The sequence below is a fragment of the Pithys albifrons genome, chromosome 2 (assembly GCF_047495875.1).
Source record: "Pithys albifrons albifrons isolate INPA30051 chromosome 2, PitAlb_v1, whole genome shotgun sequence".
Taxonomy (NCBI): Eukaryota; Metazoa; Chordata; class Aves; order Passeriformes; family Thamnophilidae; genus Pithys; species Pithys albifrons.
In genome coordinates, this window is record NC_092459.1 from 118552959 (window position 1) to 118674854 (window position 121896).

At 49.1% G+C, this 121896-nt stretch overlaps 1 protein-coding gene across 2 annotated transcripts; it reads left to right on the plus strand.

Annotated features, from left to right (window-relative positions):
- Positions 1 to 4501: 4501 nt before the first annotated feature.
- On the plus strand, positions 4502 to 110489 carry SLC24A3 (solute carrier family 24 member 3). 2 transcript variants are annotated; one of them, XM_071547587.1, is made up of 17 exons: positions 4502 to 4673; positions 23887 to 24024; positions 61325 to 61401; positions 69345 to 69419; positions 72341 to 72425; positions 73619 to 73722; positions 86257 to 86331; positions 90033 to 90058; positions 91687 to 91740; positions 93284 to 93429; positions 95963 to 96123; positions 96695 to 96965; positions 97642 to 97808; positions 98600 to 98714; positions 98989 to 99101; positions 107529 to 107594; positions 108542 to 110489. In XM_071547587.1, exons 1-17 carry the CDS (start codon positions 4547 to 4549, stop codon positions 108689 to 108691), a joined length of 1950 nt encoding a protein of 649 aa, XP_071403688.1. In that variant the 5' UTR covers positions 4502 to 4546; the 3' UTR covers positions 108692 to 110489. The 2 variants fall into 2 exon arrangements, with proteins under 2 accessions (XP_071403688.1, XP_071403689.1); XM_071547588.1 differs by having other exon boundaries at positions 93284 to 93417.
- The last annotated feature ends 11407 nt before the right edge of the window (positions 110490 to 121896 follow it).

Sequence of the window (121896 nt, forward strand, 5' to 3'; positions counted from 1 at the left end):
ACCCATCCCACTTCCCAGGAGAGAAGCAACTGTGCTGCCCTACTGCTGTCCTGCTGAGAGCCTGTGGCTTTGGCCCTTGCACTGCAGCTGCTCAGCCACGGCAGCCCGACCGGAACGGCTCGGAGTGTCCCTATAACTGTACAACCTGCTGTGGGAGAGCTCAGCAGGGAACGCCCGAGGTGAGGGGGGAGGCTCTCTGATAGGCAGAGAGTGGGAACAAGGGCACAGGAGCTGTGCTGCAAAAGTAGGGCCCTAGACCGAAAACACAAGGAACTCTCCCATTGTCCCTTCTGGGCTGCCCTGGTGCCACAGATGGGGCTCCACAGCAGTTGTGTGTGAGAAATGCAACAGCAGCGAGACGTGGTTGTGCCACGCAGGTGCCTCGGGTGGTATCTGCCCAGCCCCAGGCTGATGCCCCTGTCTGTATTTAGCCAAAGCCCCAGGGCCACTCTCAAGTGCTGGTGTCCACCCCCTCCAAACAGACCCAGGGTGCTGCCGCCAGTTGGGGATCACCATCCCTGGCAGCTGCATTCTGACTGGCCAGTGTACACTGAAACATTCTGCTCTGCATGAAGCCCAAATATTTTTCTCCAGAGTTGAAAGCTCTTTGTGAGCATAATCTGCCAGTCCAAACAGAAGAAAATCTCTATTTGGTCTGAAGAGCAGAACTTGGCATGGCTTGCAGGGGAAAACGCCAAGTACACGAGGCCGTTTGCTCTCCTTGCAACGGTCACAACTGTTCCGTAGCTCCACTAAAGGCACATCTGGCTGTCATCTCTGCACATCTGTATCCCGTGATTTACACATTTTTCTCCCCATGCTTTATGTGGTTTCGTGCTGTGATGAGGCTCTGGAAAGAAACAAGAGTGTTTCTTTCTGCCTCTCTGAGAGGCAGCTCTGTGGGAACCTTCCTGGGGTCCTCCTTGGAAAATGGTCTACCTGGCAACAAACAGCGATGCCAGCAGAGACCTGTGGGGAATGCACATGCATCAGTAAACCCTTGCAGGAGGCTGCTGGGAAAGGAGGGTTTTCCTTAGCACCTCTGCTCTTTTTCAGCCCCAAGGTGAGGTTTCATGCACAGCTGAACATCATTACATTAAATCAGAATTATAAACTAGTCCTATTTAGTTTGGCATTAAGACTGGCTCATGGTCTGATGGGTCCAGCAAGAGTATCAGCCTGGTGGTCCTTCTGTTTTAATTTTGGATAGGATCACACCCCATACAGGTACTCAGACACTGGCTGCAACCTGTGAGTAGGATCACACCACATACAGGTATGCAGGTACTCAGACACTGGCTGCAACCTGTGGGTAGAATCACACCACATACAGGTATGCAGGTACTCAGACACTGGCTGCAACCTGTGGGTAGAATCACACCACATACAGGTATGCAGGTACTCAGACACTGGTTGCAACCTGTGGGTAGGATCACACCACATACAGGTATACAGGTACTCAGACACTGGCTGCAACCTGTGGGTAGGATCACACCACATACAGGTATGCAGGTACTCAGACACTGGCTGCAACCTGTGGGTAGGATCACACCACATACAGGTATACAGGTACTCAGACACTGGCTGCAACCTGTGGGTAGGATCACACCACATACAGGTATACAGGTACTCAGACACTGGCTGCAACCTGTGGGTAGGATCACACCACATACAGGTATGCAGGTACTCAGACACTGGCTGCAACCTGTGAGCAGCCGCTGAAAGCAGCAGCAGCAGCTTCCTGCCCTGCACAGGCTGTGACAATGTCAGAGAGCTTTGTGCTTGTGTCTCCCACTCTCAGCCCATCCAGGGCTGAGCCAGCTAAGTAGGATTCTGTTGCTTAGATTGCAGAAGGAACTCCAAAGAACACAGGGAGGTTTTGGTACCTGCAACACTCTCCAACAGTCACAGTACCTCGGATTTGCACCTTTGCTGACTGGCACTCAAAGAGCGCCGAGATCATCAGATTCCTTTTCCGTTTTTAGGGAGGAGGAGTCAGGTGGCACGTAGCTGTGACCTGGTGGCCTAAAGGTGACACACTGTTGAGTTCCTGCACTGCTCATGCATGAGGTGATCAAGAGATGATCCTTGAAATGGTTGGAAGCAAGAGTGAAAGGACAGAAATGGCAGAAGTGACACAAAAGAAATGCTTACAGTGTTCAGCAGCATCTTAGTCATGCCTGTTCTTTCTCTAGCAGGTTTTTTTTTCTTGCAGAAGAGACTCCTATAGAAGATAAATACAAAGCTTTCCTTTCACAACAGTAACATCCATGGTGATTCCCTTCCTTCTGTTTCCTCCTGCAGATGAGCAGTTCAAAGCCTGTTCCACCCACACACCAGTTTATTAGTGGGAGAGAAGAGGGAATTCTCCTGTCTTATGCTCCCCAGAAATGGAGATGTTTCAGGAGCTAGTACTCACTATGCTAGTAAGGAATTTGTTAGATTTCTTTGTATTTCTGAGTGGGAAATTTGCTCCTAAGCTTGACAGGCTTTCCAGATATTCCCAGTCTCAGTTCTCCAGACAGTGAGCTCACACCTGCTATTTATGAGCAGCCCTGCAATGGGAGGAGAGGAGGCTTGGAGTGGAGGGGAGAGAAATGATTTTGCAGGGACTTTCAGGGTCACATTTTCAAGAAGTTACAGACTGCAGAGACCTTTAGACTTAAGGGAGTATTTTGGGAGTTCTGTCACAGTGCTCTGTCACATCAGCAGTGGAAACGTTCGCCCCTAAACTCCTTTCACCCCCCAGTGGGTTGATTGCTTTCCCATGGCAACAATTTGGAGCCAGCAGTGGGACAGCCAAGATCTCTTTCATAAACTGGGGTGACTGCTGTAGTGTTTGACAGCACAACAGGTTTCAGAGTTGTTTACCGTGGGATAAAACCTGCCCTGCCAGGGGGAAGGGAGTGTATCCTACCCGGAAAAAAACACGAACCAAAACAAAACACTTCTTCCATATTTACGTCCTAGGCCAGTTGATTCCATTTACTGTCTGGCTGAGAGCCGGCTCTGCCTTCCCAGGGCCAGCAGGGACTCCTGTGTAGGGGCACAACTGGAAATGTGCAAGAGCGGAGTTAGAAACTTGACATGTCGGTCACGGTCAGAATCACAAGGAACTGATGAGGTGCCCCAAGAATGAGACCTTCTCTAACAATAGTTAGTAACTAACCAAAACCAGTGACAGTGATGCCAGTGAGCCATGGCAGCTCTTGGGCAACAGTCAGACTACAGGAACAAACACGTTCCTTCCACTCCCCTGTTCATCTCAGCTGAAGGTGGCTTTGCAGACCAAAAATGCAGATATGTCACAGAGTCCCTCCTGAACAATGGTGTCCCCACACAGCCGCGGGCCCTGCACAGGCCGCTGCTCCCCTGTGTGTGCAGCATGGCGGGTTGGCCGAGACCGTGGGTATGTGCAATAGAAATGCTGCAACAGAAACGATTGGGTTACATGGAGGGAGGCAGGGAAGGCTCCGGCCAGCGCAGGCCGAGCCAGGGCGCATGGGGCAGCGCTGTCCATGCCCGAGCGGGGCCGGGGCCGGGAATGGGAACGGGAACGCGAACAGGAACGGGAACGAGAACGGGAATGGAGTGGACCGCGCGCTCGGCCCTGCCCGCCCGCGGCGCGAGAGCGGCTGAGGGCACAGGGTACAGGGCTGAGGGCACAGGGCTGAGGGCACAGGGCACAGGGCTGAGGGCACAGGGCACAGGGCTGAGGGCACAGGGCTGAGGGCGCAGGGCTGCTGGCACAGGGCACAGGGCTGAGGGCGCAGGGCTGCTGGCACAGGGCACAGGGCTGAGGGCACAGGGCTGAGGGCACAGGGCACAGGGCTGAGGGCACAGGGCTGCGGGCACAGGGCTGAGGGCGCAGGGCACAGGGCTGAGGGCGCAGGGCACAGGGCTGAGGGCACAGGGCTGCGGGCACAGGGCTGAGGGCGCAGGGCACAGGGCTGAGGGCGCAGGGCTGAGGGCGCAGGGCACAGGGCTTAGGGCACAGGGCTGCGGGCACAGGGCTGAGGGCTTAGGGCACAGGGCTGCGGGCACAGGGCTGAGGGCAGAGGGCACAGGGCTGCGGGCACAGGGCTGCGGGCACAGGGCTGGAGGCACAGGACTGAGGGCACAGGGCTGCGGGCACAGGGCTGCGGGCACAGGACTGAGGGCACAGGGCTTAGGGCTGCGGGCGCAGGGCTGCGGGCCGTGTGCAGAGAGGTCTGAGGGCGGTGGGCTTAGAGAGGGCAAAAGGGCACAGAGAGAGCTGAGGGCACAGAGGGGGCTGAGGGCGGTGGGCTGAGGGCACAGAGAGGGCTGAGAGCAGAGCACTGACGGCTGAGGGCGCAGAGAGGGCTGAGGCCGCACAGGGCCGAGGGCTGCCAGCCCGTTTCGCGGACCAGCCGCGAGGCTGTGCCCCCGCCGCCCCGGCCGTCGCTGCCGTCCCCGCCCCGTCCCGCCCGCGCAGGGGCGGAGGGCGGTGGCGAGGGCGGTGCTGCGCGCCCGGCGGGGCTCGGCGCGGCGCGGGGAGCGGTCGGAGCGCAGCGGAGCGGCCGCGATGGGCGCCCCGGCGGTGGAGCGGCGTTGGCTCCGGCGGCGGCGGCGGGGGCAGCTGCTGCGGGGCCAGCTGGGCGCGCTGGCAGCCCTGGCGGTGCTGCTGGCCGGCTGCACGGCCGGGCGCGGCGGTGAGTGCCGGGGCCGCCATGGGCGGGGGGCGGCAGCGGCGCGGGGCCGCGGCCGGGGGGGCGGGCCGGCAGCGCGGGGAGGTGGCCGGGGCCGGGGCTGCCCTCGCCGGGGCTGCCCTCGCGGGGCTCCGCGCCGGGCCCTGTCGGCCGGGTCGGTGTGGGTCGGTGTGCGCCGGCGGCGCGGCGGCCCCTGAGCGGAGCCTAGCGAAACTTGCCGGGGCTCGGTGCGGGCTCAGCGGGCGGAGCGGGGCCCGCACGGGGCTCCGGAGCGGCCCCGCGGGCTCGGGGCAGCGGAGGGCTCGGGGAGCGGAGCGGGGTCGTTGGCTCCCGCGGGCGTTCGTGCGCGGCCGCGGCCGTGGGACGGTGCCCGCGGTCCGCGTGTCCCGCTCGCCGCGCACCCGGCCGCGCACAGGATGCTCGGAAGCGGCTCGCGTTTGGCTTTGCAGCTCTTTGACGGTACGCAGAATTTAGGCAGGGCTTATTTTCCTTTAAGCGAAGGACAGCGTACCCCTCCGTGACTCTGCTTTTTAAATAAACAGACGTGTCTGAAGGGTTTCACGGTGTCCAGCATGGTGTGAGGAATGCTCTGATGTTTCGGGAAGAGCATAAACACCAACTAAGGCTTCAATGTAGTGTTTCTTGTGGAGTATAACAGTGTTTGGATGGGGTTTTGAGATTCAGGACTTTAATGCCATCAGGTTAATCTAATTGTCTTTTTTTTTTGTACGTCTTTTAAAACTTAAGCTTTGTCTCACAAACGTGGTGATTGTTTCTGAGGAGTAAGGCCGGGAAAGACATGAACATCGTTGTAAGCAAACAGGAGTGTATGCATGTACTGAAGTATGTTGAAGTCTACCTGCATGGTAGATGCAACTGTGTGACAGCAATATTCATCCTTCCTTTACCTGAACTTCAAAGCTGCTCGTTCAAGGCTGTGTGCCAGACCTGTGCTCTCTTCCCTCTTTGTGTCAGCAGGAAGATGATCCATCTCCAGTGGAGCAGACTGGCTTCGTGCTGCTTGCCTTTGCCACACGCCAAGTTGTAGGTTATGTGGTACATTTCAGGCCTATCTTAAAAGAGGCACAGAGTGTGCTCTTCACCCTGAAGGGCAGTGTGAATTCCCATCCTGTGTTTCAGGGTCCCTGCTTATGGAAAGAGAGCTCCATCAGCTGTAAATGTCAGTGCCACAGGTGCATTTGTCTGCACTCTGCTAGAACTGCTGAAACACTTCCCACTGATGCTGCAAACTTGTGTACAGCTTTTGCTGTTTGGCTTCACTTTGGGAACATGTCTCACATTGTGATCAGTTTGCTACAATTAGTCTGAGAGATGAGAAGTGACATTTGGCGCAGTAGACTCAGTGCCCTGTGCAGCCACTCAGAGCTGGGAGTGACAAGGAGAAGAATCATTTTACAGGTGGAAATTTTCCACAGTGCCCATTGCATCCGCTGGCTCTGCATGGGCCCAAAGTGACTGACTGAACTCTTGGAGGAGTCTCACCTACAGCCTGATGCTCCCTGGCATTTGTGTTGTGGTTAAGAGGTGTAAAGGCGTATTTCTGTGTAGTGATTTCAGTATTTTCCCCACATAAAAATGTAGGGTTTGAGATCCATTACAAACTTTTGACCAGCCTGCAGTGCTTTGGTGTCATGGCACTTCTCTCCCCGCTGCCCCGCGCCACGGGGCGGTTTTCAGTGCGTGCTGTTGGGAGTGCACATGGCATCATACACAGCCGGTGTGCAGCTCACTGGCACCCTCGTGTCAGACAGGCCATGAGCTGGGGGTGGGCTTTGCTGGGGTGCAGTGGAGCTGCTGGGGTGATGCTGCCCCTGGGGAGCCTTCCCGTGGAGGTGGCATCCAGCTCAGTGACCCTTGTAGGATGATGCATTGCCATTTTTAATGCTGCTGTTTTTGTTGGTCAGTCCCTGTCCCCTTGGGCACCATCTCAGCCTGGATCCAGAGGAGCAGGGCTTGTCAGGACCGTGGTGAACTGTGTGTGCAGCAGGGTGTGAGGTGCCAGAGCCTCCTTTGTGAGGTGTATGTGCTGCATCTCCCACAGGAAACAGGCTAGAGCCCTTCTGAAGAGTCAGGTAACCACAGGGTTTTAACTGATAAACCATCTGTAGTGAGCAACTCTGGGAGGCAGGGACAAGCTCTGGATTTCTGTTCTGGTGGCTCCAGCTGCTTTTCTGAGGGACTTAATCTCTCCATGTCTCGTTTCGCTGGGCCTTGAAAATGAGGCTCTTTGTCAGGTTTCTTTGAGATCCTCTGATGCTAAATGATATGTAATAACAATGTGTTAAAACCTTGTAATGTTTATATGAGGCTCATTCCAACAACCTCTACAGTCCACAAGGCTCAGGTTTTCAGAAATAGGTAGAGTGCATATTAAGAAGGAACCCAAGTTCACATAGTTCATCTGGGCAGTGAACATACAGCTGGGATGCCTCTTTCTCTGTTCCAGGCAGTGTAAGGCTGTGGTTATGCTCTGACATTAAAGAAGTCACACGAGTAACTGAAAGGTGTAACTGAGATCAAACACAGAACCCAAATCCAGCCACCAGCCGCTGGACTGCCTGACTGCCATCCTTGCAGAAAGAGGCAAAGGAAGCATGAAATTCTATTTTTTTTTTCTTTTTCCCTTCTTTGTTCCCCCCCATCAGTCTAACTCGAATTCTCTCTTCCAAAGAGAGGAAGGAGTGAAGATTGCATTATATGAGACCATCTTCAAAATAGTAATGATTCAGGTTTTTCAAGGGAGGCTTCTGAGTCAGGCCTTTTACCAGTTTGCTGTCACAGACAGAAAAATAGCAGGAGCATCAGTCAGTGGGTTTTCCTTTTCTTCTTTCTGTGTTCCTGTGTTTTTGGTAGGAGGGTAAGGAAAAGCCAGGTCCAATTCTGCAGCCCTTACTCATGGGGATGGGCACATCCAAGCACATGGAGTTGCCTGTATGATTCAAGCACAGAAGATTTGGGTTGCTTGTAAGTCTTGTTTTAACTTGATGGGAGTGAAATGTTCAGGGGGGTGGAGCGGGGCCTCCCCAGATGCATTTTGACTGGCTCTGAGATTTACCCCACATCTGAAGCTCAGGCTGTTTTCAGAGGACTTTGCCTGGTCCTCGTGGGCTGGGGGATGTTAAGAACATCTATGTCATGAAAACACATTCACAGAGAGGCTCTGAGTGATCCTGAATGGTGTGATGGGAGCGAAGGTCCTGGCACGTCCACCTTCCACCCCTGTGCTGGCTGGAGGAGCTCACAAGGCTGGAATGAGCCACGTAGGCTGTTTCCTCCTGACCGCTCTGTCATGGGCCCTGCCTCAGAGGGCTTTTCCTTACAGATCTCCTTACTGCCAAAATAACCTCCGTGTGACAGAGCCTGGTCCTCTGACTGGGAGTTAAGTGAAAACTCCCTGGTTTAGTTCATGCAAACCAAGAAACCCAAACTGAACTTTAGAGGTCATGCAGTGAAAGCACAAAAGGAGTTGTTTTCCTCACCTCTTCAGCAGAGCGTAATCCTAGCGCGAGTAATCCTAGCCCAGATGTAATGCTGTAATCGTTGGACCCCTGGATATGGGAATTTACCCTCATAAACTCGGGAGAGGCATCAGGCCAGAGTGTGGTATGTGACCTCTTTGGCAGGGAACTTGTTTGGCCTTGCAGGAAATGACTTATTCATTTATTTAGTACTTGTTCAAGGTCCTGCACCAACAGCCAACTGCAGCTCAGTTCCTCAGTGGAGCAGCAGGGATGGGGCACACAGTGGTGCTTGGAGGGGTCGGGGACAAACCTGCCTAAAGCTGTGCTTGCCTCTCAACAGAGCAGGGCTTGTACAGCTGGCTGTGGGTTTGGGCCAGCTGCAGGGTCTTCTGAAGAACCAGCTTAAAAGTGTCCAGATCTCCGTACCTCTTTGGAGTCCACTTAATTAAAACATCAGGGAAGTGCCAGTCTGTGTGCCAGGCTGGCCAACTGCCAATGTAGGGTGCTTGAGGTAGACTGTGGCACACCACCTGGAATGACAGAGTCCTGGTGTCTGGGATGTGGATGCAGGATGCAGGGAGCTCTGGCAGGACACGGGAACAGGGATGCCGGTCACCCCAGCTGCTCACAGGCAGAGCAAATGCAAGGCTGTGAGCGGGTGAGTCGCAGAAAGACTCAATCAGCTGTTATTCCCAATAGGTTTGTGCTCCACACCTGCCCTGTCCCTGGCTTGTGACCACTCCTGCCTGGATTCTGACATGGCAGTGGCCCTTAACCAAGCCTTTGCAGCAAGCTAACCCAGCAGAAAGCTAGCCCAGGATAGATAAAGGAAGGTTTCTGCCAAATTAGCACACTCAAATGACTCGGTGAAGGGCATTAACAAGCCAGAAAGCCCTTGAGTTGTAGCTGTGGTTGGAAGAGCAGAGCTCATGGTGAGGTGGACATGGTTTGTTGGTTCCATCCCAGCCCTTTTTCAGTAGTTCCTTCATGCTGCTAATCCTAAATAGTCCACAGTCAGAGAAGGCAGGCTGGTCATTCGGCCCATTTTTTGTCAGAGATCCTCAAAAGGCTTGGCTGGACCTGTCATATGTTTATGTAGTGGGTACTTGTGTCTGTAGCCTCCTGGGGGGGAGATGGTGAAAACTCCCCTCACCCCTGGAGCTGATCTGCTTCTAGATGTTAGCCTGGCCCAGGGCACTCTTCTCTGTTTTATCTCTGTTCTGCTTTAAATTGATGGCAACTCTATGGTAGCTGGAGAAACAAATGGTTTGTTTTCTGGGTTCTGTTCCTTTGGCGTAGTTTAAGTTATCCCTTGTAGCTTTCTTGTCCACAAGGAAGCATAACAAATGTAGTTTTCATAGAGCCTTCCTTAAGATAAAACTTGAAGAAAAGAGATAGGTTTCATGAAGCCTGTCCCTGCAAACTTTGGAGTTTTGTGTTTTTGAAGAAAACCACCTGGGGTTCATGGAGTGTGGAGCCTGAGGGATGCACCTTGTTCCTGCCCTTGCCTGGGAGCCAGTGCAGCAGCTCTGGCAGCTCCTGCGACGCCGCAGGATTGTCCCGCGGGCACGGTGGTGGAGCTGCACCGCCCTGGCACGGCTGTGCTGTCCCACCTGCCTTTCACAGCCCACCACCAGGAAGCTGAGCTGCAGTGGGGCATTTAAAAAAAAAAAAGGAGGTTTACTGTTTTCCAGCCTTGCCTTCCTTGCCCTCCTCCAGACCAGTGTTTAGGCTGATCTTTAGAAAGCACTGGGGTTGTTCCAAGGCTTTGTTCTGCTCCGTGTTTTACCTTGGCTATCACCACGAGTCAGGTCAGACCAATACCAAGAGCCATTGGTAACCTCATCCTAATCTTTTTCCGCTGCCGTGGCTGTATGGGAAGAAGCAGTTGGGCATGCCCAGGTGTGGGCAAGGTGTGTGTAGTCCTGCCACTGTAATCATCATGTCCTGTAGACATGCTCTCAGGAGAAAAGGGTTACACAGGGAGTAAATCTTTGTGGCTGGTTTGCATTGCTCGGCATCAAAGGCAAATCCTTGGAAAGCAAAGTGGTACGTGTGTGTAATTTGCAGTTCATAAACGGGTTCTTGGCTGAGCCTAAAGGGCTGCAGGTGTTGTACCTCTTCTCCCTGTGGGATTCTTGCTGGACTGTTGGACTCCTCCAGCCCTGAGAAGCGTGTCCTTGTGTTATTTACTGCCAGGGGTATCCCGGTGGGGAGTTTGCAGTTAGCTGCTAGAAACCCACTGGGGGCAGCTCCATCTTGCTCTGTCTTGTCTCTTGGCAAGGTTTGCCTTTTCTTTTCTTGCATTATCTTCCACAGAAGATCAGGTCTCCACAGCAGTCAGCAAAGTGCCTGCTCAGGTGAGACTGAGGCCTGATTTTGTCAATTTGGAAATGACAGGTTGGAGCTGCCTGGCTCTGGAGATGCCTTGGGATGAGCCTGCTGTCCTGGGGCATTTGCAGGGGTGTTGAGGCCTCCTCTGGCAGTGGAGCCATCTACATCGAAGGAGCCTCTGTGCCTCTGTGAGACAGGAAGTGGATGTGAGTCGGTGTGTGTGTTCTGCAGTGTGGCTGAATCGCAGCTTAATGCTCAGGTTTAAAAATAAAATGGGTACAATGTCTAGGTGCTAAGCTTTTCTTTAGGAACAGGTTGAGAAGACTCTGGGAATGATGATATTTCTAAGGAAGGAAGGAGAGCAGGAAGGGATGTTGCATCCAGCAACAAGGGCTGATGAATAGGAGCCCACAGTATCTGGACCTGACTCCAGGCTGGGCTAAAATCCGAAGCTTGATGCGGACTGGAGGTGTTCAAGGTGATATTTATTTTTGTGGTATCCCTGAGACTAGGAGCACTGTACCAAGGGCCCCAGGGGGAAGTGCTGGGCCTTGTTCTTCTGGAAAAAGGGAGGCATTGAAGAGGAGTCCAGATGTGGTGTCCAGGGAGAAGGCTGTGTGGGACAGCACTTGCTGGGACTTTATTTTGCCTTTTATGGACTCTTTTGGCAAACAGGGAATGTCATCTGTCTGTAAGCCTTGTCTGTGGGAAGCAGATGGTCTCCAGGTCCTGATGGGGACCTGGCAATGGCGTCAGGGAGAGGAGGGTGGGAGCTGTGCCCCCTGCCCTGCCCCGTCCCCTGGCTCAGTTCTGCGGGCTGCCAGGGCAGTCAGGGCGTGGGTGCTCTCAGGGACTGAAGGGCACAACCAGGGCACCCTCCCTCAGCACGGAGCGTTCTGTCTGTCACAGCGCTGGAGGAGCAGAAAGACACGTCTGGATGTTGCTGAGTGAGCTCCTCTGAAGGGAACGGTGGTGTGTCAAGGCCCATCCTCAGCATGTGCTCCAGCAGCAGCCACCACCTGTCCAACCAGAACTGCAAACAGACCTTGATAGCTCCATTGGGAAGGAGCCTGCCGAAGTCCTGGAAAAGATTCTCTTTGATATGCAAGCCAGAAACATGCTAACTGAGCTACAAACAACTGAAGGGTCTGCTATTAAATTAATCCTCATTCCCTAAGATGGCCAGAACATCCTGTAGCATAAAGCAGGAGGAGAAACAAGCCTTACATGGACATTGCTTTCTCCTCTGAGAAGATCTACCCTCCAGTTCTCAGGGCACCTCTACACTGTAGTTGATTTGTATTTTGTTGAGAGAATGGGAGAGTCAGAAACCCTTGTAAATCAATGTTGTATGCACTGAGAGAGTTCAGCAGTTCATTTTAGGGGAAACTGGAGCAGAAGCCGTGCCAGTTGAGGTTATGTGCTGTGTACCAGAAGGCTCATTGCAGTGGAGTTGTGTTAAAAAAGAGTATGTACATGTGCTATGCAACTCCCAGGCTGGTGATAAGTAGAAAAGAGTTGTTAAATGCCTTGCTTTTGTGGTCAGTGAGTGCCGTGCAGTCTGGGAGCTGGTGGGAATTCTCGCTGTGATCCTGCCTGGCGTGTGGGTTCTGCTCCCTCCCTGCAGAAGGGCCTGTGCTGTGCTGGAACCTGGGGCAGAGGATGCTGCAGAGCCCTGCAGAGGACAGCAGCCCTGCTGAGCTGCACAGCCGGGAGAGGGGGCATAGAGGGGGTGGAACAAAGTCATCTCAAGAGTGTAGGCTGTTGGACGGCTGGCTGGACCAGCCCCTGGGCATGAGCAGTGTAAGGCACCGTGGTTCAGGTCCTTTGTCAGGACACAGGGTTGGTGTCCTGGGTCTTGGTGGGCAGGGACCACCCTGCTGCAGAACTGAGTGCACTGGCTGGTGCCAGGGTCCTCACAGGCCTTGGGAAAACCAAGTTGAGACAACCCTTGTCCCAGGGAGCTCCTTTCCAACTCTGACCTGTCAGATACAGCTTTCTTGTTCAGCAGGTCCCATGGGTTGTGCTCACAGCTGCTGGCTCTGGACTTCTCAGAAAGCAGTGGCATTAGAGAGCAGGGAGGGGGAGAAGAGACAACACTTAAAAAACCCCTCAAGTTAATTTTGCTGCTGACAAAGTAAAATAAATTGATTTTCATGTTCTTTGGATTTATTCTTGCACTAAATTGGAGGAGGCAGCAAATCAAACCTGTTCAGAAGTGATGAGTTTTCCAAGAAAGTAACTGAGTAATGTAAAAGCCTCTTGAGTTAAGAAATGATCCAAAGGGAGGTTGCAGGAGTGCCTGTCTCCATAGCAGAGGTGCTCCAGGCTGCTGAGCATCTTCGTTGCCTCCTCTGGACTCTCTCCAAGAGGTCCATGTCCTTCTGCTGTTGGTAGCCCTGGAGCTGGATGCAGTACTCCAGGTGGGGAGAGCACAGTAGGCCCTTTAGAGCCCTGATCATAAGGAAAAAGGAAAGTCTTTTTGTTCATTTTAGTGAAAGCCATGTATTTTCCAAGGCAAACACGAGTTCTCTGAACCCCACTAGGTGCACGTTTCCAAAGCACCTCAGGCATGGGCTGTGTGTGTGGGGCAGAGCTGTTGGGGAGAGGGAGGCTGAGGATCTGAGGACTCTGGGACTGGCATCTCAAATTGTTTAAATTGACTGTGCTGGCACAGTGCCAGCTGACACCAGCTGAGAATCTGGACAGAACAACTTGTCCAAGGTCACCTCCTGGGCTAATAGCAGAGCAGTAAATTAAACCCGGGTCTGCAGAGTCTCACTTCAGAGTAAATAAAGAATTGCTTACCACTTCTTGGAGGGTCGGCCCATCTTAAAGCCTTATAAAGAAAGAACAGCATCAAGCTCTTGATTCTGGTATGATGTGGAGCACTATCCTTTTGTGCCAGGATCTCTGGTTAAAAATAGAAAGTTTTTTTTCCCCTCTATATCATCATTTATTTCCTTTGGAACATTCCAGGCCAGGCTCATTTCTCAGAGGAGAGAGGCAGAGGTGCTGCTGTGCTGCTTGGGACTGGTGCCTGTTTGTGCTCAAGACACCTTTGTGCCTGTGTTTTCCAGCAGGTGGGGAACATTACCCAGGTGGAAGAAGGAAGAGTGTAGTTGGCAGTTTGGACAGGGACTGTGTCCATGTCACCTCCTTGTAGGGCCAGGCTGCCATCTCTGGGGTCTGCAAAGGAGTCTCTACAAGCTTGAGTCAAGCCTTTGATAGTTTCCACTATTGATCTGTAGTCATTTATGAGGTGCTTCCTCCATGTGTGTGGAGATGCTTTTCTCTTTCTTTTTTCCCCAAGCCCTTGAAAAGCTTTTTCAGTTGCTATTATGATGGTTTGGGTATGGATGAGAGAATGGGAGTTCAATGATCTGCAGCAGAGGCGCAGGGCTGAGCAGCTGGTTCTGGCTGGAGGGAGTCCCATGGCTGACCTCCTCTCGTGGGACTGGGCAAAGGGACCCAGATAGTAAAAAGCCGAGTGGAAGGAGCAGAACAGGGCTGTGCACTCCCTGCCCCGTGACGTGCTTTGTCCCTGCGTGCATCCTCCCCGGGGAGAAGAGACTGGCACCCTTGTGCTCAGGTGAGCCTGGGCTGCACAGCCAAATCCAGGGATGAGGGAAGGACCAGGGATAACCGGAGACAGCTCAGTGGTGACACCTGTTGTCTGGGGCTGAGGTGGGGAGGACCGTGGGAGGCAGGAGATGGTTTGGTGTGCTGAGCCATCTGTGAGAGAGGGGGAGAGGAGGCAGGGCGGGTCATTAGCAGAGCCTGTCGCGACAGGGAACCTGCGGCAGGACATGACTGACTTTCTCCAGATAGCTGAGGCTGGCGATTTCACCTTGGCTGACTGAAATGTGCCTGGCTCTGGTTCTGTGATTGCCATGGCTGCTGGGCTTTGTCCTTCTCTTGCCTGATTACCAGATGTATTTTTAGATATGTTTACTTCTAATAAATGTAAGAGAGAGATGCCCTGAGGCTTCCATATATATTTGTCTGTAATTAAGGTAGGATTAATTGCTTAAAATTGTGTTTAAGGGCCTATTCTGAGATCAGCAGATAGGAGCATGAGATAAAAATGCATAATGAATATATTATGTTATAAATAATGGACACAGCTAGTGCACAGGCATCCCTGAAAGGTAATAGCTCTTTCAATATTTAATTAAGTGGGTACCGTAGGGAAAACACTCTGTGGCTGAGAGAATTTTCAGCCTGGCTTAGCGACACCCAGAGCAGTCTGGGTGAGGGCAGAGACCTGCACACAGTGTGGGGACCCTCGTTAGGCACTGAGCATGGTAACCAGGGGCAGGTTTGGTGCCTGGAGGGCTGGTGAGAAGGGGAAATGGTGAGGGTTGGTAGGAGGTGCTGGGACCATCTGGGAGATTTGGTGCTCCTGCCATGCTCATCTGCTGATGTAGGAGCATGGGAAGGGCTGTGCCTCTGTTGGCTTTGTAGAACCAGGGTTCTCACAAGGACACCCGAGGGATGCTCTCTCCTGTTCTTGGAGCCGTTTGCCTGTGGCTCACTCCTGGCACTCCGGAGCAGAGGCACGTGCTGGCGGGTGGCAGGGAGCAGGGGTGGGTGAAGGACCACAAGCACCATGGAACATCTGAAGCATCTCGCTGGGGCTCTTGTTCTCTGGTGTTCCTTTCAGCCCCAAGCACTGGGAACACAAGAGATGCAGGAGGGCTGGGAATTCAGTTAGGGTGGCAGCAGCTGCCCTTCAGCACGTTCTTATCTCTGGGAGAAATCATCTCAGGGGTTCCTGGCTCCTCCACATCCCTCGGCCAGCACCGAGGGGTCTCCTCTGCCCACTGTTCTCTGCCCTGCCAGGGTAGCAGGTGGGCAGAGGAGACCCCTCGGTGCTGGCCAAGGGCTGCAGGGGCCTGGGCTGCCCTCCCACAGACCCTGCAGGTCACTCTGTATGTCCCTGCCTGGCTGTCACTGGGGTTCCCTGGGTGTCACATCATGTCCAGAGCACTTCTAGGGAGCAAGTCCAGACTTGGTATTGAACAGTGGGGTTCAATATCAGCGCCAGGGTCTTGCCTGTGGCTGAGACCTTGTCTCTGTGCTCACAGTGCAAGTAAATAACTACAATTGAACACATACCAGTTACAGGTTTATGTAGTGTTGTTGCAGCGAAACACAAGGGGAAAAAAAGTTGCAAGGCAAAGAGACAGCAGAAATAGTGAGTTTAACTTGAAAAACATGTTTGTGTTGAAATAGGGCACAAAAGCTCCCTTTTTCCTTGTGCTTGTTTATTTTTTTGCAAGATCCATTTTTTCTTTTGTGGAGAAGAGCATGAATAAACCTCTCTTTTGTGATGGCTCTGCTCTCATCAGAGATACCAGACTGGGAGCCAGGGCTTATGAGAGTCTTTCTTCCTTTCCTTTCTTTCCTGGCGGGGGTGGCTCATTTTCAGTGCTCCAGATCCCAGCAGGCCTGTTCCAGCCACTGTCCCCGGGAGCTCCGGGTGTGCTGTGCACGAGGGTGTCACATTTCACACGCTTGAGAATTTAACTGGGAAAAAGGCATGCTTTCCCTGTTTTCTTTTTTTGGGGGGTTTGGGGGGAAGAGCTCTTATGTTTCTTTTCCCAGCATGTCTTTGTGGTACTTTCAGACTAAATTTAATTCTGCAGAACTATATTTAGCTAAAAGTGTAAAAGAGGACAAACGAAACAAAATAAAAATACTTTATTTCAGGTTGATTAAAACATTTTATCTGACCCAAAACCGTCTCTTCTCCCACTCTGTCAGACCAGAATTAGGAGAGAAATATATAAATGTAGGGGAAGGACCAGTGATGGTTCAGCTCTCGAGGACAAACCCCCCAGTCAAACTCCAGGTATTTGTTTGGAATACAACCTGTTTTTCACTTCTTTTTAAAAGGCAAATCCTTCTCCAGGGAATTACTCTCTTTCTGTAACACGTTACCCAAGCCCTCTGAGAAACAAGGGGCTGTCTGGTAACAGTGAGGCTCTTGAACACTGTTTTTTTCAGCCTCGTAAGGTCATGATTTCCACGTTCAAGCAGCCACAGGATCTTGGAACTGTGTAAATATAAAGTCACACTGTTACTGATGGAAAATCAGTTTAGGTTATTTTTAATTAATTGCTGCTAATTTGCTATTTTTGTCCTTGCTGTCTACCGTGAAGAAGGAAAATTGTGGTGCGTGGGTTTGCTGGGCATCCTGTGATCACTCAGGTGATTTATGGGGCAAACACCGGTAGCACACTGTTACTGCTGTGCTTGCTGCCTTCCCCGAGAAGGGAGGGAATGCAGGGAAAGGGAATAGCAGGGGGTCTGGATGTGCTAAGGGATTGCTGGCATCCCGCACAGAGAGCACAGGGAGATGCTTGGGAAGAAGGCTGATCAGGGAGAGAGAGGAGCTGCCCCAAAGGGAGGGGAATTTGTTGCCCATCTTTACTTTCTGCCTGTGAGAATTTCTTTATTTATTAGGTGGGAGTGGTGGTTGGGGAAGCGCTGGCATCTGCAGCAGAGCAGGTGAAGGGTGCTGCTTTAGCTGTCCCTGGAATTCCTTCTGTGACAGCCACAGAGCAGGAGCTGTCAAAAGCAGAGTTTGCTGGCTGAGATCAGGAAACTGTTTGATGTTTGGAGTGCCCCGGTGCAGGAGGAATGGGCAGCAGCTCTGTCAGGGAGGAGGTGCCGTGCCAGGGTGCCATGGAAGTCACACTGGGCAGTCGTGGCTGCCAGGCAGCAGAGATCGCGTCAGCAGTGTCAGACTTGGCACTTGTGCCAGGTAAAATGTTAATGAGATGAGAGTGCCAGCGGAGAGGGAGATCCCCTGAGAAACCAGAGGAGAGAATCAGGCTGAAAGTGCTGAGGGCTGTTGGACAGGCCAGTGGGAAACTGCCACCTTGAGAATCACCTGTGCTTTGGACAGAGTCACACAGGTACATCCCCAGGAAAGCTGGGGAAGTTACTCAAGGTGTGAAAAGATTTTCCTAAGAAGAAAATCCTTTGTAGTGTAGAGAGGAGCCGAGTCACAGGAGGCTTGTTAGGGAGGTGTAAAAAGTGGTATTTTTTACCAGGTGCTGAACTGTTCCTTTTGCACTTGGGTGTCAGTCAGGAAGATGGGAATGGACAATTTAATGGACAAGCTGATAGGAATAATAAAGAAAACATAAGTTTCTGCACAAACTGGTAATGAACAATCAAGGGAACCTGGAATAATCGCATAGCCAATGACAGTTTTTGGCACAAGATAGTGAACAGGAAATTTTATCTTCACTTAACTAAGCCTAAACCCAACACTGTTTGGGATGGTGAAGCACATTTAGAAATCCAGGGTTTCTTTGGGTGTCTGTTCGTCTCTCACAGATACTTTTCTGTCCCCTGAGCTTTGCTGTGTGAAGGGCTACAGGGACTTCACCTGGAGCTTGGTGAGCCGTGAGTGCATTTGTACCAAGTGCTGCCTGACGTTGAAGTTTTCTTTGCCTGCAGGGTGGGAGCAGAGGCAGACCCCAGCAGAATGCATGTGGGAACCTCACTTTCAGATGGTGTCCAAAGTCACATTTGAACTGTTGCTGTGAGAGCTGTTGGATCATGCTCTGCCCTCCCAGCAGCAGCAGCTGGGCCTCGTTAGGCTGGGAGGGGCCCTTGGTGGGCTTTGAGAGGGAGCTGGGGAGCCTCTCGGGAGGTGTGTGGGAGACTCTGAGGAGTGCTGGCTGCTGAGGGGGTAGGTGCATGGGTGTGGGGAGGCTGTGTTGCTCTCAGAGGGGTATTTGGCCTTTTGCTTTGTTTTCCTGAGGGTGCATGTGAGAGATGAGGGCCGCATTTAATGCGTGTGGTGTGTTTGGGGCTGGGCCAGGACTCTGGGCTCAGGCAATCGGCCTCTCTGGTCTTTCTGAAGGGTCTCCAGACTGGGAGAGAGGAGGATTGGTTTGGACACAAACTGGCAGAGAGGGTTGGTTTGGACAGAGACTGAGTGTGTGGTCACTGCTGGGGGAACAGGAGGACTTGTTCACTCCCTCGGGTGCGTGATCCTCCTCTAGGACCAGACTGGATCTGTAAGTGAGGTGGTAGTTACTTCTGTGGCAGCGCCAGAAGTGTTTGGGATGTAATTGTGCCTGGGGTGTTGTGCAGGCTACAAGTTTGGTTTTTATTTCTGTTAGTGTGATGTAGAAAATAGCTGGGAGGGTACATGGTGAAGGGCCTTTGGTGCAGGAGCTGTGCCCTGTATGGTAAGTGCTTGCAGCTGGGCTCTGGCCTCTGTGCCCTACTTGTGTGATGCAGGTATTGACAGGTATTAGCAGTCTGCTTTCCCAGCTCTTCTGCACCTCTCCATGTAGGTTGGGATGTGTGGAAATACAGCTTTGAAATCAGCACTAAGGAGCAGACTGCTTGTCAAAGCCAAGTGTAGGATTTCTGGGCACTTTTTGTTGTTTTTTTTTTTTTTCCCTGAGTATGCTCTGTTTATGTTCTTTGCTGCTGCTGATTTGGAAAGGAAAGCATCTCCCAAATCAGTCTACGAAGAAAGATAATCCATCTGTGGTTGTTGCTTAATGCTTATGTAATCCCGAGCTCAGATTATGTGGTGATGGTCTGCAGCAGGTCTGAGGGTGGTAGGAGAAGCCATGGGCTGGCTGGGCACATTCCTGCGGGTCCAGGGCCAGCTGCTGTAGGGCCAGAGACACGGGAGGACAGCTGGGGAGCAAGGCTGTAGTTAATTCAGCTCAGTCTGGCTCCTCCAAGAGGATTCACCTGCTCTGTCCCCAGGTCACCACATCACTGCTCCCTCACCGCTGTGGCAGCCTAATGTGGCAGCTTGTGCTTGCTCTGAAATATTTCCCTGTTGTTTTTAACTGTAGGAAAATTTCAGGGAGAGTGAGAATTCAGCTGGTTGTAACACCAACCCTCTAAAATCCAGAGCTGCCCCCATGAAAACAACAGATGAAAGCTGAGCGAGGAGGAAGGGCAAGCATATTTCAGTAAAGCTGTGCTGGTTTTGGCTCTGGCCAGCAGTTTGCATAGAAAGTAGCTTCTTGTCAGCGAGAGCTGAGGATACCTGCCAGCTCTGTGGGCCCTGTGCAGCAGTGTATTGTGCTGGGGAGGGCAGGGGTGGCAGGGCTGTCCCCTTGGCTGGGCCACCCCCAGCCTGTCAGCTCCTCTGTACGCCTGGTTGCTTCTCTGTGAGCTCGTTCCATCTTGGCTGCCTTTCTTCAGCTCAGCATTGTTTGGCCAAGCCCTCCCTGCAGGAGCTGAGTTTCTGTGCCTCTCCCAGTGGTGGGTTTGGGTGCTCTGATCCCATCTGGCTGGCTCGGGCGTGCTGGCCAGCTGTGCCAAGGCCTCCTGTGTCCTGTGGGAGGGCAGGGGCAAGCCCAGCTCCACACCAGCCTGCTTTGTCCCCCCAGAAACTGGATGTCTGCTCTGAGGTCCTGCCACTGTTCTGGCTTGTTGGGGTTCCTGTGCCTTATGCTGGAAATCAATGCACTTGTGAGGTCAGAGTGCAGTTGGGGAAGACAGGGATGTTGTGTAGCATTGTCAAGTGATGTTCTTTGCACTGGGAAGTGCAGCCAGGATGTGTGGCTGTGTTTGCAGTGTTGAAGGTTGTAAACTCCAGCTAGAGCCCTCTGGAATAGCGTGGGGAGCTCCTGAGTTCCCACCTGCAGATCTGGATCACACAGAGCATTTTCAGGAGTTCTGAGCAATCTGATCAGTTCTTTCCACGCTATTTCATTTTCAGGATCATAAGTGGAACAGCTCAGCAGTGTTGCTGGAGAGGCTGTTCTCACCAGACTGCCACCCCAGCTTGGCAGGGACAGGAGCTCCCAGTGAACACACACTCACGTGCTGCCTGTCTTACATAGAGAGATCTGGCCACTGGAAGTGCACTCTGCATTGTCTTAACTTCTGTTATGAAATGCAGAGCAGGCACAAATACAGGGAAAAATGACTCATGTGCTACTTGTCCATGGGAATATCTCTGGGAGGAAGCACAAGTAAAGCTCTCCAGAGCCCATGTTTGGAGTGTGTAGTGTAAAACTGGTGCTGGGTAACTGGAGTTGTGGAAAATACCTTATGGCAATGTTCAGTGCTTGAAAAAATAGTTCACTCACTTTGAAATATGCTATGGTACAGAACTTTGGGAAAATTCTTTGTTATAGCAAAGTTTTAAAGGCTGTCACAGTATTTCAGCATAAAGCCAGGAGCTGGAACATTCACAGGAAGAGTGTCCAATCTGGCCTGCCCAGAATGGCAGTGTGGCTAATGCAGGATGTTTAGCAGTCCTTACCCTCGCTGAGGAAATGATACAAAGTCTTTGTTGTGTTTCCCATTAAAAGTCATACAATCCTGAATAAGTGCATTTGAGAAAGAAAACTTAGCTTTCTTTTTCTAACTCTTCCTTGGGAAGGAGGGTTTGGCCGTGGCTGTGGTGGCCTGGGTTCCTGGCAGCCCTGTTGTGGGGTGCTGCAGCCAAGGGCACGTCCCTGGTGCTCGTGCCAGCACCTAAAGCAGGCAGGCCAAAGCCACGGTGCCCCTGCCCAGCGGGACAGGTGAGGGCCCTGCTGTATAGGCAGCCACGTGTGAGGGGTTAAAGTGCAGCTGGGAGGCAGTGCCTCTCTCACTGAGCCTCCCAAATTCCACACACATCTGGATTTCTGGGCTACTTTCTGGATGGTGAGTGGGAGCACAGCTGGTGCCCCAGAGCAGCCTGTGAGCTGCCTCTGCCGTGCCACAGGGACACTGGTGCCTGCACAGGGGGAAATGTGCACCCCTGGTACGTGTCGTGAAGGGTCCCTGTTAGCAGGACTGAAATGGTGATGTGTCCCTGTCCTCACAGGGAAATCCTTGGAAGACTAAACCTTAGAGAGGAAAAGAGATGCTGTTTCAAACTTCTATTGCTCTGTTGACCTGTTGTTTTAGAGTGGAGATACCTTAGGCAGGATTTGGGGGGCAATGAGCTGCAAGTGCTGCTGTGGGACAGCTGGTCCTGCTCAAACCTGGAGATATCAGAGGGGAGCTTTTCCTGCTGTAAGTCACAGCCATCCCATCAAGCTCAGCTGTGGACCAGTTTTGCTCCTCTTTATGATGATTTTTGTAAATGCTGGATGTACCCTTTGTAAACACTTCTAATGCTAAATTAAGCTTTTTCCCTTCCAAAGTCACCTTAAATGACTTTCTTCTTCTTTGCCCCTTGCTTAGAGGAGTTTGCCATCCCAGATGGAGTGGGGGGAGCACCAGAGGTTCTTCCAGGGCCCTGAGGCTGTGCCACTCCTTGTGTTCTCCCTTGTGCCATTTCTCTGTGCAGTGAAACACAGTGAAGCATCAGCTACTTGGAGTAGAGTTCCTCTGTTTGAAAGCAGCTTCTATGTGGAACTGAAACTGCTTTGCTCAGATTACCAGAGTGTTTGTTGTTATGGGAGGTGGCTTGTGCTCCTTCTGGGAAACACAGTCCACTTCCACCAGCTTAATCTTACTGGTGCTTACAGACTAAACAGGCAGCAAGCTCCATTCTCTAACGTTTGTAAAGCATAGTAAGGACAAAGTGCTTGAAGTTTCCAATGATGACATTTAGTTGATCAAGTTAAGTGGGTTTTTTTTGCTTAGAAAACAGGGATGCTTCAGGCTCCTTGTGCAGCTGTGGCTCTTCCACCAAATGTGCACCCAGATGACTCCTCTGTGTCATGGGAGTGTTGGTCCCACACAGTGCTGGTGGCCTGGGATGCAGCTCCTTCCCAAGCGTTGTCCCCTTGTTGGTAGCGCGACATGGAGCTGCCTGAGCAGACCGTGATCTGGGCAAGAGAGACAAGTCTCAGGTTGGCCCCTTGTGTCCTTGGGATGTGCCAGGAAACCTCAGAGAAGGGTTGGGAGCTGCAGAGAACATTTGTCCTTAATCACCTTCTAAGACGTTGCCTCAAGATCTGAATCTCACTTTTCGCTTGTGATCTGTCTGCACAGTGCTGGACAAAACTGGAAATAGTTCAGAAGTCCTTGTGAAAGAGCCGATGTTCCGCTTAGTGGGAAGGAGCTGGGTGGGTGGAAGTCCCTCTCAAATGCTGTTTGTTACTAATAAAGGAGCTGAAGGTCTCTATGTTGAGAGAGCTGATTTGGTGTCTGTGCCTCCTCAAAGTGGATGCCTTCTGGTTTAAAAAAAACAATAAAAAGTTTTTTTCTTTCTCCCTTGAATCTGAACTGGCAGAGGATGCACGGAACTGGCATATGAGCATGAGTGTCCAGTTATTAGACACACATGGCATGTCTGAGGCTGACCAGCTTTGTGCCAAGAGTAGTGTGGAAATCAGCCAGCTGTTTGTGTTGGCATTGCTAAAACAGAGCTTCAGTAGCAGCACCAGGGCAAAGCTGAAGGGGAAACAGAGCAAGGGAAAGAGTCAGAAGTAGTAAGACGAAGTACTACTCTTCATGTTTGTAGATGTTTATTGGTGGCTGGAAGCGGGGAGACTGCAGAAGTGAGCTGGAGATGTTCTCTGGCTTTGGTGAGATGGTTCTGGGTGGCAGTAATTGCACTTGGGCTTGCTGAGAACTGTGTTGAGAACCAGTAGGACGGTACTCATAGAGACATTTCCATCAGCTGCTTTATGCTGTGCTGCAGATTTCATTGGTAAATAAACACTTCCTGTTGCCCTGGAGAGCGGTGTTGGGCCCACAGCCAGCCCTCCAGGAGCATTTCCACCAATGCCATTAGGCTTGGGCACAAGATATGGACACAGATCACTGTGGTGATTGACTGTTCAGACCTTTACTGCAAACTGTGACCAGGGAACAGCGCTGGCTGCTGTGCCCATATCCCTGTAGTGCTGCCCTTGGCTGGCACAGCTCAGCTGCCACACCGAGCCCTTGCTGCCCTCGGGAGCCCCACGCTCCACTGGGCAGAGCTCCCCAACACCTGTGCAGTGGTTTAGCCATTCACAAAGAAGCCTGCCTAACTAACTATGTGTCAAGCACAGTGTTGCTGAGGCCTCATTCAGCAGCAAATTGGGTGTAATGCTGAGCAGAAATGGCTTCAGCGTTGTAGAAGCACTTGCAAAATTTAGCCTAGTTTTGCTGTTCCCTAACAGCAGTGGAATGTGTGGATAAGTGGTAAGTTGAGGTGTGGTGGCTTGTGGGTTTATTATTGTTGTGTGATTTTGGACAGTGGCTAGTACTCCAGTTTTAAACTGATTGGTGCTTACAACTCTTGTGAAACCACAGATGCCCTTCTGGTATGAAGGGAGTTGTGGTGGAATGCACTTGACTCCCGTGGGAGGGGGAGCTGGTGCCGGGGTCCCTTTCTGGTGGGGTTGGAAACGCCACTCTTTGTAACCTGAAGGACCCTGGGTTTTTTGAAATGCAAACGTGGCTGTTTCAGGCATTCAGGAAGAGTCAGGAGTTGCCTTTCCTCATGTATCTGTGCTCCTTTCCTTCAGGTTCTGCTGCCCTGAGCCGCTCGGTGGAGCGCAGCGCCAGCTGGAGCGGGAGGCGGCTCCTGCAAGCACAGGAGCAGAACGTGACCGGCGGCCCGGGGGACGGGGGGCAGCCGTACGTCAGGAACTGCACCGAGCCAGGTAGGAATCAGAGCTGCCTCCAGCTCCTTGTCCTGCTCTTGGCCTCCTCTCCTCCAGACAGCTGCATTGCTGGCACCGGGACTGCCAAACTCACTGATTTTTCACGTCTGTAAACACTGCTTTTCACAGCAGAGCTTGCACGTCATTCCCTCAGGTTTTGGGGAGAGGAGAGGATTTTCTCTGTTCAGGATGTACATAGGTTCTGTGCCCCAAGAGAAATTCTAACACAGTTCTAGCTTTATTCACAAAAATAGTGATACTGTTAAACACTTGTAATTTTGGACTAGGTTTTAGCTCATGCAAAAGACTATGAGGAGAGGGGAAGAATTACTTGTGTTACTTGAGGCCAAGTGTCATTTAGCCACCTGGTCCTGTTCAGAAATGTGGCTCACCCTCTGGAAGCCAACAAAAAGGATTAAGCTGGTTTAACATTGAGCTTTGGGTCAGGTCCCTGTGCTGCCAAATTCAGAACTAAGATTGCACTGGAGAAACTGAGAAGCTTGCTGTTAATTCAGGCTGGATTTACTCACTGTTGGGACGGTGACAAGCTGTGTGAGGGTGGTGTATGATGTGTCTAGAAATTCCTGCTGCAGGTCCCGTGCCAGCCCTCGTTAGCTCCTCTCCACACTGACATATGCTTGCCCTGGCGAGCTGTCAGCACCAGCCTCCCCTGTGTTAGCACTTTCACTCCCACCTCGGAAAGGCTGAAAATAAAGGAACAGCTCTGCTTAAGTGTGCTGTTTTAAAGTCATTATCAGTAATAGCAGGAAATACGTGATTGCTGTAGGAACAAAAAGATCTCCGTATATTCATTTTGACCCTCAGGCACAAAAGTGTTTAAATTAAACAGCCAAAGAAGTTTTTGTGCAATTATTTTTTACATTTCCTCATCTTCTTTCAAAAGCAGCTTTCTCTTTTATCAATATTTCTCCAGTGAGTCATAGCTCGTGCTACCGTAATTTGTAGTGCTTGGCTGTGGAGCAGGTGACACTTCCAGGCTGCTTGGTGGTGCTTGTGGCCATTGCCTTGGAGCCCTTTGGGTGCTGAGCCACAGACCTCAGTGCACAAACCCACACCCCCTTGGGTGAAGTTGTACTTTCTGATCTCTTCCTCTTACACACTGACTTGTCTTTCACACAATGACTTATGCACATGCTTAGCTTTGGGTGCTCTGAGTTCTCCTGGTTTGTTGTGCCCACAGTGATGCCCGGAGAGCTGCTGATGTTTCTGTGGGCTGTGAGTCGTCTCTTAGTGGACTGTCAGCCTTGGGGAGATAAAGCTGCTCAGGAGGTCGTGGCAGTGGCAGAAGGGCCTGGCAGGTTCCAGAGCTGTAGTGCAGTCTGAGATGGGCTTGTGAGCCAAAAAAAGGTGTGTGAAATGGAATACTCAGGCATGGAAGACACGGAAACTAAATGTGGGTTTAGATGTGCTCATGATTTCAGTGAAGACTTGCTATCTAAGTGTGGAGGGTAATGGTGACTCTTCCATCTCTGCAGACTTCTCAACCTTTGCAGTGCCAGCTTTCCTGTCTGAGCATCCTTCTGCTTTTTGCCTCTGTAGGATGCAAGGAGCAGTACCTTTACAGGCCTGGGGTTTTCTTCAGCTGGATGAGAAGTGGGAAGACATGGACAAAAATTCATCTGTAGTTTCTCTGAAATGGTGCTGGAAGTAGCTGTGGGCAGAGTGAGTGAGAGTCTCATGCTCAGAAGGCCTTCACAAGCAGATATAGTATGCTATGTGAAGAGTGATTTTTTTGTTTGTTTTTTCTTTTTTTTTTCCTGTATGAACCGAAATCCAATTAAAAAAAGTTACCTTCCCTCGAGCAAAATTAATTTTATCTTAGAAAAAAGTAAAAATTTGTTTCTGCTTTGCAAGTTGGCAAACCTTGCTTTCACTCATGGGAATGTTTGAAAAATAAATTGCTTTAAGTTTAGTAACACAGTGTCCTGGAGGAATAGAAAAAAAGATGTTCTCTGAGCTGTAAGTTGGGTGAATTTGACAGAAATTTGTTTGAACTTCTGCTCCCACACTCTCCTTCTGTTTGTTTGTCAGCTCCAGACCTAAAGTGTCAGAAAATCGTAATGTTGGGGTTAGAACCTCAGAAATAGAAACAAAACCCTGCTTGTTTCTTCTGGGTTTGTGTGCTGACATGGAGCTGCATTATTATCTCTTCCTGCAGGCAGGAAGAAGGGCTGGTGTCTTGATGGGAACAGATGCTGGGATTTGGGGGCACATGGCATCAGACAGCGGTTTTGGGTGTTGGGTTTGGGGTTCTTCCTTGAAGAGCCTGTGGCTTCATTTGTTGGAAGTGCTGCAGATGATTTTCTTTTCTGTGCTGCACTCTTGGGGGCTTGGGGTCTGCCTTCTGGGCTGGGTTTTGCAGGATCTTTAGGACTGTTGGGTTGCAAGATCTCTTGGCAATGAGAGGTGGTCACAAGTACTTTTTTTGAGACTTTTCAGCCAATGTGGGACTGGATTGTATTGCTGTACATGTGAGCCCGGTACCTGAACACGTGCAGAGCCTGCTGTACCTGGACAAGGTGCCAGAGGGGAAGCTCGGAACAATGGCCTTTGGCTGGATACTTAACAGCTCTGAACTGATCCCCAAGACTGTGCAGTTGCCTGAAATAAGCCCCCCTGGGCAAACACAGGAGGAGGCCAGTGGTGATCTTGTTGCTGAAATTTTGCCGGCATTCCCATGTGTGCAGCTCCAGGAGCTGGAGCTTTAGGCAGAAAAATAATACAAACTGGTGTGATTAACATCAAGAGGTTGCCCTGCTGTTTCCCAGTTCATAATTGGTCTGTTCCCTTGCATCGATGAAACAAAACCAATAGAAAAGGAAGGGGAGCGAAGTGGAAAAGCAAAGTAAACCCCAGACTGAGCCCAGTGCTGCCTCTGCAATCTGTAGGTTGAGCAGGGATGGTGATCTCCTGCTCAGAGCGCCCTCCTTGGAAAGCTGCTGCCTGGTTTTGCAGAATACATCACTGCACATGTATCAAGCAGCTGTAATTAAGGCACTGCTTGTTCTAATAGAACAGAGCCTCGTTAGCCCCCTTGGCTCCTGGCTCATGAGCACACGGCCCTGCCCTCGGCCTCCTGTGCCGCAGCATGACCGAGGTGTGCACCGGGAGTCCTACTGGGACTCGTTTGCCTGATTGGTGATTCCTGTGATTGTGATTAGCCTGTTCCCGTTGTAATTGTTGTTTCTGGTGGGAGCTGCTGTGTTGTCACAGGGTGGCTGTGCAGTGAGGGCTCTCAGGGAGTTCAGGGAAGGGTCTGTGTGTTGTGCTGGCTATCGGGTGAAGAACACCAAAGGATAATTGATTGTTGCTACCTATGGATCGCGTTAATAGTCTGGAGAAATTATGACAACAGGAGAGGAAAAAAGGAATAATCCTGTAGGGAATAAGGAGCAGATCTTAACCTACATGCCTTCTGCTGTCAAAGGCACAGGAGGATGTTTGAGAGCCAGTCAGGAGTGCAGCTCCATCTGTGTGGGAGCTTTCCCTGTCAGTTCTGTTGGTTAAGTCAGTGTTTTGCTTTCCTAGACACACCTGCCATAAGAGGTGCTGGGCATGGCATGGCTGGCTGGGGGATCCAGCAGCAGCAGTGGTGGGGGGCACACAGCTGCAGTGCCCCACCAGATCCACGCTGGGGACATTGGGCAGAGCAGAGGAGGTCCTTTGGTGCAGGTTCCCCTGTTCGTCACTGTCCCTCTGGCTGCATGGAAACCTCACAGCCAAGTACATTTGCCACAAGCCAAACCTTAACCTCGTGTGTTGTGCAGTGTTTTCTTATGATGGGCTGCTCAGTTACTCAGTTTTTGAGCTGCTGTGCAAGGGAGTAGGAGGGAGATAGTCTGTAAAACATATGGGTGTGTAAGGTGGGCTCAGGTAGTGCTTCAGCTTCTGAGCTCCATTCTCCTTCTGGTCTTCATTTGGACTGTCATGAAATGACCTACCTGCAGCCTATTAGTCACCTCTTAATTACATCATCTTTAAGGGATCTGCCTACTTTATCTCTGGAAAAAAGTCCAGGTAGCAGATGTCAATATACTTCAGCACAAAGAGGCAGAAAATATTTTCCCAAGTACTTTACCAACCAGTTACTACAGTTCTTTAGTAAGAACCCAGATTTAGAATAACAGTAGTGGAATGGGGAAACCCTGTGTCATTTTTTATGATTATTTTTCCCCTCTGAAATAATTTTAAAATGACCAGAAATTGTGGGTTTGCCCTAGGCAGGGACACCTTCCACCAGACAGGCTGCTCCAAGCCTTATCCAGCCTGACCTTGAAGGCTTCCAGGCATGGGACATTATCCCATTTTCAAGTCTTTCTGGAATGCCAGAAGGGTAGGGGGAATAAGCTTGATGATGAAGGAAATCAGGGCAAATGGTTATCAGCACATGCTTTAAATTTTGATCTGTCTGTAGTATTTCACAGATTGAACATGAGTGTGTAAGCAGAAGCCTCAAGTCTGAAGTTCGAGGGCTGATGTAACTCTAAAATCTGTCCCAGGACAAGTCTTCCTTACAGTTCTGGTTTAAGTTTGGTATTTTTGAGCTATTACCATAAAAGAAGAAAAATAACATCTGGCCCAATGTTGCAGACTGGATTTTTGTTGCTTGTTTTTCAGTTCTTGCCAGTAGTTAGTATTTAAAAATCAAAGGGCCAGATTTTCCATGGATGTAAATTATTACTAGCTCCATTGACTTCATTGTATTTACACTAGTTTTAAACTATCAAGAATCAAATACAACACCCCAAGTCAGGATTTAATACAGTCAGGATGGAGTCTTTATCATCTGTTATTTGCATTTTAAGCAGTCCTCAGTTGTATAGTTGATATACAGACACATGCATAAACTCACTTATGCAAGCACAGAATAATAGTTTTATATATTAATGCTGAAGCAATTTAATTTACTGTGCAGCAGTGAGTAAAATAAAAGTAATTAAAATGGACTTTTTTCATGGACTGCATAAAAAATGTCTAGATTAGATATTTGTTACCCATATGTGCAAGTCCTTTGTTATTTCCTTGCTGTTTCCAGCAAGGAGAGTTGAGTGGATTTTCTTTGCACAAGATGATGAGAGGGCTCCTGCTTTGGCCAGTGGGCTCTCCAGGTGTAGCCGTGCTGGGATCGAAGCCTTCTGTGCAGGGTGTGACAGAACCACACAGAGAGGGGTGATCCCTCTGTGGCCTCCAGCCTGAGCAGCGGGGTGGGAGGTGGGAGGTAATGGAGGGAGGGCAGCTGATGGCCCAGGCTGACCACAAAGCCAGGCAGAGAGCTGTGTTTCATCTTCAGATTCACACTGTTTGCTCCAAGCTGGGCTGGCCAGAGGTGACAGGTGTGGTCCTTGCTGAGCATGTCCGAGCAGGGCGTGCTCTGGGCAGGAATGGAGACTAATGAAACAGGATGCCAGCTGCTTGGAATGGTCACAGCAGGCAGGCTCCCCTCAGACACCAGCATGGAGAGCTACTCGGTGTGCACGTGTGCTCATCCAAAGGTACTGGGAGCTTTTTTATTTCCATCCCAAATACCAGAATTTTAGGATAATGTCAGATAGAGAATTTTGCTAGCAAACAAAGCAAGAATTAATTATTCATTGTCTGGATGATGGCTTGTCAGAGTTGGGGTTCACACATCTTGTGCACTGGGCTCCTGTGGTGGAGGAACAAGCCTGCCTCGGGCATGGGGAGCCCTGTGCCTTGCCATCCTGCATGGATGGGTGCCTTCCTCAGGAGGAGAATGCCTTGGGGGACCCAGGGGCAGCTGCCTGCGGAAGCAGAGCCTGTTGCTCCATCAAACCTGGCTGCCAGCTGTGTGCCTGGCAGGATTGCTGCCTGTGTTTGTGGTAGAGGTGGCCTTTGCCATGTGCCACAGCCAAGCCAGCTCGTCTGAAGCAGGGTCCCGGAGAAGGAGTAGGGGCTGCTCAGACTGAAGGGGCAGGTGGCAATACCTTTGAGCTCCATCTGCATCCAGTGCCGTGTTCACAGGGAAAGGTGCAAGTCAGGTGTGAGATGTGTTTACCTCAGGGATTTGGACCCATGGATTGAGTGATGCTTCTCTGGCATACTCTCACATCTTCCAGTAGCTCTCAGTGTAACAAGTCAGTAACTGGTTTCTCTGTATGAAATGACTCCTTGTGCTTCATTTTCTCTGGGAATTTGAGTGTTTTCTGTGCCTTGTGTGTCTCTGATCTGCAGCAGTTGCTGCTGAGCTCTGCCTCTTGTGAGATGGCTCTCTCCTGAGGAAAAGGGAAGGAGGAAGCAGGTTTGTAGTGAGGGGACATCAGAGCCAGTCTCCAAGCAGGCAGGACTTTTGAGGATGTTCTGCAGGGCAGGTGGTTGCTGTGAGTGCCCTCAGCGAGGCAGGAATCTGCATACAGGCATGCAACAGCTTTCCTGTAGCCATAGCAACCGCTGGGATGTGGTACCTGCTGGCATCCCTGGACCTGCGGGCCTGGAAGAGAGGTAGAATGGGGTGGGGCTGCAGGGCCAGGCAGTGAACTGACCTGCAGCCATTCAGGTGAATGGGCCAGACCCCAGCCCAGATGGGTGGGTGCCCAGCAGCTGACCTCCCTAACCTGGGAGGTGCCCTCCCTGGTTATCACAGGTTTATTGAACTGCTACTCAGAACTGCCTGTGTGCATGGTCAGAAAAAGCACTGTGGTGCAAGACACGGCCTCAGTGCCCATCGGCCCCGGTCCAACTGGGCTGACTGACAGGTGCTGCGTTTGCCTCTGCTCCTCCCAGGGTGGCAGCACACTGGAGCCAGGCCTGGCAGACTGTGCCATAGCAGTGCTGGGGACTACAAGGGCTCTGGCATCCCCCCCAAAGCAAAGGGGTGGGCTAAGGATGGGTAAGGACAGGGTGGAGAGTAGTGCAGATAAATTGCATTACATGAACCATGTCTTGAAGCAAGATTGTTGAACACCTGCTGAGCATGAGGCTCCTGTGGATAATGCTGAACCTCCTCTTGTCCCCCATCCCTGGTAACCAGGATTACAGATTTAATCAGGATGCAGGAACAGACAAATACTTGGACTGAGCGATGGAAAGTTCCACTGAGCCACCACTGCTCGTGTGCTGGGGAGGAGCTGGCAGTGGAGGAATCAAGCTGTTCGTGCAGCCTCCATGCTCAAATTAATTTTGTGTTCTGCTTGCACTTGGGTGCTTCCTTTTGACATGTCTTTCCATGCTCTGTTTTTCTGTCAAAAAATCCAAGTGAAATTTGAAAGCCAGCGTGTCTTCTGCCCTACCTCCACTGCATCTCTGCTGAATGATTTGGATGGAATCACTGTCTCTTGGGAAAGGCTTGAAAGGATATTTAACTTGCCTTCAATATAGAGTTAATAAACAAGTGGGCATGCAGGAAGGTGAGGGGACGCAGTGGTCCACAGCTGAGTCATGTAATGTGTGGTTATCCACAGTCTGCTTGGCCAGGTTTCCTCAAAGCTCTTGGCAGTGTTTGGGGCTTGCTGGAGGAGCCCTCGGTGCACAGGCACATGTGCATCTGTGTTGCTGAGCACCCAGGTCACTGCACACCTCTTATTCCCTCTGCACAGCACGTGGAGCTGCTGTGCCCAGCCAGTGGCAGTGGAGGTGAAGATGGGATTGATGCTTTCCTGGCAAATTTCTCTGTCTAGGAAATTCCCAACTGCTTCGAGCCTGTAAATCAGGGTGGGATGGCCTTTTAAGGGAGCGTGCTGTCAGTCAGTGTTTCCTGTCCTCTTTTGATTTTGCAGATGGTCGGCATATTCCAGGGAGGTGCAGACTTGCCTGCAGCCAGTTGGACTAGAAAAAGGCCTGCCTGTTTCCCCCCTTGTCCCAGCCCTGCTGGTGCTGGAGTGTCCCACAGAGCCTCTCCAAGTGACAGTGCTTGTGGCAGAAGCCACACGGGGACACCAGGGTGTCACCCAACGGGACAAGGCTGGCACTGTCCCCCCTCCTGCAAGTGGGATGCTGCCAGTCCTGATGGGGCTCGGGTGAGCAGAGGGGTGGGGTTAAAGCAGAGCCTGTTGCTTAATTTCAAAGGGAGGTTTGCAAGCAGACCAGACTTAATTTACTGTCTTATTTTTCTACTCCCACAAGGCTCGTGGAAGAAACATGTCCTTTGTAGTTTATCTGTAGAACTTTTTTAAATTGAAGTGAACTGTTCAAACGATGCTGCTGTGAGCAATTAGTGTATGGAAAGCTGAAACAGAGGGGAGGTTTGTTCTTGGTGCTGGGAAGGTGAGAGGCCGTGTGCCTTGTCAGGTTAGTGCTCGGTGTCGGTGGCTGTGCAGGGGCTGTAACTGGCAGAGGAGGGAGGCACAGTGCGGTGGTGTGGCAGGAGGGGCTGCGGGAGGCTCGGGAATGGCTCAGGATTGTGTTGCCTGTCTGACAAGCTGCACACACAGCAGCCAGGGCTGTAACGCTGAGGTGGGCTGAGGGTCGGGGTAAACAGAAACTGCCCGGGAGGTTCTGTGTGGAGCCTCAGGTGTGGTTTTCAGGGCAAATCTGTCTTTCTTCTTTTGTGCTTAGCAGGAGGCACACTGGGATGGCCCTCAAAGTGCTGGCACAGCAAACACACGCTCTGGGGTGGTGTGTAAATGGCTGCACACTGTTTCTATGGGGTGAAAATAGTTACAGGAAAAGTCAAAATAAATACTCTGTTGCCTTTACCTTTTTCCTTTTTCTTGTTTTCTTTAAACAATTCATTGCTTTTTTGTGTAGTACTGTGTTGTTATTAAATTCATTGGAATTTTAAACAGAATAGTTTCACCTGCTTTTTAATTTTTGGGTGAAAACACTTACAATCCTTGACTTGCACGTTTCAGTGTGAAGGTGTCTGTGTGCAGGTGTGTTTGTGCTGGGGCTGGTGCATCCCCTTCCCAGCCCAGAGGCTGCAGTGTCTGCTGAGGAGGCCCAGGGTGAGCCCTGGGTGTGCAGGGCAGTGCCCAGCCCCGGGTGCTGTGGTAGGCTGGGATGGCAGGAGGGAGCTGTGCTGTTCCAGCTGTCCCCAGGCACTGCCAGCGCTGGCACGGGGCAGGCTCTGCTGAGACATGCAGACAGATCCATCACAGGTTTTGGGCAGGAACACTTTGCTGATACCATTGGCAGCAGTGAATGGCTTTGGAGAAACATTAAATAGTGAAGCGAATAAATGTAGCAGCAAAGTGGGATGCTTTTTTTTCCTCTTGTGAGATACTTTGCCAGCTGTTGTTTATGGAAAAAACGTCTAAATCTTTTTTGTGAGAACTGTTTTTAGGTTTCTTTGTGTTCAGGGCTGATTTATACATTATGCATTAGCATGGGAAGGCAAAATATTTATTTACCAGCACGAATATTTAGAGGAAGAATAGGCAGAAACCAGTTTGTATCGATAGCTTAGCCAGAGATCCACAAGGATGTTACCAGTGTTAGAAATGGCATAATTAGATTGTAAGGGAACAGCAAGACAATAAACTGCCCTTTCCCTGCTAATTGGGGGTCACCCCTCTGCCTGCACGGCCTTGTGCTCCTTGCCAGGCTGCATTGCTGCTGCATGAACATGTCCAAAGCCCTCTCTCTGCTGGAGCATCAGAACTAACCATGGCTGGAAACTGCTCTGTTGTTGTAGGAGCTGGTTTTGTGGAGCCCAAAGAAAGCAGGGACGTGTGGAATGGTTTCTAACTGAGCTGGCTGTGTTTGGGAGAAACTGAGGAGCTGAGGGGGTTTTATTTGCTTCAGTTTGCTGAATGATAGTTTCAAGAGAGTTCCTTTATAAAGCCCCACTCTGAGAAATACACAGTTCTTTATGCTGTTCCCTTTTCTTTTTGCTTGCCATGAAAGAACAGTGATTAGAGCTTTGGGTAACCAAGATGTCCTTGCTGGGCATGAAGCATGCTGTAGGAACAATACTGTTGTAGAGGGAGGCCCCAGACTCCAAGTTAATTACATTGCTTGTTGATTGCGAAAAATTGCACCAAATGAGAGTTTATGAGAGCTGGGCTATCTTAGGAACAAATGGTGTAAGTGGGTTGGGGCTTTACAGAAAATAAACAGTGTGGGTTAAAACACGTTCCTATGGTTCAGACCATCAGTTTCAAACCAAGGGTCGTTGGGAAGTGACTCCCTGGGCCTGGGAGATGGTGGTGGTGATGTGCCTTCTTGAGCTGGAGCTGAGTGGAGAGATGAGAGGGAATAGTGCACAACACAATCCGCTCTAAAAGTGAAGCTCAGTGACTTCAGGGTGACTTGAGGGACCCCAGGTACATTGTGCTCTCAAGGTCTGTGCTTTCATCACAGACTAAAGATTACAAAGTTTCATTGTTTGAAAAAAGGTATTTCACGACTTGTGTCCAGAAAACAAACAAGAGCAGAACCTCAGGACTTGGCTGGAAATTATAACATGAATTTGAATGTAATGCAGCTCCCAGCAAGCAAACCAAGCTCTGAGATGTGTGAGCAGTGTTTTGTCATGATGGTATTACAGTAGGGAAGGTGCAAACCTTCCTGGACAGCTCTGTTGTGGAAATGAGGGCTGAGCTTTAGCAGAATCACACCCACCATGTCCCGTCCTGTGCTGCAGGAACATGCAGTAAACAGAGATACCAAAAGGATAAGAGATTTTTCGAGGGTTTGCAGCACTCTGCGTGGTTGGTTGATGTCTTCAGGGAGGGGAGGAGGTGGAAGCAGAGTTGCTGTGTGTGCCCCTGGACAGAGTGGTGGCACAGGACAGACTCCCATGGGCTGCCTGGTGCACACAGAGGCTGCTGAAGGTGCCCCTGTGGTGCTGGTGGTGCTTGGCCGTTTCTTTGGGTTTCCAGGCAGGTTGTGTGGGGTGGCTGCTGTTGGGTTGTGTCTGACTGGCTTCACTTGCCACTCAAAAATGATAAAAATAACTGCAGAGCTGCACTTGGTCTGGCAGAGAACATGAGGGAGAAGGCAAAGCAAAACCCTCTGGGCTTTGTGTCCCAGTGGAAAATAGTGTTGCTCAGCTCTTGGAGGAAGCCTCAAGTGAGTTGTGTGTGGTTGATGGGAAGCACACAGCCCAGAGCAGCCAGCCCTGAATCCCACAAGGGTTTGGGGTGGTGCCCGCGGAAGGTGTTACTTGCCCCACACCATGCCCTGAAATAGTAATGTTTGGATAATGTTTTGGGGGTAACTAAGCTGGAACATGTGTATAACTGTTAAAATCATAAATGCCAAAAAAGGAAATCCATGCTAAGCTCAAAAATACAGTCTCATCATTTAATTCAAATAAGTGTTACCATTGTAATTTGGTTTTGTTGCTTTGTGCTATAGGCTTTTTGGCAGGGGCTTCATGAGGGATGAGCAAACAGCAGCCTGATGCTTCCCTCAAGCCTCTCTGAGACTGTTGTCTTAGCTTGGCCAAAGTGTATGTGATGCATTCTTCAAAAATCCATCTTGGGTTCCTCAGCCTCCTGCTAGAAACTTCTCTAGGGACTAAATGTGGGACAAAGCAGATCTTGGATGCTCCTGCTCTGCAGGGAGTGTTTCCCAGGGCTGGGGCTTTGCCTCTGAAAACCAGGGCAAGGGACTGCAGTTAAATCCAGTAAGGAAGGAGTTGGCCCTTGCATTCCAGGAGGAGAAAGAGGAGTTCTGTATGCTCAGGGGACATAATTTGTGCAACCTGCAGTGAAGTCATAATTAGCTGGGGTGGTCCTTGAGGTTGGGGCTGAGCAAACACTCCCACCACTTTCTTACTGTTGTGTACACATGTACCAAACCCAGAGAAAGCCACTGCACATCTCTGAGCACACAAAATCGGTTTATAGCCCTTACGTAAAGGGTGTGTCAGAAATGCCCTGGCAGGAGAGAATGATTAAAAATGCAGAACTCTTTAATAGGGGGAGTTTCTCAATTTCTTTGAGGGAAATAAAGCCATGAGGGTTATCCCTTTGCTTGGATCTCAAATTAACACAGAGTTTAATTTGCTGCATTTGTTTTAGTTTGTCAGCTGTGTGAGGGGGAACTCGGGTGGAGATAAGTCAGAAAATTAAGCTTTACCCCTCGGAAAAAACCACAAAGGAATTATAAGGCTGGTGAAGAGGAAGGGGGCAAAAAAGGAAATTTTTAAAGCAAGTGGACTGGTTCTTTTTACTTGCTTTCAGGTTTAGGAAACCTTTTGAGCCTCTTCAACCATGAGGCCTCAAGAACATTTCTTGATTGTTGGGTTGCTTTTCTGGTTTTGGTTTTTAACTTCCTTGTGGCGAGGCTGTGCCCGAGCCCCCAGGTGGGTGAGGTGTCCCCGGCCGAGGGTGCTGGGTGATCCTCCGGGGCAGCTGGCACAGCCCCTGCTACTGGCGGGGTGGGAGCTGGGCACGAGGATGTGCCTGGCACTGGGCTGAAGGGAGCCAGCCCCCCGTGTGCCCCGGGCAGCTGTGCCAGGCTGTGGAAGCTGGCAGGGGTTCGCACCTGCCTGTGCTTGGGCTGGTTCCTGGGGGGGTTCTGTTTGGTGCAGGAGGGCCCGGGGTGCCGGTGGCTTTTATTCTGCAGGGGTGAAGGAGCCACACTGACAGCTCAGCCTGTAAGATGATGAGGCTGCAGGAGCTGAGTGGCACCTGGGAGCCCTCAGTCATTGTCTCCAGAGTCTCCCAGATTTTGGTGTTGGCAGCAACGTGCAGAGGACATTGTGCTCTGGTGCTGAGAGCCACAGGAATATGGCAGTGGTAGGAGTGGTTTCCATGGAAACACTTCAGCAGCATGACATCACCAGCACTGTCACATTGAAGCTTTGCAAGGCTTTTTGGATTTCAGGAATTACATAACTTTGGAAGAGTTAGGCTGGGGCTTGGATCTAATCAGTATTCAGGGGTTTAGCTGAATTACATTTTCAAAAAAACCAAGCCCCCCAATCCAGAAGTGCCTGGTGCAGTGGCAGTGGTGGTTGCAGCAGCAGTTGCTGCGTGGGGAGGCTGGTGATGAAGGCTTTGTCCCCTCCTGTCCCTGGGAGCCCATACCTGCCCCTCTTGTGGCCCTCCACAGGGGGCACAGCCTTGCTGCTCCTGCGGGAGGAGAGGAGGGAGTGCCCCTGTGGGAGTAGAGGCAGGGGAGTGTGTTCATTTGGAGAAAAGGGGTGGGACAAGCTTTGTGCTGTCCTGAAGGTGCTGAAAATTTCCTGTGCAGATGCTTTTGGCGTCAAGACACCAGGTGGGCCCTCGTTCAGCCGTGCTGGGGGTCAGCAGTAATGTGAACTTACACGTATGTGGATTTATGTGCAGGGGTGTGCGTGGGCATCGCTGTGTTCTGCTCCTCCACAGTGACGTGTTCAGGCAGCGTTTGTGCTCTTACTGTGGCTGCAAACTGAAGCGCCCACGTTGGGGCTGGAGCTGCTTTGGCCATGGTGTAGATATGCAGTGAACCCAGTCAGGTCCTGTGTGCTTGCAGTGCAAGCTTTGAGGCTGACAGCTCTGCAGGCCTTGAAGCCTTAGGCAGGCTGGAGCCACCTGGGCTGGGGCAGCCGTGTCAGCCATTCACACTTGTGGCAGTAACAGCAGCATATAAAGAGCTCTTGGAAAACAATTCCATGAATTCATCCTGCTGCCTGGAGGTGCTCTGCAGTTTTGTGCACAGCTTTTGATTTAAGCCTTCTGGCAGAAAGAAATGTTTTAATAAGAAGAAAAAGCAAGAAGTTTTGCGTAGTCCTTTTTCCTTCTGCTCAGCATCCCTGAAACAGGTACCCAGCTGGGGCTCCTAATGATTGTTGTAACAGGGTGTTCCTGTGTGATTGATGCTTGATTTTCACATGTATCATGCTGGGAAGTGCTGTGCAGGGAGGACAGCAGCATTCGGGATCTCCCAGCTGCTGGTTTACTCTGAAACCTCTTCTGGGAGTCAGTAAAGTGAGAGAAATTAGTTACAAAGGTATTAGCAATGATATTCATGTTCCTCATCTTCCTGAGAAGTTATTCTTTCCTATTTTGTGGTTCTAATCAAAGTGGTGAGTCTGCAGCAAACCCCACCTTTATAAGTGATTGTGTAGCTCGGGTATGGGTCTGACTGCTGGAGACCAGCGTGTCTGGACCCTGCAGTGGTGTGGGGAAGGAGGAAGAATGAGCATGCTCTGCATATTTACTTTTTCACCCAGTCTGTGCATCAGCACTTCCACAGTTTGTGCCATGTCATGATCTTCTCAGCAGTGGCACAGATTTGTCACAGCAAGATGTTAAACTTGAGCATCTAAAGTGTGAGAGAGGTGTGAGAAATAAACAGGCATACTGGGCACCTGGGTGCTCAGCACTGGGGGGCTGCAGTGCCCATCCAGGGGTGTGGAGACCTGGTGTTGTTCTGCTGCTGTGCCCAGCTGTGGGCAGCCCAAACTCTCCCTGCAGATACTCTGCACCACAGGTGGAAGGAGGTTTCTGTTCCTGGCTGTGCAGAGCAGTGGATCCAAACTGGGAGTGTAGGGAGGTGGTTTTGCTGTCCTGGAGGTACCAGGCAAGGGCAGGGCAGTGGTTTTCACCCATGGCTGTGGCGTCTGGCAGGGTCACAATATAGAGGTTTGTCTTTTCCATGTTACTTCCCTCACCAGGCTTTCCTTTCTGCTTGTTCCTCCTGTGATTCCCTCTGGCCTGCTGGTGCCTGGGAGAGCCCTAAGAGTGCTAATGAAGGACTTGCTTCATCTTGTTCTGTAATTTCTGAATTGGATGACAGCTGGCTGCTGAGCCAAGGTTTATTTTTTGCTTGGAGCAAAAGAAAAATCTTCATCTTGTTTCTGGCTTTCTGTAATGATTTCCTAGTAGTTGTTTGTGTTCACCATTTTGGCCACTAATTTTTCATGTATGTGAACTTAAGGAAAATACAGTGTGCTTTTCTGTTAAATGCAACTTAGTGTTTTTCTGAGGCATTCAAGACTGAAGCTCCTTGCAGCAGATTTTGAAATAATGTGATAGTGAGGCAATAAATGCTTCAGGTAATGCAGAGAAAGTCTTGAAAGATGCTGGACTTGTTTTTAACCACAGTACAACTGCTCCAGACTTGGGGTTCCTAATTCAGCATTCCTGAGGGTAATGACTTACAGCATTGAAAGGCAAGTGAGTTCTAGGATTCTCTGGGACAAAAAAATTGCCTGGGCCTGAAAGGAGGAACTTACCTTGCAGTCTGACTGAGGGGAGGTACAGCCTGAAACTGAGGGACAAAAGTGAAAGTCAGTGTGAACCAGTATATCAGATTCTTAGCAGTGGCTGGAAGGTTGTCTTGGGAAGGAGTACCCTGCTGACAGTTCTCAGCTGGCAGAGTTCAGTGTTTTCTGTGGAGATGGGCACAAATCCTGCCCCAGCCATGGAGGAGCCCTGTGGTGATGGGCACTCTGCGGGAGGCCGAGGTGTGCTGAGGGCACCAGGGTGTCTGTGGCAGGAGGGTCTCAATCCCTTGGTGCCAATGTGCAGCACAGAGACTGTAAGGGGCTGCTCACCTGGATGGAGAGAGTAGGACACTATAAAACCCCTCCTGGTGGTGCTGCTTCCAGCTGAGTCCATAAGCTTTCCTGCCTTCAGAGATGCCAGGGCCGACTCTGCCTCTGAGCCACAGAAGCCACTGCCTGGCAGGGCTTGGAATCGCACACTGGTTTGCTCCAAGCTCTGTCCAACCTGGCCTTGGACACTTCCAGGGATGGGGCAGCCACAGCTTCTCTGGGCAATCTGTGCCAGGGCCTGCCCACCCCTCACTGTACAAAACCTTCTTCCTGATATCTGACCTACACTAACCCTTTTTCAGCTTAAAATCATCACCCCTTAGCCCTGCTAAAGGAATGAAGGGTTGCATTGCAGCCTTGTGGGTTTACGGAGTGTTACTGAGGGAAGGCAAACCCTTGGGCATCCTGCCGAGATGGGTGGGCTGATGCTGTGGGGCTGTGTGGTGCTTCTCTCTCGAACTCCCCAAGCCTCAGGTGCCAGAAACCGGTGATTCAGTGTGCATCACTTTCAGCTCTTACCTGATCTCCTCTTGTGTTTGTGTAGTCTGTCCACTTGCCTTTGCTGACACAAGAAGCAGTTCTTCACTCCTGACAGGAACATAACAGGGAGTAACTTGGGAAGGAGCCAGGTGGATTTTATTGCAGCCTGGACATCCTCAATAATATTGTCTGGTCTCTGCTGATTTCCCAATTTTCACCATTTTGTTTGCAATGGGTCAGAGAGAAGACAGTTTGAGACGTGGTCTGAGCTGGTTGTTCCGACACACAGACATAGTCGTGGTTTTGTGTGTAGGGTGGATAGCCCAAGGGAAGGAATGCCCACTGCAGAGTGTTGGCTCTGAGGGCAGTGCCAGTGTCACCAACCTTGGGTGGCTCTGGAGGGCCGTCCTGGTTCCCTGGTCTTTTCCTGCAGCACAGGGATTAGTGTCATTGTGCAGTGCCATCGTGAGGGGGAATTCGTTGGGTAAAATGCAAAATGCGGCTGATTGTGAAGGGGGTGTGAAGTAGGTGAGTAGTTACAGCAGGGAAGGTCTCTTCATGCTCTGCTTAGAGCTGGCACTGCCCCCACGGGAAATTGGCAGTGAATAAACCCAGGCTGGAAAACAGAAATTTCTCGCCTTGAGATGGGCAGTTGGAATAGCTTCCCAGAAAGTGTTGTCAGAGAAGACCAGACCAGTCCCAAAGTGGGACCAGTGAGGTCGCAGCTCAGATCTAGTGGTGTGCAGGCAGTCTGTACAGGATTGGGCTCACACAGCTCTACAGGATGATGTTTGTGTAGGTGCCAGGGGAGCAGAGCCCCAGCGTGGAGCACCTGCCTGGGTGCGTGGTTGGAAGAGTAGAGTCCCTGCCTCAAAAACTGAGGGTTCTCAGGGACCATATGGATGCTCTGCCGTGGTTCATCCCTGAGCTGACCGGTATTTCTGGGGCAGCAGGAGAGAGCACTGGGATTTCAGAGGGAACGTGTGTCTCTGCTTGGGGAACTGCCATGAGACAGCAGAGATAAGCACCTCTCCAAGGAACCCCAGCACTCTGTAGGCTGGTCACTGTGTGCTGCCAGTGCTCCAGCTCCAAGAAAAAACATTCCTTTTGCTTGCAGTCCACAGTCCCATGTGCTCACCCACGTGTTGAGAAACAGCTTGCAAGTCATTATCTGATTGGCATCCAGCCATTAAACTTCCAGTGACCTGCCTGCTGATATTATTTTGTGCGCTCTGTTCTCCTGACATATCTCTGTTGAGCACGTTGTATTGTTTTTGGAATAAATATGAGGGTGAAAAATAAAAACTGAAAACAGCCGCCAAGGATGGAGGTAAAACACAGACTTTGTGGCTGGTGTTGGAAACAGGATCTGTGGTCTGGCTGCCCTCTCTGGGAATGGGCAGGCCTGTTTGAGCAGTGCCAAAACAAAGTGCACTTGACCTTTGCCATCTCTTGGTGCCAGCTCAAAAGGTGTTTTATGCAGAATCCAGCTTTTTTTTGGATTGTGCCCCACAGAGCAAGTGCTGCAGGTGAGTGTCTTAGTGTATTTAGGAGGTGTAGGGAGGTTCTGCAGTGGGCCAGGCAGCATGACCCAGATCTTGGGTGAAGCCCCTGGACCCTTTCCTGAGCAGTAAGATCATTAACTGTGGTTTTTTGTCACCTTGGAGCATCACAGCCTGTCCTGGATGCAGGAGGGTGAAACCTTTCAAATGGAATGAGCAGGTGTGGCTGGCTCTGAGGGAATTGAGGGGATTGGCAAATAACTGTGGGGTCTGCAAGGTGACAGACAGGCAGACTGGGGTCACTAAGTGTGCTCCTGTGACAGGTGAGGGTGGGCATGGCGTTAAAGGTAAAACTAAATTGCACAGCAGGCAGGAAAGGGCCTGACCAGAGGTATCATTTGTGAGTGGTTTTGTATTCACAGTTTTTCTGAGGTTTATGATCTGTTGATGTTTTTTTCTTGCCAGCAACAGGACCTGAACAGAGAATCTGAGGGTTACCTTCATAGCCCAGTGCCAGGGAGCTCACTGAAGGTCAGCTGGGGTAGTGCCTCACTGGAGAGCTTGACAGGCACTGCAATGAATACTGCTTAAGTGCAAGTTCCAGTGTTAGGGAGTTTGGTTGTATTTTTCTTGTTTTTAAACACACCTGCTGTTAAAGACATTTCATGGAGATCTGCTCACTGACACCCCTGACATGGGAACAGCTAAAACTTCACAGATCCCTTGCAAGTGTGTCCAGTCCCAGTTTAAATGAACTCATTGTTTCAGCTTGGCAGCAATACGAGGAACAATGGGGAAGAGGGAGAAATCTGAGTTAAGAGAGTTCAAAAACACCTTGGGAAATGTTCCCAAACAACCACAAACCCTCCCTGGGGATCCTGTCCACATGTTAGAGCTCCAACTGCATATATCAAACAGTTCAAAAAGGCCACCTTGGCCTGTGCAGCTCTCAGATGGAATGAGAGCAGCTGTGAGGGAGTGCCAAAGAGTCTCATCAGTACAGGAAAAGCCACCCCTGTATGGGGCTGACTTGTCACGAGTCGGGAAGTCTTTCAGGAAACTAATAGGAAAATGCATTAGGTGGGGATGGTAATGCTTTCCCCATGCACTGTCCAAGAGTGTTCTGCTTTACAGATTAATTCTTTCCCCATGACTGTGGCAAAAATGTTGTGCTTCACTGAGCAATCCAGCCTTGCTGTAGGAAAATGGAGTTTTCGTGGCTGTTGCCACAATGTCAGCATGTGCTTTGGGAGGAATGTTTGCTGTGTGTGATCCCTGCTGGTGCAGGTGGACAGGGCTCTGCCACAGCCACCTGGAGACAGCTGCACAGTGAGCAGGGTTAAAATCAGGCATGGCAGGGGAGGAGGGAAAACTGGGCAGGGGAATTGCATGGTGACAGTTGAAGTGGAAAGTGGAGGAGGAAGGTTTTGAAGGCAGGGCTTGTGCCTTATAGCAGCCTGACAATGCTGGGATTTCTCTCTGAAGGAGAAATGGTTGAGTTGTGGTGAAAGCAGCCATGGCTTTTCCATTTGATAAACACTAACAGCTCTTTGTGTAACTGTTGAGTGCTCTCAGAGAGAAAGAACTTTCTCTGAAAAGCCAGGGAGGAGGCTGGAGCTAAAGACGCTCTGTAGAGGCAGTAACATTGGGAAATGTGCATACTTGATGTTGAAGCCAGGCTGGACTCTGTCTGTTTGGCACCTGTGCTGCAGCCTGCCTGCCCTCCAGCACGTGCTGGGATTAACTCCTGGCACCAGAGTGTTCTTGGTCTGCCTTGGTTAGCAACGGAGCAGGGAACTTTCTTCTCTCTGGTCACTGCCTACACACCGAGATGACTTAGAGGAGTTAGGGGGGCCCGATCCTGCTCTCGGTCTTGACACAAAGTAATGGTGTTGACAGCAAGCCCAGGTGTTGGTCCCAGACTGCCCTCACAGTAACCAGGCACCAGGATGCGGTGTATCTTCCATCCTTTGATGTGTAGCCTTTATTCCTTGTCCCAGGTCCCCTGTTCCCAGCTTGCCAGGAACAGCCATGTTTTGCTATGCCTTGCAGCATCTGTACTGCTGTGGCTGCAGCTGCTCCAAAGGGAGGGAACACCATTCCCAGCCACTCCTTGCCCTCTTCCTGCCCTCCAACAGGCAGCTGTCTGGCATAAGGGACTTCCTTGCTGGATGTTTTCCAGACCCGCTCATCTGGTAAGGAGATGCCTCTGATGTCAGTCTGCTGGTGGTCGCCTCTTCCAGGGAGTGAGTACCTGGCCATGAGCTGCAGCAAGGTGTATATTCAGGGATTCAGGCATATTAAAGGCAGCCAGCAGAAAACTTTCCCTGGTTTCAGTTCACTCTGGCTGAGTCAAGTTGAGAGGGAAATTCAAAGGCAGAGTGCTGAATAAAATCAGGGCTTTCACAAGTGGAAGGGAGGCATTGAACAAAATAATTTACTTTTCTGTTAAAGCAGTGTAGTTTGAGTCCTGTAAAATTGGGCTTTGAGGGTGTTTTGGGGGCATTTGGAAAGGGGTAGGTGGTTCCTGGTCTGATGCTGAGCCTAGTGGAAACACGAGAAGGTATCTTGGTCTGTGAGTCTGAAAGGCAAGCCCTTGGTTCCCTCTGCCTCGGTGCCTGGCGAGTCACCTCCCTGCATCTTGCTGTGCTGCTCCGTGAGGTGACAGTGATAGGGCCTGTCCTGGGAGGATTAGTCAATTCTTTGCAGTAGTTTGGGGAAATCTCATGGAAAAGAGCCTTAGAAGTGGAACAGATTAGTATTTGTGATCCAAATGCTTCGTCACTTCTTGACACATTCCAGATTCACATCCTGCCAGCAGCTGCTGTGTGTCCTGGTGCACAGCACAACCATCCATCATTCTGCACCTGGCTTTGTGGAGGATGTGGAGGGGCACTAATCCTGACCTGGCCTGTGAGCCTGGTCTCCTTGCTTGGCTCTGTGTCCAGACAGTCAGCAGAGATGTGCTGGTCACTCCTGTCACTGCTGTTACTTGGCGGGTTTCTGTTTTGTTGTGTTAATTACCATGCAATCATAACATTGCTTGGGCTGGAGGGGACCTTCAAAGGTCACCAAGCCCAACTCCAGTTACATGGTGTTTCTTCCTCCAGCTCTGTGGTGGAGACTGAGTCCAGGTACAGCAGTCACTCCTTACCCAGACCAGCAGGCCCTTCTGTCCTCTGCCAGTTGTCCTGCTGTCACAGCAGGGTAGCAGCGTTGCTGAGAGATGTATTTAACATGCTGAAAGCTGGGAAAGATGGCAGAGCTCCAGTCTGGCTCCTTTGGCCCAGTTCAGTTTCCTACAGTGAGGATGGTGTTGCTGCAGCTTAAGAAGGCAGCCTTTGTGCTGCTGAGCTTCCTTCTCTTCTTTAAGTAGCAGCACAGGTTGTCCTTCTGGGTGCTGTTAATGGCCCCCCTTGTGCACTGCCCACCCATGGACCTCTCTGTGGGTGCAGTAGGATGTTGTCCTGTATCACCCCTGCCATTAGCAGGGCCTGGATCATACCTAGTTCAAATGGTTGAAGGGTGGACTTGGAGGGTGCCTGGGGCTGAGAAAAATGGGGGTCAGTTATCCAGAGTAGGGCAGGGAGATGTGCCTTCCTCCAGCTGCACTGTCTGTTGGAAGGGGATGTTTGGGTCTGTGACCCAGGAATGCCCCTGTTTTCAGCTCAGGAGCTGCTGTGCCTCCTTCAGTAAAGAGCCAGAGGGTCAGAGCTGGAAGGCTCCCGTGTCAGGACTGCTTTCCTCTCCTGTTTGCTGCTGGAAACTACCAGTGCAGAGAATCAAGCACATGCTGTATCTGGCCATGTTTATCTTGTTCCATTAAATATCCCCGAGGGTTTTCCTGGCTGAGGAGTGTGGCTACTGGTCTCATTATTATTCAGCTGCTCTTTGGTGATATTTTGCTTTGCTGAGACCTGCCTTAGGCATATTGCTGGTTGTTCTGTGAGGGCCCATAGCAGAGGTACTGTAAATCCCTGGTGTTAGCTGCCTGACAATATCTGTGCAATGTTTTACTTTTGGATCATCAGGACCAAAGGCCATAAGAAACACTTTGACTGTGGCTGGTTATTAGGCACTGGCCAGGTGGGCACATGCCAGATTTAGGGCTGTGGCACACTGAAGGACAGGGATTGTGCCTGTAATGGATCTCCCATTCAAGGACGCTGTGGTTTCAGCTGGCAGAGCCCCGGGATGACCAGTGAGAGTGCTGGGGCTGTTTCAAGGCCCACTAGGTTTTTGCTGTCATTAGTGCTGTGTTTGTTTCAACAGCCTCCTTACAGTTTCTTGTTGTTGATATTTTCACCCTGGTGAGGGTGATACTGCTCCTGGTATTCCTGGTTTTGGGGTGTTTGTGATTTTCTGCAAAAGCAGGTACTGAAGGAATCTAGAGAAGGTGTGAGAGCTTCCGTGTGCGTTGAGAAGTGTAGCCTTGCATCACTGGAGAAAACATTCCTGCAGGTCTTATCCCCAGTTAGTTTCAGTAATTGCTCCTTTCCCAGTGCTCTCTAAGCAGTTGTGCATTCAGCCCTTGCAGTAGCACAGGTCCAGTTCAGTCTCGCTGCAGAGGTTTCTGCATTGTGTCTGCCATAAAGGAGGTCCCCTTGAAGTGCTGTGCTTGCTGGCAGTGGGAGGCTCAGAGATGCCAATTTTAATCAAAGCCTTTCATTGCAAACCCAACTTCTAGTGTATTGGGGATGATTAGAGTTCCTTACCACGTGAACTTTCTGAAGGCAGCCCTGAGCAAAGGGGGAAGGGGTGGGAGTTGTGGCCGTTGTCCCCTGTTATTTGGGGCCTTTTCCTTGCTCAGCCTGCCGTGCTGTGGGCAGCTGTGCAGCCACTGGGCAGGAGGAGCCAGAGGGGACGCTCACCTTCCCCCGGCCATCAGCACAGGCACCTCAGTGGAGGAACTGGAGTCCTGGAGCTGGGAGAGAGAGGAAACAAAGTGTCAGGAGGCAGAAAGGAAAAGGAGAATTTGTTTTTCATTATTTGCTGCTTGAGTTGCAGCAGGGGTGAGATCTGGGCTGTGCAGAGGGCACCGGGATTATGGTTCTGTACAGGGGGTTGGTTACACAGGGTGCCTGGACTGGAGCAGACCCCACTCCCAGACTGCAGGCGTTTAACAAGCACACAGATCCAGTGAGCTCTCTGTGGACACATAGCAGCAAACACTGCTGCCACTTCCTGCACAATAATGGGATTAGGTTGCCAAACCCCTTCTCAGCAGCTCTGTTTTCAACCTTATTACCTTGTAATAACTTTTTCTGTCTGACTGATGTGGAGTGATAACCAGGGCAAGGAAACTGGTTGCATTTTAAATGTCTCATGTGTCCTGGGTTTGTGTCTTCAGCTGTCAAGATGCCTATTGACCTGGGCCAGGGGTTCTGATGGAATCAGCAGTGGCTCAGAGCTGGCAGGAGGCAGCACTGGAAGATGCCAGCGCACACAGTGGTTTCTGCTAGGCCTGATTTGTGCCCTGACACCTCAGTGTGCTTGCAGAGGGGGAGAACTGCCTCAGTGCTTGTGATTCCTTGCCTCTGCCTTCTGTCTGCCTCCACTCTGCTTCCTGGTGAGCCAAAAGGATTGAACATACAGTAGTTGTAGCTCTCTGGCTTTTTAAGCCTGTAAACATCCAGGTTGTGTTTCAGAGACAGAGCAGGAGGCTGCCAAGCACTATGGTGTGGTCTGTTTCTCTGAAACATCCTGTGTCACACCTGTGACAGGGAACTCTCTTGCTGTCCCCCTGTGCTTTAGGAAATCTGGGCTGGCCCCAGGGATGCTGATACCACTGCTGTAGGTAAAACATTGTAGATCATCTTCTTCCTTCACCACAAACCCTGTCTGAGTTGGGACCTGTTTGGTGACTGCTTTGTTCTGTCTTGGATATCGCAGCTGTGCTTGCTGTGCTATGTCCTCCATGTTCCTTGTCATGGGCTGGAGGGGTGTAAGGTCCAAGGAAGAGCCTTGGATCTGAAGCTGTGATTACAGAGGAGCTGCTGTGGAGAGTCCCCTAAGCCATGTGTGGCTGGGCAGGGCATGGCAGAGCTGCCAGCCCCTGTGCCGCTGTGGGTGTGGGAGGTGTTCAGATGCCTGCTGCTGAAGTTGTGCCAGTTTGACCAGTGACTCCAGTGAGGACAGAGCAGGTCCTGGAGCTGAGCATCTCACACTCCTGTGGGCAGCCCTGCAGTGCATGCCCTCCCTGGGCAGCCTTGCTGTGCTCTGCAGAATCATAGAATCATAGAATCGATTGGGTTGGAAAAGACCTCCAAGATCATCAAGTCCAACCCTTGGTCCAACTCTAGTTCATTTACCAGATCATGGCACCCAGCGCCACGTCCAATCTGTGTTTAAAAATCTCTAGGGATGGTGAATCCACCACCTTTCCGGGCAGCCCATTCCAATGCCTGATTACTCTCTCTGTAAAAAATTTTTTTCTGATATCCAACTTAAATTTCCCCTGGCAGAGCTTAAGCCCGTGCCCCCTTGTTCTATTGCTGAGTGCCTGGGAGAAGAGACCAGCCCCCACCTGGCTATAACTTCCCTTCAGGTAGTTATAGACAGTGATGAGGTCACCTCTGAGCCTCCTCTTCTCCAGGCTAAACAACTCCAGCTCCCTCAGCCTCTCCCCATAGGACTTGTGCTCCAGTCCCTTCACCAGCCTTGTTGCTCTTCTCTGGACCCGCTCCAGCATCTCAATATCCTTTCTGAACTGAGGGGCCCAGAACTGAACACAGTACTCAAGGTGTGGCCTCACCAATGCAGAGTACAGGGGAAGGATCACTTCCCTGGTCCTGCTGGTCACGCTATTTTTGATACAGGACAGGATCCCATTGGCCTTCTTGGCCACCTGGGCACACTGTTGGCTCATGTTGAGCTTCCTGTCAATTAGTACTCCAAGGTCCCTTTCTGCCTGGCTGCTCTCCAGCCACTCTGTGCCCAGCCTGTAGCGCTGCAGGGGGTTGCAGGTATCGCTCTGGGGTGGCCTGGCTGAGGCAGAGGGTGGCATTCAGCCACCTGCAGTTCTCTGGGATGAACCTGCTCCAGGCTCCTGAGAAATCCTGTTGCCTTTCAGTAACGCTGTTCCTTTGCTGCCCCTGGGATCCTGGAGGGCCCTGCCATCCCATGGGTTGGTAGCACGCACAGGAGAGCCTTGCCTGCCTCTCAGCAGTCCCCTCTTCCCGGGATGCTGCAGCCACAGCATTTCACTGTTTTGTGCCTGTTTCTCAGAGACCTGAGGCATCCAAGTGCCACAGCCTTGTGCCCCACAGCTTGGCAGTGTGTGGTGTCATGTTATGCCCTTGGTCTTTTGCAATCCCCCCGAGTTTCTGCCGCCAGCAGGACTTTGGTAGCTGCGCACATGTCTTTGCATCCCCTCTAGATCCCTGCCCTGCCTCTGACTGGTAACCCTGCAGAAAGAGGTGCTGTGCTTCTGCATGACTGGAATGATCCCTGGAAATGCACTGTCCAAGACTGCGTTAGGGTGCACAGGATTTCTTAGCAAGCTCACCCCTGAAATGGGAGTGTTTATTAAGCAGGAGTGGGTGAGAGGCCTTTTTAAGGCTTGTTTGCAGATTATTCACTGCAGGGAAGTGTAACAGTTATGCAAAGGTTATGCCGCCAAGGGGTACATGATATTTAGCTGTGTGATTGCCACTGAAATCCATTGCCCTTCTGGCCAAACCTCCCCAAAGCTCTTTGAAAGTGCCTGGCATGTGTCCCCTGAGCATTACACAGGAGCATACAGGTCAGCAGAGAGAATTAGCCAGTGTAGTTGTGGGGCTGAGGGAATCCTCTTCCTGGTGTGGTGCATCCCCAGGAGCAGCCCATAGCCTGGCCTGCTCACCGCAGCTGGTTACAGTGTGTTACCTCTGCGTGCCTGCCCACATCCCCAGGCAGGGTTGTGTTCTGCCTTGGGCTGTCGTGGCCATTCCTGCTGCCTGTGCCTTTGCAGCCAGCCCAGGGACAGGTCTCTGGCTCGCCATCCTCAGCAGTGCAGTGCTTTTCCTCTCTCCTGATAAAATGCAGGGAGATGCCTGTCATCCTCCTTGGCTTTGCTTTAAACAAGGTGTGTCTCCTTACAGCCATTAAAACTGAAAGCCATGTACAGCAGGCAACAAGCTATTGGCTCAGTTTTAATGAAGTGCCCTCCTAATTGTGTGCTGAGATGGGATGGATGGATTTCCTGTAAGTCAGGGCACAGGCAGTAGCCTGGGAGTTTTCCGTTTGTACACAGCACATACTTGGGAGCAGCAGCTGAAAGGGGCTGATGCCCTTGTGTGTGAGCCTGTCCTGAACCCAGTGAGGGTGCAGGTGTGTCCCTCATCCCAGGAGAGCATCTGCAGCTGTCAGTGAAGGACGAGCTCATAGCCCTGGTCTGCTCTGTGCTGCTTCTGGAGTCTCTGGAGTGTGCCCAGTGAGAAGCATTGTCCAGTGGGGATTGTAGTCAGATGTGTCCCTTCTGCAGCTTCACCCTGCCAAGAGCAGGCAGGTGCTGTACAAAATGTGTGTGTCATGACCTGTTTCTTCAGAGATCAGCCCTTCACACAAAAAGGCTTTTCTTGAGGTTAAGAGTGCTGCTTTCTTGTTTTCCCATCTTGGAAGGCAGGGCAGCAGAAGGGCGATAGGGTGATGTTTGATGTAAAAGTGGAAGGTATTAACTAAGGCATTGATGGGGCAATATCTTTGGGGTGCTCTTTTTCCATCTCTAGCTGAACCAGCAGCAACGCAAGTACCACCATGACAAGCCAACCTTGATGACACGAGGTTTTCCTACAGGAAGCAGAGCTAGGAGCCTTACAAGAGGAGAAATAGTTTAAAAGTCCCTACAGGTTGCTGTGCTGTGCCAGGGTCCTGTTTCTGCCAGCTGGCCTGTCCATCCTCAGCTGCATGCCTGGCTGGTGGCACCTCTGAAAACAAGACCGCCCTTCCTCCTCTGTCCAGTCTGAGCCCCTCCCATCTCACTCCATACAAATTCTGCCTCTCTTTTGGGAAAACACTGAGGTTAGTTCTTGCTGGGCCAGTTTCACTGGGGTCATGGAAACTGGTGGTGGACAATGCTCTGGAGGAGCACCAGAGAGCTGTTCTGGAATGCTCAGGAAAGAAGAGGCCAGAGGAGGCCCTTTTGCTGAAACCTGTGTGCCATCATGTAAATCCTTCTCATTTGTTTTCCCATGAATGTAGTGTCTTCCAGAGTAATGAAGCTGTAAGGAGATCCTCTGGAATTGATTGAAAGACTAGTTTGCTGTTGTAAGGTATAATCCCACTTTAAAGACTCTCTCATTTAAAAAGATAATCTTATTTTAAGACTCTTGATGGTACCGCAGCAATGCTTCCACACAGGGAGCAGGGGGAGGGAAAGAACATAATTGAGATAAAAAAGGCAGTGAAACAAGAGCCTAGTGGTACCTTCATAAAACAGATGGTCCTTTCTCCAGCCACATGTGAAATAGAGTTCTGCCCCTGTGGGGATTTACATGTAATTACAGCTGCCCTTGCAGCTTCCTCTGATGTTCTGCAAAGGAGAAAGCGAATTGTGTCCCTCTCATAAATGCCTGGAGGCCTAATGGTGGCACATCCATGTCCTGTGAGTTCTGGTGTTCCAACTAACCTTCAGCCAGGAAAAGGCACTGGGGAAGAAACCCCTGCCCTCTTGGAAGGACCCATGTTTGATGACTTGTCACCTCTCTAAGTGACCTGTATTCAGGCTGAACTGCAACATCCCAGGCACAACTGCAGGGTGGGAAACAAAAGGAGTGGTACCTGGCCAAACAGCAGGGTGACATCCATAGACTGGATCTGGCCAGGGCTCCTGGGAGATGGGTGCTCCTGCCATGGGCTCTGCCCCGCGGGCGCTGGGGCTCTGCCGTGGGCTCTGCCCTTCTGGCATAGCATTCAGTGAACTGGAGGAAGGGGTCGTTGTAAGCGGGGTCCGGGCACGGTGCATGGGGAGCACCACCCCACCCACCTTCAGCACACAGGGCCCAGACCTTCCCAGCAGTCTTGTGCTCCACAAAGCTGCCATCAGCATCATCACTGGGGAGCTTTAATAAGCGTGAGGCATCCAGATGGCAGAAATGCTGTGTGTGTTGTAGCACAGCTAATGCTAAGGCCAATGTTCCTTGGGTATTGGTAGCAGGGTTCTCTTCTAAAATAGTAATAAAGGGCACATTTGCTTATTAGTAATGAATGTTAAGCCATTCGCCATCATGGAAATATCCTATTTCCATGACTTTGATAAATAGCTGCTGAAGCTCATGAATTTTTAACAGTAGCCCTATATTTAGGGGCTTTCAGTTTCTGAGAGAGATAAAAGGCTCTTCGGAGATGGAGCTGTGGAAGCGCCTTGTCTTCTGCAGCCGCTGGTGCCTATTTAAAGCCAGTGTTGTCTTTCTGATGTATGAACAGTATGTTGACAGTGATTGATGTGATTTTCATGCTGGAGATTGGACTCTAAGCCTGCCTGTCACCACAAAGCAAAATGTGTAACTGCAGAGGGACTTGCTGTGTGCTTTGCTTCATCTGCATGTGGTGCATGCGCACCTCTCCCCACAGGTGCAGTATGAACCAAACTGCACTGACTCCCCAGTGTTGGGGGCTCTCCTGTTTCAGACAGATGTGTGGGGATGTGTGTGCACAGAGGTGAGCACATGTCTGTCCATATGTGCATGTGTGACCTCTGTATGTCCCATGCAGAGGTTCATGCGTGAAGCTCACGTGACATCCTGTGTTTGGTGCGGGATGGGAGGTGCTGTGCACACAGAGTGGGCACATGTGAGCAGGGCACATGTCCCCTCTCCTGCCAGCACCCAGGGTCCCAGGGGCTGTGGTGCTCCTCCAGCTCGGTGCAGTTCATCAGGGAATAAATACAGGTAACCAGTGGTAAAACCACAGAAATCTCTTAAGTGTCTTCTGTTTTGCATAGAAACCATTTAGGAGGGGTAGCTGTGCTGCGGGTGACAGCCAGGCAGAGAACTGCCTGCTGCTGGCTCCCAGGGGAGCTGAGCTTGTGGCTGATCTCAGTCCAAGCTCCAGCCAGTGATGTTGGGATGCCTGGGAAAGGACTAGCTATCATCCTGAGAGCTGCACTGCTTTGTCACCTAGGAAGCCTTTCCAACATGCATTTCATTGCAGGCAAAGGCCACAGACTTGCATGATCATGTATAAATGAGAGTTCTCGTGGATGAGCCATGACATGGATGACTGGATGACAAGAGAACACTCGTTGACGTAGTAGTGAATCTTTGTGGGAGTCTGGTCATCAGGCAGGTTTTCATTGGCTGATTTCAGTGGTGGTTTGTATCAGTAGAGTTGCCCGTACTGGGCATGGGTTACAGGACTGATTGCAGCAATCATCCTTTGCATTTGTACTGTTTACATCCCTAAGAATTCCCTTTCAGTGTACCTTCATTGATCTATCAAAGGAAAGGATTGCTCTGATTTCCCTCCTAGAGGTACTTTAGTTGGGTATAGCATTTTAACCTTGCAGTATTGGAATGGACACTTTTCCTACTGGTGTTATATGCAAGGAGCAAAATGATGGATGTGTGAACTGCAGAACTCTCTTAAATACATTTGCATAAGACAGAAGTGCCTGAGCACCTGAAGCACCTTGTGGATGATAATGTAATGAAAATGGGAAAAGGTAGCTTTGCTGCTGTTGTGGCTGAGAGGGGAAGGGGCCAGGTCCTCTGTGTGTTGGGAGTGTAAGCCTGAATGGAATATCCTAACAGGCTTTGGAGTCCTGTCCCGTGCTCGGGGTGCCCCCCAGGGTGACGGGGTGGGGGCTCTCTGTCCCAGGGGGGCTTCCTTGCCTTGCTGACCAACCCTGCACTGGAGAAGGCACAGGCCATGTGGCCCCATTATCCAGAATTAATCTCTGAGTAATGGTAAACACTGATTACATCAAAGTAAGAAAACAGTTAATGGGATGCGTAATGTAAAATAACAAAGACATTGTAATAGCTTTAAGCATTTAGACATTCGAGGGAGCTTAAAGCATATTAGAGTTGCTGTGCAGATAAGCCTGGACAGTTTAAATGCTGAAATTCATTTGCAGTCAGTAAATCCCTGCCCTGGCAGCGTGAGGGGCAGAGCCCGGCAGCCTCCAGGCTCAGCTCTGCTCTCCAGAGGTGGGAGGGCTGGGGACCAGAGCAGAGCCCCCGTTGGGCAGGCCTTGCTGGGCGGGCTCCCCTTGCAGGGCGCAGTGCTCAGTGAGGAGCTGAACTCATGGCCTCAGAAGGGCTTTTCCACCCTCAATGGCTCTGTGACTCTGGGACTTCACTGTCCCCGTGCCACGCTCGGTGCTCGCAGTGGCATCGCCATCGCTGTGCCGCTCACCAGGCAGGGTTGGCTTTGGCTGCTCCCTGTTGAAGCTGCCTCCGTGCCTGGACCACGTGTTTAAGCTGCAATTTTGACATGATGTGGGCAAAGTCCAAAAGTTTGATTCTTTGAAGGGGTTTTTTTGCATGTTCCGATCCAGGTTCCCAGCCACCCCTATAACAGGGCTAAGGGTGAAGCATCCAGGGGGAGTTTGCTCCCTTTCTTTAAATAAATGACATCCCTACATCCAGTACTTGGGGTGCTGACAGATGAAGTCGTTCCTCCCTTTTCTCTCCAAGAAAAGGAGAGGTGACAGCAGCATCTCTTCCATATGAGGGAGCTCTATAGAAGTGTTTCTTGTGAAAAGAATTGCCTTTTTTGGTTAGCCTACCCATGGATAGGAACACAATGTAAATATTTTTTCCCCAAAATAAAACTAATGAGCAGGGGACTGTATTCAGTTCCAAATCAAAAGAAGTCTGGGAACTTCAGAATATGTGTAATTAAGCCAGTAAAGTTATTAGGAATTTCTGGCAGTTCATGTGAGGACAGGAGCCAGCCATGGATTTGTTCTTTTCTTGCTGTGGTTTTGCTAAGAACCCTCCTCATGCCAGCTATTTCTGGCCAGAGTGCGTGGCTGATAATGGATCATGTTGCAGAAGTATTGCATTTGTCAAGGGAAATATCTTCATCCAACACCAATGGTCCTTGGTTCTGTGCAAGTTACAACATTGGCACTTCTGCTAATCACAGAATCAACTGGGTTGAAAGACCTCTGAGACCATCAAGTCCAACCCTTGATCCAACCCCACCGTGATTACTGCTCGTGGCACTAAGTGCTACATCCAGTCTCACTCTGAACACCTCCAGGGACAGTGAATCCACCACCTCTCCGTGTTTCCTTCTCCAGGTGGGAATTGCTACTGGTGATGGGGGGACCTGGGGACACAAAGCAAAACAAAAGCTACCGTGGAATCCCAGAAAGGTTTAGGTTAGGAGAGCCCTCACAGACCCTCTTGTTCCAACCTGCTGTTACAGGCGGGGGCACCTCCCACCAGCCCAGGGTGCTCCAAGCCCTGTCCAACCTGCCCTTGGACGCTGCCAGGGATGGGGCAGCCACAGCTGCTCTGGGCACCTGTGCCAGGGCCTGCCCACCCTCTCAGGGAAGGATTCCTTCCCAATATCCCATCTAATCTGCCTCTGGCAGTTTAAACATGCATATGTAAATTTAAGCAATTTAACTATAGCATGGTCAAGGGAAACGCAGGACTGTAATAGCCCAGAGATCCTGGGAAACAGTTGCCAATTCTTACTGTAACAGAAATTATTGTCCTGAACAAAGGAAAGTATAACCTTCTCTTTAAAGGTCACTTGCTGCTGTTATTTGACTTAAACTCTCTCTGAACCATATGCTGTTGCATATTGTTTATTATTTCTGATTTCTTCCCCCTTTGTGTTGAGATATTTACTTGCCGTCCTTGGATCTCGATGCTCCTCTGACCTTGCAAGCGATTCATTTGGTCTGAAGCCAAAGTAGAACCTTTTTGACTTCACAGGGGCTCTGCTTACAAGTAGAGGTTTGCTCCTTCCAGCCTTTACTTCCTGCAGCTGAGGAAAGTGTTGGTTTCAGGGGCACCTGATTGGGTGTGTGTGCACTTGGCCCAGCAGAAGAAGCCCAGGCTGGAGCAGGAGTGGAGCCTGGCAGTGCAGTGCCACCCAACACACAGTCCGGAGAGTCTGGAGAGAGGGGAGTGCAGGGTTGGGCACTTCATGGGCCTCATCTTGGAGGAAATGCACCTTGCAATTTCTCTGCAACTCTGAACATCTGAAGTGCTGAAGATGGGACAGCTATGGATGGAATGGCAAACACTTCAGCTGTTGGGGGTGCTCACAGAGATGTGTGCGTGTGAGCGTTTACACCTAGATAAAACAGCCCTGCAGCCTAAAACCACAAGCCTGTCCAGAGCTTCCCTTGCTAGAATTGGTGCTGCAGGGCAGAAATGGGGCTTTCCAGGAGCTGCAGTGCTGGCTGTTCCATGGGTGGAGGGAGGAGGAAGCTGGCTCTGCCGGGTGTTTGCAGGCAGGGATTTCTCACCAGTGCTTCCTCCAGAGTAGGAAGGAGCAATGTTTGTTCTCACTTCCTATGCAAATGAGCTGCCAGTTCTGAATTCCCTGGGGTGCGTCTCATTCCCATTCCTTCATCTTCTCCCTCCTTTCTTTCCCTCTGCCCATGCATAGCTGACTCAATACAAACGCAGCACTCTCCCATTTTGCTCACACCATGTCTACTTTGTCTGGCTCACCCCACCCAGAGGCACCTGTGAACAGGTTCTTGGCGAGGCTCAGCGAGGTTGATCCCACCACTCTGCCTCCTGCTGCCACCTCTACTACAGGAGCTGTGGGGTAACTGCTGTCTGATGGGCCTGGGCCTGGGCTGTTACTGTCCCCTTGGTAAGGAAAGCTGAATGTCAGTGAGGGGGAAAGCCCCTTCTGGTCTGGTGTGAGATGGGAACCCCAACCTGATGTGACCTGCCCTGCCACCCAGAACTGCCAAGCCCCCAGGCATGTCTGTGTGGCTGCTTCTGCTGGGGGGCACAGACAGAGCCCAGCAATGCCACCCTGGGCATGGACAGTGCCCCTGGCCGTGCTGCAGGATTTACAGTGGGGTGCTGTCCCCTGCGCTGCCTCAGCCACTTGTGTGCAGCAGTTCAGTGGAGACATGAGTAAAACATAGCAAAGTGTTTTATTATTGCTGTATCAGCTTAGTTTGGCACTCTTTGCATTTCAGATCATGCCACTGCAATGCAAACACCGTTTGGCCTTGGCAGACAGTAAAACATTTCAATATCACCCTCCCCTCAGAGAGAATTTGAGTGATCTTAGTGGTTTTAGAGCCAGCTGAAGATGTTCACAGACCCTTCCTCTGATGGGGGGTGGTTTAATGCTGCTCCCCGTGGGGCAGGGCCTGGTGTGCTGTGCAGTGTGGGGCTGTCCCAGCCTGTCTCCAGGCAGTGGTAGCTGCGAGGCCGAGCAGGTGCAGCAGTCCCTGAGCCCTCTCAGCTCTCTGCACCTGCAGGGCCACCCTGGAAGGTCCCTGCTCCCTGTGAGGGGCAGACCTTAGGGATGCAGGGGCTGCTCACCTGTACAGCTGGGACTGTCAGAGCTGGGAGTGCCCATGGGTGCTGTTGGAGCTCAGGGAATTGAGTGAGACACTGCAGGAAGGTGCTCAATGTGTTAGTGTTGCTTATCCTGAACCAGGCAACAGTCCTGAGCTTGAGTTGAAAGTAATGATTCTGAGGATGGGGGAAAAGAGGTAACTAATTGTTTTAAAGTTTTTTATTTCCCTGTGTAAAAGGCTGTTATTGAGGATGCAAAAAATGTTGTCTCAGCTCACATCATGAGGTCTGCTCCACTGACATCTGTCCCTCACACATGACAACAGCAGAAGTCACAGAGAGCCAATGAGCAAACATGTGGGGATGTTCCTTGTTGCCCTTTCCTTGGCTGTCCAGTCCAACATGGCCTTGAATGCTTCCAGGGCTGGGGCAGCCACAGCTTCTCTGGGCAGCTGTGCCAGGGCCTGTCCACCCTCCCAGGGAAAATTCTCTCTCCACTCTGCCATCTAACCGTGCCCTCTGCCAATCTGAAGCCACGAGGATGTTCCCCTTTGTTCTCTGTTGCTGTTGTGGTTGCTGTTAATGATGTATTTGCTGGCACACAGCCCTGGCAGCTGCGCACAGGAGCAAATGCTCTGCTGTCTGGGCACCAGTGAGAGCTCGCCCCCAGCTGCTGGGCACAACTCTGTGTCTGGGTGGTTCTCCAGCTGCAGAGGTGTAGTTGTCCCTGGGACTTTTCATGGCAGTTGAAGTCATGTTGATACTGTGAATGCCAGTGGTCCCTATAGGGTGAAGCTGCATATCTAAATCATGGTTTCTAATCCATCCCACTCCTGTCATTTTTTCAAGCTGTGAGTTTCTGTAGCTTTAGCTTCTGCCCAGTGCTGGGAAGTGCAGCCCACTTTGGAAGGGCTCTTTGGGAAGCAGCAGGCAAACAGGCCACTGGGCAGAGCACTTACCCTGCAAGCTGTGCACCAGGTACAGGCTGGGCCCCCTCCCACGGGGTAATTGGATGCCTTGGGATTGATTGCAGAGCCTGGCACTGACTGGGTGTTTGGATGCCCTGGGAGCCTGGCACTGGTGTGACTTACCTCTGCCATGGCAGAATTATGGGGACAGCATGGGAAAATGAACCAAGGTTGTAAATTTGTGAGGCTGAGCATCCTTCATCTATGAAAGCAGTGGCAATTTCCCAGTTTCCCCAGGGGAGGTACACTGGGTAGCAATATAGAGACTTCTTTAAAAGTAGGTGAATGTTGTAACTTTGAGAACTGTTGATCCAGTACAGTGTTGGTTTTTTTTAAAAAGAAGTCTTTTGGAGAGGTGGAAACATTAGCGAGGAGAGGGAAGGGAGTGGCAGGGAGGAGGGCTGTGCAAGGTGGCTGTCCCTGAGTGTGGTGCTGCAGCACCTTCCCCACACACCTGGCAGGGCAGGGCAGGGCTGGGGGGCTCAGCTGTGCAGGATAGAGCAGATCCCTGTTGTGTGGGAAATCCTCTGAGTGCACTGGGAATGTGGATCGTTCTGCAAGTCAGCTAAAGCCAGGGCTGAGCAGGGGTCCAGTTTCAGTGAATCACACACTGATTGAGAATAAAAACGTCAAGAATTCATTGGGGCTAGCATAACTTTTCCTTGATGAGTAGTGATACAGCCTTTTTCTCTGGATGTTTCACAAGCCTCACCTTTGTGATGGCCCTCTTGGGAGGGAGCAGCAGCAGGTCCCCCACTCCCTTGTGCTGCCTGGAGCTGTGCTGTGCCTGTGGTGGGTGCCCCATGCCATGCTCCAGATGTGGGCTCCCTCTCCTGCACAGCAGCCACTGCCTGGCAGAACACCTGTAGGCCTGTGTCAGGTTCTCAGCTGATGCAGAGGAGCACAGCTTCCCACACCTAATGCTCATCTGCCCCTGTGTTATTTAGCCTTCTTTCCAAGGCTAATCCATACCTTGGTAATAATCATCTAGTTCCAATTACTTCCAAATGCTAATAATTGCAATATTTATTCATAGTTCTACAAGTTGCCAGTGCAAAGTAGAACTGCACCCTGAAAAGACTCCAGGGCTCAGTTTCCTGGGAATGTGCCCCTTGCTGACTGAAAACCACACCAGAGTCGTGTGTGCCGAGGGCTGGAAGGCCCAGCCTGCGGTGGGATGTGGGTGCTGCTCCTGGCATTGTGCCTGGTGCCTGCATGGCACTGTGTGTGGGTGCTGCCCTTGTGCTGCTTGCAGGCTGATACCTGTCCAGGCAGCAGGACCACAGCAGATTGTTAGGCAGAAATCCTTAATTCTTTGAGTTTGGGTTCATTGGCGCTGTAGTTGGCTTTTTTTCCATGCAATCAAAATAAGCTTGGCAAAATCTGCCTCTCTTTTCTGTACAAAGGCTGAGGACTCTTTTAAGAGCAAAATAACAGACTGTCTGAGCTTTTATGACTGGCTAAATAGGGCAGCTGTTGTTGGAGTGGTATTCCAGCAACAGCCTTTATTTCTTCTTGGAAGGAACTCCTGTGTTTTGCAAAGCTCTGCTCTTATCTGTGCTCATCTGCACCTGATGCAGCTCATTAAAATGCAGCAGATTTGGATTAGCATCATTACTTTGTAATTGCATACTCTCAAGTGTAACCCACCAGAAGTGTTTGTGTTCAGACGATGTGACAGAGAATGTGGTGATGGACATCTTGGATCTTCTGCCATAGAGAGACACTTTTCCTGACAATGTGAGGTGGGAACCTGAACTCGAGGAAGGACTGGACGTTTCTGCTGTGCACAGTTCCCAGGATTCCCAGTCACTGACTGACACCAGTGGCAGCTTATGCTATTCTTGTACTGGTTTTTTCCCTATCTCTCTACCTTATGTGCACTTTGGACTCCTTGAACCTCCTAGGGACTCTTGGTAATAAAGGGATGGGATTGTTATCATCTGTCTGTAATGAATGTGAAATCTCAGAGGCAGCTGCAGGAGGGAGGGGAAGCACAGACGAGTGTGTGCTGGCAAACCATTTGGAATATTGATACTGCTGCAGGCAGACCTCCCTATGTTTCCTTTGCTTGTGCTGTGGGGAATGGCCAGGACTGTTTCTTCAAGCTGTGATCTCAGCATTTGGTTGTTGCACAGTGAAGTTTTGCTGAGGAAAGACAAATCCTTTCCACTTGGTTTAATGTCATTATTTTCCAGCTTCCATAGAGTTTGGTGTTGCTTGTTGGGTTTTTCTGACTCCTCTCCTTGTGCTGGTACCTGCCTGAGTAATTTCTTAGTCTGCACACCTGAAGGTGTTTTTGGCAGCTTTGGCAGCTCAGGCCCAGCACGTGTGCTGGGGTAGGAGGGTGAAGGCAGCCTGGCATTACCAGTTGGCCTCAGCAGGAAGTAGTTACAGCCTCTGCCAGGTGAATCCTGACTGGTAACAAAAAGTCACAACTATTGCTGGTGTTCTTCCTCTATTATAATATTGTAAAGGTGCTCTCTGTGCTGTTCCAGCAGCTCCTGGTAGTTTGTTAGGACTCATTATAACATTTCCCACTGCATAAGAATACAATTAATGGTATTAACCTGAGCCTTTGAGTAAATGACTGAACGTGAAAAAGTGTGTTTTCCTCCCCAGGTGCAGTGCCTGGGTAGAGCTGCTGCTCTCACGAAATTAAGATGTAGCTCCCTTTTGCTCAGTTAACTGCTGCAGAGGCAGCAAAACGGGGAGAGGGAGCTGGGTTGTTTTTCCATTTAATCATTTATGGCATTGCTAATTAGATTCCAATTGCTGGAGCTTTATTAATGATTGGAAAGCCAGGAAAAACACAGTTTTTTAAAATTTTTTTCCAGCTGAAGGCTGAATGTGCAGAACTGACCATTAGCAGAAAGCTGTTACTTCAGTTATTACTGAGTAGTTCAAATGTGGAGTTACTGGGGAGTGCTTGAATGCCCCAGCATCACTTTCACACTTGCTTTTCAGTTTATAACCAAAAGCCACTCCTGCAGCCTAATTGGCAGCCTGTCCTTAAGTGCTTTATAATCCAATTAACATCCAGAGCAGTAATAAAGCATTTGAATAAATGGAGGGAATTTGCCTTTAGCTGAGTTATATTTGCAGCCCAAGTTCTGGGCTGTGTGACGTGCCCTTCCCAGTGGTGACTGTTGGCTGTGGGAAGGAGCTGCCCCTCCAGCCAGAGGTGTTGCCCTGGGTGCAGGCCCGGTGCCCCCTGCCCTGGGCAGCTCTGGCTCGTCCCTCCAGCTCCAGACAGAGCCAGGCTGTGTTCTTGAGATGTGCCTGTGTCCGCCTGAGGCTCTGTGGGTAGTGCATAGGAAACACTTGGAGAGGGGCAATGGCCCAAGGACAAGGTAAGCTGTGCTACAGGGAAGCGAAACAGCCCCTGGTGTGGCACCTGCAGGGCTTGGTGGGCAGCCTCTTGCCATGTTACTGAATTGCACGTGTGGTGCTTTCGAGTAGCTGATTAAACATCTGAGCTTTCTTTCCCACCCCTGCTTTTTGCAGCTCTCCATGAGTTCCCCAATGACATCTTCACGAACGAGGACAGGAGACACGGAGCTGTGGTGCTGCACGTCCTTTGTGTAAGTGTTGTGACTGCCTTTCTTCTCCTGGTGGCACGGATGGGGCTCAGCCTGCTCCAGGGCTTGAGTGAAGTTCCTCTTTGGGGTGTTTTAATCCCCTGTGTGGACTGTGCAGTCAGGGGTGTGATAGTTTGTGTCACTGGGATCTGCTGGTAAAAAGGAGTCATTTAACAATGAAAGGATAGTTTAAAATTTTCTCCTGTTTTCAATTCTTCTGTATACGTTGTTAACGTGTCACTCTATAGGAAAGAGCAAGTTGTCTCTGGAAATGGAAGAGTTTGGCATCCATAAGGTGAAACCCAAATGTCAGAGAGCTAAAAGATACAAAACTTCTGCAAGGAGCAACCCTGGAGCACTGTAGTATGAGACAGCAATACTGGCATGGAAATACCCATGGGCTTATGTGAATTGCAAAGCTTTGTTACGGGCTCTGCCAATCGTGTTCCACCAGCCAGAGCAGCTTTGCTGAGGCCGGGGGAATCCTGGGCCCCTGCCCTGCACCCCTGAGCAGGATGGTGCTCTGGGGTTGGCCAGCCGAGGGACAAGGCCATGTCTTTGCCTCCAAAAATAAGTGAAGTCTTACCCCCTGAAATCCTTGTGGCATCCCTTACAGCAGAGCTGTAGGACAAAGAAAGTAGAGATGGTTTTCTGTCTGAAAGATTATCAACTATATTAATATATCCAAAATAAAAATAAACAAAAGAGTTTGGTTCTCCAGAATTCCCTTTAGTACACAAGTTTCTAAAGTGAGCTTTTCTTCCTGAATATATTAAAGAAACTATTGCACCTCCTCGTTTATCAGCTGCAGGGTGTCCTGGATCCTCTTAGGAATTCTGGAGGATATTGGGTGGGCAAGGGATTTGCCTCAAAGTTCAGAAATGGGCCAAAAAGACTTGCATGCATCATGCTATTTTAAAGACCTTACTAATACCAGAAATCTGTGCAACTTTGGGCTTGTAGTTTTGTGATCTCTGCTCCAAAGTCAGTGTAATTAGTGTGCAAGGGTAAGGCCAAAATTAAAGATACTCAAGAGAAGCTTCTTTAAATAACCATGGTCTGTCAGTCCATTGGAGGCTTAACTGGTGTTGGAGGACTTGTGGCCAGCAGCTGCAGTGCTCTGACAGAGGGGACACTGCCCCTCCAGGGCTCCTCTTAGGTAGATGGAGACAATTCTTTTCCTTTTTAATGTTTCTGTGTTCAGGAAGAACTGCCAAGTCAGTACATCTCGGGGCTTAGAGTCAAGAAAATACCCCTTCTAGTGAACGTTTAAAAGCTTTTAATAATTTTTAGTCAGCCAAAATGAGCAGTCACCATTAGCTGTGTGCAGTGACTAATAATTTCTTTTGAAGTATGAATTGGGTTGTATGTTGTAATGTGAGTCCTCTGTGTTAAGATTTTATTTTGGCTAAATGGCTGCAAGAATTTCTTGAATAACGTTGCTATTGACTGTGCCTGGAAAGCTCAAGAATCTCAAGTTTCCATGGGAACGTTGAGCCTTGAGATGTTTTGGAAAGTGAGTGCTGGACCTGAGCTGGACTTGTTAAGCACCCACAAGAATACTCTCAAGAATTCATATATGAATTCAGTTCTGAGTAAGTTGAATGTGCCTTTAACATGTATCAAAATGGAATCTGGAGAACTGAATTTTTGGATGAACCTTTCACTTGAGAATAGAAAGAAAAATCTGTTTTTAATGAGAAGTGTGTGTAAGGATGTGCTGTCCTAGCAGAAACGCCCTCACTCAGCTGCTCCCCCTCTGGCAGGCAGCGAGGCGGCTGCCTCGGTCTGTCAATGCTCCACCGGTTCTCCACGGCAGGTTGGGTGACTTAAGGACATGTATCTGCTCTGCTCTGTCTCGTGTGTGTGTCCCTGAGGTGCAGGACCCCGCTGGAATCAGCCTCCTGGCACTGTAGCAGGTGGGGACAACCTCTTGTCAAACAAAAAATGGTACTAATAGAAAAGAGACAACTGTCAGCATTTAGCAACCAGCCTTTAGCCTGTGTTGAGAGGGATTGTCTTGTGTTGGGGTGATGAACCCCTGATTCTATTTTTTACCTCCCAGAAATGCAGTTACCAAACATGTGATGAAACCAGAGCATGTGCAATAATGCACTTCTTGGAGAAAAAAGGATACAGACACAGTTTCATTGTCTCCACTGAGGTTACTTAGTGGGTTTGAGGAAAATCAGCCTGTAAAAGGAACTCTATGATGGTAGGAAGAACAATGCAGTGATGATTAGAGGTCATCATTTTGCTTCTCATGTGTATTGACCTTCCCTTAAACAGTTTCTATTAACTTCTGTAAAAACTTGTTCATTCTTCTCTGCCCCTTTGCCCATGCTTTCATGTTTATTTCTGAAAGACATGAAGGCAAAGCTGGTTTAGCAGAAACCAGAGAAACAGGGACAAAACTGTCACTGAGGCCTTGGGTGTCTGTTGTATGTGAAAACACAAAGACCATAGCAGATCTCAGGGTGGGGCTGTGTGAGTTACTAAATGTGATCTGATCCTTCACAAAGATGAAAGTAAATTGCTAAACACTTAAAAAAAACAATCTAGGAAAAAGTGGGCAGTTCAGCAATAGTTTTAGGGCTGAGCTGAAAATACTTTGGCTTCAAGCAAAAGTGGGCCACCGAGGATATCTTACAGGTTTGGAGCCATGGTGTTTTATTTCTTCTGGATACTTCAGAGCTCATCAACTGCTTGCTTCTCTGCTATTCATTATTTCCATATCCCCACTGAGAAGAGGGCATGCTGCCATGGGCAGGAACTCCCTGCTAAGTCACTGGTTTGGCTTGTTCAGTTTGGAGGGGCCGGTATCTGGATTTTGAGAGTCTGATGCTCTGCCCTGCTAAAGGACCAAGTGTGCAATCTGCAGCCCAGGAGCTCCCCAGCACTTGAGGGCTCCATTTTGCAACCTTGACATTGTTGTTTGTAGAATCCCAGACTGGTTTGAGTTCAAAGGAACCTTAAATGTTATTCAGTTCCAACCCCTCTGCCATGGGCAGGGACGCCTCCCACCAGCCCAGGGTGCTCCAAGCCCTGTCCAACCTGGCCTTGGGCACTCCCAGGGATGGGGCAGCCACAGCTTCTCTGGGCAACCTGTGCCAGGGCCTGCCCACCCTCACAGAGAACAGTTTCTTTCTAATATCCCATCTAATCCTGCCTTCTGGCAGTGAGAAGCCATTCCCCCTTGTCATGTCACTCCAGGTCCTTGTTAACACCCCTCTCCAGCTCTCTTGCAGTCCCTTTAGGTGCTGGAAGGCTGTCTAGTTGTTCCCTGAGGATTTTCCTGGGTTTCCCTTTGTTCCAGCTGATGTGCCCTGGTGCCCCTGTGGACCTTCAGCCCTGCTGTGCTCATGGCACCCATGACCTGCTCGAGATGGGGAGCAAAATGGCTTCACTGGGGAATGCCTAAGGTTTTTCCTGACAGCCCAGAATGGAGGGTTTGGGTCTGTGTGTTACCCTGTCCTTTTGCCAGTACAGTGTTGCTCCCTTTTCTCGGCTTCCTCTGGCAAATCTGGAATGTGGTGCCCAGGGTATGTTGTGTGGCCAGTGCCAGGGGGCCTGTGCGTGGTCAGGGTCAGCCTGTCCGTGGGCAGAGCTGGACCCTCCATGCTGAGTGGGGTAGAGGAGCAGTGCCAGTGCTGAGCAGTCCCTCCTGCTCCTGTGGCACTCTCTGTGTAGCCATGGGAACGGGTGCTGCAACAGGCACCTGCCTCCCTCCTGCCAGGCGCTCAGAAAATGTAGGTCACCCTGAATGCTTCCTGCCTTTATCTGTTTGTGCAGGGAGGCAAACCCAGCCCCATCTCCAGCCTGCAGCACAAGGCTGTGTGCTCAGGGTGGTGATGTCCTGGTGCCCGGCCATGGGGGCTGTGGCATGGCACAGACAGCTCACTGCTGCCCCGAGGGAACCTGGCACTGCGGGCTCCTGTGCCTTTGGGCTCTTTTGGTCTCTCCCCAGCACCGGAGTTCTGGCTGGTGTGTGATGTGGTCGGAGATGAGGAAAGCCCCGTGCTCGGTTTGAGGTGGCCCCTGGTGGGCCCTGCTGCCCCAGGGCAGAGGGGCTGTGGGGCAGCAGCAGGAATGGTCACCTCGGCCTTTCCCAGCACTCTGGGGAGAAGGCAGGGCTGTGGGGAATGCTGGCTTCTACAGCATTAAACTCTGGTGAAAAACTTCTTTTTTAGCTCAGTAAAGCAAGTTTTAGTTCACGTGTGAAGACTGTCATGGGAAGGTGAAGGATACTGGACTAACATGAAAAATGACAGTTTTGTTCTGTGCATTGGAACAGGTGTTTCCAGTAAGATACACAATCTCCTCTGTTGCAGAGATTGCAATTACTTCTCTGATGCTTGTTTGTTAAATCATCATTTTAAAATCAATCCTAATGTAGTACTTAATCTGGCATTTGTAATCCTTTTATGCAGGGCCATTGCATTTTCCTAATTTTTTAATGTCCTTCTGGGGAGGAAGAGTGTCCTTTTAAGTGCGTTGTCTGGCTAAAGACTCCCAGATCATCACTTGGAGCCGAACACAACTGAGTGTGTGTTGTGCCCATGGCATTACCTCTGGTGCCATTGCACAGCCACGCTCCAGCTGTGCCCACAGCACTCCCCTGTCCTGCTGCTGTTTGATGTCAGGTGGGACAGGCTGCACCCCGTGCTGCCCTGCTCCTTTCCATACCTGTGCCGAGCCTGCTGCTCCCTCGGTGTCTGTGGGGACATGGCAGTGTGTGCTGAAGGAAAGAGCCTTGAGACCCCTTGCTGGAGTCTCAGGGTACCGTAGGTGGAAGCTGCCAGGCATTGCAGCCATCCTGTGGGTGTTTGCTCCATGGGACACACAGCGCAGCCTCCTGCCCTGGTGCTGCCTGCCCTCCTCCTGCTCACAGCAAACAGCCTCAACTGCTCTCTGGGCTCCACCTTGCAAGCCTGACTTGACATGAAATTAAGTGTTTTAGTTGTGTTCCTGCTGGCCTAAACTCTAAACATTGCTTTGTTTGGTTTGTTTAAAAAGCAAACAAACAAGAAAAGCCCCGCCAAAAAAACCCAAAGAACTTTCAAGAAAGTAGCAGTTACTGTTCGTGTGTCACTGATGGGGGGGTTAGCTCCCAGTGGTTTAGTCTGTGAGCAAGGCGGGGATTTAGCCAGATACTCCTTAGACTAACACTTTACACTGTATTGTGCACAAGCCATTTCAGTAAAATTAGGCAAGACTCAGGACCAAACCCAGGTTTGTGACAACAGTGAGGTCATTAAAGTAAGTGCTCAGATGTACAAGTCAGCGTGGGTTGAGCCTGGTTGGTGCTCTCGGCCTGGTGTACTGATGTTTGCTGAAGTCACCCTGATACCCTCGAGGAGTGCAGTGGGTTTGGCTCAGCTCCCTCCCAGCACTGCAGCACTGCCATTCCCTGCCTCTCCAGGGTAGAGCATGGGGGCAGTTTCTTTGCATTTGTCTTTCTGTTCCTTTCTCATTTCAGTTCCCCTTTTGCCTTTTCTCTGGTTCCTGATCCTACAGATGTGAATGCATGGGTGGGGAAAAATTCTCTTGTCACCCTTTAGGGTTGCAGCTGTTTCCTCTAAAAACCAGAATGCCCTGAGATGCCACTTTTGTGCCTGCCCGTGAGTACCAGGGCATGGAGATGGTTCACCAGTCTCGTGTGCACTGAAGTAACACAAACCTGCTCCTTGCATCGTTTGAGTGTGCATTTAAAAACCCACAGAAGGAGTTTCCTAACCTGCAGAACTGATGGCTGTCGTGCCTCTGGTGTCCATCAGCAGAGTGTTGTGTCTGCTGAGGGAGCAGTGAGGACACACAGACTGTGTGTGCCCTGAGTGGAAGCAGCTGTTGGGCCGCCCTGCTCGGGTTTGGAGTGTGTGTTGTCTGCCCTCAGTGGCTGTTTCCTGGCCTCCCTCTGGCAGGGCCCAACTGCGGAACAGGAGTGGGAAGCTGGAGCAGCCCCCCAATGCCCTGTGCTCTGGGCATGTAGGTTATGTCACAGGCAGAGGAGACGTGCTCAATTTGCAGGGATGATGGTGGACAGATTAGTGTTCTTGAAGAGCATTACTTTGTATTTGGGAAAGAAAACAGTGGCATGACCTGGTGCAGATTAATATTATTAGCAGATCAAAAATCCAGGCTGAAGTTAGGCACCTGCTATCAATGTACTTCAATGGGATTTGGCCACATAACTCTATAGAGCCATTTCTGATCCTTCTTCCTATGATGCAGGATGCCTGTGAGCCATTTGCTTCCTTTACCTCTGTTCATACAGTTGGTATTCTGTCAGCAGCTGGTGCTCCCCCTGCAAGATCAGGCTCTTTGCTGCACCCCACAGAGTTGGAGACCTGGAGTTTTGCTTGTACTTGTGGTCCTCGGGACTGTTTTGCAGTGTAAGAGTTTCAAAAAGTCAAAGTTAAATTTATTCATGTTTATGAGGAGTGACAGAGAAGCACAGACACTGTTCTAAGTGACAATCCAGTGCCTGTTCCTCAAGATGGTGTCAACATAATTTATGAGGAAATTCCAATCTCTAATCCTGAAAAAAATACACTTGAATTATTTTTGAGCTTGAGAAGTTTTCATGGCTGAGACTGACAGTAATTAGTGGCTTTTTGCAGCCAAATTGTAATTCCAGCACGTTCAATCTGGGGGTTTGATGAGTTGGGAGATTTAAACCTGTTTTTGGAAAACTAAAACAAGAACAAAAACCTGGAGGCAACTTTTATTGCTGCTTTACCCCCAGAAAAAAAAGTACTCTGGTTTCCTCCCATCACCTGAGCTGCTGCAGGACTCCAACAACAAGCAAAGCTGGAGGATCTGTTGGTGATGTGCTCATAACTGTGATTCCATAGGATTGAGACACTGTTTTTCTACAGATACTGTCCCCTTTTCTCAGCAGCAGTTACTCCCTGGAGCCACACTGCCTGTCAAAGTAAGCCTGTGGTGGTACGTGGCAGGTGTTACAAGAAGGGTGGAGCCATCTTTGGGCTTCCAAGCAGCCCCTCTGTTTGGACACGTGTGGTTTGTGCACATCCTGTGGGATGATGCCTCTCTCCTCTGCCTCTCCATGTTCCTGGCTCCATTACTTCCCATGGGTCTGTCTGTGGGAGGGGGTGCAGCAACAGCCTGGGCAGCCTCAGGTGTGTCCATGGCATTAACAGAGTGGGCTGGAGGCACAGCCTGGCTGTGGGGTGTGCTCTGCCAGTACCTGTCATGCTTTTCACCTTTTCCCCTATGCCAGCACGAATTGTCCTATTCAATGGCAGGGTGTGTGTTGGGGTGGGGCCAGAGACCCTTCTGGGCAGCGTGGGCCAGGTGACCCTCCTGGGGGAGGACAGGCCTTGCTGCGTGGATGGGAGCCTTGCTGTGCCATTTGCCTCTCAGGGCAGAGATCAGGCCCCACCACAGTCTGTTTGTAACACAGAAACACAGATTAAATGCTTCTTGTGTGAAATTGAAGAGCTGATTGCCTTGATGTCCTTTTGAGTCTTGTGTTCCCCATGGGTTTTGTTTGTTCCTGTGTGAAGTTTAGCAGGATTTACCATTTCAGTCACAAAGAGAAGCTCCTTTCCCCTGTTTCAGAACACCAGATTTCAAAAATTACTCTTCCAGGGTTTAAATTTTCGCAGAACACAATGATGATAAAAAGCCTTGTGCTATGCAATGAGCTAAAAAAGGAAGGCATAAAATGTTTCAGTGTGACTTAGCAAGATCCAGAAAAATTTAAAAAAGAAGTTTTTATGGTGATGATAAAATGTTGGCAGCTTTTGACAGTTTGTAAGAACTTTTGAATAAATACTTCATGATCTTCCGATTAAATCCCAGACAGCTTCATGAATTTTATTTTTTTTGAAAAGTATGTACCAAACTTAGGATGAGTTGGGGCACTGCTGTTCAGCTCTGCTTCAGTCTCCAGATTCAGCCTTTTCTCTCTTCTGTTGCAGGCCGTGTATATGTTCTATGCATTGGCAATCGTCTGTGATGATTTCTTTGTCCCTTCACTGGAGAAGATTTGTGAAGTGAGTATTAAAGATGTTCCTTCAGCTCCTCTGCTGCTCTTGCAGCAGTTCTGGAGAGCCTCAGCATGGGATGATGGTGTATTTGCTGTTGTCCTGCAGCATTGCTTATGGTGCTTGTCTGGGTGCTCAATGCGGTGTGTGTGTGTTCTCCCTCGCAGGAGAGGGGCAGGGAGGCTGCTCTCGAGCTCCCTGTCACCCTTGAGTAACAGTTCCTACACACACATCCTGCCTCTCCTCCAGGTGAAGACACAGTGAGGTGTGGTGGCAAACACCTTCTCTCAAGCAGGGATCCCCAGGCTCAGTGGGCAACCCTAATGGCTGCAGCCTGGGTTTCCAGGGGATAACCCTGGCCTGGAGTGCAGGGGCTGATGGGCTCTCTGAGTGCTGCAGCCACTCACACTGGGGGAGCTGCTGTTGCCTCTGGTTTGTGTGTCTTGGTAGATGTCTCTGTGGAAGCACCAGGCCTAAAACCTCTGGTGATTTACCCCAGTAGAAATCACAGATCTTGTACCTTGTCCTCGAAGAGCTGTCTCACACCTTGTGTTGTGTGGGTTGTAAAGCAGCAGGGACAGCTGGGTCAGCTGTAAAGAAGCTTGTGAATGCTTTCAGCAATTGCAAGGGACTCTGTCTCTCTTTTACTAAGGTTGGCATGCTGAAGTTTGGGAAGACAAGGAGTACATTTTAGCCTGAATCAGGTCAGACAGCTACAGAGCAAACACGGGCCGTGTGCCTGAAGGGACTGAGAGCCTGCTCTGGTGTCAGTTCCAGGGAATGGCATCTTTGCATGTAGAAAATATGGTCTGGTCTGGCAGTGAGATGTCTGTGTCGTCTGGAGGAGAGCCTGCCCATGTTCCTGGCAGAGTGTCACTTGTCAGGGCATGGGCTGTGCCTGGCGCTGACAGAGGTGTCAGAGGTGGCATGAGAAGTCATTTGTGCTGACAGCTCTGATGGAAGTAATGTCTAAACTAACCTGATATTTGTAGTTCAGCACCCTGCTGTTTGAGTCTTTTTTGCTCCCAGGCCCTAGAAGGCAGTTTTCACTTGCACAGATCTTTGCCTCTGGGTTATTTGTTGTCTTCTCAATGGTAGATAACAACTCCTATGTGCTGTACTGGTTCTGAACTGTTCTGTTACTCAGCACTACCAATAAGATGATAATAACAATTTTAATTCAGTTGTCTGTGAAAGAGAAAGCTTAGCAACCAAGCACCAGATCTGCAGGACTTGTGTTGAGAAGTTACTGTCCAGGTGGAAGGGCCTGTGTCACTAGAGATTATCAAAATGGGTCATATAAATGGGTCAGACTTTCACTCTTCCTGTTGCTCCTGTTTAATTCTCTCTCAAAAGTTTTTTCTCACCCCATAGGTGAACTTTGGGGGCATTCAAGTCCTTTTATGTAGTTTATGCATAATTAAACAGTTCAGTAATGAGATGATACCAAAACAAATATGCAGTCCTGTTTCCTGGTCCAGAATAACTGTTTATCAGTCCAGAATAGATTGTCTTCCAAACATCCAGCTTTCCATGGTTTGTCTTTGATGTTAGCACTCAAGGGAAAAGTCTCGGGCCACTTTGCAAATGCTGGTGGTCTTTGCTTTCAGAAGACACCATGAGCTGCAGCAGTTCATGTAGCATGGCAGTCTCCATAGTTCCATGCAGCCTCCTGCAGAAGAGCCTGGCCTTTGGGGAACCTACTTCTGGTCCCATGAACTTCTTCTACCACAGTTTTGTTCCTGTTAAAGATCATTTTCCATAAAGCTGTGTTTAATGAGGTTCCACAAGCTTTCATAGCACTGCAGCCATGCCATGGTCTTCTGCCTAAAAAGCATTCGTAGTGAGGACGCATCCTGTCCTTTCACCTTGTCCCCATAACTCAGTGTGAAGTGTTGTTACCGATGTATGATCAGTGGGTAGAGATCCCTTTGCTTAGGGCCAGGAATATCCATTGTGGGATCTTCAGTCCAGGGAAGGCGGATGGGAGGATTTCTGCAGTCTTGTCTCCGTACACAGGTGATGATCAAGTTGCAGAGAAGCCCTGCAGAGGGATGAGGGGAGAGGAGGGTTTCCTCTGTGCTGCCAAGCTGGGATTGCTGCCTCCAGCTCTGCCAGGGACACCTCCCGCTGTCCCAGCTCATCCCGGCGCTCATGGCTGTGGGTCCTCCCTGCACTGCCCCCAGCAGCTGCTGCCTCACACCTCAGCTGGGGCTGTTGGGGGGGCTGGTTTTGGCCCTGTGTTGAACAGGGAAGGTGCCAGTGAGGCACATGGTCTTCAGCAGCCTCGTGGCATCTGCTGAGCAGCAGCTGGGGCAGATGGAGCAGTGGGAATGCAGACAACATAAAGGGCGTAATTAACCAAGTAAATCTTTGGAAGCAGCATATGCTGATGAAGTTTTCATAGAAGAGCAGATCCTTTCCCTTCCAGAAGCCCCTGTTATAGACAGTCCCTGGGTACTGCTGAGGGACAGGGAGAGGGACAGGGACAGGAGGTAAGTGACGGTGATCCAAGAGAAAGGGGGTGAGGAGAGGGTAAATGTCCAAGGCCTAAGTGATCCCAGGGAAGGTGGCTGGGGGTGAACCGAGACTGAGCCACAGCCGTGCCTTTTATGGGCCCAAGTGGATGAGATGAGGTGTGTATTGCTGGGATGGTGGAGCAGACAGGGCCATGAGTGGTGAAGCTGCCCTGCTGTCCAGAGTGCTGTCCTTTCTGTTCTCTGTAAGGGGTGTCACAGCCACAACCTGCCCTCTCTGCCAGGAGATGCTGACTTAAGCAGCCAATGCCTGTGATGACTTTTTCCCTATACTTAACCTTACATGAAACTTCTACGTGTCAGCAGTTTGCACTCTGAGCAGACAGTTGAACAGGTGCAGGGGGTTCCTTCAGCCACTCAAGTGTTGTAATCACTGCCTCTGTTTCTCTGCAGCGCTTGCATCTGAGCGAGGACGTGGCTGGGGCCACTTTCATGGCAGCAGGAAGCTCTGCTCCTGAGCTGTTCACATCTGTCATAGGTAACTCACCTGCTGCTGCTCCCCCAAACCTCTGTGTTACCTTGGCTGCTTTGCAGAGTTGAAATGGGATTGCTAAGTGCCTGTGACAGTAACTCCTGGCCCTTCCCTGATGGGCACACATAGGCCTACCTGTGAGGAGTCCTTGCTAAGTGAAGCACCTCTGAGTGCCATTTTCTCATGGCAGGGTTTGGATCTGCCCCTGCCCAATCAGGGCCAGTGTGCAGTTCACCGTGGCTGTCTGTGAGCCAGACAGCACCTGCAGCCTTATCCTCTGCTGTCTCAAAAAACTTGGGTTGGATAAAGTTGGGGTTGTATTCCAGTTAGGGGTAGTGCAGTAGCAGGGTGAAAATAAAACCAGATTCCTTCAGGCAACTTAGAAAAGCCCTAATAGTCAGATCATTATGCTGCTGTGGTGCAATCCACATACATGTCACTTGACAGGTGAGTGCTTCTGTGTTTCTGAGAAAAGGGTAAAGTTGGAGAGCATACCTAAACTGCACTGGCCAGATAAATACTACTGGAACCTTAAAAGCCAGTGGTGAATTTAAACAGACTGACAGCTAGCAGGAGATGGAGTGTTATTTTTAGGCTGGCTTCCTAAGGAAAGGTTTTTGGGCAGCACTATGATGCATGTGTCTGTCAGTTCATCTCCCTCACCAGTAACCTCACTGGCCAATTTTAACCAAAACTGACAAGAGGAGCTTGTAACGTAGCCCCATAACTCATCCTGAGAGGCATCACTCAGCTTCTAAGTGGCTAATAATGGCCAGACAGCTCTGAATCAGCTCCAGCTTCTAGTGAAGCTTTATCCCCACTGAAGCCTGTCGGGATGGGAATATGGGGAAGACCAGTGTGCTGGTAAAAGACTGTCCTACAGGGGACAGTTCCCTCCAAATTTCTGTCCAGTCTGCTGCTCCCATGGAGTTTTATGGTGGGTATTGCCATAGTGTTGGACTCCAAGACCAGGAGGCTTGTAACTTAGCCATGTCTGAGGTACTTGGTTTCCATCACATAATCTGTCCAAGTCCCCTCAGAGAGAAGGTCTCTGCAGGTTGCCTTATTAAATATGAGAAGAAGTGGCAGAACCAGTACCTGCGTTTGGATTCATTAATGGGGTTGTGAGGTCTGCAATTTTCAGTGAAAAAGTTCTGCTCTCTCCAATTTACACAGCTTCTCTTGAACTTGTTTTTCAGGTGTTTTTATCACAAAAGGAGACGTAGGCGTTGGAACCATTGTAGGCTCGGCTGTATTTAACATTCTCTGTATTATTGGCGTGTGTGGGCTTTTTGCAGGACAGGTAAGAGCATTTAATGATTCCTAACAGTTCTTGCTTCACCCTCTGCCTTGGCTGTACTGTGAAATCACATGCCACAACCTTGCCACAAATTTCTCTGGCTTTATTCTTTCTAATGGGGCCCTGTGCTGTTCCTCTCACATTTCTGAAGTGAAAAGCAGAACAGCAAACATCATCTCTGGTGCTGTAAGCTGCCACATGTGGGTGGGCAAAGGAATAAAAGTTGGTTATTTACCACCTCCTCTTGGTAGCTGCTGAAAAGCACTTGGTGGTGGCTCCGTTGGGCCCTTGGGGCCGGGAGAGCCAGGACGTGTCAGAGCCTCAGACGGGTGAGTCGCTGTGAGGAGCCCTGTGAGGCACCTCAGGGAGCAACGGCGCTCCTGGAGCAGCACCAACGATGCTGCTCTTGTGCAAGACTGTGCTGGGCTGGCACGTGTGGGGGACACTGCTCAGGGTTTGTCTCAGCATTTGCACCCAGAGTCGCCAAGTGGGGGATGTGGGAAGGGACCTCTGGGTGCCTCTGATCCGAAGCCCTCACGCTGTGACTCCCCAGACTCTAAGCAGGGCTGGTTTCAAAGCTGGATCAGGTTGCTCAGGGTCTGGCCCAGTCAGTTGGGAATACTTCCACGGATGCTTCAACTATTTTCCTCCTTAGCAGTAAGGCTGTCAGTTCCTGGAGTCTGACTGCCTTCTGACTGCTCAGCATGTCAAACTGCTTATGACAACACAAGCTATTAATCTGAAATTAGAGTAATTAAGTTTTGAGATCTGAGCTGCTGTCTGAATTGCAGACATGATTGACTGCCTAATTAAATATCTCAATCAGCATTCACCTTTGTACTTGCCAACTTGCCCACTGTTTTTATGATCTCATAAATCTTCCACATGTTACTGTGCAGACTTGCTTGTAAAGAGAAGCAGGGTAATGTTACCAACACGGGGCAATGGGATAATTAGCTCTGAAGACAAGGAACCTGTATAACTTTGTCAGTATGAGAAAGCACACAGAGAGATTGGGCTTTCTGGGAGAGCTGGTGGTCCAATTTATTTTCCATTAGCAGTGAACTTTTACAGGATGAAGATGAACATTTTCACTGCAAGGAGGCTTCAGAATAAGGCCACAGCAGTACCTGAGTGTCCTGATTTGCATGGGAAAATGCAGCTGGAAGCTACAGATGCTCAGTGTGTCAGTGGCTCTGCTGCAACTCTTACTATGAAAGCCCAGTTGATTGAGGTCAGTTTTTAATGACCAAAGCCTTCCCAGGACATGAAGCTGTGTTCCCCAGAGGTATTTTCCTGCCATCAGGAGGACTTCTTACTCAGGCTGCTTTTTTCAGGCAAATAAAGGTGATTAACTGTTTAGCATAGTGGCAGAGGAGCCAATGCTTCTGATTTTTACTTTGCACAGTATAGACTGCATGCCTCAAACCTGCTAAAAAATCTGGCTGCAAATCACAGCTTTTGGTAGAACAGGTTTGCTGGAGTTTGGGGGAATGTCAGTCTTCTGGAGAGGCCCTGTACCTGTGGGAGATGTGTCTGAAGGATATACCACAGCTCAAGTGCTCTGGGAAATGCCTTCAGCCTCCAGACATGGTACCGTTCAGGAGTTCAAGGTGGGCTCTGCCTGCTTCAGATCATCTTGAGTGTGGTTCATGTGTCTCTGTCAAGCCAAGAATTGAGGGTTTGACTGATTTGTCCCAGCTTTGTTTTCTTTGACTCTGCTGGTGATGTGTGTATGTGTATGGTTTCCTCAAGTCACTGAACATCTGTTTGCTGCAGTTTAACCCTCAGAGGGTGGGCGAGCTGGAGTGATTGATTTGGAGTTGTGATTTTAATGAGCAAATAAGAAACCTTAATGTCAATGATTACAGTGTTCTAGCTAAAACTCTGGTTTGGTTTATGCTTTACAATTTTTCCCACTCCCAACCTATTACCAAAAAGTCATTCCCTTTTATTGGTGTGATTCATCTTTTTGTTTTATGTTAGTATTAATAGGAATTTGGTTTTATTCTCAGCAGTGTCTCTGCAGAGGCACTAACATAGGTGCTAAATGTGTTTGGTGGGCAGATTTGTGTTCTGCCAGGGACCTGAATCTCAGTTTGGAGATGCCAGCTGAGCCTGGGTCTGGTCACTGGTCGAAGCAGCCCCACTGTGCCTGCTGTGTGTTCTGTGGGCTCAGAGCTGTCGTCAGCAGCTGGAGCCCTCAGGTGGGCTGGGAGTGCCAGAGCTCAGACCTGGAGGGGCCTTCTGCAGCATTTCCATCAGCATCTTTTAGAAAGCCTTTTTTTGGTTTGATTTTTGTGTGTTGGTGACTGGTAAATGGTTGAATTGTAAAATAGTGACCAGCCCTCTCTGGGGTATGTTTTATTTTTAAATTAGGTTGTAGTTTATACTTGCTGTGTTGGATATATTGTTCTTTGGTTTAAGAAAATAGTGTGTTTGGTTACCTTGTTTAGAAAAAGAAACAAACCCACAGCCCCCAAAAGCTGGTATGTATTTGCTTGAGCACCAGCTCTAGATGTTTATTCTTCTAAGCCTTTAGTGGCTGTAAGTGCACACTTTTCAGAATAAGTCAGAGTAGACATCCCACTGCTGGAACAGGAGAAAGGCAGGATGATGCCCACACTTCTCTATGGCACTGAACACCTAAAAAAGGCATTAATAGAGTGTTGTTAGGGTTGAAAGTCAAACACCCCAAAGTTAGAAAATAGCAGCGTTGGGGTTTCTGTGCACCCTTAATTTGCCCCCCTGGGGTGTGTGCTTTATTATCCAGCCTTTAATTACAGGGTCCCCTGTGGGTTTTTCACAGGGTTGGGCCTCCCTCAGTGCACAGAATGGACTTTGCTCACTTAATGAGCAGCTATTCAGGATTTTGTTTTCTCTTCATTGTTCGGTCTGTGCCCTTCTGCCTTATTTACCAGCTCTATTCAAGCCCTGTTCTAGAGGCAGATTATTAATTTCCTCTTGAACTTCTGCCGATCTCATTGCTATTGTATCTGAGCAGTTGATGAGCAATTAATTAATTTTCCCCAAACCTCTGAGATGAAGGGATGTTTTAAAAATGGGGAAACAAAGCACAGAGAGATGAAATAAAAAAGAATAACTTGTCATTTTAGGGCCAATTAGAGCTGGCACAAGCCCGTTCTTTCCCCTGATGCATAGCATCCTGTGGCACAATCTTTGGTCCTGGCTTGAGGTGCTGCTCCTGCTGCTTCTCACTGCACGGGGGTTTCCTTGCTGGGCTGGCCTTGGTTTGAGTGGCCATGTCGGTGTCCACATAGCCCAGCTCTTCTTGGGAGCACCCATCTGCTGTAGCTGCATGAATCCCTCTCCTCTCTCCCAGCACGTGTTCCACCTTGAGAAGGGGCCACACAGACACTGCCTCTGTCCTGGGCTCTGCTGTCATCCCTGCGGCTGTCGTTGCCTGGAATTAAGCAAGTGACTTAATTACTTCATCTCCTAACATTAGTGGTTGCTATTGCTAGTGTGATGGTGTTCCTTCTAGTCATGCCCTCTCAATTTCTGGAGACTTGAGAGAAAATAGGATTTCACCAGCCAGATTCTTCCCCTGTATCATGAATCCACCCATAGCTGTCTCTGGAGCATCCAGCTTTCCCACAGTGATCTCAGTCCCTTCCCCTCTCCCCTCTCCTCTGCTCTGTGCTTAATCTCACTTCTGGCTAATGTAACCCACACCAGCGAGGCTTCTCTGTAGGTACAGGACCATACTCTGCAGCCAGGGAAAGCAGATTTTCTACTGGTTTTGTCTCCTCTGGAGGTTCTGGACTGGAGGGATTCACAAAGCAATGATGAATGCAGCCTGCCAAAGGAAAACTGCCCAGAAAGACAGGATGTTCTAAACTGGTATCCACACTCTGAAAATCAGCTCTTTTAAATATACCTTAAACTGCACCTCTGGAGCAGAGCAACTCCAGCTCTGAGGTTTGCTGAAGTTTCTGACCAAGGCAAATTCAGAGAGAGAGCCAAATTTTGCCCCTTGGATGGTGAGTGCAGCCTGTGTGACTGTGAGCCATGGAAGCGTTTCCTTCTTGCAGCCTGTTGCAATATTCTGATTACACACACCCCTCAAAGAAGATTTCTTTTATTTCATCCAGGTAGTAGATGCAATTTTTAAGAGTCAGATGGTCTTAGTATATGGAAATATATCAGAAGTTGTCCTCATTCCCCACCTGCTGGTGTAGTGCAGTTTGGATGTGGCTGTAGCTGTTTCCTCCCTAGTCTGTAGACCTGGGACACCAGGATGTCTCCTTTCAGTTGAGCAGCTGCTGAGAGACATTTCCCAAACGTTGGTTTTGTGGCTGCTGTGTGTGCTATGCTTGCTCCTGGCTCGGGGAACGAGGAGGGAAGGGAATGCTGGGAGGGGAAACAGCAGCAGGTGCAGCCCCTCCGACAGGAGTTCAGTGGCATTCACAGGGACATGTCCTGAACAGCAGAGGGGACGTGCCAGCACAGAGGCTGCCCCTGCCTTGGCATGGATTGTATCAGTCTTGTTCTGTGCTGGCAAACCAGCTGTATGTGCAGAGCTCGACCTTAGCCTGGGGTCCCCTCCAACCTCGGTCACTCTGCCCTGTCTTCTTGCATGCCCATGTTTGTGCTTCAGAAATTCTCCCCTCCTTCCCCTGCCCTCTCACCGTCCTTGGCAGCCAGAACACGGGATTCTGGGAAGCAGCCCTTGCTTAATTCAGCTCCCATTCAAACCAGCACAAGCAGAGCTTGTTCAGTTCTGGACATTCCCCCATCCAGATTAGTCTCATTTTTGCAGCTCTGCTGCTCTCTCCTGCACACTGTCCTGTCCTCACCCAGCACTGACCCTCAGGCTTTTGTGGGTTTGCAGAGGAGGGGAGGCTGAGAAGTACTTAAGTGAGAGCAATGTAACCATGAGCTTCAAGTCATGCAAGTCCAACATTAAACTGTAATTTAGAATCTGCATGGCTTGATTTGTTAATTAGTGTTTAACTGCTGTGTTTTTCAGTTGAGTTCAACTTTCTCTATGAAAATGACAGGCTGCTCTGGGTGGAGCAGGCGACCAGGAATGCTGGGCTGTGCTGCAGATGTTCTTCCAGTTTTTGTTCTGTCAAGGGGTCTAGTGGGTGATGAGGCATCATTCCTCAAAATACTGGAGGGGAAAAGGACCATCCTGACTGTCTGATCTCATTCTGCTCCAGTGGGATTCTTTTACCTCAGGAAATAAACTGAATTCAGAGGGTTCTCCTCTGTGCAGGTCTCAGAACCCTTGTGCCAGGGTGAGGTGTCTCTCAGAATCATCTGCTGCTCTGCACTCTGGGTTATGGCAGTGGGAAAAAGCACCTGGGAGAAATAGGTGTTACACACAGTGACAAGGACACTGAACAGAGTTTAATAGCCTGGCAGAGCATTGTTTAATGAAGGGCCTAGGACTTGTGTAATCTTTTACCCCACTTCTGCTATACAGCCAGCTTGCATGCATCTTAATCTTTTAAGCTTTAATTTCACTCACAACTTAGACTGCAGTCGTTACTGACCTCTGGCTGAATGATTGCATTCACGAGCTGTTTTATTTTCTTCTTCGGGGCTGTGGAGGAGTTTTATGGAGGGGGAAGTTGAAATGCTGTTGCTATTTCTTCATTGGTCTGTAACCATCAGTGGAAGACATCTAAAACTTTAGAGAGGTAGTTTAAGGAGGACTTAGTGCCAGCTGTTGGGACTGTGCACTGCTCTGGTAGCCCAAGGCACAAGGGGTTTTGGTGCTGGCAGCATTTTATAGTGACTGTGGGCCTGCTCTTCCACTGATGGGTGTGTTGCAGACAAGGGACAGTCTAGTAAGACAGACCTAGTCCCAGAAGCAGAGGCTGTGATCCTTGGGAATGTAGATAACTGCTGGGATGGCTGTGATATGTGAAACCCCAGGTATGGGAACAGCAGAGGGAGGATGCTGGCAGTGTCCTTCCCACTGTCCTGTGAAGTGTCAGGTGGTTGGTAACAGGTGCTGAGACTGTAGCCAGGGCAGAAAAGTGTCTGTGGAGTTTGAGGACAGAGAGGCACCGTTAATTCAGAGATGCTGCCCCGAGGTCCTCAGTGCTGAGAGGCTGCAGCCTTTCTGCATGCCCTGCTCAGGTCCCTGCACACCCCAGAGTAACAAGGAGCACCTCCCAGCCACAGGGCCAGCAGCAGGACTGACCTGCTGCCTCTGCCCCTTCCCTGCTGCTGCCTGGCCAGGTGACCAGTGGGCTCCTCAGACCACCTTTTGTGTGGCAGCAGAGCCAGATCAAACCTTTCCCTGAAGGTTTCCTGCTGGGATGTTTGGCACAGGCAGACAAGAGAGTGAGTGATAATGCAAATTAGATCCTTTCTGACTCCTTCTAACACAAGTGCAGTTATCTTCAGAATTAGGGGCTTCTGGATTTATAGCAAACTTTTAGCAGTTGTGTGAGCCAGCATGGTTTGTGTTCACCAGGCAGTCTGTTTGGTGACAGGAAAGGTGACTGTCCTTTCCTCTTGTCTCCACGGTGCCGATCCATGGTATCCGCCTAGGTGTGGTGAATAAGCTCTGCCAGTGGGATCTGTTACACCATATCTCTTCTTTTGGAGAGCTCTGCTGAGCTTTGCAAGCACTTTGTCATTCCTGAAGTAACTGTGTTTCTCGGAGCTGGACTCACAGCATGCGTGAAATTGGCACATTGGGTGCCAGTTCAGTGCCAGTGGCTGGTAACTGTGTATCAGGATCATCCAGGACTGGTCTGGCCATCACAGAAGCTTCTCTGGTTTTTTTTAATATTAACATTTCAAAACCCTAATTGCAGAGTTCCCTTCAATAGTAGGATACAAATAAGGGAGACATTCAGAAGAGCTGAAAATGGATTCCTATCAGCATCAAAACCATCTAGTTCCTAATTGCCACAAACCACTGTCACCATTGCAGGTCAAGCTTTCTCTGACAAAATTCACACACAGATCAGAACTGCAGAGGTACCACTGGTAGTATTTTTTTTCTTAAATCACATTTAGTGTAAAAGCAAGGGAAATCACAAAATTTGGGTTTACTTCTGACAAGGACTGGCCAGTCTGAAGAGATTGGGAGATCTTTACCTGTGCACACTGGCCTGTCTGCAGCTGTCCTTGAGTGCTGCTGTGGAGCCTGTAGTCCAGAAGCCATCTGCCAATGCAGGCGTGGGGTCCTGCTGCCTTGGCTCTGCAGGAATCTGTGCTAGAGACACATGCTGGTCCAAACAACTCATGGATGATTATGAGTACCAGTTGAGCAGGGAAATATTTTTGGCTTTGTCCTGAGGTTTGGAGGGTGTCGACTGTTTCCATTCTGAGAATGTCTCAGAGACAGATTGCTGCCACAGTGATGAAAATATCTAGAGCTGATTAAAAAAAGCAAATATTCTTGGAGAAATAATGAGAATAAATTGAGCTGGTGCACAATGTACGAACTGGGAGCTGGAGTGACAGCTGAGCTCCACAGAGAACGGTGAACCAGAGGTAAAATTAGGAGCTGGAAATTGGAAGGAAGCTTTCCTCACAGTGAGTGCATTAGATCACTGCTGCTGTAGGTGTCTGAGAGATGTGTATTTTAAGGCCCGGATTTTTCTTTGGCCTGTCCTGTGGGCATGTTTGGTGTTTGCTGAAGTTGGGAGGGTTGGACAGTATTGGTCAAAGCCTGAATGCTGCATCATCAACACTGGGGTCTTTGCCCAAGGTTATGGTCAGAGGACTGGGCTGGGTACTTGGAGTGTCCTGGGATACTGGGTTGTGACTTGTGAGGTATAGAGGGAGTGTCTCTGTGTGTCCCTAGGCCTTGGTCCAGGACATCCTGCTGTGCTGGCAGTGCAGCCCAGGGGGGCTCCCAGCTGCCCACCGGCTTTCCTGGAACCGCACAGACAGCGGTGTATTTCCCTGCAGGAATCTCTCTGAAAAGGCTGCTGTGGCAGAGGGGGTCATTGTGCCCTGAGGGGATGTGGGGTCGGGACTGCTGCTGTGCTGTGAGGTGGCCCCTGCTGCGTTCTCCTGGCAGGGGGGCAGCCTGGCCAGCCCTTCCCTTGCACCTTAGAGCTGTCCCAGAGGGGCCCGAGGCTGCTCCTCAGGCAGGGAGAGCTCTCCCATTGGCACAGTGTCCCGGACCTCTGCAGCGCTCAGGCCTCAGCTTCCCAGGCAGCCGGAGGGGTTTAGACCTTCATCTCAGCGATGCTTCTGTTCCCTCCAGGGTCTGTAAAGTGGGAATGAGTGAGTGACTCACAAGTCCATATTGGAGTCCAGTGGGTTATCACTGGAGGAGCAGTAAGGGGGAAAAGTGTACCCTGGGATCTCTGCTCTACTGGATTTGTAGCTAATGATTATTAGCTGGTGTTGGGCTGATTGGCTCGTTGCAGGAAGCATGTAACAATGCCTAAAACAAGGCAGGTTTTGTGAAAATTACCATGCAGATCCTGATGGCCAGGCTGTTCCTCTCTTCCTAGACTCTGCTAGAAGATGGCAGTAATTATCTTAAGAAATTCCTTCCTGCCTTATCTTCTTTACAAATGTTACAGGACGGATGCACTTAAAGCGAGCGAGACAGAAAGTGTGTACTGAATATTAAACATGCAATTGCTGTTTCCCACCTTCTGTTTGGTCATGCCCTTTCCAGCACAGAGCCTGCAGCCTCTGGATCACAGGCATCCATCCCTCCCTACTCTCCCTCCGCTGCTTCCCCTTGCGTCTGAACACTGTCAGTGCTGTGGCTGCCCTGGCAGGGGAGCTCTCCCTCTGGAGGTGGCAGGAGCGTTGCCATCTCTCCCAGCAGGATGACAGGGCTCCGAGGGCAGCTCCTGCAGACCAGGATCAGCGTGTGAGGGGGTTCCCACTGCATGTCTCCTGCAGCTGATGGGAGGGGCTGGCACAGCCCCTGACAGCTGGTTCTTGTGGCTCAGGGCACTCACAAGGGATCACACTCAGCAGGAGTTTTGTCAGCACAGTCAAACATTCGAAAACCTCTGTTAAGGTGGGGAAGATCTTCTCAAATCACTTCTGTGCAGTCCATGGGAAAGAGGAGCATGAAGTCTGACCCAGATGCTTTGCTTCTGGATGCCTTTTGATGATGGTGGCTTCACTGCTGGCTCATCTCTGTTGACCTCCCCAGATTCCTAGTGCTAATCACTGCTGGGATTGTCTTTAATCTTTTGACACCCTCGTCCAACCATTCCTGCCTCTCCACATTAACCAATTAAGTTATTAGCTCTTAATACCTTAAAATCTAGACCTTCTGTGCCAGAGGGTAAAAGAGAAACAAGATTAGGGAGATTGCTTCCAAAGCTTGGCATTTCCCAGCAGTGTTTGCAGCTGATCAGAGCCTGAGAATGTCAAGCAAAGAATGAGCCTTGAGATGAAGAAAAGCCCTGAAACAACTGAGAGTGAGAAAGTTCTGTGAAGAATGTGGGGGTGATTAGGCAATATTCAACATGCTGCCCCTCGAGGATGAGCAGAGAGCACAGTCAGGAGTGCACACCCCCTGCACTCTGCAGCAGGGGCACACACGGCCTTGCTACGGGAGCAGCAGCCTGTTTTGTGGCACCTGCTTTGTCTCACACCCATCGTGGGCAGAGCAGGCTGGAAAACAGCCAGCTGGGTGGCCTGTGTGAGGGGAATCTCCTGGATGGGAGAGGAGCTTCCATGCTGCTGAGGTGAGAGAAATTAATTTCAAGGAGCAGGAGAGAGAAATGGTCAGTGTTACAGAGGATAAATGGTGAAGCCCTGGGATGTAGCATGGAGTGTATTGCTGCTGAGTATATTGCACTTCAGTGCCAAGGGCAGCAGATACCAGTGTCTGATGGGGTTTTTAGGGGTTTCTCTCTGGTGGCTGATCTCCATGTGTGTGCTGGATGGAGGAGATGGTGTGTGCTGCGTGGGGAAACAGCTTCAGGAGTTGCAAATGGTAGAAATTAAGCTAGAACTGATAAAATCTTGATTTCTCTGCTCTCCAGCCCTTCAAAAAGGGAAATAAGCATTCTGAGTAGTAAATGTTACATCTGAGAGGGTGCAGGGTGCAAGTTTACCAATGAGGAATCTGCTATGGGTCATTTCACCCCACGAGTGGTGCTGTGGCGTGCAGGGCAGCAGGCACTTCAGTCTCATCTGGACTTGGGGGGATGCTCTTGCTTGAGCACAGATTTCAGAGCCCTTCCTTTCAGCTCAGGGGCTGCGGGACTCAGTCCCCACTGAGTGGTCAAGAGACAGCTAACAGGCACTTGTCTGGAGTTGGAATTTCAGCTACTTTCTTCAAATGGAGGGGATGTCACCTGACTGGTAATCAGTGGTTTTACAGCTGCCTCCTTGTGCTCGGCCCCCACAGGACCAGCTAGATGCTGGGTTACAGTATTGCTGATTGAGAACTCAAATTTGATCCTGTTTTGACCCCAGCTGTTTGCTTCCCAGATTTCTTTTCTGCCTTGCTAATCTGTAATTTCAGTGGTTTCCAGTGTGTTAAAATGTGTGTGGAGTCTTTGGCAGCTGCAGGGCTGTACAGCACAACTTAGGCCTTCAGGGCCTTGACAGTTCTGCCTTGAGACACAGTTCTTACCAGGAGGGTGAGAGCTGCCCTTGCCCTCCATGCTGGTGAGCTCCTGTCCCCCTCGGTGCAGGGTTACTGTGTGTGCTTGGCTTTCCCTCTTGGGCTGGAAACTGCAGTTGAGTGGCTCAGGCCTACAGATGTCTGAGATGTAATTGCCCTGCAGTTACTGCAGCAGGGAGACCTACTCAGGTGTCTGAAATGTGAGCAGCCTGTACGGGTGCCAGGCCTGAGCAATCCGATCCGAAATCAGCGCCAGAGTCCTTGTGATTTCCACACTGTCTTGGTGTGTCTGTTCTGTGCACCAGGTCCCTGCTGGAGAGCTGTTTTTGGGTGTCTGCATCTTAATGTGCTCCTTCAGGTGTCTGAGGGAAGTTCTTGGAAAAATACTGCACGTTGCCTTCAAGAGTATCCAAGAACAGGAGAGATGCCACCTTGGCTCCTGGTGCTGGGCCAGGGGGACTGTGTGGCACAGGGAGAGCCCTTAGGCCAGGGAGAGAGTTTGAGCCAGAGCTGCCACCGAGCCTGTTCTGTGGGGATTGTCATTTGTTCCACAATGTGAGCTCTGCTTGCAGAGCTGACGTTTCCAGCTGCCACATCCCCACCAGCATCCACACTGAACAGAGTGCACAGCACCTTAAGCAGCATCGTGAAAACTGAGTGGAATAATGTCAAATTGTTTTACAAACTCTCTCACCAAAATTGCTCAATCAGAATGAAGGGGCACACTGCATATAAATGTAAGATTTAATTAAGGATCTCTGAATAGAATTATGAACCCATCTCCCTGTTTCTACATTTGGAAATTTCCATCAGAAGGCATCTCGATTCATCTGTCTCTGTGTGCCTTGAAATGTATTGTCAGCTGATATAAATCTGATCTGACTCAAGGGCTTTAAAGGCCTGCTTTTTTATTTCCAGTTGGAGTTTCTAACATGTCAGTGGTTGCATGAAGAGACTTTACACTGGGCATAAATCACAACCACATAAAAGCCCCATAGTACTAAGTAGCTGCAGAGATTTTTAGAGTATAATGGTCAGTATCTTTTTACAGCATTTGTTTTGCTACAACTTATGGAAAATTCCAATATTGTAAGAGTTAATACAAAGAAAAATTTGGAAAATTAGTTTTGTGATCACTTTGAAATAGAACCTTTCTTCAGCTGTCATAGAAATGAAAATGAAGTTACTGTTCATTTGACTGAATTCATGCACAGGCATGACTAGTCAGAAAATTTATTTGTATGTTCAGATCCAAATCAGTGTAAATTCAGCATCTCCTGTCTGCTTCCTTCAGCTTTATACCTGTGAAGAATGTGCCCCACAGGGTTTTAAATGAACTCCAGAAATGGGAAGTACAGATTTGAGGAGAAGCTTCTACTGAAGGGACTTCATAGAGCTGCAAAAGATAGAATCATACTGAAGATGTTACCACCACATAACTGGTTTTAATCTGCCTTTTTGAATGCTGTTAACGAAGTTAAAGACTAACTTATTTGCTGGTATTTTTTCTTCTAAGATTTGAGTTGCAGGTTCATTCAGTCTGCAGTGACAATTCCTCCTCGTTTCTGTGCCTTTGGAAGGTGTCAAGTGACATGACCTGCATGGCAATCCCATTTTGTTCTCCATCACATATAAATTACTGCTTTTTGTTCATAAGACTTTTCTGCAGTGTTCATGTGAGTGTTTGTCCCAAACCCCAGAGCTGCAGTGATGCCCCTCAGTGTGTCTGTGCTGGTCAGGCTGAGCCCCCCTTGGTGCTGCCCTGGCACTCACAGCCTGACCAAGGCACAGCTGAGTCTGCAGCACCTTCAGGTTTGGCCATCCCTGCCTCCCTCAGAACTGTTCCAGCAGCCACAGGAGGCATTTGCTGCCGTGGGGCGAGTCCTGTCACATGTGGGGACAGCTCAGAGTCAGGCTGAGCTCTGGCACACGCTGCTGTCGTGCTGGTGAGAGCCTGTCTGACCTCCCCTCTTTGCCTGTTTTCCCAGGTTGTTGCGCTGTCATCGTGGAGCCTCTTGAGAGATTCAATCTACTACACGCTGTCTGTTGTTGCGCTCATTGTGGTAAGTTTTTGGAGGTTATTATTCTGTGGGAGCCCATGTCTCCTGCCATCTGTAAAGGGAACCTGCTATGGAATCACAGGCTTGTAGCTGAGATCTGGCTCCTGCAGCCACGTGGGTTTGTGCCCATGGAGAACTGCCTGTGATCTCCCTGTTTCTGTAGCAAAGCTTGGCCCAGGGACAGGAGGTGGAGTGTCCAGAGCCATAGCTGGGTGGGCTGCAGCAGCCCAGGGCAGAGCTGAAACCCTGAGCTGAGCCCCCTGCAGGGGATGGGTCAGGGAATTCCAGCCATGACCGTTGTGGCTTCCTGAAAAACGTGTCCTAACCTGTAAAGAGGCAGCTTTTGTGCCCATAGCAAGGAGGTCCTGAACAAATACAAAATGCTGAAATGAGTTATTCCTCACATAACTGGGGCAGGTCTGTTCAGTGAGTGCTCGCAGCAAGTCCTCTAACAGGCCACAGTTCCAACAGTTCTTAGTGCTGTGTGTATTCCAGTGGGCATCAAGCTCAGTAAGTGCTCCAGATCTCTCAGAATTGGGCTGTACGGGGAAAAAATGTTAGCACAAGTTTTGGATAACATCCTTGCTGTTAATTTAGCATTAACTTTGCAACCAATACAAAACCACGTGAGGAAATGTAAAAATGTAGTTTCCTGGTAACAGTTGCTTTTCTTTCCTGGCCTCCCCCTGCACCCTCCCCCCCCCCCCCCCTCCAACATAGTCCAGTCCCCTCAGATTCCCTAAGAAGGAAGGAGTGATTCTGTGAGTTTAACTTCATATGTAAGCAAGAGTGGGGACTTGAGAGTCTGAAGAGGGTCTTGAATTTCTCAGTTTGGGTTCCTTTGTTTAGTGAGTTCCAACAGTGGGTTCCAGTTTGCTCCCTCCTGCACGTCTGTGTGTCACACACTCTGTGGGACCAAGGCCTGTGTCTGCCTTATCCCACACAGAGGGGCTGCCTCAACCCATTTGTGCTTCTATTCCCCATACGCAAGGTCAGCCTTTTTGCACCTGGTGATAAATCATTTTCCTACATGATTACTAGCAGTGAGCTGCTGAACAAAAAATGTTTGGTTTATTTTTGCTTTGACAGCCTCACAGTAACCTCATACCAAAACCTGTTGATAAACAACAAACATGGCCACCCGTACTAATTGTAGAAAATTTCACTGCATGAGCTCAGAGACATGCAGCAGGCATTCTCCTGCTTCACTCCCTAGGAGGGACAGGTGTGGACAGCTGCCTGCCATTTCTCCTCCTGGGGCTTGGATTGGGCATTTCCTTCATTGCATGGTAGCAAATAGGTTGAAAATCTGTTCACTCTGTCACCAGTTTTAAATGCTTTAAGTGTGGCAGGTTCTTCATGGCTGGTTCATCCCTGCGGTTGTCAGCTGCTTCAGGATGTGGAGAGCCATTCTCTATTGTGTCCAGTGCCCCCCTGACATTCCTTGTTACATATCCTGTGTCATGACAAAGTTTTGTGCCTCATGGAACAGCCATCTCTGTTATCCTTAGGACTTTTCTCTTAACACTCTATTGCTATATAAGCAGTTATTCATAGTTACAGAGCTGCAGAAGTCATTTTCTTTTGGGAGTGTACATAATGTCAGAATAGGGTTATTTTCCCCCTAAGCCTTGAGTTAGCTTCTTTCCAGGTGTGTGCAAGCTCTTCTCATCTCATCAGTGGTGAAGTTCAAGGCCCTTCACACAGCCAGGGGGGCAGGACTGTGCAGCTCCAGGCACTGAAGGCATTGCCCCAAGTCGTATTCCCAGGTTACAGCACCGTATGGCTAATTTGGCTTGGGAGATGTGGAGCACAGCCCATTGTCTTTCCATGTTTTACTCCACAGCAATCATTGCAAATGACTTAAGCACCTGTTAGGGAAAAACAGAGAAAGATGGCAGGAGGGGAAAACATCTTAAGTGCTTAAAGGTTTAGCTTCTCTCCAGCTGATTTGCCAGCCTTTTCTAATGCAATATTGGTCCCCAGTTGATGGCACATGAGGATTTCTCCTTTCAGAGTCAGACAGTGCTTCAGTTTAAGAAGTTTTTCCTCCCCTGTGCTCACCAGGGAACCCCTGGCTTGGCAGTGGCGCTCTAACCTTTCCTGTCCTTTTAAGGTAGAATCAAATTGAGGTAGCAATTTTGACTCTCCAGTCCGCCATGGCTCAGCTGGGAGACGAGCCCCAGCCTCTATGTACAGCACAGCATATCCTGCCTGTGGTTCCCTCTTCCTTAGATTTGTGTGCTCCTTTTAGGGAACACTTCAGTGCTGTTATGCAGGGATAATTTGCTGTATCAGGGCATTGGGACTTCTCTGCAGCTGGAATAGAGTCATCAGTCTTGAAGAATGATATTGCTTGTAGAAGGTTGTTCTCATGCTGTTTTAAACAGCAGCTTGTCATGCTGTGGTCTGAGTTGCATTCCACTGGTATTTTTACTAATCATAAATACACCTGAGGGGCAATAAATACATTCCTGCCAATGCTGAGATACAGCAACTTTAAAAAGCTTGATACTGTGCTGGTTAAATCAATAAAACTTCCACTCCTTCCATTTGCACTATGAAAGGAAGTGTAGTAAGAAATAGCAGAGCAGCATAGAGTCACCTGTGTTTGCTGCTGCAGGCCATTTGTCAAGAGTGAGTGAACTCTAAACCACGGAAGTTACAAGTGAATAAACCACATAAACCACACTTACCGTACTTATTTCCCCTTGATTCAGCCCTGGGTTTTTTTTTAACCTTATAATAATATTACAGCACTATCTTGTCTTTTTGTAGAGTTTGGCAAAACTGACTCTTTATTCCTTTGAATGGAAAAAGATGTCTGTGTGTCTTATCTTGAAGGGACATGGCCAGTCACTGATGGCAGAAGTGGGATGGGTGCTGCGTTTAGTCACAAAGCCCAATGCACACCCTTCTGTTCCATCACACCAACAGGTTGTAACCTAAACCAGACCTTGTCAGGTTGGGTCATGGGGACTGGGACCTGGAATTTGCAATGCTTTGTGGTTGTGTGGCCATGCCCTTCCCACACCACAGCGCTGGTCCTTCCCTCACCCTGGGCCATGGTGCTTCCCTGGCAGCCCCGGCACTGGTGCCTCTCAAGGGGGAGGAAAACATGTTCCTTGTCCAAGGGGGCTGTGCAGTGCTGTTGGGAAAGCCCCAGTGCCCGTCTCTCAGCAGGTGTACTGGAAGGACTGTCACAGCTGGCGTGGCAGTCCCCCCGAGCTGGTGGCAACAGCCTGGGCCCAGCGTTGAGGCAGCAGGATGTGGCAGCAGCTGCGGAGCTGGCAGTGGCTCTGCCGGCGGTGGCTCTGGCCTTGACCCCCCTGGCCTTGACCCCCCTGGCCGGTCACTCGGCTGCTGCCCAGGAGTGGGCATGGAGGAGGCCATGTCCCGGTGGGATCAGCAGCTCAAAGGGTGCAGCCCCTTCTGGGCTCAGAGCTGTTTCCCCTGCAAACACTGCAACAACCCTGGTTAACACCAGGATTTGGGAAGCAGTACCTGCCAGCCTGAGGAGGTGAGAGAAACCAAGGGTGGAGAAGATCAAAGTCTGGGCAGGAGGGCAGTGCCAAACTACACCTGAGCCTAACTAGTGCCCCTGGCCCTGGGTTGCTTCTACTCTGTCCCCTGCCTCAGGTGAGGAGCTGTTTTCAGCTGTGGTTTTGTATATAACATGCTATTTTTTAACTTTTTCTCTACAGTTTATTTATGATGAAAGAGTTTCTTGGTAAGTGAATCCCTTTTCATTTTTTCTGGTTATACACAAAATCTGCCATAGGTAGGGTTTGTCAGGAGAGGAAGGATAGAAGGTTCTGCAAAGGAGAAGTTTCCTCCTGCATAAGAAACATCAGCACAAAGTGGGCTAGTAAACTCGTTTTTTGAGCTAAAACCCCAGAAGAGTGTTGCTCAGGCTGTTCCTGATACAACAGCAGCAGTCAGTGCCTTCTGCCCTCCCTGCAGCAACCCAGGGATGGCAATGTGTTTGTCAGAGGTGTGGGTGTGCCAGAAGGGGCTACTCAAGCAGTCATAAAGAAGTGTTTAAACCCTAAATAAGTATTCCAATATTTTGGTTTTTAATAATTTAAAAACCAAAAGTTCTTAAGACCACATTAAAGAGTGAATGACTACTTTAAATAACTAATAATTAAAAACGTTAATATCCCTATTAACATGAGTAAGTGTGGTGTAGTAGGTATGGTGGGCTAGGAGGGCTTCAGACATTCTCAAAGTGTGCTTCCGTTTGCTTTGGTCTCGTGGTGTTGCTTCCAGTATCTCCCGGGGCTGGAGGTGGCACTGCAGGTGGCAGTGCAGGTGGCTTTGGTGGTGCTCCAGCCGCTGCCATTCGGATTGCAAACACCAGGGAGCGTCAGGCCCTCGGGTCCGGGTTTTCCCTCGCTCACTCTCTGACGGGGTCTGGGTTTGGTTTCAGAGGCGAGTTCCAAACACCCCCTCTTGCAACAGCTTGGTTTTCTTTGTTGTTTTTTTGTGGTTTGTTTTTGTTGGTTTTTTTGTTTTGTTTTTTTTTTTTTTTACTGAAATGAACTGGAGGCTCAATTGTACTTAACTGTGCTCTTCAACAGAAACACATCAGTGTGGAAGCCGAGTATTGAATTAGCAGAAGCAGGGAATGAGACACTGATATAGTTAGTGTAATGTCTCAGAATCCTTAGGGAGAAAATGGTCCAGGAGTTTTAGTATGTAGCAGTCTAATAATGGGTGATTCTACTAGGACTAGCAGCTTGCCATAGGGATCTATGGAGAATACAGCCTTTTGGCTAGTGAAAAAGATTATGTAGAAAGCCGTATTTGGTTTTCATACAAATTTCATTAGTTTGACACAGAAACAGCAGAGGAAAAAAAACCCTGTCACTATCTAATCAGCAGTTCAAATGCTGCCTGCTGCATTCTCAATGCTTGAGCAGCAGCACAAGTGAAAGAGCAGCTGCTCCTTGTTCAGATTGTCTCAGCATGATCAGTGTGCCCATAGAACTCAACATTCTGCCGCGCCCATGCGGGCAGAGCGGGGCTGTGTCCCTCCCTTGGCCACAGCCCTGTGGTTATTGTCCTTACAGAAGTGTCAGTGGTTCCTGGGTGTGCAGTTTGTTTGTTCCCTGAACTCCTGCATTTGGTCACTTGTTCTTAGCTGACAGGTAGATTTGGCCAAGTAAAACAGAGCAGAAGTCAAGAAAACCAAGGAGGCATCATGTGTGGATGTGTGAGCCATTTCTTTATGTATCCCTTTTTCACAGGGGAGTGTTAAGGCAGTCCAGGAGGGTCAGGCCTTTCTGCACACTTGTGATGTGGCAGCTGATGCCGTGCCCTGCTCTGATGTGTCTGTGTTGCTCTTGTTTCCAGGTGGGAGTCCTTAGTCTTGGTGCTGATGTATGTCATCTACATCATTATAATGAAGTAAGTCAAACATGCCCTCGGCTTATTTAAATTCTAAGGCTCCTGCTCGCTCTGCATCACCCACCCCTCATGACAGAGACAAGAGGGAACAGCCTCCAGTCCTGCCAGGGGTTGGCTCTTATGGAGAACTTCTTCACAAAAAGGGTTATCAGGAACAGGCTGTCCAGGCCAGTGGTTGAATCACCATCCCTAAAGGGGTTTAAAAGACACATAGATGTGGCACTTACAGACATGGCTTAGGTGGTGGGCTTGGCAGTGCTGGATTGACATTGGACTCGATGATCCTGGAGGCCTTTTTCAACCCAAACTGTCCTATGAATCTGTGCTTTGTGGATCTCACTGTGTGTACACTGACTGAGGCTAATGCAGCAAGTCTGTGGCAGAGCAGAGACCTGGATCCATCCTCAAGTCCCACCAGAGCAGCCCCTTCTGGCTCCACTTTAGCATCCCTATCAGAAACAAGCACATGTAAGATTCTAATCTGCTTTTTTTGGGTGTGAAGCTCTGCAGCAGTTCTTGCTTGCCTGCAGACCCATGATAAAACTACAGCACAGTCAGCAGTGATTTTCTGAGCATATAACCTGTGTGACTTCTTTTGCACAAGTTCCTGCTAGTAAAACTAGTCTGTTCTGCTCTTTGGTTTCCCCTCCTCCTGTCTTGTTTTCAAAAGCCAGTGGAAAGGAAACCCAGATTTAAACTGGAAGATTCAACAAGACCTGCCAACTGCCAAGCACACCAATGGTCTTGTCTGAACAAGTAAGAGTAGAGATTTGTTTTGAAATTATGAGTAGTGTAAATATTGTGAGAGCAATTCGCAGAGCAGTAAAACACTCAGGCTGAGCTGATGGGAACACGAGTCGGAATTGATCTCACTTCTAGTAATTAGGAGCTTTAGCATGGAGGGCAGCTTCACCCTTGCAACAATTAACTGACCAGCAAGGCAGTTCTAATGTCAGAATCTTTTTTTTTTTGTGAAAGCAATGTTATACTGTGAACAGATGTTTGACCTCTTTAGGTATAGCTGTAAAGGTTGTCACCCTGGTTAGGGATCTCATCCAGGTGTTTGCAGGGGTCTCCCCCTGCCTTAAGCATCCCTGTGAGACCCTTGGCTCATGTCTGTGTCAGCTCCTGGATAGTCTAATAAACAAGGATTATTCCCCACCCTGCCAGAGCTGAGATGAACTGAGCCCATGGCCTTGTGTTTCTGTGGTGGGTCATCCCAGGTTAAACAACACCGAGACTCAGGCGTGATTATGTGATAAACAATAAAGTGAGTGATGACAAGCAATGATTACTTATGATACAGAATATTAATCACACCTAATACATAAGCACACATGTCATTCAAGATTCATGGCTTTTATCTTTCATAGCCTTCTGGGTACAGAGGGATTGCATTGTGTTCAATTTACTGTGCTCTGCCATGCTCTTTAAAACCAGAGGAGTTTTCTTCCCTCCCTTAGCTGGATTGCACAGGGTACCAGTCTAGGAAAGGAAGCTTGAAGAAGTGAAGGTACATTCTGAGTTTGTTTCATTTGTGCAGGTACAACTCAACCATACATCACTGCTTTGAGAGAAAGACAAAAAACTCTGCAAATATGGTGAATGGTTTAGCAAACAACACAGAAATGGATGACAATAGCAACTGCGATGCCACAGTGGTGTTACTAAAGAAAGGTAACTGTTCCAGTAAGTCACTCTCTCACTTGCATCATTCTGAGTGTTTACAGGTCTGCCCCTGGTCACACAGTGTGAACTGCTGCTGGCTTGGAAGCCATGAAACACTAATGGGCAGGTGGCCCTTTTTTTCTAACTCCCTCTCAGGTGAGGGCACAGTGTGGCAATCGTGGCCACCACCTCCGGTGGCACTGGAGACAGCTCAGGCTCTTCCAGGTGTTCCTGGGCAAGTGCTTGGCTGTGAGGACTCCTTCAAGCCCAGGGGTGGATTATTTAGCCTGTTACAGCCAATGTAGGTCCTCCTGCAGGTGCTGTTCCTCTGCACTGACATTCTCATTTGTATCATCTGCAGTTAACTCTATTCCAAAGGGACATCAGCTGAGCAGAGAAAGAGGCCCTACTTAGACCAGTGCACTCTTCTGCCCCAGTGAAGGCAGAGTGGGGACTCTGTGGGTCTGGGCAGTGTGCTCTTACTGCACATGCTGTCTTGAATGTGCACAATTTTTTTTAAAAGTGATCTCTTAGGGTATTTCACTTTGACTGAAATCTGCTCCTGTTTGACTTTAGTATGATCACATACATAAAAATTACTGTATTTTTTCAGCTCTAAAAAAAAATCCCCCATCTCATAGCTCAGCAGCAGTAGTTCAGTGTCTGCATTTGCAAGCATGTGCTAAGCTGTATTTGAGGTGGATTCTTTTTCTTTGAAACATTCAACAAGCATGTGCAGTAGTGTCTTTGGATTTGTATGCAGCTGCCCTCAGGAATAACACCTCCCCTCTCCCTCAGTCGCTGATTTAGCCTGTGAAGAAGCTCCGTTTGGTCAGAATCAGTCTTGGTCTCTGCCTACAGATGGGCTGCCCCTTTTGTTTTACTAGTCTACAAAAAAGTAAATTAAAAAAATAAGTCTCTTTCCCTGAAAATGGTGATTGAGAGCTGATTTGCTGAGAGAGATTGAGAGGCACAGTTTGTATGCAGTAAGCAACCAAACATGAGCTCAAACCCTTTGAGCCTGCCAGAGGCTGGCTTTAGTTACAGGCCTGTTGCAGAGGGAAGGCTGCTGTGAGTGCTGTGCACTCTGCTCTGGGGAAGCCACTTCTGTTTTCTGTCACCTGGAGCTCTCCACAACAATCTGTGGTGGCAAGATATGCTGTACCAGGGAAGTTACACTGGGAAAACTCCGTGAGCATAAACTCAGGCCTTGCACATCCAACTTTACTCAGTGCCCTCAGGGTTAGCTCTGATTATGGGATTTGGTTTGAATGTCCCCACCATGTGTCTTTGCATGATACTGCTCAGCTGCTGGGAACTTGTTTTGGCCACTTGTGGTTATCAGAGTGGCTGGGGAAGGAAGACAAAACGGTTGCTTCGTCTCCTTGCAGATTGTTCCTGTGTTTCCTTGACAATGGGCTGCTGGAGGCCTGGGCAGACAGTGGTGCTGCTGTCTGGCCCAGCCAGGGGCACGGGGGCACAAACAGCACCTGCTGCAATGGGGGCCTGAGGGTTTCACACACTGTTTTCTGAGGCCTTTTCTGAACAAAGCATCGAAAAGAGTGAAACAGAAAGATTCCTGTGTTTGGGGCAGTTCCCCCAGGTGCCATTCAACAAGTGCCAGTGTGGAAAACTTCACACAGGAAAGCTGTCTGGCTGTTTTGATTGGTTTGGTTTTGGGTTTTTTTTTAATACAGAGGAGCTGACTTATCTACCCAAATCCATGGATTGCATTCATCCAATACGCAGGAAAAAGAAGTGACACAAAGGCCAGGATGATACTCTGTAAGACTAACAGTGGTGGTAAAAATTAGTAATGCCACAAAACATTTGCCAGTGTTCAGCACTGGTTTTAGTAAACCAGAGCAGAAATGTGTCAAGTCAGGCCTCAGGTTTCCCTGCTGCCGAATTCCAGTCCAGGGGTTGCATCCAGGCACAGGGATATGAACCCCAGAGGCAACAGGCATGGACACCATGCCTCAGGTGGAGCACAGTTCAGGTACCCGCCCCTCTCTGCTTGTCCCTTTTCTCCCTCACCATGGGCCACCCTGGCACCTGCTCTTGCTGCTGGCGTTGGCATTTCCCAGCCATGAGAGCAAGCCCAGAATGCAGAAACCTGCTTTTTGTTTGCATTGGTACCTCACAGGAGCACAGGGATGTTTTCTTCGCTGCTGTGTACAGTTAATGGTGGGTGAGGGCAATATCCTCACAGAAGTGCAGGTTGCAACTGGAATTAATGCAGCTCTGCTGTGTTTCTGCCATGCTGGGACAGCTGCTGTGGAAGCAGCAGGCTGCCTCACACAGGCCTGGGATGAGCCCTGCAGAGCAGATTCAGCTCTGCAAGGAGCACGAGTGGCAATACCACTTTGGCAGTATGTTCAAAGACAGAAACACAGTATGTGTAAAAGGCAGAAATTAAGGACAGATGTGGCATATTTGGAGCGGTGGTAGCTGAAGAAATGATTCTTACAAAGAACTTTTGGAACCCATGTGTTTGTCTTGCTGAGAGGCTGCTAGAAAACTACCTCAGTTTCTTTTTGTTCCCTGGCTGCAGGAAATTTCCACCGTAATGCCTCGGTGATCATGGTTGATGAGCTGCTCTCTGCCTACCCTCACCAGCTTTCATTTTCCGAGGCTGGGCTCCGGATCATGATAACCAGCCATTTCCCTCCCAAAACACGGCTCTCCATGGCCAGCCGCATGTTAATCAACGAGGTGTGTCTCTTATCTCCCCTCCCAGCCCTTCTCCCCCTGAATTTGCCTTTTCCTGAAGCAGTGCTTGAGTTGCAAAGGAACTCGGTGTTTCCTCTGGATCCCTGATAGCTCTTTTCCAGATTTTATCCTTCTGACATGGACTTTCCTACATCATGCCTTTGCTCTCTGTCCCTGTGGAGATTTTAACAGAGCAAGTTTCAGGTGGTTATGGGGTTATGTTACCTGTAGCTGTTGCTCACAGGAGGTACCCCCTACATTGACGTAATAACATCATTTGCACTTGTTTCATAATGTGGTACTCCCTGAGTCTGCACCTCGTCTGTCCCTGGTCTTGGAGTACTCCTGGAGTGAATTCCACAGCCACTGGTCCTTCTGTTATGGAAGTTGCATGTGTGAGATTTATCTAGTGGTCTGCAGGCAAGCATCATGTTTTACATGAGCAAAGTTCATCCCTTTTACTTTAAGGCCAAATTTTTAAAGAATTCTACGTGTTTCTCTCTGTTTCTCCTTTTCTCTTAAAAAATCAAATTTAAAAAAATCTTTCAGCAAGACTTTGTGCCTGTATTTACAGAGGCAAAGACTGATCAACAGCAGGACTTACTCCAACGGTGAGTCAGAAGTAGCAATCAAAATCCCCACCAAGCAGGTGGTTGAGAACGGAACGGGCCCCAGCGGCGCTGCCGAGCGCGGCGTGAACGGCACCCGGCGGGACGAGGCTGCGGCCGAGGCGGGGAACGAGGCCGAAACCGAGGACAATGAGAACAACGAAAACGATGAGGAGGAGGAGGAAGATGACGACGATGATGACCATGAAGGGCCATACACACCTTTTGACCTACCAAGTGAGAAGCTCCTGGGCTTGTGTTTGTTTGGACATTGCCAGGAAACGTTGCAGAGGCATGTAGAGGTAGATGTGCCTGGGAGAGCTCCCATCAGCCTGCACTGATGGCTCCTGGTCACAGGTAAAAGACAAGAGGAACTGGGGAGCAGCAGGAAGCTCTCAGGGTGCCAGGGCTGGGCACACCTTTGCTGCAGCTCCTGTGCTGCTGTTACAGTCAGAGAGGTCAGGGAGCAGTCTCCACAGGGTGGTTCCTGCCACCTAAACGTGGCTCACCCTCTGGAGAGACGGATGTCTGCTGGCTGTGGAGGAAGCTGAGGAGGGTGGTGGGGCACTGGCAAGCCCAGGTCAGATTTATCTGTGACTGGGACCTGCCTTTGCTGGGAGTGAGGTGGGCTCTTCCCTCGGCGGGACTGTGGCGCTACCCCCTTTGCACATGTGCTCTGGCCCATTAAACTCTCAGGCAGTCCCTTCATACTCCTGGGCCTCTCTCTGCCCTGCCATCTGCTGTCATACTCTGGTCTTCTGAATGAGGAATGGCTTGTCATCATCTGTTTGGTGAGCAGTCAGGCTGAGGGGTCTCTGGCATCTTCCTTAGATATATTAACAAAATAATAACATTCTGAAATATAGCAGACAAGAATTGTGATTGTTGTTCTTTTTTGTTGTTGTTTTTACAGCTGGAAAGATAGAAATATTGAAGTGGATCTTCACTTGGCCTTTGAGTTTTGTCCTGTATTTCACAGTGCCCAACTGTAACAAACCCCACTTGGAAAAATGGTTCATGGTTACCTTTGCTTCTTCTACCCTCTGGATTGCAGCTTTCTCTTACATGATGGTATGGATGGTACGTACCAACTAAACCGGAAACCACTGGCTGGGAGGAGCAACAGAAATGGGTTTTATCAGCCTAGAGGAATGTATAGGAAGTTTTACACAGCTGAGTTTTCAGATGAGAAACCTTACTTCTGCTTTCATTGCTGTTGGACCTGTCCCCACTGAGAGGAGAAAACCCCGAGTCGCTGTGCTGCTGCTGACATATGGCTTACACTGCTTGGAGGCTGCTACAGAGAGTTCCAAAGAAGGATTAAATCTGAATAATAGGAAATAGGTGTCATTGGACAAAGGCACCCAAAATTTGGAAGTATTAATCAATTTGAAGAGTGCTAATTTATCATGCACTGCATAGCAAAGGAAATAGGAAATTAAAGGTATCTTCTATCTGCTAGTAGGAATTGTTTGCAGTCACTACATGTATCAGTTTCATGTTGTAATGAACCACAGGGTAGTTTTAGTGTCTGCTTAGCCAGGATTTGGAAATAATAATGTTTACAAATTTCAGCAAGATCAGGAGATGGTTATACAGGGTAGTGGGCCACCATATGGCCTCTTTTTCAGGTTAGTATCAGGAAAATTGTGGATGAAATGTATGAGGCAACTAACCAAAGAGGATACATGGCAGGTGAGCGCTGTCCTCTGCCAATTGATGAATATACCAAGAAAGCCTGTCACTGCTTCTCTCTGAAGGAAGTGTGAATTTGCACTGAGATATGCTCTGTCTCATATTGCAGATTTGGGCCAAGCTGGTCTTGGATTTCAAGGCTTGTAAAGAGCTTGACAGTTTTTCCCTCTTCTTAGGTGACAATCATTGGGTACACACTGGGAATTCCAGATGTGATCATGGGCATCACGTTCTTGGCAGCAGGAACCAGCGTGCCAGACTGCATGGCCAGCCTTATCGTAGCAAGGCAAGGTGGGTTGAGCACAGGGATGCCACACTGCTGTGAAAGTGTTTCCTCATGTTCTCTTTCTCTTTGGGTAGCACAGATGCCTTGTGAATGTGAAACACACAGAGACCTTTTCCTGAGTCTGAAATTTAAAATAAGAACAAAGTAAGAAATAAACTGTGTTGCTATTTTAAAGCAGGCGACAGGTCCTTAGTGGCAGTGTGGAACAAGTGTTAAGGGTTAAAAGTTGCAAGGCTGTTCTGAGCCATGTCTGACTGTCCATGGTTTCTCCTCCTGCAGGTATGGGGGATATGGCCGTGTCCAACTCCATTGGAAGCAATGTTTTTGATATTTTAATTGGCCTGGGCCTTCCATGGGCTTTGCAGACCCTGGCAGTGAATTACGGATCATACGTAAGTCCTACCTTTGTTCACGTTACTCTCATTTTATTTATTTTTAGTAAACTGAGCCTATATAGGAAAAAGATTTCAAGTCCAAAATTTTGTGGATTGGATTTAAAAAAATGAACAGCTTTGGTCTGTTACAATGTGGGAGAAGTAGTAATTAATTGTCACTGGACATTCGCTGTCATTTGGAGGACAAGTACATCCATTTCATCCTTAAGGGCAGAAGTCTGTGCTGAAGTAAGATGGCTCACTAGAGTGCACTGGATTTTCACACTCTTGAATATATTCCATATGAGAAGAATGACCCTGTTTTTATTAGGCCAGGGGGAATAAACACATGGGTAAAATGTAAAGGATGGATGAGAGCCATAGGGCTCTCTGGTGTTACTAAACTGTTAACATACTGGAAAGTGAAAAAACTTAAATAATTGGATGTTTCAGAGTGTGACCATCAGCAAAAAACTCTGCAGAGCTCTCCCATTAAAGGAAAAACTACCCAGCACCAGTGACCTCATCCTTTACTCCCCAGATGATGCAAGAAGAACTCCCTCGCCCCAGACTTGTTGCAAGGTTCCTTTTGAGAGGGAAGAGCAGGAGATGCTACAAACTTCTAGATGGAAGTTGCTGTGGCTTTTGTTAGCTGCACACCACTCAGACAGCAGTGGAGGGTGGAGGAAAGACTGCAGTCACTGAGTGAATGCAAAGTTAAAAGACTGGAGAATCACAGAATTGCTGAGGTTGGCAAGTGCCTCTGGAGATGGTGTGGTTCCCAACCCTCTGCTCAGAGCCAGCTCAGCTGGACCACAACCCTTAGGGCTGTGTCCAGTTGGGTCTTGAGTTACCTCCAGAGATGGAGTGTGCACAGCCACTGTCAGTAGCCTGCTTTGTTGTTTGACCACTCTCACAATGAAAAAGCATTCTTGTATTTAAGTGGAATTTCTGTCTCTGAAATTGTATGTGTTACTTCTTGTCCATTTGGTGGATATCACTCAGAAGACTCTGGCTGCACCTTTTCTGTCCACTCCCCCTAGGTATTAATACACACCAATAAGATCCTCTCCAGTCTTCTCTTCTCCAAGTTGAACAGTCCCAGCTCTCTCAGCCCCTCTTTGTATATCAGATGCTGCTGTCCCTTAAATCATTCTTGTGGGCCTTCACTGGACTTGCCCCAACAAGTCCTTGTCTTCCTTGTACTGAGCAGCCCAGAACTCGACCGAGCACTCCAGATGTGCCCTACCAGTGCTGAGCAGAGAAGGATCATCTTCCTCTGCCTGCAGGCAGTGCTCCTGATGCCCCCCAGGGTGCTGTTGGTGCTCCCTGCCATGGGGGTGCTTAATGGGCTTCAGCCTGGTGTCCACCTGGATCAACAGGTCTTTCTTGGCCAAGCTGTTGTCCACCTGGTCAGCCCCAGCACAGGTGGAGTTATTTCTTCCTGGGTGCTGGGCTTTTCATTTCCCTTTGTCAGTGAGTTGGCTGCCCACACATTTCTCCAGCTTGTCCAGGTCCCTTTGGATGGCAGCACCACCCTCTGGAGCATCAGCTGCCCTTCCCAGTTCTGTATGGGCTGTGAACTTGCCCAGGTTGTTCTCTGCCCTGTCATCCAGCTCATTAATAATGACACTAAGCAGGGTTGACCCCTGGGGTAAGTCCCCAGGGACTGGCCTCCAGCTGGTTATCAGTTTGCTCCACTGTCCAGTGGGCTGTTCTTCCTTTGTTTGTCTCTGAGGATGTTTGAGACACAGTGTTGAAAGTCTTGCTTAAGTCAACATAAACAATGTCTGTTGACCTCTCCTCGCCTCATCATACAAGGCTCTCAGGCTGGGTAAACATGGTTTCCTCTCCATCAGTCTATAGGTCTGCTCACAATCACCTTTTTGTCCTTCATATATTTAGAAGTGCTTCCCAGGATTATGTGCTCCATCATCAAGGTCAGGCTGACCAGCCTTTAGTTCCTCAGGTTGTCCCTCTTCTTGAATACAGGAGTGCCAAAAGGAAGCAATCTGTAGGAATAGAATCCCTTTCTTTAATGGGCAGCTTGTCTGTAGCTCATCTGTATTTTTGCAGAAAGGGATGAAAAGGAGTGGCTGAACAGATGCAGCCAGCTTTCATGGAGGTATCACAATATCACTCCTGTTTTGCACACCCAGAATGTCCTTTGTGCACTGTGATCACATGGTTGGAAAGGCAGTCTTGGAAACAGCACCAGAATTAGCAAAGACAGTTTTTCGTCGGTTTTCACTTGCAGTTCCTTGATTTCTCTCCAAATCCTTGGGTAACTGGACTTCAAAACAAAGCAAGCCCCCTCTTTTACCCCCCATTATTAGCAAGTAATTATTGAAGTATGACTCAGTTGCCAGGAAAAGCTGGCATGAGCTAGATCAGGTGTAGCCTGGTGCCCGCACTAAGAGCTGCAAGATGCTCATTGTTGCTTGGGGAGCACTCTGAGGTGCCTGGCACTTGGGTCAGCAGTGGCAGCAGACATGGAGCTCCAGCCCCTGAGGTGGCTCATGCTGAGCCTTGGGCTGCTGGCATCAGCAAGGCCTCTACCTGGGGTGGGTTCATGAGCTCAGGACAGCTTGGTTGTCCACTAAATGTCACTGTGAGTCAGAAGCACTAGGTAGTTTCTGAACTAAGTCAGGATTTAGTGCTGCTCCTTTGGTATTTGGTGGGACCCAAATGTGTCTTTGTAGTATCTCTTCCAAAGGAGGAACTCCTCAGAGCAATGATGATGCCCCTACGTGCATGCAGAGGGGAGAAAAGAATTGTAGAAGACAAAAAGGTCTTGCTTTATCATGATAACTTTTACGTAGTGATCCAAAACAGTGATTGCCTCCCCAGAATGTTTAATGTAAGTGGACTGTGGGAAAGTTAAACTTCTGCTGAAGGTTGAGTGTAAACACATTTTAGTAAACAAGCTGTAATAACTTTTGTGAAAGCCAAAACCAGGAGACTGTGTGATTTGAAAGTTAAACTTCCACGCAGAAGAGCCTTCTAGAAACCCCCTCCAGCCTAATTTTTCTGGGATTCTAAACACTTACGTCTCTCTCCAGAGTGTGGTTTCTCTGTAACATACTCTGTAAAATCCACTCATACATACCATGTTCCAGGCTGCCTGACTCGGAATCCTGTGTGGACAAATTTTGCTCCCTGTTAATGCTGGTGTCAAGAGTTCTGGCAGGTTCCTGTGCAGAAATGGGGAGGGGGCTTGCTCTGTGCTCCCTGTGTGTGGAGCAGCCTGGTGACTGTCAGTGGGTGCCTTCTGAACGTTCTCAGCCACCCTGTGAAGGGGCTTCATGTGGAATCAGCACGTGTTTAAACAAGCTCCCTCTATTGGGATGGTGTCTGAGAGGGAGAAGACACAGCTTGTGATCTAACAGGTGAGTCCAGAAAAGAGCGAGGTGGGGAGCCTGTCAGAGAGACTAAGGGGCTTGCTGGAGTCACCCAGTAGTTGAATGGCAGAACTGGAAATGAACTGTGAATCTGGAGGGACATCCTGGGGCTGCATTGCTAGATCTCATTGTGGTTAAGTGCCTCTCTTCTGACTGCCTCTTCCCCAGGCCCATTGTCAGCAGATGTTTCAGCTTAGTATTTATTTTATTCTTCCTTGTTACAAGAAAGGTTGTCCTCCTTCTGTTTTCCTGCTTTAAATGAAACATTTTCCTGTAGGGTCTGGATGCAGTGCAGACCACAGGCAGTGGACGGTGCAGTCTGAACAGGGAGTTGCACCCACCTGGTGGGCTGTAGGGAGCTGACACACCAGGCAGTGCTTTGCAGAACACAGTGGCCTCCAGGGCCCTGGGCTCTGATCCTGTTCATCCTGCCCTGTCTGTGCCTCTGCTGCACCCGCCAGGCCTGGGGGCTGTGTGATCAGCAGTGTGCAGTGCTGCACATTTATTCTCTTCCTTCCAGTGCTGGCTGGAATCAGTCCAAACCCCAGCCAGGGAATGCTCCATCTCATATTTCTCCAAGGAAAAGTGTTGGTGCCAAGAAGAAAAGGTCCTGCTTTGCCCTCACCCTTTGCCTTCAGCTCAGTTGTAATTTCCACAGTTCCTGGCTTGGACCAGGCCACCGATGCTTTTCCCATTGAAAGGGAATATCCAATATCAACCTTTCCACATCAGGTCCCTTCTGTTTCTACCGTGCCTAGTCTCTAACCCAACTATGTTTATCATTGTAAGAGTCCTTGTTGTTTCTGAACACCCATTTACGTCCAGGTACTAACTCTGCCTTCCTTTGTGCTTCCCACTGGAGCTTCCATGTCCACAGGTTCAGAGGTCACTTGGCCACCCTCCTGCAGCCCCTCTGGCCTTGTTATCAACACATCTAATCTGCCATGCCAGCAGGGCTTTTGAAGGAGAAGCAGCATCCTCTGGACCTAGGAAGGCCTTTAACAGAGTTCGCTCTCCTCCCTTCCAGCAGCAAGTCCTGGATACATTGCTGCCTGTAATCCAGTCAGCTTCCCTCCCCAGAGCACCTGGCATATGCAGAGGGAAAGGATGTTTGTTCCATCTCTTACATCTAGTTGCTTCTCTCTGGAATATTTTTTTGCACAGGAACCAGACATCAGCAAGGAGTACTTTAGAGAACAGGAATTTTAGCCTAAGGATAAAGAGCCAGGTTTATTTGTTCACATCAGCACTTGGGAGTATAATCATGTCAGTCCATCACTTCTCTGCCTGATAACTTCAGCCAGTTTCAGCAAAATTTGACAGTAGCTTAGAAGTCTTAGTGTTATGACATTCCTTCCATGCAAACAGGCAGCTAGAGAGAGCAGGAATAATCCCAGTGCAAGCCTTATTAGGCATCCAGGAATCCAGAGGGAAGTGAATGCTCGAAAAAACACATGGAGACAGGAAGCATCGCTGCTTCGCTCCTTGCTGACCAGTTGCTTTTCACTGGCTTAGTTCCAAGGCACTAGGATGAATGGTCCTACAATTATACCGTAGTGTAGAACAGAAGTGTCCTTGCCAGATCTCCAAGCACTACAGGATTCTCTCCAGCCACAGCCCTGACATCTCCTGGGTTGACACCTTCATTGTCCATGGGCAGCACTCGAGGTGTGTGCCTTCTGCAAAGTGAATTTTGGGATACAGAGCAAACCCAGGATGTTCTCTTAGGAGTCCAAAAAAAGATTTAAGAAGGAAATTCCATTTAGACATGCAGGAATGCAGCATGGGTTTGAAGTTCCAGTTTGCTGAGACTGCTGTCTCTGGGCAAGACCTGGGGAATGCAGGATTTAGACTGAAATTGTACTGCCAGGCAAAGAGACTGCAGGAAAAGGATTCCCAGACATACAGAGGACCTACAGCTTTTTCAGCTGAGGGACTGGAAACATAGCAGAGTCCTTCTAAAATTCCTTACTGGGGTAATTTCTGTCATATTTGGACCCTGAAGCAAAACTAGTCTGGGTTCTGGCAACAACTCCTTGTTTTCCCTTGAGCAGCTGCCAGAAAAGAATGCAGAATAGAATCACTTTTATGTCCATTGTTTTTTCTGCTGTTTAGCCTCAGCCTTGGTTCCCTATTTCCTGGCACAGCAGTTGGGGATGACTGGAACTGGTGGCAGCATCTTGGAATTTGCTGCACAAGCAGCAGGGAGCTCAAACTGATCAAGGAGACTGTATCAGACAGGTACTGTTTGCGCAGACAGATTGCACCAGCCTTCTGTGTGTGCTCAGTCAGAACAGCATTCTTCTGGCTTGCTTGAGCCCCTAGACACAAGCCAGACCTCAAAGGAGAGCTTAGGAATGTTGATTTTTTCTCCTTGCAATATGAGGGAGTTCTTAGTCTACAGAGAGTTTTCTCTGGAGAAGAGGCATTTCCTATTCTTAAATGAAGAGAGAACTGGGCTTTTCCTTCTGTAATTGAGAAGACTCCATATGAGGCTCTTTTTCTGGCCTTTGCCAAAACCTGAAATTATCTCCTCCCTTATTGTGAGTTTTGAATATTTTCCTAGCCTTGTTTTCCCTGAACTTCCCCATTGTCACATATCCTGAGAAAAGGTATTCCATTGCCTCTTGGAGGAAGTACCACTCTTTTTATGAGAGGGCTGCTGGGCTGATTTCTGCCCTAATTTGACAGATCAAGGACACTTTTTAAGCTATTGTTCCACATTTCAGAATCTTTTGAGCTTCTGTGCTCACAGTTAAAAGTCATGGTAAGAAATGGGGTGGGTTACAGCGATTGTCAGAGAAGTGGGCTGGTTCATTAGTTCAATGTGTGTTTTCAGAGCTGTAGACTAATGGGAAATTTGTGAAACAGCAGCTTGTAGTCCAAAGGCAAAGGCAGGAAAAGAAAGGGTTTGTTAGGAAGCTCATTTGGCTGAACTGGGTACATATCACAGCTGGAATTTCTGGAACAAAAAGTGCAACTGATTGGGTAAAAATACTTTGCTGGTGAGCTGAAAGCACTTGAAAAACTGTGAAGAATTCCAGATGTTTTCACGAAGGCTCAGGAGGTGATGCGTGAATGGTCACAGAGCAGGCACAAAAGGGGTGGAAGAGCACAAAAGGGGTGGAAGAGCACAAAAGGGGTGGAAGAGCACAAAAGGGGTGGAAGAGCACAAAAGGGGTGGAAGAGCACAAAGACAACACTGCAGAAGGGCTCTAAAACAGTGAGAAGTGAGAAAAATCCCAGACAGGCAGTTAGAACAAACAGTCATTGATGTAAGATTATTCCCAAGCCATGGGATGGCTGGGAGATGGATCCCACAGTGGGTGCTGGGTGTGATTCCGGGTGCACTGAACTCACAGTGTACGTGCTGTGGGTTTGGGTGGTGCAGAGCAAGGAAGGGCTGGTGCTGGTGCTGAGCTGCTCCAGCATCGCTCTTCTGGTACTGCAGCCACTCTGAGCTCACCAGACTTGGGCAGAGAAAGGAAGGATCCTTTAGGCAAATGGAGAGTTAAAATGAGAGACACAAGGTGGACGTGAGCAGTGGGGATTCAGCTCCCTTTGGATTTCGGTCTCTCAAACCCACTCAGCAATACTGTATAAAACCAGCTCCTGGTTCTGCAGGATCACTTTCTGAAGCAGCCAGATGCCTGGTACGTTAGAACATGTGGAAGGGCTGCCAGGAAAGTTCCTGTTATTTCGGTTAAGAGCTCTTTGCTTTGTGCAGCAGTGGGAGCTGGGATAGATCCCAGGCCAGGAATGTTGCTGGTTCAGCCTGAGTTGAGAACTGATAACCTGGAGTCAAACTGAAATGTTTTAATGCCGTAACCTTGCAAGGGCAGGTTGGTGCTCATGTTGGTTGCCATGTTTGCTTTGCCTGCATAGGAACAGCTTTAGTTGTGCTGCTGTTATATTTGTAAAGCTGCCATAAATAATTAGCATACACTTTCTACTTTGGAATAATCCTTACTAGCAACTTTTGGTCCCCTGAATGACCTCCAAGAAGGAGCCCTCCAGGTAGTCCAAAGGAAGCAGCCCCAAACATCTCTCTTTGGAAGCAGTCAGCAAATTAGACACAGAGGCCCTTGGAATGGTCTGCTGGTTTTAGTGACGCTGACAATGTAACTGAGAAGCAGCATCTGCACATTTTCCATGCTAAAATTATTCTGTCTTCTTCATTTACTTCCTTTTCCTGTAGATCCTTTTCCAGCTGATACATTTTATACTGAGTTTTTACAAATATTGGCACTGGTCAAACAAAATTCCTGACCAAAATCCAGACAGGAATTTACTGCAAAATAGTATCTATCTTTCCTGGCCAGCTGCTGTTAATGTAGGGTGACAGGGAAGGTGGCTTTCATTTGGATTTTACCTACACAGAGATAGTTTAGGACTTTTTTTACCAGGCTGTCTCTACAGTTTTCATTGGCATTGGGATCATGAGACTTTGCACCTTCAGTTATGCAGACAGTCCCAAAATTGACCTTTTGATGCCCTGAAGCAATCCCAGTCCTTCATTTCTCTGGACAGGCAGTTTTGTGGGATTATTGCATTTTATGTGTAACGGTCATAGCCATACAAGGGTCCTGCTGTACCTGCATACCCTTACAGCATCTATCCTAAAGAAATCCTGGAATACCTCTATGAACAGGTGATCATCATGGCTGTAGCCTTCTTTAGGATGCCCAAAATCAGTAAAGAAGGAAAATGTTTCATTTGTGTAAGCCAGCAAATCTCAGGCAGCAGCAGAGCTGTGCAGATGGGTGGGATGTTTGTGAGCACGAGGGATGGCAAAGCCCACGTGGGAGCAGAACACCTTAAAATGGTGTCGGGTCCTGAGGATCTTCCTCTAATAATGTTCCTCCTTCTTTGGCAAAACAGAGAGTAGGCAAAATAATCCACGATGTAATGGTCTGACTTGGCATTTGCAGCTTGCAAGCCAATGTTTAGCAACTCAGCAGTGGAGGGTTATGGAAATAGCAGCAGAGAGAAATATAATTGCTTGAAATTGTGAGATGGTTTTATCAACTTCCTTCTTTTACAGATTCGGTTAAACAGCAGAGGACTTATCTATTCTGTTGGTCTCCTGCTGGCATCTGTTTTTGTCACAGTATGTATATAGTCTTTTGTTCTTCATTTCCAAAAGAATGGTTTTATAGACATTTTTTTCACCTATTCCTTTCTCACCTCCAGCTGCAATAGTGTTTGCAAAGGCTGTTGTTAAGGCACAGGAGTGGTTGCTGCTGTTGGAAGCTTTCTGGGACCTTGATCTGGCACTTTGCAGCAGTCCCAGGGTGACACCCCAGGGTGTGTTTGTCAGAGGAGGAGCCTGGGAGAGCCATTAGTGCTCATTAGTTATGCCAGAGCTGAGGCAGAGCACTTGATGCATGATGAGATCCATTCTTCTGTGGGACAGGTAGACAAAGTGCTGTACAGGTTGCTTGGTCCTCTGCAAGATCCTTCTGAAATACAGTGCAGTCCAGTAAAAGTAGTGCCTGGACATGATAATGTTTCTTTTGAAATCAGTTCTTCATGTTCCCTGACCTCACCCAGAAAAGACAGTGAGGAGGAGAGTGATGTGACATCTTCCAAACCTTGAGCCCTAGTGCTGTAGAGGGGGCCCTGTGTGCTGGATACCAACACAGCTCCCACACACAGGAGACTCTAATCTTTGGTCCAGCAAACTATGCCAAGTCAGGCACAGTATTAGACTGTGTGACTCTAGGCTGAGGTGCAGAGGAGCACATCAAACATTTTGAGTGAAGAAGGAATCTGGCCTTTAAATGCATTTCTGTTTGAATTAAATGAGGTTGTTCTTGCTGAAATTAAATTCATTGCAGAAACATGGAGTGAGGAGCTGTAAGTCAGGGTGGCTCCCATGACTTGTGGTTTACTGCAGCTGTGTGTTCAGCTCAGTGCTGCAGTCCTGGGGTTGATGGCTTCCAGTTGATCATCAGTGAGGGGACAGCCCTCTTCTTGCTCCTGTAGGTGACAAGAGGATTTACTGCTTTATTCCAAATGTTCCTGCTCTGGTGGCTTACTCTGTGTTTGTTGTAGGTTTTTGGTGTCCACATGAACAAATGGAAACTGGACAAGAAGCTGGGGGGTGTGTGCCTTTCCCTTTACGGCATCTTCCTGTGTTTCTCCATCATGACAGAATTCAATGTTTTCACCTTTGTGAACTTGCCCATGTGCAGAGACCACTGATGCAGAGGCAGAGCCTGTCGGGAGGAGCTCCTGTCCCTCTCACCTGTGCAATACGAGCCCAACGCGGCGCCCCCGAGTCGTGGCGTGTCCTGCTCCCTGGCCACAGGACTGTGGCCTCCTCTGGGTCTGCCCCCTCTCTCCCTGGCTCCGCACCCTGGAACAACCCTGTGTCCATGTGAAGAGGTTTTATCCAACATTCATGTGATTTCCTAGCTCAGTTTTTGAACAGTGGGACTCGACTCGAGATGAACTGGCTGCTAACTGGCGTTAAGCCAGGCAAAACTGGTCTGCTACAATTCCTTCTTTTTTTAAGTTATTTGATGGAAGACTAATTAATTTATGACTTAAGACTATTGCTACAATGCAGAAGAGGGTACGTCATACAGGGGCTGACTCTCAAGGAGAATCATGGGAATTTTTTTGTTTTGGGGGTTTTTTTGTTTGTTTTTAGTTTTGGTTTTGCTGTTTTTTAGTTTGTTTGTTTTGGTGGGGTTTTTTGTTGGTTTTGTTTTTATATTTTTAACTTGCCAGAGCTCAACATCTTCTGTTGCATCTTCTCCTTCTGAGCGCTGGGTCTCCTGTAACAATCCAAAGGTCACAGGGCAGTGTAAAATGGAAATGCAATTCAAGATACTCAACATAACAGTGGATAAAAGAAGATTTTCAAGGCAACAACTGATGACTTTTTACTATAAATAATCAATCTTGTACAGGTGTGTTGAGGAATGCAAGCTAAGTGTAGATTCAAAGGGTAAACACTGCTACTATTTTATAATGAATGTTGGAGTTTTATTACTAGGGTGTTTGTTATTTCCAAGCAATAGTTTGATTGCCAGCCCAGGAGGGCTGCCAAGGAAGTGTCCTGGTTTTTTTGGTCTGCACATGGAAATGGAAGGTCAGAACTTTCTCTGCTTCGTCAGATTTCTTGTTTTGGGGGGATTCAGTAGTTCATGTCTTATTCACTCTGAGAAAGACATAAGTATGTGTCAAAACTTTTCAAAAGGAGTTACAGACACTGGTTTCTTTTAAGAGGAAAGAGGCATATTTTGCACAGACATAGTTACTGAAGTCATAATTTGCCATTCTTTAAAGAATACACTGGACCTGGCCAGAGATTTGTCATCTTAAGCAGTTGAACTGATTTGGTAGCTGAGCGTGTGGATTCATCGCCCCTCCTTGGGGAGGGAGGAAGACACAGACAGAGATGGCACTTTTTAAAATGTGGAATATCTTCAATGCAGACTTGCTCACAGATCCTAAGTTATTGTGAAAGTTTAGCTATTCATTGTTCCAACATCCCAGCTATGTTTTGTATAATTCTGTATTAATATGCAGGCAGGTTCCACTCCCTGAGAAACACCATCACAGCTTCATTTGTATGTGTTGAGCCTGTGGATTTTTGCCACTGCAACTCGTATTTACTTTAAGCACTGATCACTTCTGATCCATTTGGTTTGGTTTTTTCCTCTTTCTTGTATATGTTCTACTATGAAATGTATTGAGACTACCAGCTAGGTGAATGTTTTTGTCTATGGTACAAACAGTGGCAAATCTGAATAGTAAAGGTACAGCAAACCCTACATTAAAAAAAGAAAGAAAAACCAACAAACTACTGTACTCTGAACTGTAGCAGGAAAGAAAAGAACTCCAACTTATAAGAAAAAAGAAGAGAGCCATGTTCCATTCACAGACAAAAAGCCAATTTTTATTTCCTTTGCACTTTTTGAATTTTCTTTGGGCAAAATGTTGTAAATGAAAATATTTACACCCTGTGATTTCCATACAGATGAGTACCTAATTTTCCTTCTTTCCTTGTTATTCTAAACATTTGGAGGCACTGGCAGCTCCTTGCACTGTGCTTGTCAGCAGAGTCCTGTGGAAAAAGCTGTGTCCTGTTGGCCTCGGGAAACAACATGTGCTGGTGGATCCCTGGCAGGGAGGAGGAAGGGCCATGGGAAGGGCAGTGGAGAGAGTCAGTGAGGTGCCTGTATTGTCACTTTTCATTCTGGCAAACAGTTGTGTTGCTGCTTGTTGAGCTTTGCAGCTGTTGTTTGAGGAGCCTTCTCCTGCCTGTGCCCACAGGACATCTCCTTGTGTTGGGCTCCCACTGTACCTTCCTGTCTTTGGGGTTTTGTTTGTTTTGCTGTTTATGAGATGAGTAATAATAATAACCACTAAAATGTCTAAAATACTCCCTTAAATCAAACAACGTTGGCAACTATGTGGCATGTCACTGACAGCCACCCCACAAACACACAGCTCTACTCTTGTAGCCAGATGCAGTTGCTCCTAAGCAGAGTGTGTCCTTGCTGACAGAAGAGACTGATTAGGGGAAGGAAAAAAAAAGGAGACAAGTTTCATATCAGGGCCTATTAATACTTCTATTTTGAATATTTATACTGCTGCTCCAATGGAGCCAGTTGGATCTATTTCTACGAAATAGCCATTACCTATCCCATGGCACAAAAACTGCATGGATATTTTTTAGGAACTTTTCCTATTGGTGTGCATTAAATACTGTAGTAATTGTAGCTTTGCATTGTATGTAAAACCTGAAATATCTTGCTTTGATCTTTGTGTGTTGTGCTAGAATGTTCTGCAAGTACGTTGTTCTGAGCAGAAGCAGCAGGTACCTTGGGCTGCTGTTCCTGTGCCACAGATGGATTGCCCTGCACTCCCCAGATGCGCTGAAGATGTGCAGCCAAGTCACCAAGTGCAGGCCTGCTTTGGAACACGACAGACCAACTGAATGTGTGTGTTCTTGTTGTCGTTGCTGGAAGAGACCACGCCTCTCACTTTGTGGGCACAGTCAAAGCCTGTGGTGAAGTCCCCAGAGCAAAACACCAGCAATTTTTTGTGTTCTTCCTGACGTGTCCAAGCCTTGTGTGGACAGTTTTGTTCTGATGCAGTGAATATTCATGGCTTCCCCGAGTCTAGGGGGGCCTGAGTCTGGAGGGGTTCTCCCCTCCCTGGGGTTGCACTCTGCAAGTCCCTGGCTGGGCGGGAGGACACCCAGCACCTGCTGCAGGTTCCCAGTGGGAGCTCTGCTGTGCCTGTTGCTGCCCAAGCCGTGGGGCCGCAGGAACCGGCCGGGCTGGCACAGCCTCGGGAGGCTGGGGGTGCTGTGTGGGGAGGGAGTAAACCCAGAGGTGTTGGGGCTGGGAGACCCAGAGGTGTTGGGGCTGGGCTGCTTTGGGCTGGGTGTTGTGGTATCATTGTGATTCATTTGCGTTTTACTCTTCTGAACACGAGGGTCACCTTTGCATCTGAGGCTGCTCTGGTCTTTTGGCCACTCAGCTGTCCTTGTTACTATTCCCAGCAGCTTCAGGTGATTCGCAATCAGTATTTCAACGAGAGATTAAAGGGCCTTTTCCTCAGTGCAGAGGCTTCACTGCAGCTCTGCCTTGGACTTGCTGTAAGGATGTGATTGTTGACTGGTTCAGTTCTGCCTGACATGGGTGGCCTCCCTTTGACAGCAGGTCAGAGGCACAACAGTAGGACAGGGTATGATGTGAGGGGGTCTTCAGACATGCTGGGAAAACTGCTTTTGTCCCTACCAAAGGTGAATTTTATACTTGCCTTTTCTTTAATTATTATTTTATTTTTTATTTTCAGTGTACTGCACTTTCAGTAGTTTCTGCAATAGGAACACCACTCTGAAATGTGTGTGTGGGAGGAGATTTTTCCTGGTATAATTTGTTGGGTTTGCTGTTGTGTCACTTGCCTGCTTAGTTTTCAGCTCTCTGCCCTCAACTGTGTCACTGGAATCAATTGATTGGCTTTGGATTTATGATGGTAGTGCTTATGGAGAACAAGATGCAAGACTGGCTTTTTCTCTTGACAAAGCAAATCAGGTGGAAGAGCAGTCTAGTTTTAGAAAAAACTTGTGTTCAAGGTAGGTGGAGCAACCTGAGGGTAACATCCAATACCCTCCTGTCAGAACAGGAATTTTTATATGCTTTTTCCAAATAACTGTTAATACTTGTGGGATAAAACATAAATTGAATATTGCTGAAGAACTTTTTAGAAAACCATAGCTTTCTGCTGAGTGACAAATGTTTCTTACATTAAGATTTTTGGAAGCCCTAATATTTTCAATTAAAGTTCAGAGATGCAATAGTGTGAGGTTTATGTATTTCAAAGTTACACCACTGGAGCTTTGAACTTGTTTAAAAATACACTTTACAAATCAATCTCAGTGGACTGTGCTTACCTGGATTAAGTTCTGCCCTGTACTCATGAAGTTCCACTTGATCAGCAGTCACTGCATGATGGTCTGAAACAGACTCAAATCCAGGTAAGAATGTCCTTCGTAGGTTGGTACAATGTTAACTGATTAATCAGTTTAAAGCCACGCTTTAAAGAAAGCAGGGAAAGTTTGAACCTTTGAAAGACTTCAGGCACTTCACTTGAGATTTGAGGAGCTGCAGAGCCTGAGTGTGCCCAGTGGATAAACCACTTTCACAAGAGAGTGTTCAGTGTTCAGGGACTTGAGTGAGTCTGAGGTCTGTGAAAGCAGGGGCAGAACTCCAGTGCCTGTTGCAGGTCAGTGACATGTTGGCAGCAGTGAGTCCTGGAGAGGATGGAGACACTGCGGTTTTTAAAGATGAGCAAACTTTGTATTTTCTTACCTGAACAGATAAATGGCTATTCATACTGTAAGCACCTTTAAGGGAATTTATATTAATATTCTGTTAACACTTAGTGGCCTCAAATCTGAAGCATAGTTCCCAAATGCATCTACTTCTACCCAAACTGCTTGGACTTGTTCAGCTGCAGCTGCACTGTCGAGCTCAGGTGTGGACAAATCCCTGCCTTTTGGAGACGTTTACTTTATTCAGGGCAAAGCAATGGGGTAAGAAATGAGTCTGTTCCATTGTGCACTGGGAATATAAATTGACTGTGAAATTGATTGTTTGCCAGCCTGAAACAGCCTGAGATCTAGGCCAGGTTATCCAAGTTTGAGCAGAAACATCTAATTTCAGCAAAGCTTCTAAAAAAGCACAGTTTGTTTAAAGCAACAGATTTTTAAGTATAATTATATTGCTAAAATGACTTTATTGTGATATATTTTAGCTAGAGTTTTGTTTTACTTTTTGTAATAGCCTTGCAGAACAAATTTTAAACCTTCCACAGTGAAACAACCTGACAGAAGTCTTGTCAATATAATCTTTGTCCACCAGGTAGGATTTGAGTGGTGCTAAAAGTCAACATGATAATTTTACAACAGCAATTCAACACAACCTTTCATTGCCAGTTGAGGGAAAGCTTAACACACTGTGTGCATGAACTCGTGGGGATTGTTGTAGCTGATTGCAGATCTGTATAAAAGCTGGGATGTGCCATGGAGTCTTTTCCAAGGGCAGACATCCCTGTACACCCAGTGGCCTGCTTGGTTCCTTAGGATTTGATCTTGCTCCTTGTGTTGGGAGGACTCAGAATTTTGCTTCTGCTTTCTCATAAGCTGAATCCCTCTCACTTTGAAGGCTGACCCACGTCCTGTTTAACACAGAGTTAATGCACTGGGCTCAAAGAAACAGTGTGGAGGGTTTGATCCAGTAAGTTGATGGGATAAAGTGTGAGGAGCTTTGTTTGGCACCCCAGTCTCCACCCCCCAGTCCAGGGCAGTGCAGGTGGCCTGGCTGCCCCTGAGGTGTCCCCAGCCATGCAGTGACCAGTCCCCTCTGCCCGGGGAGACTCACGGGGTGTCTGCTCAGAGACTCTGTCAAGGGCAGTTTGCACCCTGTGCCAAGACACCCAACTAGAGGGTAAACATCACTGACCTAATTAAGGGGTTCTAGAGCTGACCTGAGCCTTTCACGCTTTGTGAAGCCAGACTGCACTATGGGAGTTTGAGGGACTCAGTCATAAGTTCCTATAATACATTGGCAGGTTTTTAGCATTATTTTTTAAAATTTATAAACATAGATTTATATTCAAGCAACATACATACATATATACACACATACATGTGTGTATATATATATTTAGTAAAGTATATGTGTTGTGAAATTGAAGCCCTGTGGTAACCAGCTGTTTCTTTAAAGGGATGAACTCTTATTGTGGCAGCTGCTAAGATGCTCTAAGTGTATGAGAATTTAAAATAGACTTACACATACTTATTTATAAACTCAAGAGATAGTTGCAGGCTTTTGTTTGTTTCCACGTTGTATTAGCAAAGTATTGTGAGCAGCACATGGCAGTTGCATATCTGTAATGTAGGGTAAAAGCTTAAACAGCTTATCTGTGTACATTCAGAAATATTTCTAATTGTAATTATTGTTAATCATCTGAAGTTCCAGTTCCATTTGCTGGACAGAAAGACAGCTTTGAAAAAGCAAAAAGAGCAAGTGTGAGACATTGAGGAGGTCAGAAAATTCTACACTGAGGTATTTATGCATTTTATTTATTTATTTATCATACACAAAAAGCTGAGCCCCTCGTTCAGGAAAATATTTCCTCATGCTGGCAGATTTAGAAACCTAATATTGAGCCTTTCCTGACACTAATACCAGGTTTCCCTGGATCAGGGACCAAGCAGTCTAAGCCATTAAAAGCATCTTTCCATCCTGTTGAGTGGCCACAAAAAGTGGGAAGGTGTTCTTCAATGCTCCTTATGTCAGTAGAGAAGCTGAGCAATGCTGAGAGACCCAAAGATGATTCTGCAGTGCTTACCTCTTTATCTCAGAGAGTAGAAAGATGTAAATAACAAATACTCCTTGCACTCTGTGTTTGTAATATCACTGTCACGAGGTACCATTTGCAATAATTTAACATTTCATATGATACCGACAAGTAGAATTTTTAATTACTATTTTTTAGGATTTCATATTTTTGTAGTTATCTCCTTTCACTAAGTCAGGAATCTTCCTTTGCCTGACTTTCCCTGGCCCTTTTTAGCAGTACATGATTGGCTTTGGTTAATGTGAAAATCTCCCTCAAGCAGATGCCACGTGCCAGCAAACGCTTGGGTGAGGCTGATGTTTATTGTCCCAGCTTTATGACAAGGTTGTTACCATTTACAGCAGCCAAGGACCTTCTGCCTTTAAATCCTACATTAAAAATGGTCCCGGCACTCACAACTGTGACACTTCCCAAGGCCCCAGCACAGCCTGGTAATGGCACCTGAGGCACAGGTAAATCAGGATTCCTCTAGAACAAGAAGGGGAGCAGACAGACCCGTTAGTCCTCAAGTGTGTTGCACAAGTTCCATGGTCCCCCACCCTCCCCTGGGCCAGCTCCTTCTCCCTGGCTCATCCAGCAGCTTTTTGGCCAGGCTTTCATTAGCTCAGGGCTTCCATAGCTCCCATTTGTGCTCTGACAGATCCATCTCAGTTCTCAGAGGTGTTTGTTGGGCTCCTGCTCGCTGCAAAGGGCCCTTGGGGCTGCTGGGTGCAGTTGCTTCAGAGAAGCTTCTGTTTCTTCCATGTGAGGGTTCCCCCCTGGTGTCCCTCCTTGGGGTGGGTTTGCAGATCCGTCCCTGTAGGAACATGAATCACCTGCTCTGGGGACAGGTGGTTTCTTTGCACAGAGAGGCCACTTGAGGCACTTGCAGCCTTTTTCAGAGCCAAGCCCAAACCTGTGTGTGCATGAAGCCCTTGCTGTGCTGCTGAGCCCAGCCAGAGCCAGCCCAACCCTGCACTCTGCAGTTAGACTGGCATCACTGGGGCACATGGGGAGAGCCCCAATGCCAGCACTGTGTTCTTGCTGTGCTGCTGAGCCCAGCCAGAGCCAGCCCAGCCCTGCACTCTGGTCAGACTGGCATCACTGGGAGAGCCCCAGTGCCAGCACTGTGTGCTGGGGGAGGGATGGGGATTCAGTCATCTTCTAGTCCAGCAGTCAGTTATTCAAGATGTGATAATTTGGTGGAGCTATAATGGAATAGTTGGATTTATGCTATTACTGAAGTCTCAGACCATGGAATGCAATTTCTACTGTGGCTTGTTCTAAACAGACTGCTGAGACTGTGCCAGGCTCTGAATCGTGGGTGTGGTGAGTTCCTGCTTTATGGTGTTCCTGGGGATCCAAGCTCCAGGAAGCAAAGCAATAAAAGTGAGTGATAGGAGCACCTTGTGTTTGATTGGGAATCAAACAGCACTGTCTGGGCTCCTTCTCTGTGGGAAGTTCTGTGACACTTCTAAGCATGAGGAGGAAAATGTAGGTGGAACCGAGTACAAATGCACATATAACATATGTTCATTTACAACCAGCCAGAAAACAAAATAATCAGTGGTTTCTAGTAATATGATTCTTCTCAAAATAGCTTTCTATTAAGTCAGCTCGAAAGTGTTAAAATGGTGGAGCCACAGACAAAACATTTGTTACCTTTTGAAATGAGTTATAATGGTTTTGTCATACTTGTACAGGTATTATAAGGTCAGTCTTTCTGTATGTTTTATAACTTATTGTAGAATAGTCTTCTCTGCATAGCTGTTCCACTTGCCTGTGTAAGTTACAAATCTAACCGAAATGAAAGCATGCATTTTTCTCTGTTTGCTGGTAACCTATGAAATTAGAAACTTGTATTTCTGTGGTTTTAATGTGTTATACTATAAACAACATTCACAGCACTATTGTCTATGGAATATCACAGTTTTATTAGAATTAATTACTTTACGTGTTTTGTCAATTGATTTAATAATGTGTCAGACATCTACACTGAGACAATATAATGTTTATCAATAAAAATACCCTCTCTTTGTACTAACTTGACACTTCAGGATATGCTTGGACATAGGAGTAGAGCACCCCTGTGGGTCTCATTATTCATTTTTTGCATAATTCTGAGAATGCTTTGTACGCCTCCTTTGAGCTCATCTTTGGATGAGGGAGTGAAGGAAGAAGAAAAGAAAGTTTTTATGCTCTGTATTTCCAGTGCCACCGAAGGTGTGTTTGCTGTAGAGGTGTGTGCACCCCAGTAGTTCAGGAGTCAGGCAGCTCATGGGACATGTTGGTGTCAGAGGCCATGCAGAAACGAACACTGGGGGGGATTTTATTTGCTGTTCTAGAAAGAGTCAAGCTCTGCTCTGTTACAACAGTACAAATCTGAAATGACTGCACTGATGTTTCTCTCTTCCAACATAGGGAGGTGGGAGTTGATTGTCACTCTCCCTGCTGGAGGATCCTGTGCCTGTGACCGCTCGGCCATTGACAGCTGTGCTGATGAGAGCCAGTGTTCTCTCTGAAGCTGTTCTGGAGTCGTGTTGTCAGTAATGCTTGGAATGATGAGGACGGGGAGGTGCTATTCTAATGGCTCTGCTGTGGCCAGTTTCCATTAGAGTGCTGCAGAGCACTCGTGGACAGGGATGGTTACAAGCCCATACTTTGAGGGAGGGAAATACTTGTGCTGTTTTCTGCTCTGCACCAGCTGACAAGAAGCTGCAGTTTCCCCTCCACCTCAGCCTACCCTGGTGACAGACCACTCCTTCCTTCTACCTCACTGCATGAGATGGTTGGTACACTTCAGCTGCCCCTGCCTCCTATATGCTTTCCATGACTGAAGGTCTTGAGATCCTTGAGTGAAAAGGCATGTAATTGGGTCTGGCTACCTCAGCTAAACCACTTCTGCTTTTATCTTTGTAACAGCTGCTGACAAAATGATCTGTTTCTTCTAAAGTGCTCACCATGTTGCCACCCTGACGTCAGATCTGGGAAGCTGAGCAGGGTCAGCCCCGGTTAGTACTTGGGATGAGAGCCCTCCTGGCAATACCATACCAGGTGCTGTAGGTTCTGCTCCTGAGGACTTCCCTGTCACCGTCCTGGCTCGCTCGGCCAAGGCAGATGAACCTCAGGAGCAAAGGGTGGAGCAATTCTGTGCACATTGTGCCTCACCTAAAACATCCCTGTGCAGGCTCGAAGGGCACACCATGTGGGGAGAGCCCTGCCCAAATTCAGGCTGGGTGGGCACACCCACGTGGGCAGAGCCCTTCCCAAATCCAGGCTTGAGGGGCACACCCACGTGGGCAGAGCCCTTCCCAAATCCAGGCTTGAGGGGCACACCCACGTGGGCAGAGCCCTTCCCAAATCCAGGCTTGAGGGGCACACCCACGTGGGCAGAGCCCTTCCCAAATCCAGGCTTGAGGGGCACACCCACGTGGGCAGAGCCCTTCCCAAATTAAGGCTTGAGGGGCACACCCACGTGGGCAGAGCCCTTCCCAAATCCAGGCTTGAGGGGCACACCCACGTGGGCAGAGCCCTTCCCAAATTAAGGCTTGAGGGGCACACCCACGTGGGCAGAGCCCTTCCCAAATTAAGGCTTGAAGGGCACACCCACGTGGGCAGAGCCCTTCCCAAATTAAGGCTTGAAGGGCACACCCACGTGGGCAGAGCCCTTCCCAAATCCAGGCTTGAAGGGCACACCCACGTGGGCAGAGCCCTTCCCAAATCCAGGCTTGAAGGGCACACCCACGTGGGCAGAGCCCTTCCCAAATCCAGGCTTGAAGGGCACACCCACGTGGGCAGAGCCCTTCCCAAATCCAGGCTTGAAGGGCACACCCACGTGGGCAGAGCCCTTCCCAAATCCAGGCTTGAAGGGCACACCCACGTGGGCAGAGCCCTTCCCAAATTAAGGCTTGAAAGGCACACCCACGTGGGCAGAGCCCTTCCCAAATCCAGGCTTGAAGGGCACACCCACGTGGGGAGAGCCCTTCCCAAATCCTTATTTGCGAAGCATAGCCATGATGACTCACCATGCCCACAAGAAGCAGTGGTATGTCCTAGGCAGGGGATTTACTTCCACATCCCCAGCTATTTCCAGGTGCAGAAGAGTCCTGCAGTGCAGAAAAGGCACAGGTGTTGACCGTACTCCTCTGTCCAGGAGCACAGAGATGGGGTGCAGGCTTTGATGTCAGTGCAGAAAATGCCTTTTGTCAGTGCAGGCCCAGCAGTTGTCTTGAAAATATTTTCCATTGGTGTCATTGTTTGCTTTCCGGCTCTGTGTGCTGGCAACTGCAAACATACACTGGAGTCCATACGGATGCTGTGCCTCTGTACACAGTTCCTCATTACTAGTTTTCTGGTTCAGAGGTAATCTTGCTTCTTGCCACACTTTGGAGCAGTTCCAGTTGGCAGTTGGACTCTCTTAAGATACTCTCACTCCCCACCCCATGCCAAGGTGATATGCCAAATATGCATCCTTTCTCAGTCTGCCCTGTGATTACTTCACTTTAGAAAAATTTTGTTTAACTTGCAGCCTAAAATGTTAGAAATTAGTTTTCAGAGATTGAGGAAGTAACTGAATTTCTAACCACTTTCATTAAAGTTAGGGAAATCTCAGTGTGATGGCAAACCATCATTGCTTTCACTGCTGGAGATATGGATGAGTATGTATTCATATATTCACTTTTGCTTTTTTAGAAGCTGTTCTGTGTTGTCTTTGCAGTTCCTCTTCAGCCATCACAAACCCTGCCTAAGCAAAGATGTGAATTCTTAGTGCAGAACAAAAATTATGAAGCATCAGAGCAGAAGTACAAAGTGCTTGAAAAGAAAACTAACCATCCTCTCCCACCTGGCCATCTTGATCCATAATAAAGATACAAAACTAGAGCACGTATCCTGTTTATTTTCCTCTTGGAGGTCACTTCTGGCTTGCTTTACAGAGGCCGGGCTTGTGTCTTTGCTACCCCAAAAGCTGTTTGCTTTGAAGTGGGAGATCTGTTCTCTGGAAGTTGTAGATAATTATCTCCGTCCAGGCTCTGCCCAGTTGGTTTTGGCCTGTTTGTTGCAATAGAGAGTGTGATTGCAGGGCAGGACACGGGGCTGTTGGTGCCCCAAAGCAGAGGGGTTGAGCATCCCAGGAGGGCTGAGGTGTTTCCATGCAAATGTCACAGCCCTCAGGATTGGGCTGCAGGCACCACCCAACTGCCCACCTGAGCTTTCTCATCATCCTTGCATGGACATGGTAACTGCTCTCTGGAAAACAAGCATGTTAGAGCTGGTAGTCCCAAAATAAAATTGTTTGGCTGCCTAAAATGGGGCAGCCTACAGGTTGCTGCCAGGCTGCACAGCTCTGACACTGCTGCTCCCAGCCCTGGGCACTGGGAGGAGGATGCACACAGGTCCCCCCAGCACATCCTGCTTTCTCCAAAGCTGAGGCAGAGGCAGCGCGTGCTGTGCCTTGGAGGGGCAGTTTGGAGACACAGACCTTGGGAGGAGCCGCAGGTATGTCGATTTTGTGTGTTTTTCCTCCCTGCTGCAGCGGGGCTCAGCCCACTTGGCACAGTTGGGCATCTGCCCATTTCCTGTCCAGCTGCTTTGAGCATTCAGAGAGGAGGAGGGGGCTGATCTTCAGCCTCAGATTGTTGGGAACAAGCAATTCTCTGTGACTGGTGTGAGCCTTTACAGTGCCAACCAAATCGCTAGAGAAGAGTAGCACAGAATAAACCAAAACAATTGGATACCACAGCCTGGAGAGAGCAGGTGCAGTGAAACCACTTCAAACTGCTCTCACAAGAAGATTTTACAAGTGAGCCTTTAAAGAATTGACTGGGGGGCAGTAGGGGGGAAATAAGTGGCATAATTAATTTATCAGCTGCAGTGGAAATGTCTCAAAACAAGTAACATTTTAAAAAGAGATCTCTGCTTTGTGTGTGAACTTAAATCAACGCTTGTCCTGCCTGAAATTCTTTGGTGCTGACTGCAGGCAGAGCTTGGATTTTAGAAGTGTATTTTCTAATGCTGCAAAGCAATGCCATCTAGGGCATAGAGCCTGACAGTTACCAACAGGAATTCTAGCTATTCTTAGTGACAGAGCTTCCTGGATTGAATATTAATAACTGATTCATCACATCTGCATTAGGCCTGCTGGGATTTGCTCATTTTCAGTATCTGCTTCCTGTTTTCCAGACTATGCTCCTGTCAGTTTTTAATGGATAGTTTTGTCTCAACTGGAACATAATGAATTTCTGCATATACCTGAGTTCCTCCTTAAATTCTCATGGTAGCCTTCACCTGTGCAGCACGGCAGGGATTATCAGTGGTCTCCCCAATCTTTAGCTACTCAGGGAATCCACCGTGGCTGTGATTGGAGCCACCATACACTTACACAGTAGATTAACATTTTAAACCCTACAGGACAGATCTTGTCATTCAAAAGCTACATACTGTATTACTGAGGTTCTTCTCTTCAAACCAAGCTGCCTGTGAATGAACTGAGAACATCTCAAGAACCTGGCACAGCCACAGCTCTGTCCTTCCTCCTGGCTGGC

Excerpts from the sequence above, each read along its gene's own strand:
- SLC24A3 (XM_071547587.1), top strand. The coding sequence starts at position 4,547 with ATGGGCGCCCCGGCGGTGGAGCGGCGTTGGCTCCGGCGGCGGCGGCGG. Across the intron at positions 96,966-97,641 it reads CACACCTTTTGACCTACCAA|CTGGAAAGATAGAAATATTG; the intron begins GTGAGAAGCTCC and ends TTGTTTTTACAG. Across the intron at positions 98,715-98,988 it reads CCTTATCGTAGCAAGGCAAG|GTATGGGGGATATGGCCGTG; the intron begins GTGGGTTGAGCA and ends CTCCTCCTGCAG.